The following is a 144,179-nucleotide window of genomic DNA, read 5'->3' on the forward strand; positions in this document are numbered from 1 at the left end:
ATTTGTAAAATGTAGCACAAGAGCTATCTTCGTATGTAGGAACACCCGCTGCATATATTTATATTCTTATGTGTGGGGGGCAGGGGACTTTAAACACTTTTTTTTATGTTACTTTCTTTTTTTTTTTTTTACTTTCTTTTTTTAAAATGAAATTTATTGCTATTACATAGGGGACCATTAGCCTACCTTCAACTGGCTGTTGAAGTGACCAGACAGCATTACAATCAACTGAGTAAATTCTATAAGAAAGCACATCTCCGGCAATAAAAACACAGTCCTGACTAGTATAGCAGCCTGCTAGGGTTGCGTTTAAAATCCCAGTCTACCTTTTTTTTATTAGGAGGTATTGGACTTGCAAAAGGGAAGAATACTAGCCTTCCGCGGCTCGCCCGGGCTCTCCCGTTCCCCCGGGAGGCCTGACGTCAAGCTGGCACGTCTGCTGGCTGGCCTGAGACCCGAACAATGCCGGAATTATCTTTAAACGGGTCTCAGATCTAGTAACACGAAAGTAATGTCATAACATCACTTCTGGTTTACTGAAAACTTAAAGATGTCAGATTTAAAAGCATGACAGCCAGGGGAGGGCTGGCAGCCTTAGGCCTGGGGGGCAAGTCCAGTCAAGTGGCCCATTGAACCACTGAATCAGCTCACCATCCATGGCCACCTGGTTTTATAACGGATGATTGATGTTATGAAGCAAGACAAATATGATACAATGTGGTAATTCAATTTGTTTAAATACTTTTTATTGCAAAAGTAAACAAAGTACAGAAGCAAGTAATATTGCATAAACTATTATTGCATAATATTGCATTACCCCTGATTCACTAGTAAGATGGGATTGTTTGATAGCACTGAACACTTGAATATGTTTTAAGGGGGTACAAAGGCATCGAAAATTCCATGACAATACTGTACACATTGCAGCCATCATAACAAATAGTGTAATGGGTGCAAAGCACATAAGTACCTAATGTGTGTCAAATTCAGATCCATGTTCTCATGACTTAGAGACCGACAATGCGCTGTGGAAGTTAACCAAGAACACTCGGGTTTAAATGTCACAAAACTAAAAACATGAAACAGTAAAGAAAACAAGTCCGTCAATAGGGCATTGTCGTCAGTGTGCAACGGCATATATAAAGACCATCCATAGGAAAAATAGCCTCTTTAACTCCGTGTTGCGAGTATGGCAGAGAAATCCACCTCAGATGGAAATAAGCCATTGAATAGTTCTGTCCTAGAACCAGAACTGCATGGCAACATGGTGGAGTGCTCTGTGCTTTTTACCATTTGGCTTGTCACCAGATTGTTCCGGACTGTTCAACCAATGTGCATAGTCACGTGAGTAGTCATTGTACATTCAGGAGGATCATATTCAGCAAAAGATAAAAAACAAATAAGAACAAGAAAACACTAGAGCGTGCCAGGGGACTGTGCAGCATATTCCAGCAGGGTAGGAGAATAGAGGAGCCACCATCAAAGGGGGACCACCCAGGCCCATCGCCAGACGGGCATCCAACCAAGGACCCCACAAACGGTGCCAGGGGTAAGAAACAGGCAGAGAATCCCCACACGAACAGGGTGTTCCTTAAACAGGGCGTCTGCGCTGCAGGCGAAGCCAATCCTTATGGATAAACCTTCTCACTTAACTTTTTCAAAAAAAATATAGAAGCCAAAGAAATATCTATATAAAACTTCTAAACTAAATATTTGTTCAAACAGTTAGCAAAGACCTCATCAAGGAAGAACTTTGACGAATAATTTCCAATACATCAGGAAACTGGACCAGTTCCAGAAGATCTCTCTCCACTGATATGAGCATTAGGGCATCAAGCAGTTCTTGTCCCATTGTGGCTCGAAGTCGATTCTTGATGATTTTCAACATGCTGAATGCTCTCTCACATGATACTTGTGTAAAAGAAAGGGTCAACAGGTACTCAAAGGCGATTGAAATATTTTCATAAGCTGCAGAATAAAGGTTGTATTTTAGCAACAACCTGTGACAGCAAAAAAAGCACTGCTTGCAAGAACCACACTTTGATTCCTTTTGTACCCCAACTAGTTTGTCGGTAGGGGAAATCCTGTCATCATCATCCTCCTCCTCCTCATCATCAAGAATTATTTCCACATTCTGTGTCTCATCTTCAGAAAGACATCCTGTAAGACTAGGAAATAGGTTGGCAAAACTTATTAATTCAGTTTTGAGAGAACATTCATTTACTCTGGCTAACTTAGAAATCCTCTCTAGTGCCCCCCAATCTAGCATTTTGGGATCTGTCCTAATTTTCAAAAAAGTGCGAGGATCCAAGCATTGGGAATCCATGATCAATTGCTTATTTTCTGAAAACCTCTCTGTTAAGCTTTGTATGATTTGGTCTAGAATTGGTCTAAACACACACAGCTGGAAAGTATTGTATTTCATCTTCAGGTCGTTCATCATGTGAAGATTCTCCAGCCAAGCGTTTTTTTCGTGACACTCTTCGAACTGGAAGCATAGTCTCAACTTCCAAGGAGCGGAGAACGTCACTTTCATCCATCAACTCATTTGTTTTGTTTTTTTGCAAAGTGTTCAGCCTTTTGTTTAAGATAGCTGAAATCTATTTTTTTCAATTGCTCAACTGCACTTTCGATCATTTGCCATGCTACCATGAAATCAAGGCCACTGGTTTGTAGATATTTTGACACTTGACCTTTAAAATCCAAAACCTGCAAAAATATGTTTGATGTTAAGATAGTCCTAAAATGACAAAAAGTGTGAAAAAGGGATGAGGCCTCAGAAGTGGTTTTCTTTTTTCACTGTCCTGAAAGCATTTATCAAGGTGATTTTTTAGAGGAACATCATACTGCGATAGAAGTAGGACAATTTCCAGAAAGTTCCCATGGTTTATTTCACTGTTGTATAAATTGTACAGTGATTCATTAGTGCCATGGGCACGAAATGGCAAACCCTGTTTTCCAAGCAATTTTACTATATCAAATATTTGGTTTAATGCCTGAATATTTTGTAGTATCTCCTTCTTTCTTTTGCAGGCATGAGCCTGATTTATTAATGTGTCAATGCTTCTATCCTTTTTCATGGTGAAATAAGCACTAACAGCATCACAATGGCTTTTAGAAGATTCATACTTATTTGCTGCTTGATAGCAATGCCAAAAATTAGTACAACCACTAGTAAACGAGGAAAAGGAATCAGAAAAGGCAATGCATATACTGCAAAAAAATGCTTCTAACTTTTCGATTCTTGATCTTACAACTTAGCCATGAACGCTTAATACGATCCCCATTAGGCTTTTTGGGGTAATAAAAGTCCACTTCAGTCCTGGTTGGCTGAAAAGGGTGCTTTTCAACAAAATGTATTTTTTCTCCTATGGAACATGCAGGAGGAAGACTAAAAGGTATTTCTGATGGATCATTTATCACAGTTTCTGATATGTCTTCTTCTGGTGTGATACATTCTAATTCAGGAAGGTCTTCAAAACATCTGGGTCATTCATATGTGATTGCTCTCTGCCAGTGGCGTAGCGTGGGGGGTGCGAGGGGGGCCGTGGCACCGGGCGCAACATTTTAGGGGGCGCAATTCAAAGTCAGTGTGTGTCACTGTCCTAATTCCGATATACTGTGTCCCCGTGCTCCGGCCGCCATGTTTATTCTCAGGCAGAACGGCCGGCGCCCTGTGATTGGACGAAAGGGGTCATGTGCAGTGGCAGGGCTGGCCTGTCCATGATGTCGGATGGCACATGCGCACAGGTTGCTCCTGGAGTCCCGTTTTCGCCTTGTGATCTGCCGCCTCTGTCTTTTCCTCCTCCTCCTCCTCCTCTCCTACGGATCTCCAACAGTGCAGATCGATCATAGATGGAAAATAAAATGCAGGTGAGACTCCCTCGTCAGAGACAAGTCATGTTGCTGGCCTGGGGGGAGTGCACATGGTCTGGGGAGAGGAAGCAGCCAGAGAGCGAGAGTAAACAAGCAGTTAGTCATGCTGTGTAGTGGTCAGTATAGGAATACTATAGGTAGAGTGGTCAGTGTAGTGGGTATTATAGTGGACAGTGTAGTGGGTAGGGTTGCCAATCCTGATGCTGCTTCTATAGTATCCTGCCGACTTTCTCAGGCAATGCACAGGATCCTACAGGAGGAGAAGAGGTACCCGGCAGACACTGAGGACACGTGCTGGATCAGGAATGGGAGCTCCATGATCGGCCGATCAGCATGTCATTTATCACACAGACAGCTGACCGGGAACAGACCATGCAGGAGACCAGCCGCATAATCGGCTACATCCACAATACTTGGCTGGGTAAGAAAAACTGAACCGAGGAGGGAGGGGGGAGGAGGGGGGAATTCTTAGGATTCTTTGCTATCACCTCTGTGTTATATGTGATGATCGGGAGTCAGGCCCGGTGCCAGCATAATACAGTGTCCTGCAAAGAATAGTGTGTCCACTCCACAGGTCCTCCTGATATCCTGCCCACCTGCTGTCACTCTGCCTGCCCACCTCCTGTCACATTGCCCACCTCCTGTCACACTGCCTGCCCCCCTCCTGTCACACTGCCTGCCCCCCTCCCGTCATCCTGCCTACCTCCTGTCACACTGCCTGCCCCCCTGTCATCCTGCCCCCCTGTCATCCTGCCCCCTCCTGTCATCCTGCCCCCTCCTGTCATCCTGCCCCCTCCTGTCATCCTGCCCCCTCCTGTCAGACTGCCTGCCCCCCTCCTGTCATCCTGCCTACCTCCTGTCACACTGCCTGCCCCCCCTTCTGTCACACTGCCTGCCCCCCTCCCGTCATCCTGCCTATTTCCTGTCACACTGCCTGCCCCCCTCCTGTCACACTGCCTGCCCCCCTCCTGTCATCCTGCCCCCTCCTGTCACACTGCCTGCCCCCCTCCTGTCATCCTGCCCCCTCCTGTCACACTGCCTGCCCCCCTCCTGTCATCCTGCCTACCTCCTGTCACACTGCCTGCCCCCCTCCCGTCATCCTGCCTACCTCCTGTCACACTGCCTGCCCCTCTGTCATCCTGCCCCCTCCTGTCACACTGCCTGCCCCCCTCCTGTCATCCTGCCCCCTCCTGTCACACTGCCTGCCCCCCTCCTGTCATACTGCCTGCCCCCCTCCTGTCATCCTGCCTACTTCCTGTGACACTGCCTGCCCCCCTCCTGTCATCTTGCCCCCTCCTGTCATCCTGCCTACCTCCTGTCACACTGCCTGCCCCCCTCCTGTCATCTTGCCTACCTCCTGTCACACTGCCTGCCCCCCTCCCGTCATCCTGCCTACCTCCTGTCACACTGCCTGCCCCCCTGTCATCCTGCCCCCTCCTGTCACACTGCCTGCCCCCCTCCTGTCATCCTGCCCCCTCTTGTCATCCTGCCTCCCTCCTGTCATCCTGCCTACCTCCTGTCACACTGCCTGCCCCCCTGTCATCCTGCCCCCTCCTGTCACACTGCCTGCCCTCCTGTCATCCTGCCCCCTCCTATCACACTGCCTGCCCCCCTCCTGTCATCCTGCCTACCTCCTGTCACACTGCCTGCCCCCCTCCTGTCACACTGCCCCCTCCCTGCCTCCTGCATTTGTCAGGCAGGGAGGAGGTGTTATATCACCTCCTTACCACCTGTTTAAACCCCACAGCATTGCCCCGTCATTTAATGCATTGCACATGGATGCGGGGAGCCCCCATTCACTTGAATGGGCCACATTCGGCAGTCAATACTGCTCACTGAACCCAACAGTGTAGACATGTTTTGTTGCACTGTGATGCAAAACATTTTGGCTGTGGCAGGTATACATCCCCCTCTGTTGCCTTTTCAGCTTGAGGGGAATGGTTGGGTAGCAGTAAAAACACAGCTCAACCTCTAATTTTTACTGTCCCCCCAACTACAAGTGTAAATGAAGTTGCAGGGCACTCTGAAGAGTGATCCATAGTGGATCATGTTTTGAAGGTATTTTACAGGGGGTGAAGAAGCATTATGTTGCCTCCTCACCACCTGTTTTAACCCCTAAAAACCCATGCCACTGTGCTGTAGCCATGTGCATTGCACACGGTTTCAGCGCAGCCCCATTCGGGTGAAGGGGTTGAGTTAAGCAAGCGCAGTGCCGTGCTGCCCTGCACCACTAAAATGTTCGGGTTTGGCTTGAAAAAAAGGTGGCAACCCTAGTAGTGGATAGTATAGTGGACAGTGTAGTGTAGTGGTCAGCATGGTGTAGTGGACAGTGTAGTGGGTAGTGCAGTGTAGTGGGTAGTATAGTGGACAATGCGGTGTAGTGGTCAGTGCAGTGTAGTGGGTAGTGTTCAGTGTGGTATAGTAGTCAGTGTAGTGTAGTGGACAGGTAGGTAAGCTTAGTGGTCAGTGTAGGATTCAGGTATGTCAGTGTTAGTGGTCAGTATAGGAAACAGGTAGGTCAGTGTAGGAATCGGGTAGGTTAGTGTAGTGGTCAGTGTGGTGTAGTGGTCAGTGCAGGGTAGAAGTGGGTATTGGTCATGGTAGTGTAGTGGTCAGTCTAGTGTAGTTGGTAGTGTGGTGTAGTGGTCAGTGCAGCGTAGTGTAGTGAGAAGTGGTCAGTGTAGTGTGTAGTGGTCAGTGTAGTGGTCAGTGTAGAGTAGTGGGTAGTGGTCAGTGTAGGGTAGTGGTCAGTGTAGCGGGTAGTGGTCAGTGTGGTGTAGTGGTCAGCGTAGCATAGTGTAGTGAGTAGTGGTGAGTGTAGTGTAGTGAGTAGTGGTCAGTGTAGGGTAGTGGTCAGTGTAGGGTAGTGGTCAGTGTAGGGTAGTGGTCAGTGTAGGGTAGTGGTCAGTGTGGTGTGTAGTATAGTGGTTAGTGTAGTGGTGAGTGCAGTGTAGTGGTCAGTGTGGTGGTCAGTGTAGGGTAGTGGTCAGTGTAGTGAGAAGTGGTCAGTGTAGGGTAGTGGTCAGTGTAGTGTAGTGGTCAGCGTAGCGTAGTGAGTAGTGGTGAGTGTAGTGAGTAGTGGTCAGTGTAGGGTAGTGGTCAGTGTAGGGTAGTGGTCAGTGTGGTGTGTAGTATAGTGGTTAGTGTAGTGGTGAGTGCAGTGTAGTGGTCAGTGTGGTGGTCAGTGTAGGGTAGTGGTCAGTGTAGTGAGAAGTGGTCAGTGTAGGGTAGTGGTCAGTGTAGTGTAGTGGTCAGCGTAGCGTAGTGAGTAGTGGTGAGTGTAGTGAGTAGTGGTCAGTGTAGGGTAGTGGTCAGTGTAGGGTAGTGGTCAGTGTGGTGTGTAGTATAGTGGTTAGTGTAGTGGTGAGTGCAGTGTAGTGGTCAGTGTGGTGTAGTGGTCAGTATAGGAATCAGGCAGGTCAATGTAGTGGTCAGGTAGGTCAGCGTAGGAATCGGGCTGGTCAGTACTATTGTAGGAAGGGAAGGAGTGCTAAAAGTTCACAGGCTAGGGGGGCGCAAATGACTTGCCTTGCCCCGGGTGCTGACAACCCACGCTACGCCACTGCTCTCTGCACTCTGACACCAGCTCCTCCTCATCCACCTGTATTTCTGCTTGTGCGCTCACATCCTCTTCGCCAGATACAACTGGCATGCTTGAAAGACTACTTGGTCCGGCAGAAACCTCATCATCAACAGAAGTTCTTTCATGTATACCACCAGTCAAAAATTAAATTTTTTGTCAACTTTAAACTTCCAACAAAGTTCTAGATGTACCAAAGAAACTCAATGCATGGTAACACACACACAAAAAACATGGAAACAAATGATACAATTGGTACTTACCTTATATGTAAGATATTTTATGAGATTTAAAATAATTAAAAACGTATATTAAATTAAAACTGTGATCATCAAGGAAAGTCAAGTATGCACACTCTTTGATCATCCATCTTGAATCTTAAAGTGTTACTAAACCAAGAACTTGCATTCACTGTATCTGATCTCCCACAATACACAGAACATGGAAATGCAATTATTTTAGTAAATATAAACTGCTAAATACCTTTTCTCATCAGCAGTATATAGCAGTCTTGTGACTTCTATCAGTCCCTGGTTAAAGCTTATAGGAGTTTTCATTCTCCATTGATCCTCTGTCTGGACAGTCCTGATTGGCCCGGTGCCAATCACATGCACCCTCCCAAGGGAAAAAAAAAACTCTCCAGCAATGCACACCAAATTGAGCATGTACAGAGTGCCCCCAATGCTCTGTTCTATCAGGAGAGGGATTGGAGACAGTAAAAGAAGGGGAGGATCAGAAAAGACATGATCAAACAGCCTTTTTCCACAATGCGCAGGTCTAAACCCTTAGGTTCATATTGAGTGTAACAAGCATGCATTACTACATATACAGACTGATTTTACTGTTGTGGGTTTAGTAACACTTTAAATGTAAAACTTCATCATGCACATTAGAGTTGCACGATTCTGGCCAAAATGAGAATCACGATTTTTCTGCTTAGAATAAAGATCACGATTATCGCGGCGTAACATCATCTTATACATTATACAAAAAATTGGGCTAACATTAATGTTTTTTTTTTTTTTAATTCATCAAAGTGTATTTTTTTTTTTTTAAATATGTTTAAAAGGCCGCTGCGCAATTACAGTGTGACATAAAATATTGCAACAGCTACCATTTAATTTTCTAGGGTCTCTGCTAAAAAAAAAATATATATATATATATAATTTTCTAGCAAAATATACTGGTTTTAACTTGTAAGCAACAATTGTCAGAAAAAGGTTTGGTCTTTAAGTGGTTAAACTGACCTCATTTACAGACCAAGGTTCATACCTTTGATCTAACAAACTTCATGTTAAAATGTTTTTTTATCTCTGTTGTGATCAACTTGGCAGGCTTCCTGGATTTATTTATTTTTGTCAGCTGTCAATTGAGAAATGCAGTTTTAAGATCGTGAAGAAAGTTGAATCGCGATTTTGATTCTTTAACGATTAATCATGCAGCTCTGCGAGGGGGGTAGAATTGTAATCTCGATTCTTTAGCGATTAATCGTGCAGCTCTAAACAGACTAGGTATGTTCACTCTTGTTATCAAAAGAGTGAATATACATTTCTGTAACCTAAAACGTAAGAACCAGCCTTAACTTTTAAACTTTTCACATACCACCGAAAAAGAGAGTTTCATTTGTTTAGGATCCCTTCCTGCTAACTCAAGTTCTTTGGACCGTTTTTCTCGTGCTTTCTGAGCACCACCCTTCTCTTTAGATTTTGTTGTTTTACTCTCCATATTAATCAATATTAAACTGTAAAATGTATTAAATACCAAAATATGACAATGAGTTACATAAATCCAGCAAACATTTCTAATTCTGCATTTCACAAATAAGCTCATACATGAAATCCAATACATCACTAGAAAACTAATCCAACAGAAAATAAAAATATGTTGCTAATATTATAGGGAAAAAAACAAAGCAAAACACATATCTAATGTAGGACACTTCTGCTCACTTTAGGAGCAAACGTATGTGTAGTATGCAGAATCTGCCTGAAACACATACATCCAAATTTACAAAGGAATGGCTTCACCAGAAGAAGATTAAAGTTTTGGAATGGCCCAGCCAAAGCCCAGACTTGAATCACATTGAAGATCTGTGGGGTGATCTGAAGACGGCTGTGCACAGGAGATCGCAATCTGACAGATTTGGAGTGTTTTTACAAAGAAGAGCAGGCAAATCTTGCCAAGTCAAGATGTTCCAATGCTGACTCATACCCAAAAAAGACTGAGTGCTGTAATAAAATCAAAAGGTGCTTCAACAAAGTATTAGTTTAAGTGTGTGCACACTTATGCAACCATATTATTTTATTTTTTAGTTTTAGTTCCCGCTAACCCAAAAGATTTTAGTTTGTTGTTCAACTGAGTTGTACATTTTGTAAGTCACATAAGGCCTTATGCACACTGGACATTAAAATAACGTTCTAAAAACGCCAGTAGTTTTGCAGTGAGTTTTGCAACGTTTTTTAACATCTTTGCAATAGCGTTTTTAGCGTTTTATTCGTCTATCAGCGTTTTTTGACAATAGTGCGTTTTTACAGCTGAAAAACTCCTCTCAGAACCCACTAGTTTTGGGGTTTTTTTAAGCCAAAAAACGCCCCAGCCAAAAACTGCTGATTACAGCGTATGTGTGCATGGACACATAGGATAACATGATGGGGAGTTTATTGACTGTAGAAAAGAACGTCTGAAGCCAAAAACAGCTGCTGTAAAAACATCCCATGTGCATGAGGCCCAAAGGTGGAAAAAGTTCTGAAATGATTTATCTTTGTCTCATTTGTTTACATCACAGAAACCTGACATTTTAATGGGGGTTTGTAGACTTTTTATATCCGCTGTATATTGTATCAGCATCTAAAGTCCAGGGATCTCCAAACTACGGCTCTCCAGCTGTTGCAGAACTACACGTCCCATGAGGCATTGTAAAACTCTGACATTCACAGACATGACTAGGCATGATGGGAATTGTAGTTCCTGAACAACTGGAGGGCCAAAGTTTGGAGACCCCTGAAACCACAGAATTCCAATTAACACAAACACTGAACAATAATGCTGTACAGTATGGGCAGGTTCACACTGCTGTGATGTCAGACATTGCATGTGATTCACATCGCACTGCTGTGCAGATCACATGCGATGTCTGTGTGATGTGAATTCAGCCATACAGATTGTATGGCTGAATTTGCATCACATTTAGACCAAACACGTACAGAACCTTTTTTGGTCCGCACCAGAATCGGATTGCACGGGTGAATTGACAGTTTGCACTGCGATATGCAAACTGATCTAGGGGTGTCATTAACTTTGTATTGACACTACCAGCGGTTCACATAGGTCAGTCAGGTGCGATGCGGGAAGCCACAGTGGATTTGCAGGGCTCCCGCATCGCACCAATGAGAACCGAGCCTATAGGTGGAAATTATTCTGCAACAACATACCTACTTCCCAGATACATCACTGGTATACAAGTTTAGCTTCAAAACATACAAGAGCATGCACAGCTCTCAAAACACACAGATCTGTGCCCATCAATGCAGCCTCACAGTCACCAATGTAGACAGTGCCCATCAGTGCAGCCTCACCAGTGCAGACAGTACCCATCAGTGCAGCTTGATCAATGCCCATCAATGCAGCCTAATCAGTGCCCATCAATGCAGCCTCACGGTCACCAGTGCCCATCAGTGCAGTCTGATCAGTGCCCATCAACGCAGCCTCACCAGTGCAGAAAGTGCCCATTAGTGCAGCCTGATCTGTGCCCATCAGTGCAGCCTGATCAGTGCCCATCAGTGCAGCCTGATCAGTGCCCATCAGTGCAGCCTTATCAGTGCCCATGGGGGGTCAGCTGGGGCCCGGGGTGTCAGGGCCTGGGTCTGTCTCACAGCCCTCTGTACATAACTGGGAGCTCAAAATTTCTCCAGGCAATTGCAAGAATATATTCTTGTGGGATAGCGAACTCACAGTTCTATGTAGTATAGCAAATCTCTGCACGCCTGTCCTAGCCCTCAGTGCCCACTGCCCAGAGTCTGAATTTCCAAATACACTTCAATGTGTGACTGGGTTACATTCACATAAAGCACTGAGGGCTCTGTTCAAAACAGAAGAACCAAAATGCATTAGGGGCACCCGGGCGCCACCCCCTCTCTCCTCTCCACCCCTATATGCATCTTGCTGCCATTCACCCGCTGTCTGATTCACCACTAAGATGGGGTAAGTGCCGGGCATGCAGCGGGCGGGTGCCCTCCTGGATCAGTCCGCTCCGCTGACCGGGGGGGTCAGGGTGGCTGTGTGCGTCTGTGCTGCTGGACGTGCGTGCAGGAGGGGGGGAGGGTTGCTGGATGAGTCCGCTGGCAGGGGGGAGGGTGCTAGATGAGTCTGCTGGGGGGGGAGGGTGCTAGATGAGTCCGCTGGTGGGGAGGAGGGTGCTAGATGAGTCCGCTGGCGGGGGGGTGCTAGATGAGTCCGCTGGCGGGGAGGAGGGTGCTAGATGAGTCCGCTGGCGGGGGGGAGGGTGCTAGATGAGTCCGCTGGCTGGGGGGGTGCTAGATGAGTCCGCTGGCAGGGGGTTGGTTGATTGCCGCCCCCCCCCAAAAAAAACACGAGCCGCCACTGCCAAAATGTAAAATTGTCATGATGACTATGCTATGCATCATTTCTAAAATTTACTGGTGAATGGGGATTTTCTACAATAAGTCATTTTGTGAAGGTTATATCACATGGGTCAACTTACTTCAGGCTGGGGAGCGTTGTGTTTCAGTGAGGAGACTGAGCCAGGCGTTGTGTTTCAGTGAGGAGACTGAGCCAGGCGTTGTGTTTCAGTGAGGAGACTAGCCAGGCGTTGTGTTTCAGTGAGGAGACTGAGCCAGGTTCTTGCCAGTTGCCACTCTTCAGGGGTGGGGTGATGATTCTGAATCATGTCTTCCCTTCTCTGCAGACTGCAGCTAGCCACTCCTCAAGTCAGCGCCCGTAGCCCAGCAGGTCACGTGCGACGTGACGTTCTTGACGCCGGGCGTCCCCTCCCCTGACGTGCCATACGACCTGGCCTGCCTCTGAGACTCCTGGGAGGTGGGAGTTGTAGTTTGCTGCGCTCACACCGCCAGGAACTTTAGTGCAGCCAGACTACAACTCCCACAATGCAGCGCAGGCTGGCCAGCAGCATCGAGCTAGCCAATCGGCGGCCGTCGCGGCCGACATCTGTTAGCACTGCCGCCCACTGTGTAAAAATTAACAAACAGCCAGCGGCCGTTTTAAAGATAATGTAGGCGCCGGCCTGGGGGGAAATTTCCACCCTGCCCCCCGGCCCAGCCCGCACTTGGCATTTTGAATGCTTTTAATTGCAAAGAAGGGATTTGGGGTCTTATAGACCCCAGATCCCTCCATAAAGAAGAGTACCTGTTGTGACAAACGCGGGTGTCGGATCCCTGCCCTCCTCGCTAACTTGCAACGAAGGACCGGCCAACCTCACACCACGCTGTCACTTACGTAACAATGCCACTCTCAGCTGCACCCAGCACAAAGATTTTCCAGCTTGCGGGACCACAATCTAGGTGTGAGCAGCCTGAGAGCGATTGTCACTGGGCTAATTATGCAATGAACCCTTTAATAAGCGTCTGCGACACACACTGTCACCACAGACAGGTCTGCTCAGGGGCCTTACTCTACAACAGTAGCGCTCTTTTAACCACTTAAAGACCAGCCTCGTTTTGGATTTTAGGTGTTTAAATGTTTAAAACAGGTTTTTTTGCTAGAAAATTACTTAGAACCCCCGAACATTATATATTGTTTTTTTTTTCTAACACCTTAGAGAATAAAATGGCGGTCATTGCAATACTTTTTTTTGCACCGTATTTGCGCAGCGGTCTTATAAGCGCACTTTTTTTTGAAAAAATTCACTTTTTTTGAATAAAAAAATTAGACAACAGTAAAGTTAGCCCAATTTTTTTTTATATTGTGAAATATAATGTTATGCCAAGTAAATTGTTACCCAACATGTCACGCTTCAAAATTGCGCCCGCTCGTGGAATGGCGTCAAACTTTTACCCTTAAAAATCTCCATAGGCGAGGTTTAAAAAATTTTACAGGTTGCATGTTTTGCGTTACAGAGGAGGTCTAGGGCTAGAATTATTTCTCTCGTTCTACCGGTTGCAGCGACACCTTACATGTGTGGTTTGACCACTGTTTTCATATGCGGGCGCTACTCATGTATGCGTTCGCTTCTGCGCGCGAGCTCGTCGGGACAAGGCGCTTTAAAAAATTTTTTTTTCCTTATTTATTTTACTTTATTTTATTTATTTTTTCACTATTTGAAAAAAAAAAAATTTGGATCACTTTTATTCCTATTACAAGGAATGTAAACATCCCTTGTAATAGAAAAAAGCATGACAGGTCCTCTTAAATATGAGATCTGGGGTCAAAAAGTCCTCAGATCTCATATTTAGACTTTAATGCAAAAAAAAAAAAAAAAAGTTGTTTAAAAAAAAAATGACACAAAAAAATTGTGCCTTTAAGACAAGTGGGCGGAGCTGACATCGCTTCAGCCGTCCTATGGTATGGAGACAGGTGGGGGCCATCTTAGCCTCACTCGTCTCCATACTGAGGAAGTGACAGGTCCCGATCGCCTCCGCCGCTACCGACGGCTCCGGTAAGCGGCGGAGGGCGCGGGAGAGCGGCGGGAGGGGGGGTGGCACTCTCTCCCTCACTCTCCCGCCGCCTATAACAGTGATCTCATGGCGACCCGCCACAGAGACCACCATTATCATGTACAGAACCGCCGGCCCTAAAGATGGATACCTCGGTTGTGGCAGCAGCTGCTGCCGTTACCGAGATATCCATCTTCAAAGTAATGACGTATATATACAGTGGCCGGTCGGTAAGAGGCAGGTTAGTTTATAGCTTGCATTAGGAGCTTTAGAGACAAGGTTAACACTTTTCGACATAAGGGTTTATTATGAAAAGGTCAAAGTTGATGCAAATAAACATTTACAGAAAAAAGATGTTTCAAAGAGATGACAATATACAGCCACAATGAAATAAGGTAGATTTGGGAAGGAAGAATACTTGCAATTAATGTCCGAGAGTTGATCAGAGTTCGATCTGGGTAATCAGTTCTCAAACTTGGTAGATGTTTCTTCTTGGATGGTAAAAGGAGGAGAACTGCCCATTGTCTTGGCTTCTCCTCGTTTCTGTCAAATCAAAGGGGTGTTGACAGCGAAGAGTGACCAATCGTCTGGTCATCTTGTTTAGGGGTTGGTTGCTGGGAGGTGTCTACACTCATGACCACGTCCCAGGTAGATTTTGTGATACATATTCATATCTCTACTGTTTACAGACTGCGAATATCCATATTATTGTTCAGCGTGAGATTTGCTTCAAAACAAATATAAACATGCTATGTCTCTAATGTCTAGTTTACCTAGGAGGAATAAGGGGTACCAGTGGTTTCCCATATGACCTGTGTTAGGGGCAACTCTTAAATAAGTTGCTTCAAGTTTATATTGCTTTGTCAAATTATTGCTTCTATAAGAATAATGACACGGAGTCAGATTAGTCTGTGTCACAGTCCGGAGAAAGAGAGAACTGCCCCCTTTTACTTCTTTCAAAGGCCTTTTATAGGCAGCTCTACAAGCAGTAATCCTATCGGCATTACCAAATGAGGTTAAGGTACAAAGAGTTTCTTATCAGCGAACATGTAATGATTATTCAGCAGTTCCAAATTCCATCTAGATACAGATTGATACGTACACAGAAGAGAAAAGCACAAACAATTTAAATAGAACAATTGATACGTACACAGGTAAGAAAAAGCAGAAACACTTAAAGTGGAACTCTAAGTCATTATTTCAACCCTATCAATTTCCCCCTTTGACATCATCCTCTCCCTCCCCCTGGGTCCTCATGAATAAGTTCTAGTCAGTTTTTCCCCAGAGTCCTTTCCCTGACCACGAGTTGTCAGAGGGGTAGAACCCATCCCCCTAGGTATTACCAACATCTTAAAATTCAAGAAGAGGAGTTTTATAGGAGTAGGGTGATGTCAATACACATTTATCGGTATGCCCTGTCTATTCTCCTAATTTTCCTATTTATTTTCCTGTATACACATATATTTGTGATTGTAAGTGATATTAATATTAGAATAATAATTACCATTGGACTTAACAACCAGTGAAAGGTATTGGTTGCTGTAGAAGACATTCCACTAAATATATCCCACCAATGTGGTGCAGTATCCTGTTGTATCTGTGAGGAAAGATGTACTAGTCTACCTTTGTCAATAATCATTTGCTACTTTAGGATCATCTATAGCCCATTCGAAAGTTGTTGTTTCCTCTACTTCAAGTACATTAATACCAGGAGTCCATGCATATATTTGTAAAACAACAATCTGCAACAACCAATATGTAAGTAGATATTTCATCATGTTGTTTTCTCGGGTTGTTTCTTGCAATGTGATGCGTGTATCCAGGTAGGTTTTCCTTCCAGCTTTACTGAGGTGGCTGTGGTCAAGAGTACTTGGTAAGGACCTTCAAACCTGGGTTCCAATGTCTTTCTGGTGTGTTTCTTTACATATACATAATCCCCTGGTAGCAGCGTATGTGTACCTGTTATTGAATTAGGGTCTGGAAGAGAAGAATACACACTTTTGTGGATCTTAGTTAGACGTTGTTGTAATTGTATCACATATGCAGTCAAACTATCACATTGCAATTGCATACTCTGTGGAAAGTATAAACCTAATCTAGGTGCATTCCCAAAAAGTATTTCGTATGGGGATAATCCTGTTTTTCCTGTTGGAGTGTACCTTATAGAGAATAAAGCCAGAGGCAGGCATTCTGGCCAAGGCTTGTTTAACTCTTGCATGGCTTTTTGTATTTTTAACTTTATTGTCCCATTTACTCTCTCCACTGATCCTGAACTCTGTGGGTGGTAAGGGGTGTGAAAACTTTGTTGAACCCCTAACATGGTCATTACATTCTGCATGATTTCTCCTGTAAAGTGTGTCCCCCTATCTGATTCTATGGTTTCAGGAAGACCAAACCTAGGTATTAACTCAGTGATCAGTTTCTTAGCTGTGGCTTTAGCTGTAGCTGATTTTACTGTATAACTTTCGGGCCAACCTGAGAATAAATCGATACACACGAGGACAAATTCAAAGGGGCCGCTCTTAGGCATTTGTATGTAATCAATTTGCAGTCTCTGGAAGGGGTATTGGGCCCGGACCTGGTGTTTTCGTGGGGTTTCCACTTTCTGTCCTGGGTTATTCAGGAGACAGATTTGGCAGGCTGCACAGTAGTTTCTCGCAGTACTACTGAATCCAGGGGCGAGCCATCCTTGGTTCACAATCCTATACATGGAATTAGAACTAACGTGTGTGGGTAGGTGAACTGCCGCTGCCATTGCTGGGTACAGAGAGGCAGGTAGGCATACTTTGCCTCCTTCCCTCCATACATTGTCAAGGTCTGGTGCTGCTCCCATCCTGACCCACTTATCTTTCTCGCTCTCCCCTGCTTGCTCCTGTAATTTACTCAGCTGCTGCCATGTTGGTTCTGGGATACTCACCTCTACCGCTGCTAAGGTCTCAGGGCTTCCTTCCCCTAGAGCTGCCTGTTTTGCAGTCAAATCTGCAAATGCATTTCCTTTTGCCTCAATTGTTTTTGCGCTCGTGTGTGCCGCTATCTTCATGATGGCTACTCGTTTAACCTTTTGAAGATTGTTCAGGACTCTCTTAATCCCTTCTCCATGTTTTACAGGTGTACCTGCTGCTGTCAGATAACCTCTAGCCCTCCATATGTGGCCATAATCGTGCGCTACACCATAAGCGTAGGCAGAGTCAGTGTAAATATTTCCCTCTCGTCCTTTTAAGTATTCTAAGGCTTGTTCTAAGGCTTTTAATTCTGCTTCCTGTGCTGACATGTGGGCTGGTAAGGGCTGTGCTTCAATTACCTGTGTATCAGTTACTACAGCATACCCTGTGTGATATTTACCCTTGTCATCAGCAAACCTACTACCATCTATATACAAGGTGTACTCAGCGTTTAAAATTGGTGTATCTGTAACATGTGGGAATCCCATTGTCTCCTGTTCCATGAGCTGAAAACAATCGTGTTCATCTACTTCTTTAAACAAAAGAGTGTCAGTGTCCTCATTTCTTTTCTCACTAGTACTATTAGTACTATCATTCCCCCTTGCCAAATCTGGTGACTGAAGAGGCAAAAAGGTGGCCAAATTTAAGGTTGTACAGCGCTGAAAAGTGACATTTGGAGGTAAGAGTAAAGTACACTGTAACCTTAATTGCCTAGCCATTGAAATGTGTTTGGGCTGTACCTGAGACAAGATTGCATGTATGTCATGTGTGGTATGCACTACGACTGGATTGTCTAGAACAATCTCTGATGACTTATCTATGATAATTGACACTGCAGCTACCGCCCGTACACAAGACGGTGAACCTCTAGATACTGGATCTAATGCTGCTGAAAAGTAAGCGACTGGTCTTTGTTTTACATGTGCCTTTGTCAGAACACCTGTGGCGTGTCCAGTGATCTCAGTAATGTACAGATTAAATATCTTGGTGTAATCTGGTATACCAATAGCCGGGGCAGAAATCAACAACTTTTTCAAAGTGATAAACGATTCATAAGCTACTTCTGTAAGCATATACGGTACAATTTTCAAACAATCGTATAATGGCTGCATCAAAGCGCTAGCATGTGGTATCCACTGTCTACAATATGACACGATACCTAAAAACATACGCAATTGTTTGAAATTCCGTGGGGGTAACATTCCCTTTATCACTTGAACCCTCTCCTCAGTGAGATGTCTCGTACCCTGTGATATACAATGTCCCAAAAAGATAACTTTTTCCTGGCACACCTGCAACTTTTTCTTATTAACCTTACAACCCTTTTCTGCCAAAAATCGCAACAAATTAAGGGTGGTGTGCAAGCTTTCAGTCTTTCACTTATCTGTGGAATTAATCCTTCCATAAACTGTCTATTGAAGGCTCGGATCGTGACTGGCAGAGCCAAATCCAATCCCTCATCTGCCATCATACTTTCCATAGATAAGTAAAATTCTGATACAGTCTGTCCTGGCATTTGTTTCATGGGTGGTATTGACCCCCTCTCCTGTTGTTTTGCCTGACAGAAAGCTTCTAATCTAGCAATAAAAGGGGCCCTTGAGTCTATGTGTCTGATATGTCCTGCCTCTAGATTGCCATCCCCCTCAGCTCGGTCTGCAGGTCGGTCATAAACTGGTTAAACAGGGTCAGAGTCATTTTATGTCTGCATAAATCCTCCCCATCCTGCCAGGTTGCTTCATGTGTATTCATTAACTGTGTCACAAATCTACAGAAAGCAGCTGGCTTTGCTATAATGCGTGTATCAGTGCGTACGGGAGCTACAGTTTCTGGATGAGGTTTTTGTGCCCTACAATGCTGACAAACCCATCCTCTCCCCTCAAGTACAGGATATATCTTGTGTGGTTTACGTTCTATGTCAGTATATGGGGGTGGGATGGCTGAGCTAAGATTATTTAAAATTTCAACATTTTTTGTTCTTCTATCTTTCATATCCCAACCATCACAGTCTGGATTATATTTCCACCCCTCTTCTTTTGCTCTATTTGAAACCTTAATTAAGCATTGAACCTGACTCATCCATTGCTTCTCTAACACCTCTCCTTGTCTGTCCCTTTTTATTTCACTTTTTTTCACTATTTTTTTTTTTCACTATTTCACTCCATACATCCGGGTCTAAACCCGCTGCTCCTTTCACCTTAAATTTACGAAAGACATCCTTTAAGTCCTATGCTTCATCTTTCCCACAGATGTTTTTAATTATCTGTGGCACCGTATAGTGCGCCACAATTCCCTGACGGGGTTTTGTGTTCCTCTGGCCCATTCTAACAGTCCTGCCTAGGTAGCGTGTGGGACACTTAGTGTACAATATAATGCGGCTACAACATATACAAGAATGAATAATTACTTTATATGCTAGCCCAATAACAAACCAGCTAAGTTACACTAGTTCCTCGTTGCCTTCCTCCTAGGGTGCTAGAATACTAAAAACCTCTCCGGAATGAGATTTCTGAAACCGAATTACCTTATATGCTAGCCCAATAATAAATAATTACTTTATATGCTAGCCCAATAACAAACCAGAATGCGGCTACAACATATACAAAAATGCGGCTACAACATATGCAAGCATTCCTTTAAGTGGCCAGGTATCCGACTAGATCTCCGGACTTTATGGAGACCTTATTCCCTCCCCGTATCTGGGATCCCTCTCATGCACTCTTATCCCTGCTTTATGGAGCAGACAGGGCTTATACTCTCAACCCGTCTATGGTTTATGAGTTAGATGTGAGGTTAAGCATAAGCGTCAGACCCCCAAAGTCCTCTTGCGAGGTAAGGGCGCATTCCGTTGCTTAGTTCGGCAATCCCCTTCTAACTCATACCATCCTTGACAAGGCTCATTCACTTTCTCAACAAGACAGACAAGACAGACAACAAATAAACAAATAATTCAAGCAATATAAACTAAAATATGCAGTAATTCTAGACTCACCACTACAGAGGCTGGTGTTTTAAAACCAGGAGAACCGTAACTGACAGAACGGATAGGCACAAATCAGGGGAGCACAGAATATAAGAAAAATAAAGCTTTTTCTTACCTGCGCAGGTTTTCGATCTGTGGTTCCCGGAATGCCTGTCCTTTTGTTCCGTCAGCGTAGCTCAGCCACCTCTTGTAGCGTCATCGGTGAGTCCCTGTTCGGGCGCCAAAATGTTAGGGGCAACTCTTAAATAAGTTGCTTCAAGTTTATATTGCTTTGTCAAATTATTGCTTCTATAAGAATAATGACACGGAGTCAGATTAGTCTGTGTCACAGTCCGGAGCAAGAGAGAACTGCCCCCTTTTACTTCTTTCAAAGGCCTTTTATAGGCAGCTCTACAAGCAGTAATCTTATCGGCATTACCAAATGAGGTTAAGGTACAAAGAGTTTCTTATCAGCGAACATGTAATGATTATTCAGCAGTTCCAAATTCCATCTAGATACAGATTGATACGTACACAGAAGAGAAAAGCACAAACAATTTAAATAGAACAATTGATACGTACACAGGTAAGAAAAAGCAAAAACACTTAAAGTGGAACTCTAAGTCATTATTTCAACCCTATCATTCAACCCTATCACCTGACATAGGGGTGTCTGGACTTGAAATGTTCCAAATTATCTGAGGAAACTAAATATGTTCATATTATGGCTGTGCTATTATTACTTTGGAAATTATGCTGAAATTTCATACTAATTCCACTGTTTTAAGCTTTATGTGCATTCAGGTATTTATGACCGGTATCTGCTGGTTCTCTGAATTGAGAGGGTGACAGTTTTACGACAGGCCTGAACATCCTGCCAGGCCAACATTAGCTGTTTTTACAGACCTAGCCTGCTTTCTCTGTTGAGATAACCTTTCCTCTGAAGTCTAAACCTATGAATTCCTGGACAAGGGAGGGAGTTCAGATTGTTCTGTAATATTATGGTTAGCCAAACTGTCATGGCTGCCCTAAGGTTCTCACACAACAAGGCCACTAGCTACAGCTTTTCATGTCCGGTACGTGATATTGTTACACCTGTCACTGCCTATTACTGTCACAAGAGATGTTTATATTCCTTGTGACAGCAATAAAAGTGATCAAAAAAAAAAAATTTAAAGGGGACAGTGTAAAAAAAAAAAAAAAAAAAGATTTTTTTTTTTTTAAAAGCACCCTATCCCTCTGTGCTTGTGCGTGGAAGCTAATGCATATGTAAGTCTTGCCTGCAAATGTAAACAGTGTTCAAACCACACATGTGAGGTATTGCCGCGATCAGTGAGAGCAATAATTCTAGTGGAAGGTCTCCTCTGTAACTCTAAACAGGTGACCTGTAGAATTTTTTTTTAAAGCGTCGCCTATGGAATTTTTTAAGTACCATAGTTTGTCGCCATTCCACAAGTGTGCGCAGTTTTAAAGCATGACATGTTAGGTATCTATATACTCGGCGTAACATCATCTTTCACATTATACAAAAAAAACGGGCTCAATTTACTATTTTTTGTTTATTTTAATTCATGAAAGTGTATTTCTTCTAAAAAAAATTGCATTTGAAATGCCGCTGCACAAATACAGTGTGACATAAAATATTGCAACGATCGCCATTTTATTCTCTAGGGTCTCTGCTAAAAAAAAAAATATATGCCCCAATGCAGCCTTGTGCCCACCACGGCAGCCTTGTGCCCAGTGCCCACTATGCAGCCTTGTGCCAACCAATGCAGCTTTGTGTCCACCATGCAGCCTTGTGCCCAGTACCCACCAATGTAGCCTTGTGTCCACCAATGCAGCCTTGTGCCCAGTGCCCACCAATGCAGCCTTGTGTCCAGTGCCCACCAATGCAGCCTTGTGCCTAGTGTCCACCAATGCAGCCTTGTACCCAGTGCCCACCAATGCAGTCATGTGCCCACCAATGCAGCCTTGTTTCCACCATGCAGCCTTGTGCCCACTAATGCAGCCTTGTGCCCAGTGCCCACCATGCAGCCTTGTGCCCACTAATGCAGCCCTGTGCCCACCATGTAGCCTTGTGCCCACCAATACAGCCTGGTGCCCAACAATGCAGCCTTGTGCCTACCAATGCAGCCTTAAGCCCAGTGCCCACCAATGCAGCCTTGTGTCCACCAATGCAACCTTGTGCCCACCAATGCAGTTTTGTGTCTACCAATGCAGCTGTTTGTCCACCATACAGCCGTGTGCCCACCATTCAGCCTGTGTCCACTATGCAGCCTTGTGCCCACCAATGCATCCTTTTGCCCACCATGTAGCCTTGTGCCCACCAATGCAGCTTTGTGCCCACCATGCAGCCTTGTGCCCACCATGCAGCCTTATGCCCCCCAATGCAGCCTTGTGCCCACCAATGCAGTTTTGTGTCCACCATGCAGCTTTGAGCCCAGTGCCCACCATGCAGCCTTGTGCCCACCAATGCAGCTTTGTGCCCACCAATGCAGCTTTGTGCCCACCATGCAGCCTTGTGCCCACTAATGCAGCCTTGTGCCCACCAATGCAGCCTTGTGCGCACCAAAGCAGTCTTGTGCTCACTATGCAGCCTACCTGTGCAGGGGAGGAGAGGAACAGGAGAGCCGGCCAGGTGATCAGAGCGGAGCGCGGGGAACACAGCGATAACAGCTTTCGTTTCAATTGCCGTGTTCCCGCCGCGCAACACCATATACAGCCCCGCCCCCGGGCCGGGGAACTTTGATTGACAGATCGCCCGTCACTGGGATTGGGTGATCTGTCTATCAAAGTCCTGGGACCAGGAGGAGGGGCTGTATCTGACAGTGAACGGCGGGGAACACGGCTATTGAAATAAAGGCTGTTATCGCTGTGTTCCCCGCGCTGCGCTCTAAACACCTGGGCGGCTCTTTCTCTTCCCCTCCGTGATCGCTGGGAGAAGGACTCCCATTGCACACAGGCAGCTGGCTCGCCCCCCCCGCTCCTAGGCAGCCCTTCCTTGTCAGCCCTCAAAATCCACTCGCAAAATACCAGCAGGCAAGTGGATTTTTTGAGGGCTGTATATAATGTTTGGGGGTTCTAAGTAATTTTATAGCAATAAATACTGATTTTAACTTGTAGGCAACAAGTGCCAAAAAAAGGCTTAGGCATGAAGGGGTTAAGAAGTATAACTTTACATTTTTTTACATCTTTGCATCACTTTCTCATGGGTAAGTGCATCACAGCTAGCCTTACAGGACACCTACAAAGAAGGGACACAGTAAATGGATTAAATAGTTTTCACAGTTCCCACATGGCCAACAAGTGAAATGTGAACATTCTCTAAAAGGCAGTTTGAAAACTTTAAGGCCTTATACAAACTTAACGGAACTGGGTAAATGGGTTGTAAACCCCGCTTGGTCGTTTTTACCATTAGGTAAGCCCACTGGTGCATGCGCTCTGAAGGTCTGGTATACCTTGCTGGAATTTTAGAGCTTTGTGCCGGAACCGAGGACTCCCACGGGCAAGAACGGGAGTGACGTCATTGCGGCTTCAGCAATCACATAGCCGAAGCTCATAAACCCATAAGAAAGACAGGGGGAACATGCCAGCCCTCTCAGCGGTGACTTTAAAGCACTGGAGGGCTTTGTTCCAAGGTGAGTATTTCATAATGTGCTAGTATGAACCCTGCAGCTGGATACAGGGGCGGATCCAGAGCCTAGTCTCAGGAGGGGCACTGGCAGAAAATACACTAACTGACCCCCATACTACACTAACTGACCCCCATACTACACTAACTGACCCCCATGCTACACTAACTGACCCCCATGCTACACTAACTGACCCCCATGCTACACTAACTGACCCCCATGCTACACTAACTGACCCCCATGCTACACTAACTGACCACCATACTACACTAACTGACCCCCATACTACACTAACTGACCGCCATACTACACTAACTGTATGTATTGTAACAGGGGCGGCGGAAGAACGGAAGTCTCAGACAGTCTGCCTATTACTCCAGTCTCCAGCCTCCTCCAGCATGATGAGCATCTAGTGTCGTGTCCAGGCTGTGTCACACTGTCACGTCGGTCGGCTCTGAGAGACTCGAGTCCGACCTCCGACGTGACGATGACTCACTCACTCACTGCAGTGTGACTGACCTGACTGACATCACTCGTTGCTTATGTCAGGGCCGCCTGGCGTCTAGCAACAAGTGCACAAGTGCAGGGAAGAGGCTCCACCCACCTATCCTTCCTTCAGTGTGAGTGACCGCCGCCGCCCGTATGTACCACACCAGGGCTGGACTGGGACAAAAATGTGGCCCTGGACTTTATCCAGAATGGCCCAGGGCACAGCACATCGGAGCACAGCGCACATCGGGGCAACAGAACACAGCACATCAGGGTACAGCACATCAGGGTACATGGGGCACATTTGGGCACATCAGGGCATTTTTTGGCACATCAAGGCACATGGGGCACATTCAGGGCACATCAGGTACATCAGGGCACATCAGAGCACATTCAGGGAACATTCAGGGCACATCAGGGCACATTCGGGGCACATTCTGGGAACATCAGGGCACATGGGGCACATTCAGGGCACATCAGGCACATGGGGTACATCAGGGCACATCAGGCACATGGGGCACATTCAGGGCCCATTCAGGGCACATGGGGTACATCAGGGTACATCAGGGCACATTCAGGGCACATCAGGCACATGGGGTACATCAGGGCACATTCAGGGCACATCAGGCACATGGGGTACATCAGGCACATGGGGTACATCAGGCACATGGGGTACATCAGGGCACATCAGGCACATGGGGTACAATCAGGGCACATCAGGGCACATGGGATAAATTCAGGACACATCAGGGCACATTCAGGGCTCATAGGGTACAATCAGGGCACAGCGTTTACTTGTTTTCTTCATATGCAGAGTAGCGCAGGCAGCCTCTGTAGTAAGTTCTCTCTCATGTCACGCTGCTGCTGCTCCCCCCGGCGGCCCCTCCTCCTCCTCTCTTCTCATCCATCCCAGTCCGACGTGACGCCGTGACTCACTCACACACTGCAGTGTGACTGACCTGACTGATGTCACTCGTTGCTAACGCCAATGCCGCCTGGTGTCTAGCAACGAGTGCAGGGAAGAGGCTCCACCTACCTATTCTTCCTTCAGTGTCAGACCGCCGCCGCCCGTACGTACCACACGCGAGTCTCTCTCTCGGCGCCGCTGATCGGCACATGTGAGAGAGAGACTCAGGCCGGCAGCGGAGCGGCAGGAGACAATTACATTTAGACTCAGAGTGTGCTATTATTTCGGGGGGGGGGGGCAATTGCCCTGTTGCCCCTCCCCCTGGATCCGCCCCTGGCTGGATAAGGCAAGGGAGATTCCTAATGAACTTTTCTAATTCTTGTGGGTTTTCTCTTTTAAGTAAATGTATGCTATGCCTAAGGTCGCCACCGAGGGCTGTCAAGAGCACGTACCTTTCAATGCTTGTCAGTCTTGTCTCTGTGTCACAAGCTGCATGCTCCTCCGAGCCCATGCTCCAGGTAGGATGTGGAAAGGGGGGGTTCTTTCTTTCGGGAATGTCCCCCCACAGCTTGCTTTATGGTAGAAGCCATAGGGCAGTTGGCAATATGCCACACTGCCTCCCGCCGTTGCCGCCGCCATCACGGCGGCTCTCCATCCACCGACACTCCTCTCTCCTCCGCCCCAGCCTCCCCTCCATGTGGGATCCGATCAGGATTGGAGCCCTCGGCTCGTGCGGGAAAAGCGGTCTGTTTTTAAAAAGACGAGGGGGGGACAGAAGGGGTGGTCGGAGGAGGGGGGCGGAGCTTTAGCGCAACGTCATTGTGGTGTAATGCCCACAACGCGGGCTATACAAAGCTATCAAGTGCACTCTTTTGCAGGTGCACACAGCTCAAGTAGGGGCACAGAGCCGATGGGGGCATGTGAGTGTGGGTGACACAGGCATTCCCAGGCAACATTTACTTAGCATCAGACTGAGCCTTGATAGCAGCAGCAGTTGCTGGACTATATTGCTCAGCAGTGGGTGCATTTCTGGTAGTACCTCTGCATTTTGTCCTTGGCACTATGGGCAGAAAGGGAGGTACAAATACCCCGAGGAAAAGGGACTCAAAGGGATCTCCCTCAGGCTCTGAGGACCCCCCCTCTGCAGCACCATCTCCCCCTGAAGGACCTAGGGAAGCCGGTCAGAGTGAGCCGTCAGGGTCAGGGGCTGCAACTGCTTCTGGCACTTCAGCCCCTGTATATATTACTCAGGAGGTTTTTTCCTTAACCATAAGTGGATTAGAGGAAAGATTAATGGCCTTAATCGCATCTTCACAAAGTGGAAGAAAATGCATTAGGTCTCCATCTACCACCCAGGACCCTCAAACAGAGGAACTCTGGGAAAGGGGAGACGAATCCCCCTCAGAGGACCGGGATGAGACTGATGACTCCTCTTCTGAGGAATCAAGTGGGGAAGGACCCTCTTCAGCTCCACAGGATGAGAAACTGCTGGTGCAATCTCTTGCTAGAATGGTCTGCTCCACATTTAAGTTACCTGTAACTGAGTGGGTTGAAAAAACCCACGTCTTGTTTGGGTTCACTGAAGTCTCCTCAAACTGCGCATGGCTTTCCTGTTCATTTCTTTCTGGAAAAGCTTATTTATTCTGAGTGGGATCACCCAGATAAGCATTTTTTCCCTCCTAAAAAGTTTTCTACACTTTATGCTATGGAGGAAAAATTCACAAAGATGTGGGGTATACCGGCAATTGACGCCACTATATCCTCTGTGAATAAAAGTCTGACTTGTCCTGTTGACAATGCTCAAATGCTTAGGGATCCAACTGATAAAAAATTGGAATTCCTGTTAAAAAAACTTTTTTCCTTGGCAGGTTCAGTAGCTCAACCTGCAGTGGCGGCAATTGGGGTATGTCAAACCTTGAGAGACCACTTGAAGCAGGTGCTCAAGGTTTTCCCTGAACAGCAGGCCAGGCAGTTAGCTAACCTGCCAGCGTCTTTGTGTTTTGCAGTTGATGCAATCAGAGATTCTATCCTTCAGACCTTTCGCCTTACGTTGGTACATATGCGTAGAATCTTATGGTTGAAAAATTGGTCAGCCGAAAAGCCATGTAAAAAGCTCCTGGCTGGTTCTCCCTTCTGTGGTGTAAAGCTGTTTGGGGAGGATTTGGACAATTATTTATATCCAAAAAATCTCAAGTGGGAAAAGTACCCTTTTACCAGTTAAGAAAAGGAGTAAACGTCCCTCATTTAAACGGGCTCTTTCTCCAGTACCATGGGCATCAGCCTCCAGGCAGTCGCGACGGCCTCCACCGTCAGGTTCAAGAGGTAAAACTCAGAGTCAACCCCAGGGACAAAAGAGGTCCTGGGGGAGGAAATCTAAAAGACAGAACGCTAAAGCCTCTTTATGAAGGGGCGCCCTTGCTCGTTCCAGTGGGGGGAAGACTGCTACAGTTCTCAAGGGTCTGGCAGGAGGATTTTCAAGACAGATGGGTGGTCTCCACAATAACTCTAGGTTACAAACTAGAGTTCCGAGAATTCCCGTCTCCTCGTTTCCTCAGATCAAATGTTCCCAAAGACCCAGAGAAAAAGAAGTCTTTCTTTCAAACGCTGGAGCGACATTTGTCGCAAAAAGTAATCATGGTGGTTCCCATGCAAGAGCAGGGATTGGGGTTTTATTCAAACCTTTTGACGGTGCCAAAGCCAAATGAAGATGTCAGACCCATCCTAGATCTCAAAGATCTAAACCAGTTCCTAAAAATTCGATCTTTTTGCATGGAATCAATCCGATCAATAGTCTCCATCCTACAAGGAGGAGAACTTCTGGCATCAATAGACTTCAAGGATGCATAAGTGGAAAAACGTAATTCTCAGTTTGTAGCTCTGCATTTTGGTCTAGCTACTGCACCTCGGGTGTTCACAAAGGTCCTGGCTCCTCCACTGGCCAGATTAAGGGCCCAGGGTATAATGGTTATAGCGTACCTAGACGACCTGCTCTTAATAGACCGGTCGGTAGCCCGCTTAGATCAAATCTTGGTCGCCACAGTCAACTACCTGGAATACCTAGGTTGGGTCTTCAACTTGGAGAAGTATTCTTTAAAACCAGTAAGAAGACAAAAGTACTTGGGTCTGGTCATAGATACAACCCAGAAGAGGTTGTTTTTACCCCAGGCAAAAATCAGTACCATAAAGGAGCTGGTTCAGGTAGTTTCATTCGAGACTGCTGCAAAACAGTATCCTGTCTGCCTGGAACAAGAAAGCCCAGGTGCTTATCACCAATAGTGCGTCGGAGCCTCAGTTGGTGGTTGGTATGCAGAAAGGGAAATCCTTTTTTACCAGTTACCTGGAAGGTGGTAACAACAGATGCCAGCCTTTCGGGTTGGGGAGCAGTTCTGGAACAGATGACTGTCCAAGGGAGATGGTCCAAAACCGAGAGGACCTTACTCATCAACATTCTAGAGATTTGTGCGGCATACCTAGCCCTAAAGGCCTGGACTTTCAGGTTGCAGGATTGTCCTGTCAGGATCCAATCCGACAATGCCACAGCAGTGGCTTATATCAATCACCAAGGGGGCACCAGGAGTCGTGCAGCCCAGGAAGAGGTGAACCAGTTCCTAATCTGGGCAGAAAAGCATGTGCCATGCATATCAGCAATCTTCATTCCAGGGGTAGAGAACTGGCAGGCGGACTACTTAAGTCGCCAGCAGTTGTTCCCAGGGGAATGGTCTCTTCACCCCGACATCTTCCTGGCTATATGCCAAAGATGGGGGATGCCGGATGTAGATCTGTTTGCGTCCAGGTTCAGCAACAAGATCGACAACTCTGGGGTAGAGAACTGGCAGGCGGACTACTTAAGTTGCCAGCAGTTGTTCCCAGGGGAATGGTCTCTTCACCCCGACATCTTCCTGGCTATATGCCAAAGATGGGGGATGCCGGATGTAGATCTGTTTGCGTCCAGGTTCAGCAACAAGATCGACAACTCTGTGTCAAGAACAAGGGATCCACTTGCATGCAGGACAGATGTGTTGGTGACCCCGTGGCATCAGTTCTCACTGATTTATGCATTCCCTCCTATTCTGCTGCTACCATGACTTCTTCATAAAATCAAACAGGAAAAGAAGTTGGTGCTTCTAGTGGCCCCAGCGTGGCCCAGAGGATCTTGGTATGCAGAAATAGTGAAGATGGCAGTAGGGTCCCCATGGACTCTACCACCACGTCCAGATCTGCTATCGCAGGGACCAGTGTTCCATCCTACCTTACAAATGCTAAATTTAATGGTTTGGCTATTGAAACCCATATTCTGAAGAGTCGTGGTCTTTCAGGCCCGGTAATTTCTACCTTGATTAATGCAAGGAAGCCAGCTTCCAGAGTCATTTATTATAGAGTCTGGAAGGCATACAGTATGTCTCCTGGTGTGAATCCAGGGGTTGGCATCCCAGAAAGTATGCCATAGGAAGAATACATGATTTTCTGCAAATGGGGTTAGAGATGAAACTGGCATTGAGTACTATCAAGGGCCAGATCTCGGCCTTGTTGATATTGTTTCAACGTCCGCTTGCTTCACATTCTCTGGTCCGAAGCTTTATACAGGGGGTAGCGTGGCTTAATCCGCCGGTTAGAGCTCCCCTGAACCCCTGGGATCTGAATTTAGTTCTGTCGGCATTACAGAAACAGCCTTTTGAGCCAATACAACATATTCCCTTGGTCCTTTTGACAAGGAAGCTTATTTTTCTGGTAGCCATTTCTTCTGCAAGAAGGGTATCAGAATTGGTGGCTCTTTCTTGTAAAGAGCCATATTTAATTATTCATAAGGACAGAGTAGTATTGCGTCCTCATCCTAACTTTCTACCAAAGGTGGTTTCAGGTTTTCATCTAAACCAGGATATTGTTCTGCCTTCATTTTTTCCAGATCCCTGTTCTACGGAGGAAAAGTCACTACATTCTCTGGATGTAGTGAGAGCGGTCAAAACCTATTTGGAAGCGACTGCTCAGATTTGCAAAACGGATGTTTTGTTTGAGTTGCCTGAAGGTCCTAAAAAAGGACAGGCAGCGTCGAAATCTACCATTGCTAAGTGGATTCGACAGGTAGTTGTTCAAGCTTATGGTTTGAAGAGGAAAGTTCCACCTTTTCAAATCAAAGCGCACTCCACAAGGGCTGTTAGTGCTTTATGGGCAGTGCATCACCAAGCCTCCATGGATCAAATCTGCAAGGCCGCAACTTGGTCTTTAGTCCATACATTCACCAGATTCTATCAGGTGGATGCGAGAAGGCATTAGGATATCGCCTTTGGGCGTAGTGTGCTGCAGGCAGCGGTACAAGGTCCTCAGGTCTGATTGCACCCTACTTTTGTTGTGTCTCCCTCCCCTCAGATAGCATTGCTCTGAGACATCCCATCAGTAAATACTGTGACTCTGTGTCCCCGTGATGTACGAAAAAGATAATAGGATTTTTATAACAGCTTACCTGTAAAATCCTTTTCTTCAAGTACATCACGGGACACAGAGGTCCCTCCCCTCTTCTAATACACATATATTGCTTTGCCACAAAACTGAGGTACTCTCAGTAAGGGAAGGGGTTATATAGGGGGTTTAGGGGGCTAAACTTCCTGTCTAGGGTGTGCCAGTGTCCATCACCTATTGGTGCCTATATAACCCATCAGTAAATACTGTGGCTCTGTGTCCCATGATGTACTCGAAGAAAAGGATTTTACAGGGAAGGGGGGAGGAAAGGGGAGGGGGGGAAGGAGAGGGGAGGAAGGGAAAGGAAGGGGGGGGAGAAGAAGGGGGGAGGGAAGGAAAGGGGGGGAGGGAGGGGAAAGTAAAGGGGGATGGGGGGGGAAGAGGGAGGGGAGGGGAGAAGGCTACCAGCTCATTGACACGTCTAATCCTCCTCTTCTGAGACGGGCAATACAGCACTCCGGGTGTCTCACCGCCCTCGCTCTGGACAACCACCTCTGAGCGCCATACCGGCCCGCCCAGGAGAGATTAGAAGGCGTACCCCCCCAACACATATAATACAGTATGCACTTTCCCCCTACTATCATGCCATCAATGCAATAGGTCAAGATTATTTTGCAGGATTCAAAAAGCTGGTGATCCCGTACATAATTATCCCTTCATGCCAAGTTCTCTTCACTGAGTGACAGTACCCACCGTACATGTTGACTGAATTCAGTGTGATCAAACTTATGCTCCGATAACCCCCAGCACCCCCCTCATGATCAGCTCTTTCTGGGCGTATCTGTGGAGCCGGCAGATCACATCCCAGGGGGCGATCTCATTCCCCCGGGCTGGGAATGAGCGCCCTGTGCACTCTGTCAAATTCCCAGGTCACAGGCGGGTCCAGCTCCATAATCTGTGCAGGATCGCCCGAACGGTCTCCAGCAGGTTCTCAGGACCCGTAGCCTCCAGTATCCCCCAGATCCGCAGGTTATTCCTGCGGCTCCGGTTCTCCAGGTCCTCCTCATGGAGCTGCACCTCCGCCAGCTGGTCTTGGCTTTGCAACTGTGCCCGCTCCAGTTGGGTAATCCGAGTCTCTAGGGCACTCAGGTTCGCCTCACCGCTGGTCAACCTCGAGGCCGTTGACCTCCACTCTCACTTGTTGGAAGTCCCTGCAGTGCTGCTCCTGTACCCCCAACACAATGGCTTCCAAGTCCAATTTGGTGGGGAGAGCCCTTAGTAGCGTCCTGATGTCGTCCTCATCCCTTGAGAGGTGGGTGGAAATCCCCTGGCTGCTCGAGGTGCCGGGTGGAGAGTCCAATAGGAGCAGTAAGCACGCCAATGAGCTCGACACCGAGCCTTGTGAGGCCTCCATTTGGGGAGGGAGGGTCGATGAGGGCCTGTGGGCACCACATGCTCCTCTAATGGTCTCTGCCGGAGTGGATCGGCGTAAGTCTCTGAAAAATCGGCTGATCTGAGCCGTTGAAGCTGCTGTGGACGATCCCCTGATCTTCTGTCCCTTACGATAGCTCATGGCCGGCAAAGAGGTTGCTGAGAAAAGGCATATCAGCCGTGCTAATCTGGTCAGGAGTCGGGAGCTCTAGCAATGCATGTCTTTACTCCACCATGTCCAAGCCACGCCCCAGCCTTTTTTAAATTGTTTGAAATGTGTTGGATTCTGGGCTGGTATCCTGAGTCAAGGCTTTTCCTTGCAGAACCCCTTAATATGTGTAAGCGCAGCTTGTAGCAGCCACACACATTTTTGCATTATAGGCTGCACTACGTCTTTCTCACAATAGTGCATACTGTAAATAGTAATAGTTTTCCTTACGAAAGAAATTGCTAACTACACTCAGCATTGCAGAAGGTAGAGGCTATTCTGACACTCTGGTACCTTTGTGTTGGGATTATTGGTTGTTATGAATTGAACATAGTCTTTTCTCTAATTAGGAAACATTTTAGAACCCTGTGGCTGCTAGTCTGTCAAATAATATGAACATTGAGGGCTCATTCACACTAGTCTAAAGGGTAAAACACAGTATTTACTGTGCAGGCTAGTGTCTGTGTGAGGTCCGCAAGGCGTTGGTGTCATGCATATTTTAGTGCATCTCACTGTTTTGTTTTGTTTTTTTTTACTTTATTTAACGTGTAATAAAGACGCTTCATGTCTCCAGAAAGCAGTGCCATCCAGTGCACTGCAAAAAAAAGCAGCATGTCTGCATTGTTCTGCACAGCACTATACATCACAACTAGCTGTTTTTCTTGCTTATTGTAATTATACTGGATAGGTCTGTTTAAAAACAAAAAACAAAAAAAAAAAACACTGCTTCCTCCATTTTATCTTAACAGTTGCAAATAAAAGAAACATGATTGCTTTGAAATATACATCTCCCTCTAGTGGCTAATCAACAAGTCATGTAATAATACAGCAATGTGAAAATAAACATGGGAGCATGGGAAAAAATTACACCAAGGCTAGGTTCACACTTATGCTGGTGGTTGCGTTTGTGGGACAGCATGTAAATCGTATCTGTTCCTGCATCCATAACCACCCGCAGCCAAACTGCACTTCTGCTTTGCAGACGCGTGAGGCTGCCATTCAGCACCCCCATGTATCTAAAACCACAGCGCGTTTTCAGTTGTGGAAAATTGCATGGTGAAAAATATTTAAAGTGTAACACTTTTGTTGAGAAAAAAACATTCCCCCCCGGGTGATCTATGTACATTGCAAGGATTTTAACAAACTTTGTTGCAGATTCCTACCTTTTTTTATTCTGAAGAAATCCCTGTGTGTTTGTCAGTATCCATGTTGGAAAGTGAGTCTAATGGGAGGGGTTTCATAATTATCAATCAGCTGTGCACCTGTAGGGCTCTAATGAGGAAAGCTGCTGGGTCCTTTAGACGTGATTTCCTATTGGAAGTATCTCACCAAAAATGCCATTTTTGTTGCAGGGGATGCCTGAAATCTGACTTCTATCTTAGGGCAGACTTCTGGGAAAATTGGTGAGCCAATCACACAAGCAGGAAATTACATATCTGGGGGAACACCTCCAGGTAGCCATATTGCATTGCATTTTCAGAAAATTACAGAGCTGCAGACTGAAAAGGAAAGGTAATTTTCTTTAAGATTCAATTACAATTTGTGTACTTGTGTCACAATTGTATATGCTATATTTTTTTTTATTTTTTTCGCTATTTTTTAGCCTTTAAATAATATGTATTTTAAAATGATGTAATTATTGCTGGGAATTAAAATTGATTAAAGGTTAAAAAAAATAAAAAATAAAAAAAATGGTATACTTACCTGCACTGTGCAGTGGTTTTGCACAGAGCAGCCCTGATCCTCCTCTTTTCGGGTCCCCCACTGGCGCTCCTGAGTCCTCCTCTTCAGCCAGTGCCCCCCCCCATAGCAAGCTGCTTTCTCTGGGGGCACTGGTGTGTGCTCCCTCCTGAGCCCTGCTCTATGCGTCCATAAGCCACACAGAGCCTGGCTAGGCCCCACCCCCTGCTCTCTCCTCATTGGCTCACTGCCTGTGATTGACAGTAGCAGGAGCCAATTACTCGTGCTGCTGTCTTAGTCAATGAGGAATGAGAGACCTGGGAGAAGTTCAGCTCTCGTGCCCATCACTGGAACAAGAGGGAGCTCACACAAATAATGCATATAATGCATGAAGGAAAAAAAACTTGACCCTTTAAAACCACTCTAAACTCTAATGCCTAAAAAGTCCCAGAGTGAAAAACCTTTCAAATGAATGGGCTGCTGTGCCCACGCAAATTCATCTTGCAGAGCTGCATAGGTGTGAGCCTAGCCTAATGGCTTACGATTTTTGTATACTGTAAAGACAATATTATGTATCTTTAAAAATGACCTGACTGTGGAAGCTGTGCCCCCAAAAAAAGGCAAGCATAGGACAGTGGACTAGTCGCCAATATTGCCTGTGGTCTCCCTGCTGCTGATCTTTTCCTTCTTACTAATTAGCCATGCTTTGTTCCACACTGCTTCTGCGTGGCGCTTGCCATCTTGGTAAAGGAGCAGGGTTTTTGCTTCCTAATGTCAAAGATGCCACCCTGATGACTGGTGATTTGATGACTGATGGAAAATATTCAAGCAGCAGTATGAGAGATGTAGTAAAAAATGAAATCTCACTTTACATCAAAGACTTGCTGCCAGAGGTATACAAGGCCTTATATCAAATGCCTCGTGTATACAGATATGAGGCTCAAGGCACAGGATGTGTCCTGCTACTTTTAAGGAGAAATTTAATACAAAAGTTTGATTTTTCAAGGTACTTCGGCACAAATGTTCCCTATGATATTGCAAATCGTTTTTCACTTTAGATCCACTTTTATGCCGCGTACACACAGTCAGATTTTCCGACGGGAAATGTTCGATGGGCCTTCAGGATTTCTAAGGGCGTAAATTTTTGATTTCACTCTTCACTGCCTATCACAGTTTCGGAGGCCATGGAATGCCCAGGTGGCACAAAACCCCCCCAAATGACCCCATTTTGGAAAGTAGACACCCCAAGCTATTTGCTGAGAGGTATTTAGGTGCATAAGCCCTAACACTGTAAAACTTTGCTACCCCTTACCTTCTTCCTCCCAGACTGTTTATTTCTGCAAATGGTTCTAGATGCTTTATTAAATATGTGCCGTTTAGATATTTTTATAGAGCTACGGTCATTAACCACTTGCATACCAGCCACAGTACTTATACTGCGGCAGGTTGGCACGTGCAAGCAAAATCACGTATATGTACATAATTTTGCCTGCTCAGACTAAGGGGGGCCCTTTCGGACTATGCGATCACATAATCACAGTGTCAACAAACCTGTTATGAATAAATTCATTCATAACAGCTGTGTTTGACCCTCAGCTATCACCTGGTAACTGGGTCAATCACAGCACCCTGTACCATTTGACTAGCTGTAGCCAATCACAGATCAGCAGGGATCACAGCTGTCATGAATGGTTAACCCATCCATGACAGTTGAAAGCTTTGCTATTACAATTATGTTTGAATAGGAAAAAAATACAATAAAATAAAAAATTCCTGATCCAGCCTTCATAGCAGAAGCTCTGAATCCTTCTCTAGGCACAGCACCCACAGCCATGTCAGCCGCTCCAAGGAAGGAGCCTGCTGGGGATGCGGGATTCAGGTCCCAGAAGGCAGATCTCTGTGTGAGCCATACTATGCCTGGGTGGTGGAGAAAAGGATGGTAATTTCCAGCAAATTGAGTCACTGGTGAGGGAGTAGTGAAAGAACCCTTTAAAGAGTGGGGTACAAGCCAGATGCAATGTCCAACAGCCGTTACGGCACGTTTTTCCACTAGGACGGCAGGGGGAACTGGAACCGTCCCAACCAAGCTGTCCATCTATGAAGAACTCAGTGAGGCAGAGGGAGAGTCACTTTGCTCTTGTGGCACCTTTGGCCAAGGCAATGAAGGGGGCATTTACATGGTTAGAACCTGTAGAGTCTTCTGCAAAGCAAGAGGAAGTTCCTTAAACACCTCTAGAACCAAAGGACATCATTTTGATGAGTGGAGCAGGGTCCTTTCTGAGCAAGATGGCCAAGCTCTATCCATTCAGGGACAAGGATGTGAAGCATTGAAAGGCTGCCTCTCTAGTTGTTTAAGCATTGATGAGGCAAGCAAGCATGTTACTCTTCCTTGGAAGATGCAGTGATTGGCCAGAAAGTCGGCATGGGCTCTGCTGGCCATGTTTAAAGTGCTGCAAATGTGGAAGAAGAATGTGGACACAGTATTCAAAACTTTTTCAGATAAAGCAGCCAGTAACTTGGTAATTCAGGAGCAGGAGCTGGCGGTAGTTTCCATGATGAGGTTTTATTTGACATCATCCACATAGCTGTAGCTAGCGAAAGCATTACTACTAAGTGAAAGCTACAGCCCTGGCCTTGGCTTGCTGATCCCGCCTCTAGCAGGCGTGGTGGAAGATCCCTTTAAGGCAGCTTCACCTTTTGGCAACAAGCTGAATAGCACCATAACCCGGGCCACAGTTGGCAAGTTGGGGTTGTGCCTCAGGACCGGCACCTGCTAGGCCGGAAGACAACATAGTCTAGCTGACAAATTTCAGAGCGTGCGGGGTTCGCGTGCTTTTATAGACCAGGTCAGGATTTTAGGAAGAGCTGGTGAAGAGGCCAGGTATCCCCTCAAATGTCTGCTAAGAGAAACTGAACCTCAGACTGTTGAAGTGTCAAAGCGATTGTTTCAGGACGCGCATGGTCTTTCGGATGTCCTCATCTCAGATTTGTTTCCACAGATATACCTCACTCTGAGGTAAAGAGACATATATTCTTGTATTACGTAAAGTCTCTGGTGTCGCAAAGTGCTGCTGTGCCAGTCACAGAAGGCGGAAGTTTTCAGGGCATGTACTTGCCCCTCTTTATGGTCATGAAGAAGAACAGCTTGGAGAGGCCAGTTATAGACCTCACGCACCTAAAACAATTTTTATCAAAAAGGAGAAGTTTATATGGGTCCCTAATACATGCTTGTTTTCATAGACCTAAGGTCGTTACTTAAATAACCTTCTCCTACTATCCCAAGACAGAGGGCAGCTGTTGGAGCCCGGAGCTCGGGTTTTTTCAATGCTCCACAAGTTCGGCTGACTGCTGAATCTGGGAATGAGCCACCTGGAGCCCACTCAGGCTCTTGTGTACCTCGGGGCTCAGTTCGATATAATCAAGAGGACTATTGCTTTGCCTCTGGACCCCAGTGATCTGGAACAGAATACTTCTGGCCCTGTCTTCTTCCTACCTTCTTCAGTGTCTAAAATTATCAGGACTATGGCGTCTATAGATCCGATGGTCAAGTGGACGCTCTGGAGAATGCTGCCCTTCTAAAAGGGGTTTCTTCAGCAGTGGGAGCAAGGAAGCAGAATTCAGGTCATCTACATAGCCTCAGTCTCAGAGAGAGAGCCCTTGGTGGCTGCAACAGAGAAACTTACTCATTTGCCATTCCATTCCTCCATTTCTTGGTTCACAATCACGACTGATGCCAGAGATACGAGATGGGGGGCTTGCTGCCTATCGGAGATAGAGCAGGACAGGGGGGGCTTTAACAAGATTGTGCTGAATATTCTGAAACTACGGGCAGCCTTCTGCACCCTACAACCCAGTTATACCTTGGGCTCAGAAGAATCTAGCTGACATCTAAGTGGCTTATGTCCCTGGACTCCAGAATATTCTAACAAACTTTCTTTTCAGAGTCCAATGAACAACAAATGGTCTCTCTATGTGCAGGTTTTCAGGCAGATTTTGTCCCTGGGGGTCAGTCTAGAAGTCGATCCGTTTGACTCCCTGTGCAACAAGAAGTTGGAGAAGTGTTATACGTGTGGTCGGCGTCTCCAAGGCTTCAGGAATGATGCCCTGAAGGATCATTGGAAATGCAGCGGGACCTGTGCGGTTCTTCCAGTTCCTGTCATCCTCGGGTTTCTACGAAGACTTGGAACAGAAGTGGTGGAGGTAGAGGCAGTGATGCCTTTTTGGCCAAATAGTCCATGGTTCCCTGTGCTAGCACAGCTCAGCTACAGGAAACCAGATCCCGTTCCCCTCAGGCCAGACCTTCTCTCACGGGGTGCAATTCTACATCCATGTCCAGCACAGTGGCATCTGGTCTGGTTCTTGAGATTGGAGGTTCTCGGCTGCTCCTCCAGAGTCTTATAAATACTAGGAGAATGAACACAAAGGAGAATCAGGTCAAAGTTTGTGCAATACATGTCTGCTGCTGACAGATCATGTAAGGATCCTGAAGTTCAAAATATTCTGGGCTTCCTCCAGTCAGATTTAGATCTGGCCCTATCGGTCAGCTCCCTCAGAGTACAATTGTCAGCATTATCAGCCATCACAGGTGTATGCAGATCTAGGCTTTTTTTTTTTCCTGTCTGACAATTCTGTAAGGGAGCAACTAAGCTCAGACTTCAGAGTAAGCAGAGGCTTCCCAAATGGAATCTCCCTCCTGTTCTCGTCTCTCTTTTAGGAACTGGAGCAGAGTGCTCTAGGGCTGTCTCCATTAAAGACCTCTGCCAAGTTCACCTTTCTCGTGGCTATCACGTTGGCATATAAAACTTTTAGAAACGGAAGCATTGGCCTTGGAGAACCTTTCTAAATGCTCTTTCCAGAGCGAGTGGTGCGGTTACCTATACTCGACTCTAATTCTAAAGGATACATCAGTCTTTCATGGGAACCAAAGAATTGTTCTGCTAACCTTTAGAGTAATAACATGCGTCCTTTAGACATAGGAGAGGTCATGTTGTGGCTTAGTTGGTTATAGCGCCTATCTAGTAAACGGGGAATCCTGAGTTTGACTCTCAGCAGTACCTTTTCTTTCATAAATAGTGATCTGACTTTTGCGTTACTATGAGTGACTTGGCAAGTGTAAAACAAATGTGAACTATGTAAAAGATTGGCTTGTCTTTGGTTCTAGGAATCTCTCAGATATTATTAGATCTGCAAGCTACAGCTTCCTTCAGGCTTTTAGAATGTCTGTTCATTCTTTGCTGAAAAGAACAAGGGGAAATGTGTCTCATTTAGGACGATTGTGACATGTGTTGTTCAGGCCATCCGACAAGCTCACAGAGCTGAGGGCCTGGCACCTTTGGAGGTGGTGACTGCTCACTCGACCAGGAGTGTGGCTACATCTCGGGCAGCTTGGCAGCATGTGGTTCCCAATGTAAGCTGTAGGGCGACCTTGCAGTCCTCAATTCAATATATTTATGGCTCTTTGTTGTGTAGAGCCTGCTTCTTTATCCTCTGTTTATTTTGGATTGAAGGTCCTGTCTGTTGACGGTACAAATTAAAACATTTGGTTCAGCATTGCCCGCCCATGAGGTAGATCGCTAGTTATTTCCCATATGTATGCTGCCATGGAGTCAGGAAAACGAAAAATTTCAAATACTTACCGTAATTTTCCTTTCCTGATGGACTCCATGGCAGCAGGAGATCCCTCCCAGTGTCATGAGTAGGCTAGTTACAGAACACGGCCTCTGACTTTGAGCACAAATTTATGGGAGTGGGGTCCTATAGGAATGGAGAGGATGCAGGGTTAACCCCATACATATGCTGCCATGGAGTCCATCAGGAAAGGAAAATTACAGTAAGTATTGGATAGGAATTTTTCCGTTTTCCCGGTGGCGTCTGAAAACCTGGACCAAGCAAAAAGATTAGAAAGTCTGATCTGAATACCTACAGTTTTTATCCTCACAGTGTAGGTGAAACCATTGGATCAGTATAACAGCCAAGCAATTAGCATTGTCAATAGGGAAGGTGAATAATGACAGTTTCCATATACTCTTGAAAAAGGTCTTCTAGAAGATAGCAGATTAAAACTTTATTCCCTTCACAGCAAAATATACTACAAGATATTAGTATACTAAAACAATTCACCTAGATGTCTCTTTCTTACCCATGTATTGTAAAGACATGACCTCCTGCAGTGAAATCTAAAAATAAGAGTTATTTTAGATACCACTTTGGGTCTCCAAGTGATCCTATTAAATAGCAGCTGGAAAAGCATGATACATGGCACATCCAACAATTCCTATCAGACTCCAGCAGAGGGCATACAGGTTATGTGGAAAATTGTCTGGTTGTCATCTTGGTAATCAAAACGCAGAAATGTGTCTGATCCGCATTCCGACTTTTAAGATGTCATTCAAGCAACTCTTTGGGGAAATAAAGTGTTATGCCGCGTACACACGAGCGGACTTTCTATCCTACTTGGTCCGGCACACTTTCCGACGGACTTTGTCCGCCAGGTGCGCCGGACTTTAAAACGAACGGACTTGCCCACACACGCCGGGATTTTCCGGCGGGCTAAGTCCGCCCGTCTTTCCGACGGACTTTCGCCGGAGTTCCGGCGGACTTTCAGAATGAACGGACTTGCCCACACACGGACAAGTCCGTTCATTTTGAACGTGACTCAGGTGCGACGGGACTAGAAAAGGATGTCAATCTTGCCGCTTTTATCGGCGAGATTGACACCTTGCTAGCCCCGTCGCGGGGCATACCAGGCCCTTAGGTCTGGTATGGATTATAAAGGGGAACCCCGCTACGCCAAAAAAACGGCGTGGGGTCCCCCTAAAATCCATACCAGACCCCGATCCGAGCACGCAGCCTGGCCGGTCAGGAAAGGGGGTGGGGACGAGCGAGCGCCCCCCCCCCTCCTGAACCGTACCAGGCCGCATGCCCTCAACATGGGGGGTGGGTGCTTTGGGGGAGGGGGGCGCCCTGCGCCCCCCCCCCCCAAAGCACCTTGTCCCCATGTTGATGAGGACAAGGGCCTCTTCCCGACAACCCTGGCCGTTGGTTGTCGGGGTCTGCGGGCGGGGGCTTATCGGAATCTGGGAGCCCCCTTTAATAAGGGGGCCCCCAGATCCCGGCCCCCCACCCTATGTAAATGAGTATGGGGTACATGGTACCCCTACCCATTTACCTAGGAAAAAAGTGTAAGTAATAAAACACACTACACAGGTTTTTAAAATATTTTATTAAACAGCTCCGGGGGGGGGATCTTCCTCCGGCTTCGGGGGTCTTCTTCCGGCTTCGGGGGTCCCTCCGCTTCATCTTCTCCCGGCGTCCGGTTGGTTCTTCTCCGCTCTCCGGCCTCTTCTCCCGGTGTCGCAGGTCTTCGGCCGGCCCCTCCGCTCTCTTCATGTAGCTCTATTGCGAGCGGAGGTCCGGACTTCTGGGCTTCTGGGCTTCTGGGCTTCTCTTCTCTTCCCCCAGATGTTGACACGACGCTCTCTCCGGCTGGACTGGTCTCTGAGGGCTGCGTTGTGACTTATATAGGCGGAGACCCCGCCCCCATATGATGTCACAGTCCTTGGGCATGCTGGGACTGTGACGTTTTAGGGGGCGTGGTCGACCACGCCCCCTAAAACGTCACAGTCCCAGCATGCCCAGGGACTGTGACATCATATGGGGGCGGGGTCTCCGCCTATATAAGTCACAACGCAGCCCTCAGAGACCAGTCCAGCCGGAGAGAGCGTCGTGTCAACATCTGGGGGAAGAGAAGAGAAGCCAAGAAGCCCAGAAGCCCAGAAGTCCGGACCTCCGCTCGCAATAGAGCTACATGAAGAGAGCGGAGGGGCCGGCCGAAGACCTGCGACACCGGGAGAAGAGGCCGGAGAGCGGAGAAGAACCAACCGGACGCCGGGAGAAGATGAAGCGGAGGGACCCCCGAAGCCGGAAGAAGACCCCCGAAGCCGGAGGAAGATCCCCCCCCCGGAGCTGTTTAATAAAATATTTTAAAAACCTGTGTAGTGTGTTTTATTACTTACACTTTTTTCCTAGGTAAATGGGTAGGGGTACCATGTACCCCATACTCATTTACATAGGGTGGGGGGCCGGGATCTGGGGGCCCCCTTATTAAAGGGGGCTCCCAGATTCCGATAAGCCCCCGCCCGCAGACCCCGACAACCAACGGCCAGGGTTGTCGGGAAGAGGCCCTTGTCCTCATCAACATGGGGACAAGGTGCTTTGGGGGGGGGGGGGCGCAGGGCGCCCCCTCCCCCAAAGCACCCACCCCCCATGTTGAGGGCATGCGGCCTGGTACGGTTCAGGAGGGGGGGGGGGCGCTCGCTCGTCCCCACCCCCTTTCCTGACCGGCCAGGCTGCGTGCTCGGATCGGGGTCTGGTATGGATTTTAGGGGGACCCCACGCCGTTTTTTCGGCGTAGCGGGGTTCCCCTTTATAATCCATACCAGACCTAAGGGCCTGGTATGCCCCGCGCTCGCCGCAATAGGAAGATTTGTTTTTCCTATTGCAGCGAGCGCGAGATGCAATACCATCCCCTCGTGTCGTATTTGGTCTGTCGGACCAGCCTACACACGAGCGGGCTTTCCGTCGGACCAGCACACACACGAGCGGACTTTCCGCCCGAAACTGAGTCCGACGGAAAGATTTCAAACATGTTTAAAATCTAGGTCCGGCGGGCTTTTGGGAAGAAGTCCGCCGGAAAAGTCCGCCGCCGCCCACACACGGGCGGATTGTCCGGCACACTCTGGTCCGCCGGACCAAGTATGCCGGAAAGTCCGACCGTGTGTACGCGGCATAACTCATATGGCAGGAAAGCAGATTGCAAACTCTTATTCTAAATTGTGCCTGACTGGATAAATGCTAAAATTTTGCAAAGCTGAAAAATTCACTTAGAATTAGCATTCTAAATCAAAATTTGACAGCTAATGTTTCTTGAATTAAAAAAAAAAAAAAAAAAGGTCTTCCTCAATTCAAGAATTCAAAAATTCAAGAATTCAAAAGTAGGTGCAAGGCTAGGTAGCTGAGAAAATAGGCTAGCAGATACCTTGAATGTATCACCTGTTACCCTTCTCTAGTGGTAATGGAAATATAAAATATGCATATGTACAGTGCACAAGCCTGTTAATTATTTGCTCAGACTCCAGGTATTGCGTTGTTGGATGGCAGCACATTTATTCTCCTGTACCAGGAAGGGAAGAGTGTTGACAACTGTCTAGATCAGGGATATGCAAGTAGCGGACCTCCAGCTGTTGCAGAACTACAAGTCCCATGAGGCATAGCAAGACTCTGACAGCCACAACCAGAGACAGAGGCATGATGGGACTTGTAGTTTTGCAACAGCTGGGGGTCCGCTAATTCCATACCCCTGGTCTAGATCTATTCTGCATTTCAAGAACTTGGGCATAAAAAAAATTTTGTACTGTAAAATTAGTTTCTTGGAACCTATTGAAGAACACCTATTCAGACTACTGGGTTATACTATACTGTCCCTAACAGGAGGATTGGACACTGGCAAACAAAAAAAAAAAATTAACAATTGTGGGCCATCCCAGTAGAATCCCTCCCACACCCAGCATACCTTGGTTCTGTGATAAAGAAGCACAAAGCAAAATCCTACACACAGATGGGTGGGACATGTGCCATTGTAAGGGACTCAACAATATGGATTTTACAGAAGTAAAAAAAAAATCCCATTTTCTTCTCGTCAATTGCAGGACACAGGAATTCAGAGACGTCCAAAAGTAGTGCAACTGAGCAGGTTGCACCCCCAACAGCAACAAAAAACACTAACAGGTCCATAAAAAACAACATCACTGGACAGAGCCTGACTTTCAAAGATCTGCCTGAAGTACCTTACACACAAAACTGTCATCAGAAGAAAAAATGGGAGACAGAAAACAGGATTTTTTTTTTTTTTAACTCAATGTAAAATCCAATTTCTTGGAGTCCAATAAAGGGCACAGGTCCCACTCTTTCCTGTGTAGGATTTTGCACTTGGTGCTTCTTTGTCACAAAACTGAGGCTTGGTGGGATTAGGAGGGGTTATACTGTGCTGGCCCACTATTTGTTTGTCAGTGTCCAATTATGCTGTAGACAGCAATATAATCCAACAGTCTCTTAATTCTTGTGTCCCTTAATGGACAAGAAAGAAGCACTTGTTTTCCATACATCCACAAAAGGTACGGTCAGAATCCATATCTTCCCAATTATTGTAGGATGCAAACAAGTAAACCTCAACAATGGAGAACACTAAATCCTCGTACACATGGGCCAAATGTTGGGCGACATCGGCCGGTTCAACCGGACGACAATTGGCCCGTGTGTACTGGAGTCGGTCCAAGAGAACCCTTTGGCTGGCTTCTGTCAAAGGGGCATGACTGAAATAGGTCTGCCGACCGTCTCCCTGTCAGTGCTCTCTCCCAATGGCTGAGAGAGCTGACCGGAGGGTTTTTGTCGAGGGGAGCGCCCCCCGTCAGAACACAATAGAACAGCAGGGTAGATCACTGTACTAACGTCACATAGTACAACGGCTCCTCTTGAGCTGTCTGAAGAAAAAACTTTCAGCCCTGCTAGGTTGAGCAAAAAAAAAAAAAAAAAACCCACTAGTGTGTACAGGGTTTTTTAGCAAAATTTAGGACTCCATTTTTTTTTTTGCGTCAGTACGAGATATAGATTCCTTCCACTTTACTCAAAATGGAACTATACTCACCTTGGCTCCAGCAATGCGCCATCCCCGGATTTCCCGCTGGCATCTTCGGGTGGCTGGCTTTCGGGACTCCATCGCCGCCCACTGTCATTGGCTGGGCCGAGATGACATCACTCCAGCATATGCGCAGAAGTTCCATCAGATTCGGCATTGCTGAAAATGTGCAGCGAGCTGCACTTGCACAGCTTACTGTACAAGGGTGGAAAGGCAGGCAAGCACAGTGCCTTGAAAAAGTATTCATACCCCTGAACATTTTCTACATTTTGTCATGTTAAAACAAAAAATGTAACTGTATTTTATTGAGATTTTATGTGATAGACCAACACAAAGTGGCACATAATTGTTAAGTGGAAGGAAAATGATAAATGGTTTTCATATAAATACATTAAAACCTTGGTTTGGGAGCGTTTTGCAAGACAAACAAAATTTTTAAATACATTTTGACTTGATATACAAGTGATGTCTTGATATACAAGTAGCATCATGTCACAACTGAGTATAAAAGAGAAGAGAGGCACCTCTAAGTGTAGCAATATGGTTACATTTAATGAAGGTACAACATTTAACAACTCGTTGATGATTAAAAGAGGCACATCTAAGTATGGAGGCATCTGGGCTAAAGCTATCCACATAGACCATCTTCCTCAGCATCATTGTACCTTCCACTCTGCGCTCCACGAGCTGTTCAAGCCTCACTTCCCAGTCACAATTGCAGACTGACAGCGATGAGAGCCGGCAGTGCGGAGGACAGGCTTCGTGGACAGCTTTAGCTCGGATGCCTGCATACTTAGATGTGCCTCTTTTAATCAACCATGCGGGTTGCTAAATGTTGTACCTTCATTAAATGTAACCATATTGCTACACTTAGAGGCACTTCTCTTCTCTTTTATGCACTGTAGCTCCTGCTGGATTTTGCTTCTAATACCGTTGTGTCAGCTGCCATTTGTGGATGGACATTTTATGGTTATACAACCTATCACATTGCTATTATCTTTTGATATGGACTATAAATAAAGGACCTATGAATAAATGATTGCGGAATGAATCATTTGCTTTTCCACTATTTCTTATGGGGAAATTCGCTTTGATATAAAAGTGCTTTGGATTACAAGCATGTTTCTGGAACCAATTATGCTCACAATCCAAGGTTTTACCGTATCTGAAAAGTGTTGCATGCATTTGTATTCAGCCCTCCTGAGTCAATACTTTGTAGAACCACCTTTCACTGCAATTATAGCTGCAAGTCTTTTTGGGTATGTCGCTACCAGCTTTGCACATCTAGAAAGTGAAATTTTTGCCCATTCTTCTTTGCAAAATACCTCAAGCTCTGTCAGATTGTATGGAGAATGTTTGAACAGCAATTTTTAAGTCTTGCCACAGATTCTCAATTAGATTTAGGTCTGGACTTTGACTGGGCCATTCTAAACACACAAATATGCTTTGCTCTAAACCATTCCATTGTAGCTCTGGCTGTATGTTTTGGGTCGTTGTCCTGCTGGAAGGTGAAACTCCACCCAGTCTCAAGTCTTTTGCAGACTCCAACAGGTTTTCTTCTAAGATTGCCCTGCATTTGGCTCCATCCATCTTCCCATCAACTCTGACCAGCTTCCCTGTCCCTGCTGAAGAAAAGCATCCCCACAACATGATGCTGCCACCACCATGTTTCACAGTGGGGATGGTGTGTTCAGGGTGATGTGCAGTGTTAAGTTTTTCGACACATATAGAATTCTGTTTTTAGGCCAAAAAGTTTAATTTTGGTCTCATGTGACCAGAGCACCTTCTTCCACATGTTTGCCGTGTCCCCCCCCGCTTCTTGCAAACAGGACTTCTTTATGTTTTTTTTCAACAATGGGTTTCTTCTTGCCACGCCATAAAGGCCAGATTTGTGGAGTGCACGGCTAATAGTTGTCCTGTGGACAGATTCTCCCACCTGAGCTGTGGATCTCTGCAGCTCCTCCAGAGTTACTATGGGCCTCTTGGCTGCTTCTCTGAAAAATGCTCTCTGCCTAGCCCGTCACTTTAGGTGGATGGCCATGTATTGATAGGTTTGCAGTTGTGCCATCCTCTTTCCATTTTTTTGGATGATGGATTGAAGAGTGCTATGTGAGATGTTCAAAGCTTGGGATCCTTTTTTTTTTAATAACCTAACCCTGCTTTAAACTTTTCCACAACTTTATCCCTGACTTGTCTGGTGTACTCCTTGGCCTTCATGATGCTTTTTTTTTACTAAGGTTTTCTAAAAAAACATCTAAGGGCTTCACAGAACAGCTGTGGGTTAGGGGTATCAGAGTAAAGGGGGCTGAATATAAATGCACAGCACACTTTTGCACATATTTGTAAAAAAAAACTTGAAAACCATTTATCATTTTCCTTCATCTTCAGAATTATGTGCCACTTTGTGTTGGTCTAGCACATAAAATTCCAATAAAATACACTTATGTTTTTGGTTGTAACATGACAAAATGTGTAACATTTCAAGGGGTATGAAAACCTTTTCAAGGCACTGTAGCTTTAATGCAGAAGAGACAAAGCATGTGCATTAAAAATCCTGCCTGTCCGCCATTTTTCGATCCAAGTATAAAGTTCCTCTTTAATGACCCTTATATGTGAGCCAATTAGGTTTTGAAAGCAACAATAACTATTCACATTTCCTTATTGGTGGTTCCTAAACAGAATAATAAAAACTGTGATAGAATTGGTGTATTTAGTTTTCAATTAGCATTGTGTACCTATGGAGAACTATGTTTTCATCTGTTCAGCTTTACTCTGAACCTACTGTTTGAGCTAAAAGTTCAACTGTGGTCTGACAGTTGCTCCTTCTTCAGCTGCCAGACCTCACTTTTTCACCTCAATATGAAGACAGTAAGGGTACTTTCACACTGGGGCATCGGCGCTATTTTTAGCGGCGCTTTACAGTCGTTTTAGCGGCGCTTTGCCGGCGCTGCCCAATGATTTCAATGGGCAGAGGCGCTTTAGGACCGCTCCTAAAGTGCCCCAAAGATGCTGCTTGAAGGACTTTTTTTTTAGCATCCTGCCAGCACACCGCTCCAGTGTGAAAGGAGAGGTGCTTTACAGGAGCTATTTTTAGCGCTTTAGCACCTGTAAAGCGCCTCAGTCAGTGTGAAAGTACCCTTAGTTGACTATGGAGCAACCGTCACACCTCATGTGAACTCTTATTCCGTTTTTTTTCAAAGCCAAAACTCAGACCTGGATAAAGTAAAATTAAAGAACACAGAAATAAACCAAACAAAAAGAACGTTACATTTAGGGCAATTCTTTATTGCAACCAGGAAAAACTTACATGGGAATAAAGATTCCATAGGCCATGCCTGCCCCAGACTGATCAGAGATCTCTACAAAGTATGATGTTATGAATAGTACAGCTTTACAATAGAAAGTTAAGGATGCATGCTGGGACAAACTATTTCAGCATTTATGAACTCTAAATAATGCTGTCCCAGGGGTAAATAATAGGAAAATCCTGATGTTTCTACAAAAAGATTCTAATATTCTTTAAAACCGGCCATGGTTAAGTCATGGTGCACTGTTAAAACAACAAATAAAAGTGAATGAATCAAATAGATTAAAACAGCATCTGGGTAGGTGTGTAAATATGAGTGAAAAAAAAAATAAAAATACATACATCTCATCAACCCACTTCAAGCAGAGAATGACTGCACTGCAGGGCCAGTTGCTATTGATCAAGAAGCACAGATGAGAGTTCTAGAACTAATTAAACCGAATTCCGATTAATCTATATAGTAGGTGTCAGATTAAAACACACAATGCTGAGTAAGCAGAGTGCTCTCCAACTATTACAGCACAACTAAATAACCTGATAGGACTCACAGTTATCATTTTGTTTGTTGGTTGGATAGGAATAAAAATATTTGTAGTGTAAAGTCAGTTTTCACAAGGAAGCAGAAGCACAGGAAGAAAAAATATTGGACATACATAAAAGAGAACGCTTAGGGGCAACTCGAGAACACTAGATAGAAATATGCTTGCACAAAAATACAAAATGTCAAGGTGCACAGTATACAATACGCCAGCAAAACACAATGGAACTGACAATACTAAAGAAGTTAAACAGTCTTGCTACTTTTTTATCATTGTTTTTAGGAGTTTTGGATTTTTTTTTTAATAAGTTTTCATTTTATGTGTTGTTTTCATATATTTTTTTTATCTATTATAATGACAGAGATGGAACTAGAATTAGCAGCATGAGAAAACAGGCAGGAATCGTAGACCTCTGTCCAGAACTGGTATGGTATGGCCTTTACTACAGTGGATATCATTCTGTATGGTTCTTGAACACAATTCCTGTTAAGGAGGTCAGGAATGCACCACACTGGAAGATGCAGCTCCCAGCCTATAGGGGTGTCAGAAGGAATCTTACTCACAGGTGTGAAAGGCTGCAATTACATGACAGATACTGCTTGTAACTGGGGACATGGGGATATGCTGCCCTCCTGCCTAGACAGGCCGCTATTGCATGCAGCAATCTCCATGCTCCCAACCTCCATAGTGGCATCTTCATTGTACAGCCTCTTGATCCCATCATAGAAATCATCAACTTCCATCTGCTCCACTTTACGCTTGGTGGAAGCCTGCTTGCAGGCAGCTGGGGCTGCTAGCCGTTGGTAGAAGAAAGTTGCTCCCTTCATAAGAGCTCCTGGTGTGCTTTTACCCTGTTTGTGGACTGCTGGTCCTGGGACAGGGGAGGGACGGAATTGGTACTCTCCTCTGTTGCAGGTCACCAGCATCTGCTTGAAGGGGCTGTAGACATATACAGCGTTGGGAGGCAAGGAAGCCTGCAGAGGAGAAAGGTGCCGTGCTGCATCTTCCCGACAGCGAAACAGCTGGGAGCTATCCATCTGTAAGAGATCAGAGAACTAGTAAAACAAACAGATCCCCAATGGCTGAGACACCATGGTACAGCAAGAACTAGAGAACTGCAGTGTTGCCATTTAAAAAAAAAAGAAATACAAAAAGTAAAAAAAAAATTTAGTTAAATATAGTTTAATCAAACCTGTCACCAACTACAGTGAAATAAAGTGATTGTAAACCCATATTTGTTTTTTATATGACAAACATGGTATATTCCGTAAAATGGTTTTGCACAGAGCAGCACCGATCCTTCTCTTCGCGGTGTGCCACCATATGAAGCCGCCTCTTATTGTGGCACAACTCTGGACTCAATCCCGAGCTGCGCTGCCTGCATCTGTAGACACAGACAGACATTGTGGCATGGCCCGGCTCCCTCATCACAGGATTTGATTGACAGCTGCAGGAGCCAATGGCCAATGAGGAGGGAGAGAGTGGAGAAAGAAACGCTCGATCGATAGCCAGCTCAGCGGGGAGCTGCACACAGAAGGTTTTTTACCTTAATGCATAGAGTGCATTACGGTAGAAAAAAAACCTTCTACCTTTGCTTTTAAGCTGTGTTTAATTAATGGTTGTAAACACCAAAATGGCACTGGAATGTCCCTAAACATTCCACAAGGCAATGGGCCAGTGGATGTAGTAATCCAATCAAGAGCTACGGTGAAAATCTACATGCACATGCCTAGGATCTTTACAGGAAGGTATTTAAAGGGACCTTGTGGTATTTGCTATTAGACAAGATTTAAAAAGGTGGTCAAAACACTGCCCAAATTTAGCACTACCCTGCTATGAGCCAACAAGATGTACATTCTTCTAAATACTATACTGTAATGAAATATTAAAATAGGCTTTCCATTACCAATAAATAAAAATGGTTCCATGTGTCCTGTCAACCAGCCCATGCCATTTTTGCTAGTACAAGCTCCCTGAAGTATTAGGCCTCATGCACACAAGGCTTTAAAAACACTGCTTTTACAGGTGTTTGACATTTTTTTTTCAGCCTGTAAAAGCACCTCTATGTTAGCTCATGTGTCCATGCACACATAGGCATTCACAGGTGTATTAGAAGAGGAGCATTTACAGGTTGAAAAAAATACCCATCACTGGCACATTCTATGAGGGGAGCTAAAGAGCAGGAAAAATGCTTGAGGTGCCTAAACGAGTGCTAACGCGTCTAAACTCTAAGACGCATTTGGGCGCATGTAAATATTAATGCATTCCAATGGCAAGAATAAAATGAATATTCTAGCCAATGGGATATATTAACGCTCAATGCTAGACACACCTAAAAGCATGTGCAATATTTGACTTTAGCCGTGTGTTTCAAGCTGCTTGAAACTAAAGGAGAAACTAAATACCATGTGTGCAAAAGGCCCTAAGTGGCAATTTTCAAGTTTGTTTGATTACAAAGCAAGCTAGCAGTTTTTCTAACAGTGTGTCAGATTGTTGGAGGCAGGTTTTAATAACATACTACAAGTGGCTGGGGAAAACTGGACCATTGTTACTTGGGAAAAAATAAATAAAAAATCCACACGAGACGGGAGCTTTTGCATTTTTGAATAAAAGTCGAAATTTCCTTCAAACTTCAGAATGTGTAACATACCTGTGCAGTTTGAAGCAGTTTGATGGTAAACCCCAGCCAATCAGGAAGTAGTTTTTCCATATCTAGGCTGAGGACAGCCAATGCCAACATGGAGCCCTTGAATTGCAGGAGCTGGTGAGAAGCAACACACTGAAGAAGCTGACGGGTAAGCAGAGCCAAGTGCTGCGATGGATTCATCTCTGGCATCCTGTCTAACATCTGAGGGCTGCTGGTCAGTGCCATGGCATGGAACTGCATACAAGAAGAAAAACTTAAGGCCCAGATCGGTGTACGCTTTCACTAGAGCTATTATGATAATACTTGGATGCTCTATTGCAGACATATCATTTAAAGTGTTACTAAACACACAACAGTAAAATCAGTTTGTATATGCAATAAAGCATGCTTGATAAACTCACTGTGGAACCTAAGGGGGTAATCCTCTGTATTGTGTAAAAAAGCTGTTTGATCCTGTCTCCTCTCCTCCTTCCACTGTACCCAATATATTTCCTGATAATACAGAGCCAGGAGACAGGCTGCACATGCTTGGTGTGTATTGCTAGAGAGTTTTTTTTTTTTTCTTGGGAGGGGGCATGTGATCAGCACAGGGCCAATCAGTATTGTCCAGATAGAGGTCAAGGGTGCTGCATCCTGATAGGACAATCATGGGAGAATGAAAACTTATCCTACAAGTTTAACCAGACACTTATAGAAGTCACAAGACTACTGTAACTGCTGATGAGAAAAAAAGTTATTTAGCAGTTTATATTTACTAAAATAATTGCATTTCCAGGTTCTGTGGAGACCAGATATAGTGAATGTAGGGTCCTGGGTTTAGTAACGCTTTAACCGGTTCCCAACCATGTCACGTAGATATGCTGCGGCAGAATGGCTCTCCTGGGCGAAATACTGTATGGGTATGTCTTACTCATTTTTGGCCACCAGAGGGCGCGCGTGCCCATTGCACGGTGGGGGATCCGATGCATGTGGCCGACGGCACGATTACCGCCGTCCACGCGTGACTGTGTGCACGAGCACCAGCACGGGGATTTGTGTGTGTAAACACACAAATCCCTGCACTGTCAGAGGAGAGGAGCCATATGGTTTGTTCCTACTAAGTAGGAAAAACTATATGTCTCCTCTTCTAGTCAATCCTATCCTCATACAGTTAGAACACACTGAGGGAACACACAATTAAACCCTTGCCCCCTGGTGTTAACCCCTTCCCTGCCAGTGACATTTACACAGTAATCAGTGCATTTTTATAGCACTGATCGCTGTATAAATGCCAATGGTCCCAAAAAAAGTGTCAAAAGTCTCCGATCTGTTCGTCGCAATACCGCTAAAAATCGCAGATCACCGCCATTACTAGTAAAAAAAAAAAAATGCCATAAATCTTTCCCATAGTTTGCAGACGCTATAACTTTTGCGCTAACCAATCAATATACGCTTATTGCGATTTTTTTTTTCAAAAAATATGTAGAAGAATATATTGGAATTTTGAAGAAATTTAAAGAAATTTGTTTTTTTTTTTAAATTTGGGGGATATTTATTATAGCAAAGAGTTAAAAAAAAAAAACATTTTTTTTCAAAATTGTCACTCTTTTTTTGATCAAATACCACCAATCTAAATTGTTTTTTTCCCATGAATAGAAATCTCTATTTGTGGGAAAAAAGGACGCAAATTTCGTTTGGGTACAGTGTCGAACGACTGCACAATTGTCAGTTAGAGCGTTGTGGTGCCAAATTGTAAAAAGTGCTCTGGTCGGGAAGGGGGTAAAATCTTTCATTTTGCTGCATCTGGAATGTAATTACTGGCAACTGATTTAAGCTGAAAGCTCAGTTTGGCTTCAATGTTGGGTTTTACAGTTTACCTGGATGCTTTCGTATCATTTGTATAGGAGCAGTATATTGAGTATCAATAGTAAACTGTTTTATGTAACATCATTGCTGTATGGTAGCTGCTTCTGTTGAACTGACTGCTTGAGGACTTCAATGCACAAAAGTAAATGTAAATGCACCCCTGTGGTTAGAACGATGACATCAAGCAACAACCACAATCATGTTGTTTCCATACTAGGTACATAGGTGTGAGTGCATTCTGTATGATGTTCTACTACATTAGCTATATATTCAGAAAATGTCAGTGTGCAGTATTTTATAGCTGAATGACAGGGCTTAGTGTCAGAATTAGGAGGGGTGTGATCAAGTCAAAGCCCCGTGTACAGCCTGGGCTAAGAATCCAAGGTGCTTCAGAGGTATCAATCTGAAGAACATAGTTAACATGAGAAACAATCAAATACAGGCCAGTTATGTGCATCAAATAAAATTTTAGATTGTTAGCCATTTCTCCTCCGATAATGAGATATGTCTCAAACAGACTGCAAAGTTAGGGGGTGGCCTACTATAATCCCTCAACCAGTCTCGGTTTTATGAAAATAGAAAACCAGCATACCGACATCCCGTCAGACATGCAGGTATCTTGTACAAATATTCATCTCACCAAAGCAATAGTCTAAAGAATGCCTGCAGTTTCCGTGGCTTTAAAAGAGAAGTTCGAATTTTTTGCCAGTTTTAGAAAATAGCAGCTGGCTGCATATGAATGGAAAGGTCATTTTTTCTCAATTTTTTTTCTTTTTAACAACAAAGCACAAAATGGCCCATGTAACAAATCTATATGTTAAAAATACTTTGGCAAATGTTCAGGAAAATGGCTATAAACTTTATACTCCTTGGTATAGAACTCTGGTTATACTGCATAGGTTCCACCCCTCTAGATCGAACCAATGCTAGCACTAATTACTTGACAAAGGTACCCCGCTTCATATCTGGTGGGACTGCCCTCACTACAATCCTACTGGGAGCAGGTTCACCAGATTGTTAAGGACGTAACCACTTACAGTACGTGCTTGACTTCTTCCCAGCCCAATATTTGCTGCACTACCCCTCCCTGCCAGGCGGGCAACATCAAAAGTCTCTTGCAACTCATATGGTCAATGCGGCCAGAATGTGCATACCACACACTGGCGTCAACCCTCGGTTCCATCTCTGAAAGAATGGTTTGCGAGACTGAACAGAGTCTTGGAAATGGGGAAACTGATTTACACTTTACACAAGATAGACTCTCAGACTTTTACAACTTGGGCTTGCTGGATTCATTTCAAGTCTACCTAGACTTGCATCACTATAATGTCCAGTTGAAGGTGGTTTTAATTGCAACCTTTGGCCTCAGTTCTGTAACATGTCTTGCACAACTGCTATATCAGTTTGGGGGGGGGGCGCTCTACCGGGCAGGGCTACCCTTTTCCCTCCTCCATGACTCACCTATCCTTACCCTCTAAATCCCCCCCCCCCCCCCCCACCTCTTTTTTTTCCCCTCCCCTTTTCATCTTTTTTCTGGACTCTTTTTTGCCTCTTTCAACTCACGTTATTCCTATTTATGTATGTTATCCAAGAACGTTTTGTTTGATCATGCTGGACTATGTGCATTGTCCCCGTTTTACCCTGTGTAAGTGCTGTTGTCTCTGTACGTCTGGCTTATTTATTTATTTTATTTATTTATTTCAGGTACTTATATAGCGCCGTCAATTTACGCAGCGCTTTACATATACATATTATACATTCACATCAGTCCCTATACCCTCAAGGAGCTTACAATCTAAGGTCCCTAACTCACATTCATACCTATACTAGGGCCGATTTAGACAGGATCCAATTAACCTACCAGCATGTCTTTGGAGTGTGGGAGGAAACCGGAGTACCCGGAGGAAACCCACGCAGACTTATATCTTTATATCTTTTTTTTTTTTCTTTTTATAAAAACTGTTGTGGAAGGAAAAATACTTTGGCAATCATACGCTTTGCTAAATATAAAAGGAGTTTGAAAAAAAGATCCCACTTATGAGAAAGGTATTTACAATTTGAAGGAAATCCAAAGGTGTTGCCGTGTGAAGGTCCCAGTTCAGTTTGTCCAGAATAATCCTCTCCATCCGGAGGACTTCAGCTGGAGAGCAGCCGCAGTCACTTTCTTGTGTCAAAACCTTTAGGACAGGAATCTGCTGCAAGAGAAACACATTGGGACTGATTTACTAAAGGCTTTAGGAATGCTCACACAAGAAGAAAATTCCATTATCCAACCATGTGAAAAGAAAATCATTGTTTACTTCTTTTATCTGCACATGAAGTGAATATTCATACAAATGACCCACAGAAGGCTGTAATGTAAACCAATTAAAAACATAATTTGGGTAGATGCTAAAGCAGATTGAACTAGAAAATGTATATCTCTGTACGTGCATTATGCAGCCCATTCATTTTAATAGGCTTCAAAACCACCACAAAAGGGCACTACTTTTAGCAACACTGCACCCAAATGCCCCATTTACACCTCAGCGTTTTGGAGCTTGAAGCACTGGAGGAGGAAAAAAAAAAAAAATTATTCTCTATGGAGATGGTTCACATCTCCACTCCAAGTCGCCTGAAGCATTTTTTGTAGCTCGAATCGGGCAGATTTGAGCATTTTTGGCACATTTTTTTCCCAATAGAAATGCGTCATTCGTGTGTTTTTTGTGTGCATTCGCACATTTTGTCTCGTGTTTTTCTGCTCAAAAAATTGTAAAACATAAAATAGCAATTATATATGAATAAATGTAAACTAAATTCACAAATAACTAAAAATCATCATAAATAAAATATTACATAAAATAAATCAATACAGGAATAAATGATAATTAACCCCTAACTTTAAAAAAGATTAACTAAATTATTATAAATAATAATTAAACACCCAAACCGAACAAAAAAAATATTATTAAAATCGTAGTTTTCGTCAACTTGGCCGCCAACCAGGCATATGACACTCTAACCCCTAATCCTAACCCCCAACTCCTAAACTTAACTCTAACCCCTTACCCGAGCGGAAAAAAAATGACATATGAATACATTAAAAAACGAAGGGAAAAAATACCTAGCAACAAATGATGTAACAGATGATCATTTTCTCAATTTATAAAACAAAACGCCAAAAGCTCAAAAATGCACGCAAGTCGCGTATAAAAACTCACAAAAAAAAAAAAAAAGCCAGAAAAACGCTACGCTCAGGTGAGAATGCAGCCAAATATACAGTAATGCAATTATTGTGTTGTAATGCACTGCAACTTGGGTGTGTTGAGAAAGGTTTGCTGAGAAGCTATTCAAAATGAATGACACTGCTGCGCACCAACGCATGTCACTGCAATCTAATTGTATGAATCAAACCTAAGCTAACCTGCATTTGGGTCATTTTTTTCTCTGATTGCACTGTAAAACCTCTATGACCGGTATAGCATTTAGTCAACTGCAAACAACCTATGGCATGATCATAGCACTTTTTTACATTATTGTATTACTATCAATTCATATAGATATTATTTTATTACAATATTTTCATATACAGTATCCTTACACAGGTTTTACAATGTTCAAATTAACAATAAGCTGATGCACAAATGTGCACCTTCCTCCATGATATCCTGCAGAGCCCACTTCTCCATACCCATGAAATGTAAATAGAAAACAGCAAACAGGCACTCCCCTTGTAGCTGACAGTTCCACTACACCAAGTGTATACAAAGCTAAAATTACTTCTCAGCCCCTGAAAAAAAAAAAACACACTTAAGAGCTGCTTTTTCAAATAGGAATATTGTTTTAACACACCTCACCAATGACATAAGGATACAAACAGATACAAATAATGAGCCCTCTCTCCCCACTGGATACGAAAGGGTTAACTGTCAAATTAAAGCTTTACCAAGCAGTCTATGTCTAAACTCCAAGCCAATCCAGGATCCAAATAAATTCCAAACTCCAGAATAAACAAATCATTTTGAAAGTATTACGCAGCTTCAAGGGATGGAATCAATGGCAACGGTCTTATCAGGGCCCAAAATTTAAAGTCCTGAGCTACTAGCCAGGCCTTAAGGGTTACTTGCCACCAGCAGCCTCACCTGTGCCCATCTACGCAGCCTCACCTGTGCCCATCTACGCAGCCTCACCTGTGCCCATCTACGCAGCCTCACCTGTGCCCATCTACGCAGCCTCACCTGTGCCCATCTACGCAGCCTCACCTGTGCCCATCTACGCAGCCTCACCTGTGGATATTATTGCAGCGTGACCAGTGCCCACCAATGCAATGTCACCTGTGCCCATCATTGCAGCGTGACCAGTGCCCATCATTGCAGCCTGACCAGTGCCCATCATTGCAGCCTGACCAGTGCCCATCATTGCAGCATTACCAGTGCCCACCAATGCAGCCTCACCTGTGCCCACCAATGCAGCCTCACCTGTGCCCACCAATGCAGCCTCACCTGTGCCCACCAATGCAGCCTCACCTGTGCCCACCAATGCAGCGTGACCTGTGCATAGAAAGAGAGAGGGCGGCCAGATCATCACAGAGCGGGGATTGCTCGCTGTAACAGCTTTCATTTGAATTGCCGTCCGCTCGCGGTCACACACAGTCCGCCTCCTGACCCGGCGACTGTGACAGACAGAACGCCGGTCCAATGCCAAAGCTGTTACAGCCGGCAATCCCCGTACTGTGATGATCCGGCCAGCTCGCCTCTTCCTCCCCTCTCTCTTCCCCTGGGTGATCGCTGGGAGAACGACTCCCATTCAACCCTGCCTGCCGGCGGTGCTGCACCCCCCCCCCCCCCGCGCGCCGAGGCAGCCCAAGTTCGCCAGAAATCATTTTCCACTTGCAAAATGCAAGTGAAGAATTTGAAGGCTGGTCTTATTACGGTTTATAAATTAATCACTTTACTGCATGGCAGCAAAGGCTGCCCAGTACTGGATTATGTGGTATGTCACAAATTGACTATCAATGTGAAAATTCTTATTTTGAAAAGGTGTTAAAACAAGGACAACTGGATTTTCCACTAGAGTCAAATGAGATCCATATAGGAGTTGTGGTCTCCAAACTGCAGCACGAGGTTCAGATGCGGCCCTTTGCCGCCCTTTATCCAGCCCTTGGGGCTCTATTCCTCCCACTGACACCAATAATGGGGCATAATTTCTCCTACTAACACCAATGATGGGACATCATTCCTCCTCAAAATAATAGGGCACCATTTCTCCTCCCACGTATACCAATGATGGGGCACTATTCCTCGCCCTAATAACAAAGATGCATTGTTAACTTGTTGATGCCAGGACAATTTCTACTCCAATGACCACAGTCTGGCCCCCCTAAAGCCTGAAGGACAGTAAACTGGCCCTTTGTTTAAAAAGTTTGGAGACTCCTGATATAAAAGATTGCTGGCCCAATAGAAAGAAAAGGTTTGAAAAGATTGAAAGAAAATTCAGAAAGTCATGTAATCTATAACCGCATTATCTTATTATATTTCATTATCAATCAAAGCCATTCATGTACAAGCATAACTAAAGGTTCATCCAGGGCTAGAGCACATGTTTGCATGGCATCATATGGTAGCCAAAAAGCCATTAATACATACACATGCTGTATACAATAAATGTTAGGTTACATCACTTGCCCAGGAGGCAAAACTACTATTACAGCAAGAACATTAAGGCAGATTCTAGATCTCTGCAACGGCCTCAGTCTTTCCCTAAGGCAGATCATAGGTTGGTTGCCACCACTGTAGAAGTAGGGGAATACGCTATGGCCTGCTGTTTGTGGTTATAAAAGTTGTCAGTTGTCAGTTGCGGGGCGCATGCGAGGAGCCGAGTGGAGATGCCCACCTGAAGCTCCACTCTGGAGGAACGGTAAAGCCATATAACGGCAGGTGTTCGTTAAACACCTGCACTTAAAATTTACCTACCTGTGCCCACAGCACTCCTGAACTCGGGGGTTTCATTCCCAGTGGTCCTAGGCTGAATATGAATCCTAAATCCAATAAAACAGCGCCGCCTCATAACACATCTAAAATGGCGCTGCTGCAGTCTGCCTCAGGAACTTCCAGCTGCGCTGATATGAATTTAAAGACAAATGTCACCTCACAGACTTTATTAAATGATTCAGAATTGAATTGTGAGAATTTGGAGGATTCTCCTTAGGATGAAATAGCTTCACCAGTTATGTTGAAGCAAATAGAAAACATTCTTCAAAAAGCATTGAAACACTTCTGACCATATTACCACCAGCCTTACCAAGGAGATAAGAGAGCTAGGTCAACGCATGTCAACACTTGAAGTAGATAACATAGAAAATTATACCGTGAATGGTTCTACTGAAATTGACAACCTCAAGGAAGAAAATGCAATATTACAGACGAGACTGTAGGACTATGGAAACCATGCAAGACGCTCCAATCTGCACATTAGAGGTATTCTTGAAACTGTAATTGACCTACAAGCCACAATAACAGCACTTTTTCAGGAATTAAAACCAGCTACCCCGATGGAGCAACTGGAAATGGACAGGGTTCATAGAGCCCTAACACCCAAGAAATCTGACGGTCCACTTTATGATATCAATGCGAAGTTTCATTTCTACAAGACAAAAGAATAACTACTACTATCTGCAGCAAGAAATAAAAAAATCTAACCTTCCAAGGACATAACTGCCAGCTTTTTGTAGATTTGTCCCAACTTACAAATCAACAAAAGAAGGGCTTTAAAACCCCTACTACAAGTGTAACAACACAATCAAATTACATATCAATGCGGTTTTCCCTTCTCGGTGCGTTTCGCATTCGAAAGCTCCAAATTTATATGTCGTTCTGCAAATGACCTCCAAACAACTCTCCAAGACATGCATCTGTTGAGCCTGACGCAAAATCAAGAAACCACACGCCGAAGATCGACATCATCTTCCTCAAACAAATCATCTATGCTACCAGGGAGAAATGAACAGAGTTTGCACAAAAAAGAGGCCGCTTTCGATCTCCTGACCCGGTCCCTGATGATTCTATGGACTGAAGAATACTTTATACTCAGATTTTTTTTTCTACTTGCTGGATGAGTGCACCGACTCTTATGCCCTGTACACACGGTCGGATTTTCCAACGGAAAATGTGTGATAGGACCTTGTTGTCAGAAATTCCGACCATGTGTGGGCTCCATCACAGATTTTCCATTGGAATTTCTGACACACAAAGTTTGAGAGCAGGCTATAAAATTTTCCAACAACAAAATCCATTGTTGGAAATTCAGATGGTGTGTACACAAATCCGACGGACAAAGTGCCACGCATGCTCAGAATAATTTAAGAGACGAAAGCTATTGGCTACTGCCCCGTTTATAGTCCCGACGTACGTGTTTTACGTCCCGCATTCAGAACGATCGGATTTTCCGACAACTTTATGTGACCGTGTGTATGCAAGACAAGTTTGAGCCAACATCCGTCGGAAAAAATCCATGGATTTTGTTGTCGGAATGTCCGACCGTGCATATGGCCTTCAATTTGTTTTCCCCTACTTAGCCACATCTGGTTATGATATTATGAAAATTAGATATCTTATCCATTTTCATAAATCCATACTTATGATTTATTTTTCCTTTATCCCATAATCAATAAGGCAATTATACCGTTCTGTTATTTTTATTATCTTTTTTTTGTCATTTTCTGCCTTAATGAGATACTTTAATTAACTCAACAGTTTTTAACATAATATATTATAGCTACAACTCGATTCCAGATTCACGATAGACGGCTTTATGGTCACTTTGGATCACTTTTCAGTAGCCATGTTTCTTTTCTATTATTTGACGCTCAGTTCTTGCTTGGGCAAACATGTTCTTGTGCCATATATACTTATGATATCTTGTTACTAGTTGGCTTTGCTATTCCTCCAGGGGATGTTCCTTGCACTCTCTCTTTGCTACGCTCAGTTTGTTCATTGATATAGTAGACAACTGACAGAGGCTAATGCACCCTTGGAGGGAGATTTTTGCTCCCCCCAACGGATGTTATCAGATTATACATGTTTTATTTACTATTCTTAGATCTTCTACCCTTTCCTTTTTCATCCTTCCTTCCCAGACCCCCCCCCTCATAGAATGCATTGAGATGAAAAACTTTAAGGGTTTACAACCCCTTTAAAAATACGCTGGCTACAAATAAGAGACAATAAACATATGGGGCACGTGTCAAGGATCTCCGCTCTCTCCACTATTGTTTGCCCTGCTTATTGAGCCTTTGGCACAAAGAATAAGAATGGAGCCTTCTATTACAGGTATAGAACTGGGAGGATGTCACCACAAATTTTTATTTGCGGATGACATCCTTTTATTTTTGTCTTCGCCTCAAGTTTCTGCTCCTAACCTTCTGGTTATATTAAAAAAATATTCAATTATTTCAGGTCTTACGGTTAATTTTCCAAAATCTACAGCATTGAACATTTCGCTAACTACTGCTGAAAAAATAGTTGTACAGGAGTCATTACCCTATAAATGGGCTACACATAGTATCCCTTATTTAGGTATCCAGCTCACTGCCAATCACCTAGATTTATTTTCCACCAATTATCCTTCTTTACTGAAACAAACTACAAATTTGGTCATCCATACCAATCTCATGGTTTGGGAAAATCAATATATTAAAAATGGCCATACTTCCTAAATTCTTGTACTTCCTTAGGGTTCTTCCAATACATGTTTCTGCCTATTTCTTTAGAATCATACAACAAAAATTAATAAAATTTACTAGGGGGAACTCAAACCACGATTACCTAAAGAAACATTGTATCTTCCCAAAATTCACGGTGACCTAGGATTTCCAAACTTTTCATTATATTATAAAGCCGCTCAATTGGCAGAATTAACAAAATATCACTCCAAAGTAGAGATTCCCCTGTGGGTTATCATTGAAGCAATGGATTGTGACCCTCTCTCCATACACAATATTTTGTGGTTACGCCACATAGATCGTAAGACTTTAATGAACCCAATCACTAAACATAGTCTATCTTTATGGGATAGACACAACATTTCCCATGGTCTACAATCAAAACATAATCCACTTCTATCTTTTCTCAAAAACACAGCTTTTTATCCAGCATGGATATCTGCCAGATCTTTTCGGGCCTGGTCTAAAGCAGGTATAACGTGCTTAAACCACATGATTCTACTACAACAATCCGTCCCTTTCCAGATTTATGTGAATCTTTTGGGCTCCCCCAATCAGAAATATTTCATTACCTTCAAATCAAGAATTTTTGTATCCCTCTCTTTAACCCTGGAAGAATTTACCCCCTTCCTGACCAGAGCACTTTTTGCGATACGGCACTGCATCGCCAAACAAAAGTGACGTCCTTTTTTCCCCACAAATAGAGCTTTCTTTTGGTAGTATTTGATCACCTCTGCGGTTTTTATTTTTTGCGCACATGTATTCTTCTACATATTTTTTTTTTTTTTAACAAAGACGGAATAAGCGTATATTGATTGGTTTGCGTAAAAGTTATAGCTTCTACAAAATAGGGGATATATTTATGGCATTTTTATTTTTTTTAGTAGTAATGGCGGCGATCTGCGATTTTTATTGTGACTGCAACATTATGGCGGACACATTGGACACTTTTGACACTATTTTGAGACCATTGTCATTTATACAGCGATCAGTGCTATAAAAATGCACCGATTACTGTATAAATGACACTGGCAGGGAAGGGGTTAAACACTAGGGGGTGATCAAGGGGTTAAGCGTGTCCTAGGGAGTGATTCTAACTGTAGGGGGGATGGGCTCAGGACAACATGACAGAGATCACTGCTCCTGGTGACAGGGAGCAGTAGATCTCTGTTACGTTGCTAGGCAGCACAGTGGTGTAGTGGATAGCACTCTCACCTAGCAGCAATAGGGTCGCTGGTTCAAATCCCGACCACGGCACTACCTGCCTGGAGTTTGCATGTTCTCCCTGTGCCTGCGTGGGTTTCCTCCGGGTACTCCGGTTTCCTCCCACACTCCAAAGATATGCTGGTAGGTTAAAAAAGTGCGCTGAGGCGATTCAGTTCGCATAGGTAGCGCTATACAAGTCACTCATTCATTCATTCATTCATTCATAGGCAGAACAGGGAAATGCCTTGTTTACATAGGCATCTCCCAGTTCTGCCGCTCCGTGACACAATCGCGGGACACCGGCGGACATAGAGTCCGTGAAACCCGCGGGCATGGAGTACGCAGCTCGTGCGCCCACAATGCTGCGTCTTAAAGGGGACATACAGGTATGCCTATTTGCGCAGCCGTGTTATTGTGCCGACGTACAGTGCCTAGCAAAAGTATTCACCCCCCTTGGCATTTTTCGTGTTTTATTGCCTCACAACCTGGAATTAACATGGATTGTTTGAGGATTTGCATCATTTAATTTACAGAACATATCCACTATGAAGATTTTTTTTTTTTTTTTTTTGTGAAGGAAACAAATAGGACAAAATAACAGAAAAAGTCAATGTGCACAACTCTTCACCCCCCTAAAGTCAATACTTTGTAGAACCACCTTTTGTAGCTATCACAGCTCCAAGTCACTTTGGATAAGTCTCTATGAGCTTGCCACATCTTACCACTGGGATTTTTGCCCATTCCTCCTTGGAAAACTGCTCCAGCTCCTTCAAGTTGGATGGTTTGAGCTTGTGAACAGCAATCTTTAATTCTGACCACAGATTTAACCACTATTGGATTGAGGTCTGGGCTTTGACTAGGCCATTCCAAACACATTTACATGTTTCCACTTAAACCACTCAAGTGTTGCTTTAGCAGTGAGTTTTGGGTCATTGTCCTGCTGGAAGGTGAACCTCGGTCCTAGCCTCAAATCACATACAGAGTGATACAGGTTTTGCTAAAGAAAATCCCTGTATTTAGCACCATCCATCTTTCCCTCAACTCTGACCAGTTTCCCAGTCCCGAATGCTGAAAAACATTCCCACAGCTGCTTGCTGCCACCACCATGTTTCACTGTGGGGATGGTGTTCTTTGGGTGATGTGATGTGTTGGGTTTGCACCAGACATAGTGTTTTCTTTGATGGCCAAAAAGTTCAATTTTAGTCTCATCAGACCAGAGCACCTTCCTCCATACATTTTGGGAGTCTCCCACATGCCTTTTCGCAAACTCAAAACGTGCCATTTTGTTTTTTGCTGAAAGTAATGGCTTTCTTCTGGCCACTCTGCCATAAAGCCCAACTCTATGGAGCGTACGGCTTATTGTCGTTCTATGTACAGATACTCCAGTCTCTGCTGTGGAGCTCTGCAGCTCCTCCAGGGTCACCTTAGGTCTCTGTGCTGCCTCTCTGATTAATGCCCTCCTTGCCCGGTCCATGAGTTTTTGTGTGCGGCCATCTCTTGGCAGGGTTGCTGTTGTGCCATGTTCTTCCCATTTGGTTATCACAGATTTGATGGTGCTCCTAGGGATCATCAAAGATTTGGATTTTTTTTTTTTTAATAACCTAACCCTGACTTGTACTTCTCATCAACATTGTCCCGTACTTGTTTGGAGAGTTCCTTGGTCTTCATGGCAGTATTTGGTTAGCGGTGCCTCTTGCTTAGGTGTTGCAGCCTCTGAGGCCTTTCAAACAGGTGTGTATATGTAATGACAGATCATGTGACACTTAGATTGCACACAGGTGGGCATCATTTCACTAATTATGTGACTTCTGAAGGTAATTGGTTGCACCAGAGCTTTTTATGGGCTTCATAACAAAGGGGGTGAATACATACGCACATGCCAATTATCAGTTTTTTATTTCTGAAAAAATGTTTTCTGTATATATTTTTCTAATGTTACTTCATCAACTTAGACTATTGTGTTCTGATCCATCACATATAATTCAGATTAAAAAAACATTGAACTAAAGGCTGTAATGTAACAAAATAGGTAAAAAGCCAAGGGGGGTGAATACTTTTCCAAGGCACTGTACATCGCTGTGCGCTGGTCGGCAAGCAGTTAATGGAACCATAGAAAATGTCTCAAAATTTGAACATGTATGCATGAAAGACCCTCATGCTAAAGGCCTTATATCAACAATCTACTCTTTATTGCTTGTTAAATCAGATGTTAAATTACCATCTTACGAAGTTAAATGGGAAAAAGATCTTGATTGCACTATAGATAACTCAGAATGGTCTGCAATATGGTCTAGCATCAAATCCTTTTCACCTAATGTAATAGATATTGAAACTGTTTACAAGGTACTTTCATGCTTGTACTTGGTTTCTGCTACAATAGCTAAATTTGCACCTGATCACTCAGGCCTCTGCTTTCGCGGCTGTTCTGTACAAGGAACTTATATACACATATCTTGGAATTGTTCTATTATTAAAAAATTTTGGAAAAATGTTTTTCTATTTGCCTCAGAAATGTTTGAAAGTACAATTACACCAGATCCAGAAATAGCCATTTTAAATATAAAACCAGATTTCCTGACTCGTAAACAATTCAAGTTGTTCATACAACTTTTGACTGCCGCAAAACAGACGATAGCTAAAGCATGGCAAACACCTTTACTGAATATAGCAGAAACCAAACACAGAATGAATCGTTCATTGTTACATGTAAAAGCCTTGGATAAGGAAAATTTAAAAAGAGTTTGACGTTCTATGGAGACCATGGGTCACACATTGTCTACCTACTAACTTTGAACAACAGGTCCTCTTCTCATGGTAATTGACACTTTTTCATATGACAATACTCTATAAAGAGCTTATGCCTCCGGAATCCCCATACCCCCTTTCCCCTACACCTATCCTACTTCTTAATTTTCTTTCTTTTTCATATTTCCTTCTTAATACTATTCCATATGGTACTTAACAGCAACAGGTGATTTTGAATATATCTAGAAAATATCACACTCATTCATTTTATAGTAATATTTTATTCAACGGTTTAGTACCCATGATGATTCAGACACAAACAACATACTTTCCTCGCATCTGATTGATAATGATTCTCTAATTACTGATTTAATCTAATATCAATATATAGCCTGAAACAAATTTATTGATTTAATAGGAATAATATCAAATATTAATTCCATCCTTTGTGTGTCATTTCATCATTACAATGTTTCAACCTGTATTTTTATTTCATGTACAAATTGCTAAATGACTCTTAAAGAGGAAGTAAACCCTGATGGGTTTTACTTTCTCTTTATTTACCTGCAAAGGTAAAGCATAATGGGCTACTATGCATCGCATAGTAGCCCATTATGTGTCACTTACCTGAAAATGAATCCTGTGATGTCACCGCTGTCCCCACTAGCAGCGAGCGTCCATCTCCACCCCTCTTCCTTCCGGGGCCGCGAACTCCGGCTCTGTGACTGGCCGGAGCCGCGTGACGTCACAATCTGCCCGTGGAGGTTTAGGAGATATTTCCAGCACCTACAGGTAAGCCTTAATATAGGCTTACCTGTAGGTAAAAGTGGTTGTACAGGGTGCACAACCACTTTAATTGATATATTATAATTGTTATTTTCTGTTTATCATTCAATAAAAATCTTTGAACGAGATAAAAGTTGTCAGATTGCTGTTGGCAGAACACATTATGCCTTTCTCAACCTAGGGTAGCCGCGATCCACACACTAGCTGCTACTGCTGCAAAGCAATTGGGGTGGATAAAACCGGTGATCAGATTTTGAGCCTAGTAACAATATATTTATTACAGGTATCTATATATCGCAGACTATTGACGCAGCCCTTTACATATATGGTACACATAAAACAGTCCCTGCCCTCAAGGAACGTACAATCCAAGGTCCCTAACTGACATTCATATGTACACATAATAATACACACATTTAGACAGAAGCCTATTAACCTACCACCATGTCTTTGGAGTGTGGAAGGAAACCCACACAGGCACAGGAAGAACATACATACTCCAGGCAGATTGCCGTGGTTGGGATTTGAACAGACGACCCTAGTGCTGCCAAGCAAAACTGCTATCCACTGTATATGTACAGATGAATGTCATAACTTTGGCCTTGATACATGTCCAAGTTGGTGTTTTCTTGTACATAGTGCCAGAGAGTACTTGTATGCCACTCATCTGTCCACAATCTAGTTCTAAGTCACCATTACATCAGTGTAATTAGGACTCACCTCATCCTCTTCAATGGTTTTAGTAGCAAGAAAGAAGCAGCTGATTGCAATGCACCTCAGGTATTTTGGATGAGCCTGTAAAGTTAAAATTCAAATTGAATTTGGATATACATAGCCATTCCCATTATTTTATTTCCAAACCATTAACATGCAGTCTCCCCTCTAATTCATCCCAAAGGTGTTCAATCAGGTCAGGACTCTGTGCAGACCAATCAAGTTTCCATGTCTTTATGGACCTTGCTTTGTGCACTGGTCCAAATCATTTGGTGGAGGGGGGGATTATGGTGTAGGGGTGTATTTTTAGGGTTTGGGCTTGGCCCCTTAGTTCCATTGAAGGGAACTCTTAAGGTGTCAGCTTACCATACCAAGACATTTTGGACAATTTCCTGCTCCCTGTTCCTACATGACTTTGCACCAGTGCACAAAGAAAGAGCCATAAAAGATATGGATGAGCACGTTTGGGGTAGAGGAACTTGACTGGCCTGCACAGAGTCCTAACCTCAACCTGATAGAACACCTTAGGGAAGAATAAGAGCCAGGCCTTCTCATGCAAAATCAGTGCCTGACCTCACAAATGCGCTTTTGGAAGAATGGTCAAACATTCCCATAGACAGCCTTCTCAGAGAGTTGAAGCTGTTATAGCTGCAAAGGGTGGGCCAACTGAATATTGAACCCTACAGACTAAGACTGGGATGTCATTAAAGTTCATGTGTGTGTAAAGGCAGGCGTCACAATACTTTTGGCAATATAGTGTATGTAATGCTTGAAAGGACTGTCAGAAACTGCAGACCTAATAGAGGATATGAGGGTCCGAGAGAGTGTGGACATGCTACAGTTTTGGAAGGGGATATGCTGCAGAAGACAATACGAAACTGAAAACATGTTACATGAGGCTAGTAAAAATCAATGCTATTACCCTAATCAATGTTCCCACTACAGACTGCTGAGGTCCAAGGGCCGCACATAATATAACAAAGGGCTGCATGCAGCCATAGGGCCACAGGCTTGGCATCAGGGATTTCATTGCTTCAGAAATGGGGCATAATACAGAATACAAATGATCACCTTGACTGAGGCCAAGAATCGGTCCAAAATACTTATGGCGAGGGCAAGTGTTTCTGGGTAAACCTGGAACTGGTGTCTCAACTCGGCCAACCATTGGATAACATCATCCCGCTGTTGTGGAGAAATAGCTGTATCCTGTGCAAAACAAAGACAAGAGTTTCATTAATAAAAGTTTAGCAGCATCTACCTATGTCAGGCATACTGCTTTAAAGCGGGGTTCCACCCAAATTTTGAACAATATCTGTATGTATTCTCTTCCTTGCCTAGATGCTGACATGCCGTTTAAAAAAATTTAAATCGCCGTAATTACCTTTTATTTTTCTATCCTTCTTTGCACTTCCTGGTTCTCCTCCCGTGGGAGTAGGCGTGTTTCTAGCCTCTCCCAGTCTCCTGGGAGCTAGTCTCAGGCTTCCCAGGATGCCACTGAGCATGTGCGGGAACGAGCGGTGAATGCTGGGAGCACAGCATTCACCACATCCAGGAAATAAATGCTTGCGGGCTTCAAATGCCCACAATGAAGATGGAAACCGCCTGCAGTGAATAATATAAGTTATTCTTTCCGATGAAATCTGACACAGGCGGACATATTACACACAATATGTGAGTATGTAATGCTGAGAAGAAAAGTTTGTGAATGAACTCAAAAAAAAAAAAAAAAAAAAAAAAAAAAAAAAACACAATAGATAGGTGGACCCCCACTTTAATGCAGGAATATTTTGCACACAAAAGTAGCCAGTAACATATGCAACATTTGCTATACTAAACATAACATCAGATGCTGCACTTTGACCAAAACCTTCACAATCTGAGTATAAATCAATCAACAGATCATAACGATTGGCAAGAATTCTAGCAGCTAGAACTATTACTGCCAAAACAGACAACTGAGATAAAAGGTGTAAATATTCTACTACAGTACCGCCTTATGCTTTCAATTATACTTATATAAAATAATTTATATAAATAAAAAAAAAAAAAAAGGGACAATTTTTAATTTTTTAATTGTATTTAAGTGTAAATATGAGATCTGAGGTCATTTTGACCCCAGATCTCACAATAAGAGGTCCTGTCATGCTTTTTTTTCTTTTACAAGGGATGTGTACATACAATACAATACAATAAAAGTGATCCTAAATTTTTTTTTTTCAAAAGGGACAGTGAAAAAAGAAAAAAGAAAAAGTAAATGAAAATAAGAATTTTTTTTTTAAAGTGCCCCGTACCTCCGTGCGCAGTAGCGAACGCATACTTAAGTCGCGCCCGCATATGTAAATGGTATTCAAACCACACATGTGAGGTATCGCCACAATCGTTAGAGCGAGAGGAATAATTATAGTAAAAGACCTCATCTGTAACTCAAAACTGGTAACCTGTAGAAATTTTTAAACGTCGCCTATGGAGATTTTGAAGTGTCAAAGTTTGTCGCCAATTGCATTTGTAAGATGGCTGCGCAAATACGATGTGACAAAGTATTGCAACAACCGCCATTTTATTCTCTAGGGTGTCTGAAATTGTAAATAATATATATATATATATATATATATATATATATATATATATATATATATATACACACACACACACACACACACACACACACACACACACACACACACACACACACACACACACACACGGGTTCTAAGTAATTCTCTAGCAAAAAAAAAAAATTATTTTAAGCACTTCTGGACTGTCTCCACCGACATATGTCGGCACTTTGAAGAGGGATATCTTCCTTATGGCAGCAGCTAGCTGCCATAACTCCGGTATCTTCTTCTTCAGTGAGCGGTCCGGTTTCTAATAGTGGTCTCTGGTGCGGATTTGCCGCAAGATCACTTTTATCGGCGGCAGGAGAGGAGCCCACTCCCTCCCGCCGCTCTCCGGTGCCCTCCGCCGCTTACCGGAGCTGTCAGTAGCAGCAGAGGTGATCGGGTCCTCTCCCTGGCTTGGTATGGAAATGAGGGGAAGATGGCCCCTCCATACTATTGCAGGGTGGAAGCGGCTTCAAAACGTCACTTCCGCCCATAGCTCTTAAAAGCAAAACTTTTTTTTTTTTATTGCATTTTAGTGTAAATATGAGATCTGAGGTCTTTTTGACCCCAGATCTCATATTTAAGAGGTCCTGTCATGCTTTTTTTCCTATTACAAGGGATGTTTACATCCCTTGTAATAGGAATAAAAGTGACGCAATTTTTTTTTTTTTTTTTTTTTTTTTTTTTTAAAGAACAGTGTAAAAATAAAAAAAACTATTTTTTGAATTAAAAAATAAGACAACAGTAAAGTTAGCCCAATTTTTTTTTTATATTGGGCAAGATAATGTTACGCCGAGTAAATTGATACCCAACATGTCACACTTCAAAATTGTGCCCACTCGTGGAATGGCGAAAAACTTTTACGCTTAAAAATCTCCATAGCCAGCAAACCTTAACCACGCCTTTAAACTGAATTTCCCACCCTTACTAGCTAAAACAGGAAACATACTGACGTCTTGGGGTAAAGGCCTACACTCCTGGTTCGGGAGATGTAATCTTATCAAGATGTGCATCTTACCCAAATACCTTTATTTATTACAAGCACTCCCAATCGCGATCCCCACATCATATTTTAGAAAGGTACACAGTCAATTCCATAAATTCATCTGGGCAAACAAGAAATCGAGATTACCACGTACACTCCTATCTATGCCCAAAGCTTCCGGAGGCCTTGCTGTCCCGGATGTGAGGAAATACTACCAGGCAGTACACCTGGGCAGAATTATAGACTGGTGTCGCCACCAAGACCTTAAATTATGGACACATCTAGAACAGGCCCAGGTGCAAATACCCCTGCAGGGAGCTCTATGGTGCCACGAACACCTCCGAGCACAAGACAGAAAACACCCACTGATAGGAACGACACTCAGAGTGAGCTCACAAACTTGCCAAGCGCAATCACTATCTTCGGCTAACTCCCCACTATACCCAATTATAGGGAACCCGCAATTTTCTCCAGGTCTAGACCCTCAGGTTAAAAATGCCATGTTGAACCTAAAACGCATACAAGCACGACACTTCCTGACGGGAGATTCATGGCCCTCCGTGGAGACATTAAGCAACCAATCAGGCCCATTCAAGTTGTCATTTTGGACGGCTGTCCAGTTGAGACACTTCCTTGCGTCTATACCTAACTCCCAAGAGTTCTCACAACCTCTAACGACATTCGAAAACTACTGCTCGGAGGAGGGTGCACTCGCAAGAACGCTGTCGATAATGTATAACCTCCTCATTAGCCCGACAGACGACACACATCTAACCTTTATACGTAAATGGGAGAGAGATTTGAGTTGTACATTTACATCGGACCAGATTCAACGTGTAGTAACTTTCTCGCTAAAATCCTCTATTTGTACAAAAATACAGGAAACTAATTACAAACTCTTGACAAGGTGGTACCTAACTCCTCAAGCCCTACATACCTTCTACCCGAACACCTCGGCACTTTGTTGGAGATGTCAGACGGAAAGAGGCACGTTGCTGCACATTTTTTGGTCCTGCTCAAAACTCTCACATTTCTGGTCTACCGTTAGAGCAACCATCCAAAAATTTACGGAATACGATATCCCTAACGACCCAGCCTTTTTTCTGTTACACGTTAATACTATATCAACTAAAAGGTACAAAAAGTCCATTGTGCGACACTTAGTTAACGCAGCTAAATCTTGTATCCCACTATATTGGAAAAAACAATCTCCACCAACCGTGGCGGAGTGGGTTCGGAGGGTGGAGGAGATTAGTAGAATGGAGGATCTGGTTCTAACGGCGAGACACCAGCAGGAAAAATATACAAAGACATGGGCAATATGGCAACAATTTATCTTATCCTCAGAGGGCACCACCCTTAGAACCGCCTAATAAGCTCACTTTTTCAGATAATGCTAAATCTGAGGCTGTCCTGAATCAGCCAGAGCCCCCCCCCCCCCCATCCCCCCCCACCCCATCCCTCCCACCCCCTGCAGACTCCCCCCCCTATTTTTTTTTTTTTTTTTTTCCGCTTCTTATCCCTTCCTTTATTTACCCCTTTATTTTTCCCGATGAATGTCTGTGATGTCCTCGGCTGCCCTTCCCCTCTTGGGTACTGAGATTCTGCCCAGGTGGGATAGGAGGCGAAGGGAAACCAATAGAGAGAAATGCTAATTGTGAATTTTATCTGCTGACCTTCTACTGTAGGAAATATTCTAATATATAAGATTATCCAGGAAGGTAAACGAATATTCCTCTCTTTATTTTCAATGTATGTATGCATCGTACTGTATTGTAATGTCTCAGCCCATGTTGGGCATGTAAAAAAAATAAATAAAATCTATATTTGAAAAAAAAAAAAAAAAATCTCCATAGGCGACGTTTAAAAAAAATTCTACAGTTTGCATGTTTTCAGTTATAGAGGAGGTCTAAAATTATTGATCTCGCTCTAACGATCGTGGCGATACCTAATATGTGTGGTTTGAACACCGTTTTCATATGTGGGCGCTGCTCACACATGCGTTCGCTTCTGCACACGAGCTCGGCGGGACGGGGCGCGTTTAAAAAATTATTTTTTTTTACAAAAAAAGGTCCGCTTGTAAGACCGCTGCCCAAATACGGTGTGAAAGAAAGTATTGCAACGACCGCCATTTTATTCTCTAGGGTGTTAGAAAAAAAATATATAATGTTTGGGGGTTCCAAGTATATTTCTAGCAAAAAAAAACAAACAAATTTTAGCTTGTAAACAACAAATCTCAGAAAGAGGCTTGGTCCTTAAGTGGTTAACTTGTAAACACCAAGTGTAAAAAATAGGCTTGGTCCTTAAGTGGTTAAAGAGCTCTACATTTTAAATTCTATGGTGGTTGGTTGCTTTGGCTGTTTTATGCCTATGGCCAATCTTCTAGTCACTTGTCTAATATTTTAACCTGTTGCCTCCCCCCTATTGGGGTCTCAGTTCTACTGCAGCATTTTCCATAAGGCTGGATTCACACCTATGCAGTTTTAGTGCTTTTTGCATTTTGCAGATTTGCACTACAGTCCATTTAACATGGTTTCCTATAAAACACATTCTGTAGTGCAAATCTGCAAAATGCAAAAAGCACTAAAAATGCATAGGTGTGAATCCAGCCTAATATAAAACTCAGTGTTGGGTGGAGTGATTTTTTTTTTTTTTATTACTCCATAATCTGGCAGACAAGCCCTATATAAAATAAAAACTTAAATGTTTATATTAGACATACAGAGTGTGGTAACTCGTGCTTGTATGTATTCATTATGAATACTGACATGAAATCCCACAACCGCGCTGTTAAGGCTTACATTGTAAGCACGCATGCTATGCCCGAGGGTATGTATATTCTGAAATTTAATATGATCATAGTCATACTCACAGGCTTGTGCATGCTTTTTTTCTTTTTGCAATGCAGGACTCACAAGGAAAGCTAGTAGCCTCAAGAATTAAAAAAAAAAAAAAAAAAAAAAGGCCTAACATGTACATTTTCGGAGCACAATAGCAGTCAAACCCCTGGATTAAGCAGGCAAAACAGACTTTACAAGCTTGACAAAATAATGATCACTATAAACTGTACCTCCGGGTCATATAATAATGCCATTCCCATACATTATGCTCTGTGGGAAACCATTATCACTAAAGTGTAACTTACGTAGCGTTTGGTCTCTATTTCAAGGCAGGTCTAATTTACTGGTGCTTGGGACTATAACCTATTTATATCAATTGTGCACTCCTCTTTCCTGAATGTTCTGTTCTTTCATGTCATCACCTACTGTGTTTCTTTTTAAAAATTAGAGCTCCATTCACACTTGTGCGACTTGTCATGCAACTCTGGACATCAAAGTTGCATGACAAGTCATTCCCCATGTTTTCCAATGATAACCATTCATATATGCATGACCTAAAGTTGCCTCAACTTCAAAGAAGTTGATGCACTACCTTGATCTGACTTTCATGCAACTTGAGGACCAGACTTTAACGTTAACCCTCAGAAGTTGCATGAAAGTCCTACCTGAATGTTATACGATGCAACAGTTGTTAATTATCTCTGCTCAAAGCCAAAGTCGTATGCAAGTTGCTCCCATCCAAAGTTGTGTCAAAAGTTGCACTCCAAAGTCGGTGCAACGTTGGAGTCGCACAAGTGTGAATGGAGCCCAATTGATCTTTGACTTACAATGCTTACTGTACTATGTCTTATGTGTGGAGGCAGCCATCTTGGCAGAAGCAAAGCTTTGCTTTTTATATCAGAGCCGGAAGGAGAAAAGGGAGCAGTCACTAAATTTCACCCCAAATCTTTTAATACTGGACATCAGAGCTCTCACACTGCAGATATACAGGATGCAAAAGAGTGTTTAGGCATCCTTACATACCAAAAAGTTTTCCATTTTTAAAGAAATTTTCAGACAAAAAAAAAAAAAAGAAAAAAAACATTTTTTTTCAGGGCGCCTCTTTGGCACAATTAACATTTCTAAATTTTCATTATAATTAACAAGATCAGGGGTCAGGCTTGGAGGCCAATGGCTAAAGCAGTGAAAGGGCCCACACGGAAACTGGCAGATGCACAAGCAGATTCCCCTGGCAGGTGGCATGTGCTCTAAGCACTAACTGGTTTTCACCAGAGCTTCTGATAGTGGAGATGGGTTTCGCTGCTCCCCGCACTCCCCCCTGGGAGCACACAATAGCTCCATAGGAGGCATCCCCCCCCCCACAACACAGTCAGAAATTCGCTCCATTTATGGCCAGCTTTGAAGTGTTTTCTCTCATGCCAGCAAATCTGCTAATTACACACCATTGTTTACATGTTGGCGTGGTGACAGCATATTGGGTCCATTATGCTGTATGGATGCAAACGTTACCCCAAACATTTACAGGAGTACAATATGGTCCAAATGCATGATGGGGAACGCAGATTTTTTTTTAAGTTTTGGTTTATGCGGCTAAACTCTGCAGACCAAAACTGAGCAGTGTCCATGGGCCCTAAACTGGCAGAGCAAAAGTAGCAACTAATCAACAATTCATAATTTTTTTTTAATAAAACCTTATTGCTTGGTATTGGCTGTCCCATTTTATATTGCTCCATTCTTCATCCATCAGATTAAGTATAACTGACCAAAAACAAGTCTTTCTGAAACAGACATTGTAGCATCTAGAATTGGTGTAAAGCAGAAAATGCATGTTGGCAGTCACACTGTTTGATTGCTGGGTAATTACTAGTGCAAGCTTATTCTCATGATTAGCTATTAGCATTTCCAGCTAGGATCACGTGATAGGCTGTGAAAGGAGGTAAAAGGCCATGCATTCGACTTATCCGATCACCACATAGGACATGGCAAGAAGGGAATTGTCATTCCAGCAGACTTTTTGTGGGAAGACAAGCAAAGTGCAGTAATCAGATTCCACCTCAGTCACTCACATTGCCAACGCGCTGTGATCAAAGTTCACCAGCCCTGCACAGTATCAGGGTCATAAATCCTGGCAACCTTCCCAGATTTATTCCTAATCTACCGTCAAGGTCTTATTTCTGTAAAAAGTTTGTATTATCGTCATGCTGAGTAATGGAGAGAAGGAGGAACTATGCCAATCAGCTGTCTGAAACCAACTCCCGAGACATTTGACGTATTATGGTTAGACATGGCTCATCATGGTTCCATTTCAAGGCGTTTACAAGGCAGGAACTGTGTCATGATAATTGTTATGAAAATTACTACTCTAAATCCACTCTAAAGCCGGGTACACACTAATGCCCTGAACACACGATAGGATTTTCCGACAATAAAATCCACGTTTTTTTTCCGACGGATGTTGGCTCAAACTTGTCTTGCATACACACGGCCACACAAATCTTGTCGGAAATTCCGAACGTCAAGAACGCGGTGACGCACAACACGTACGACAAGCCGAGAAAAATGAAGCTCAATAGCCAGGGCAGTTCTTCTGCTTGATTCCGAGCATGCGTGCGTTGGAATTGTGTACTAATGATCGGAATTTACGACAACGGATTTTGTTGTCGGAAAATTTGAGAACCAGATCTCAAATTTTGCGTGACGGAAATTCCAATGGAAAATGTCCGATGGAGCCTACACAGTCGGAATTTCCGACCCATCGAACATTTTCCGTTGGAAAATCCTATCGTGTGTACGGGGCATAAAATAGTTTTTTTTGTCAGGTTTCAGCGGGATGAACGAAAAAAAACTGACAGCTCCGGTCAGAGCCAGTGCTCTAACAATCAGACATTAGAACAGCAATCTCTTCCGCTGAGTTGTTGTGTTCTGACAGGGGGACAGCCCCTCTGTCAGAAAACTTCGGTCTGCACTCTCAGCCGTTGGCTGAAAACGGTGATTGGGAGCCGGTCGGCGGATAGAAGCCAGCCAAGCATGCCGGAAAACTGTCGGACTGGCTGCCTTACAGATGGGCTGAATGTTGGCTGACATTAAGCCCATGTGTACGGAGCTTAAAGAGTGGTTAAAATTGTTGTTTTTTTCTGCCATCTGTGTATTATTATTGAGATTTCCCCTCACTTCCTGTCCTATAGACTCAGCAGGAAGTGAAAGGAAATTTTTAAAGTCAGGAAATATTCTGCTAAGGCCTCATGCGCGCTGCGCACCCAACGTTATAAAAATGCCAGTAGCTTTAGCTGTAGAATGCTACATTTAAAACCAGGAGTTTAGCCGTGTTTTGCAGAGTTTTTGTATTCATGCTTTTTTTTTTGCAAAACTATACTCCCACAAAAGCTTATGGCTCAAAAACGTTCATAAAAACGCAGAATAGCATTAATTAGAGTTAGAGTGTTTTTACAGCGGAACAACTCCCCTTCAAACCCACTAGTTCTGGAGATATTTTTCCAGCCAGAAAACACCCCTGCCAAAAAATGCTGATAAAAGCCTACGTGTGCATGGACACATAGGATAACATGCTGGGGAGTTTATTGGTTGCAGAAAAAAAAAAAAAACGCCTGAAGCCAAATACAGCAGCTGTAAAAACGTCCAGTGTGCATGGGGTCTAAAAGTCAGCATGAAAACATGTGTCCCCATTGAAAGATTTCCCCTGTATTCCTGTTCTGATAGCACCGCAAAATGTAGGATTTTCTTTCACTGTAGATCCCAGTGACCATAGTAACCAGGTATATAACCAAGAGTATATCTCCCTTATGGGCGCAAAGACAACAAAAACCTGACAGTGGTTATAACCCGACACAACTCTATCCAAGACGGAAAAAAAAAAATATCCAAAAACTAAAAAGAAAAAGATTTTGCCTTAAGCTATACCTTCGGGCAGGTTCATACGCAGCTGGATTGCAGCTGGGAAGCGGTGCCCTGCATTTTTACAACACAGGGTTTCCTCTTTTTTTTTCTAAATGTAGATGGAACAAAGTGACATTCTATTCATTTCTATGTACAGCAGCTCAGCCAAAATACTGTATTTTTCTATGTACAGTCAAAAGACTGGCATAAACATGAACTTGCCCTGAAAAACGTCTGACAATGGCCACATTGAAGCCATATTAAACCCAAAAGCAAACCTTTATTATATTGCAGTTTACCAATTCTTAGTCAGGATGGCTGCATTAGTTCCCTTTTTTAGGCTTTCTTTCTTCTATTTTAATCTTGTGATCTGGGCAGCAAGTCTGTTTTTCGAAAGCACCAGCTTGCTACCAGAATGTATCCGTTTAAAGGGATGAGGCAAGCCACTTAACACTGATAGGGGTGATTAAAATGATCAGCTTTTATTTATTCATATAAAACCCTTATCCCAAAAAGGAAAAAAATAAATAAAATAAAAACTGTTTGCAGTAAAGGATTATAAAGTGTGAACTGGAGTTTGGCTTCATATTGTTTGTGTATCCAAATCTGCTAATGCACTTAAAAGTGGATGTAAACCCTCTCCTACACCCAGTGAAGTGAACAGCCTCAGATGATACACAGGGATGAAACAAATCCTCCTATTACATGTATATCTGCTGTCTTCAGCTTTATATACGGTTTAGAAAGTGCACGTCCTGTTAGAATTTTTTCTTCCTGATTCACCTGTGGGTGTGGATTCTTGCCATACATTGAAACAGCCGATTGGAGGAAAGGCACACACCCCCCTCCACATAGACAGAGACTTGCAGAGCTGTACTGTGAATAGACCAGCTTTCTGCTAATCTATTTATAGCACCTACCCTGACACAAAATTCAGCCTGGTTTTATCACAGTTGACGGATAACTTTTCAGAAGTTATCATGCTGATAACAAAAGAACAGAGCAGCAGAAAGACACGGGACAGTGCTTTGAAGAGAGATAAAAAAACACTGCAGATATACAGTATCTCACAAAAGTGAGTACACCCCTCACATTTTTGTAAATATTTTATTCTATTTTTTCATGTGACAACACTGAAGAAATGACACTTTACTACAATGTAAAGTAGTGAGTGTACAGCTTGTATAACAGTGTAAATTTGCTGTTCCCTCAAAATAACTCAACACACAGCCATTAATGTCTAAACCGCTGGCAGCAAAAGTGAGTACACCCCTAAGTGAAAATGTCCAAATTGGGCCCAAAGTGTCAATATTTTGTGTGGCCACCATTATTTTCCAGCACTGCCCTAAACCCCTTGGGCATGGAGTTCACCAGAGCTTCACAGGTTGCCGCTGGAGTCCTCTTGAACTCCTCCATGGCGACATCACGGAGCTGGTGAATGTTAGAGACCTTGCGCCCCTCCACCTTCTGTTTGAGGATGCCCCACAGATGCTCAATAGGGTTTAGGTCTGGAGACATGCTTGGCCAGTCCATCACCTTTACCCTCAGCTTCTTTAGCAAGGCAGTGGTCATCTTGGAGGTGTGTTTGGGGTCGTTATGGTCTAATACTGCCCTGCGGCCCAGCCTCTGAAGGGAGGGGATCATGCTCTGCTTCAGTATGTCACAGTACATGTTGGCATTCATGGTTCCCTCAATGAACTGTAGCTCCCCAGTGCCAGCAACACTCCTGCGGCCCCCAGACCATGACACTTCCACACACGCTTGACACCATCTGAACCAAACAAGTTTATCTTGGTCTCATCAGACCACAGGGCATGGTACCAGTAATCCATGTCCTTAGTCTGTTTGTCTTCAGCAAACTGTTTGTGGGCTTTCTTGTGCATCATCTTTAGAAGAGGCTTCCTTCTGGGACGACAGCCATGAAGACCAATTTGATGCAGTGTGCGGCATATGGTCTGAGCACCGACAGGCTAACCCCCCACCCCTTCAACCTTTTCAGCAATGCTGGCAGCACTCATACATCGATTTCCCAAAGACAACCTCTGGATATGACGCTGAGCACGTGCACTCAACTTCTTTGGTTGACCATGGCGAGGCCTGTTCTGAGTGTAACCTGTCCTGTTAAACCGCTGTATGGTCTTGGCCACCATGCTGCAGCTCAGTTTCAGGGTCTTGGCAATGTTCTTATAGCCTAGGCCATCTTTATGTAGAGCAACAATTCTTTTTTTCAGATCCTCAGAGAATTCTTTGCCATTAGGTGCCATGTTAAAATTTGGTGTTATCGCTCTCACTCTCTCATACTGGTCACTGGAAGTTTAACACACCTGCTCCCCCATTCACACCTGAGACCTTGTAATGAGTCACATGACACTGGGGAGGGAAAATGGCTAATTGGGCCCAATTTGGACATTTTCACTTAGGGGTGTACTCACTTTGTTGCCAGTGGTTTAGACATTAATGACTGTGTGTTGAGTTATTTTGAGGGGACAGCAAATTTACACTGTTATACAAGCTGTACAATCACTACTTTACATTGTAGTAAAGTCTCATTTCTTCAGTGTTGTCACATGAAAAGATATAATAAAATATTTACAAAAATGTGAGGGGGTGTACTCACTTTTGTGAGATACTGTATATGCCCAGCTCAAATTTCATGAATCAGGTTTACATCCACCATGATTATAAACCTCATATAAATTAGTTCTCAAATACATGCACCATTTTATGGTTTGTTCTGTAAAAATCAAAAACACTATATTTTTACCTGTGTATTTTCATCTCTAAGCCTGTCACAGCTCTCTGAAAATGTCCGGTCTATGGGCATCTCTTTGGAACATCATCACGACATCACTGGCCCTACATCCCAGCTGTAAACACACACTAGCGTCGGCTTAACAGCATGCGCAGTCCTGGAAGTGTGCGTGTACGTCACTCCCTGTTGGGAGGTGGAGCCAGGGATGTCACGACTCTGCTGCCCATGGACCGGAGATTTTTTAGAGAGCTGTGATAGGCTTGGAGATGAAAATGTTCATTTAAAATTTTTATGATCAGGGTTTACAACCACTTTAACACTGCTCCCCCCCCCCCCTCCAACTGATAGTGATGCCATCTGCTGTGCCTCCTGTGTTCATTCATTCAGAATTGTGTCTTACCAATACAGAAGTCTGTTATTGGCCAGACCCCCAGGTGAAAATGGAGGGGGGGGTGAGCCAAAGAAAACAGATGTAGCCACCACATCTAATGATTGGTAAGCTGCAATACAATACATTTTTTGTTTTGGGTTTAATGCTGCTTTAAGCAACTTCTCATGTCTACTGGTACTGTAAGCAACTCTGTTCCGTTTACCTACATCTATTCCAGTTTCTGAGCTCTAAACATGTACTGTCCTAATCTACGGAACATATCTGTCAACATTATATGTTTCCAAACTGTTGATTTGTTATTTTTAGCAGGTATTTTTTAAACTGTCTGACAGCGTCTGTTGGTATTACAATGCTACAGGGACTCAAACTTACTAAAGTATTATTGAAAATTAAAATCCTCCTTATAGTAAAAGGTGTTTTTTTCTCTCAATATCTGGGACGTGTGTTGAACAAGCAATTTGTGGTTTGAGAAACAGATCAGCACTTTCTACACTGTCAGAACAAGAATGACCATGCTGCTGTAAATTAGGCTCCTTGAGATCTCTCTCAAGTGCAGGTGGACTAATCTGCAACCGAGATAGTCATCCACAATAGCTGCTAAATTTCACAATATAGCGCAGGGAACAACAAAAAGATGCATTGTAAAAGTACCTAGTCTAGCACTTTCCCTTCTCTTGGGTTAGAAACTTGATCACAGTCACAAAGCCTCACCATCTATAATTTTTGGTTGGATGCCTGATCAACTACCACATGTGTGTCAAGGACAAGGCCCGTGGGCTGAATCCGGCCCACCAGGTCATTTTACGTGGCCCTTGCACCTCTCCTGCATTTGCACACCCCTCATCTCTGCCCCCACCTTGTCTCAGAGAGATATTATCCTCTCAACACTCCAGGCATCCACTCCTCCTACAGATCATGCTCCTCTCTGTGCAGCCTGCAGCACTCCCTTTTCTACGCCTCCCCTAGTCTCCGCATTCAGTGGACTCTGGCAGTTGTTTCTGGTCCTCCTCCAGAACCTGCACTTTCTGCTTCCCAGCTCCACCACCAGCTTCTTCCCAGAAGCAGCAAGGGAGGGTTGGGGGGACTCTTGACTACTGATCGTGGGGGCTCTTGACATTTTATGTAAAGGGGGATGCTCTGGACATCTGCTTATAGATATGAGAATAATAAAATTCTATGCCAGTTGAAAAGGAGGGTTGCACACCTCTGGTATCATAAAGAGTAGATACATTTACATAGTGCTACAGATACAACTGACCCTTTTGAGGGCAACTATACTGCTGACAAGGCCTGCAATTAAACAGGATTTGGTACCTCTGGACTACCATCTCTGGGCCACGTGAATTCTTTGGCCCACACAGAACTCTAGTGCATCAATATTTTTACAGTTTTCCACTGGTTCCAAAAAATTGTACCAAGTTGTTTTTGTAAGCACCTTAAAATATTTAGGCTTCATGCACACTGGGGCTTTTGCAAATGCTTTCCTCCTGGCAGAAGAAAAGCAGCTTCGAAAAACACGCCTAAGCTATTTGGGCGTATCAAGCAGTTGGGCGTTTATTTCATTGGCCAGAACATTAACCACTTCAGCCCGGAAGGATTTACCCCCTTAATGACTAGGCCATTTTTTGCAATACAGCACTGCGTCGCTTCAACTGACAATTGTGCGGTCGTGCGACGTTGTACTCAGACAAAACTTATGTCCTTGTTTCCCACAAATAGAGCTTTATTTTGGTGGTATTTGATCACCTCTGCGGTTTATTTTTTGCGCTATAAAATTAAAAAAGTCCGCCTTTTTGAAAAAAAAAAATATATATTTTGTTTTACTTTTTGCTATAATAATTACCCCCCCCCCCCCCCCCCCCAAAAAAAAAAAAAAGTAAAAAAATAAAAAAATGTCTTCATCAGTTTAGGCTAACATGTAATCTACATATTTTTGGTAAGAAAAAAATATATATATCGCAATAAGTGTATATTGATTGGTTTGCACAAAAGTTATAGTGTGTACAAAATAGGACGTACAAGCGATGTACACCTATGGCGATTCATGCAATAGAGCCGACCTGCCGCAGTGTAATGACAGTGGCTGGTGAGCAAGTGGTTAATTTATTCTGGCCAATGAAATGAAAACATGCTCAAGCGCTCAACGCACCTAGCATTTTATAAAATGAGTTTAGACGCATTTTGGCAAACCCTCCTCTCAAACGCACAAGTGATGTTTTTTTTCTGCCTCAACTCCTGCAAACACCTAAGTGTGCATGGACACATAAGCCAACATGGAGGGGTGTTTAGAGGCAGAAAAAAAAAAAAAACGTTAAAGTGGTTGTAAACCCTTACATATACCCAGTGAAGTGATTGACCTCAGGTGATACACTGAGATTAAACAAATCCTCCTACATAGGTTGCACCTGTTTATCTGCCATCTTCTCTTCTCTACAGCCATTCAAAGTTCTGAATTTTTAAAGCTTGTCAGAGTTTAGAAAAAAGGGGGTGGAGAGTTACACTCTGCAGCGCTCAGTGGGGAGAGCACACAGGAATAGAGCTGAGGCTGTCACTGTGCTGGAGCTACCTCCCCTGACATCATTTTTCTCTTGGCGTCAGGAAAGCTTGTCACTTGAAGGGACTCTTACAAAGCACACTGGATGGGAGATATGGGACTTTAAAAAGATGCATTTTGTACGAATCCATAGAACACAATCGGTTAAAAAGGGAAATATTTATTAAATCACATAGAAAAAGATAAAAACACTTCATACAGTGCACCAGTGTCCATTAACGACTACTTTTTGAGATACACCGCTTTTTCCACGCGCAGGGTTACTTGAACAGACTCCTCTCACAAACTTTGAAATACATTTTTTTTACCCTTTATGAGTAGTTATGACACCACACCTTTTCCTGAAGAAGCCTCATGGCAAAACATGTTGAATTAAGAGCGTGGAAACAGCGGTGTATCTCAAAAAAGTAGTGTACTTTATCGATAATGGTGCACTGCATGAAGTGCTTTTATCTTTTTCTATGTGATTTAATAAATATTTCCCTTTTTAACTGATTGCGTTATTTGGATTTGTACAAAATGCACATTTAAAGTCCCTTATTTCCCATCCAGTGTACTTTGTATCCGTTATTAGGGGATTTCGGTGCCATATGTTGCATAGATTTTAATCTTGGACCTGACCACATACCTTATTTTTTAAAGTTACTCATGCTGATAGCAGAGGAACAAAGCAGCAGACAGAAATGACATGTAGTGATGTTAATCGAGGAAAAAATATACACTATAGAGGGATATGCCTTGTTCATATTTCATGTCATAGGTTTACAACCACTTTAAAGTAAACCCCCCCCCACCTACCCGAGACATTTTTACATATAGGTAAGCCTATAATAATGCTTAACTATATGTACTGAAAAACTTTCCTAAACGTGCGCCGTTCAAGAGATATTTATGTTGAAGTGCGCCGATGAGGTCATCGGTGCATCCGAGGTGAAGAAACTGCCCTCCATCAGGGTTTACTTCCTCTTTAAAGTGGAAGTAAACTCTGCCCCTCGAGTGCTCCTTATCAATGCAGCCAGTATGTTCACGATTTCTATTACATTCTGCCCAGCTAGTAACCCCTTGTGATGTCTCTTACTTGTATTTAGTGCAGTTTGTAATTTGTTCCTCCTCGTCCGAAGCCGGCGCCATGTTGAGTCCCGTCTTCGTGTCCACAGTGATTTGGGCTTCCGCCCTTTCTGTTTCTCCCTGCTGTAATCTCGTACTAGCGCAGTGAGTGTGTAGGCAAGCCTCATTTTCATTATGATTACTATGGCAACCCTGTCCGACGGCGAAAATCTCAGTTGAGGCCATGCTCTCGCAGGATTGCGGAGCAATGTCATAGAGAGGCCGTGATCGTGGCACAGCATGTTATTGCAAAAACTAAGGGCACGAGAAGCATGCCATAAAAAGGGGACATTAGGCACATGCGCCGGTGACATCAGAGAAGTTACCAGCAACAGATTACAAGAAAAGTAAGTAGGATAGAAGAGATCCAAAGACAGCGATTTGCACAGTATGTGCTGATTATTTAAATGAGGAAATTGAACTTTAAGAGTTTACAACCACTTCAAACGCCTGTAATAGAAGTGTTTTTGAGCGTAGGTGAGCATGAGGCCTTAAAGCAGAGTTCCACCCCCCAGCAAAAAATACTGTAGCTGCTGACTTTTAAATATTAGAACACTTACTTGTTCTGGAATCCAGCGATGTTGGCACCCCAGCCGATGTTTCCATCGGTTCTCGGGTGCTGGCACCACCATTCATGGCAAGGGAAACGGCAGTGAAGCCTTTCGTCTTCACAGCCGGTCCCATACTACACGTGCGCGAAGCACGCTGCGCTTTCTGAATGGCCTGGTGGCGGGGGAAGGAGTAGGGGGGGCCAACCTTCCAATTGATCTCGCTGCAAGATCTCTCAGAAGTGGGAAAGAGTACCTGTCAAAAACAGGTACCCGCTCCCTGCTCTCCCCCAAAGGTGCCAAGTGTGGCACCGGAGAGGGGGAGAAAGTAGATAAGCAGAGCTTCCACTTTTGGGTGAAACGGCGATTTAATATCTGAAGCTGGTCATGGATTGAAATTCAGCCAGTGTAGCAGGAACTGTCTGAATTTCGATTCACCTATGGCCATTCTCGTTTGTGAGAAGTCAATCTAATGACTGACTTCTCACGAACGGGCTTGTGGAAAAATTTGTTTTCCATAGTCTGTAGTGTTGATTAGTGTAATAAGACAGTGTGGAGTCCCCATTGTCAGCACAGCAGGGAGGATTCCCCTATCCATCTTGCTTTTGAGCATGAGGGAATGCATACAGTTTTTTCATTCACCCCCCTGGCTGATTGAAAAAAATAAAAAATTAATGGAGCCATGTATCGCCAGCTTGACCATGCAGGTTAAATTGTTTATGTTCATTATCACCACAAGCATATACATACCAATGCATACATCAAGCAATTGCATCTTCTATCTTGTCCAAACTACACCCAAGTAAATAAAGTATTGAATGGAAAAGCATTGTCCGCCCACACATGGTAGGATTTACGATTACTGGCACCATTCTCTGCAAATACCCTGCACCTCTAGAATCACCTGTTCATTCTGCTGCCTCAGCTAGCTGCACGTCTCTTTCATCTGCTTTCTTTGTTTTTAACCTGCTCTTGGGTTTGCTTAACAATTAAATCTCCCTAAAGAAAGCGATTAAATATTTGGCATTCATTGTCGAGAAGGTCAAAGAAACTGTAATAATCATAGTAGCAGTGTGCACTTTAAGCAGTGAACTGGCAACTTTGGTGTCAACTTTAAAAGTAAAATCAAGTGTGTCTCACATGTGAACTTTAAAAACCAACATAATCCTATAATCCATATGGGAAAAACTGTTTAGCTTTGGCTCCCACACTATGTAGAGCAATACAAGAAAGGCACACAGGTGCTTGAAATTTGTATTCTGCTTAAAGCGGAGTTCCACACAAAAATGGAACTTCCGCTTTTCGGACCCCTCCCCCCCTCCGGTGTCACATTTGGCACCTTTCAGGGGGCAGGGGGGTGCAGATTCCTGTCTAAGACAGGTATTTGCACCCACTTCCGGCATAGACTCCCATGGGAGTCTGTGCCTCTTCCCGTCCCCACCGCGCTGTCTCCTGGGAAACACACAGCTCTCAGGAGAGAGCGGGACCACTTGGGACGCGCAGCGCGACTTGCGCATGCGCAGTAGGGAACCGGGAAGTGAAGCCGCAACGCTTCACTTCCTGATTCCCTCACCTAGGATGGCGGCGGCAGCTGCCGAGAACCGAGCGGGCTCTCGGCGTCGCCTGCCGACAACGCTGGACCCTGGGACAGGTAAGTGGCCATGTATTAAAAGTCAGCAGCTGCAGTATTTGTAGCTGCTGGCTTTTAATATTTTTTTTTTTTGGCGGTGTGGGTGGACCCCCGCTTTAAGGCTGTATACACACCTGATTGTTTCAAAGGCGCACGTTTTTACCGCGATTTTGTTCAGGTCACCAATGTAAAAGGCAGAAAAACGCCCGTAATCTGCCCCAAAGAAGGTCATGTTCTTTTTTGAGCTTAGGGCGTTTTTCAGGAGTTTTGCTTCAGGTGACAAAACGCTCAGGATGTGAACAGGTACCATTGAAATGAATGGGATTTTGTTTGTTGGGCGTTTTACAAGCGTTTTATGAGCTGAAAAAAGGTTCAGGGGTGAATGCAGCCTAAAACACGAGCTGGTTTCTTTGAACCTCCAAAATAAAAATAAAATAGATTTTGATAAAGCTTCCCCTGCATTTTATAATTTAGGAACTCTTAATAAAAAAATCAAGGACATATGGTCCCATTATTGCTATGGCAGATTTTTGTTTAGTTTTTTATTGATTGGTATAATTTGTCAAGTAACACAAATGTTTAAAAGGACAACTGTACTTTTCATACAAGCAGTATTAAATGCTCTTTTTTTCCCCAATTAGTCTATTATTAATATTCTGGGAAGCATTATCCCGTATGTTTAAAATGATTGTAAATGTTTTTTTTTTCTATTTAAAATGTAATAAATTGTTATACTTACCTGCTCTGTGCAATGGTATTGCACAAAACGGTTCCTTACCTCCTCTTCTTCTATTTATGAGTGCCCTCTCAGCAAGCCGAACTGAAGCAAACTGTTAAAGAATCTGTTCTTACTTGGAGATCCTGCCAGTGACAGTACATCCTGTTGTAGGTTGGCAATGCCAAGCTACTACCTGGCAACCATCTGCAGAATTGCCAGCCTGCAAATCAAATATTTGCTCAAAGCGTATTTCCACTTTTTCAAATTTGCAAAAATCCCACTATATGTTTGTTATGTGTTCCCATTCACATGCCTACATTTTTTTTTTTTTTTCTTACTTTTTGAGTGCGTTTCTCATTAGGACGGGTCATTGACATGCACAGATCGAAAAATCGTCTGGTTCAGCAGGTAGCAGCCTAGACCCGATGTGTGTAGCCCTCCCAGTTCGACAGAAGCCGATTACTACATTGGCTTCTATCCAACAGTCCTACTAGAAAACCTCCTTTGATCAGCGCCTTGCAGCCAATTCGCTGCAGAGCTGACCAGTGTATTTTGACAGCAGATGAGAACCGCTGTCAGAACCTTGATTTTGTGGATGCAGAAATCTGGTTAACCCCTAGGTACCGAGCCCACGCAAATATGCGGCCTCTCGATGTGCCTTGGTTGTCAAGCGGATGCATATTTGCGTGCAATAGCGCCGATAGAGCTGTGCCGAGAGCGTGCACCCTGTACGCTCCCGGCACAGTTACCGGCAGCTAACGGAAAATTATCACATTACCATAAGCTCCACCCCCCGGCATTCTAAACCACTTAAAGGAACGGCAAGCACCGGCTCTAAGGGGTTCAAAAAAAAAAAAAAAAAAAAGAAGAACTGAAGTCTGTCCTCATTAACATACAATACTAGAAGACTAGCTGCTACATATTTAAAAGATACAAAAAAAAAAAAAATTGCAGCTTACGTTTTTCAATGGTGTTGAATGGTAACATGTAACAAATATAAAAAGTAGGTATAATCCCAATTTTGATGCAAAAATGGAAATACATTTAAAGCAGAGTTGCACCTAAAAGTGGAAGTTCTGCTGTAAGGACTCCTAACCCCCTGACATGCCACATGTTAGGCATGTCATTTTTTGGGGGCACATGCGCAGTACGCACCCAGCTGTGAAGCCACAAGCTGTCACAGCCGGGTGCCCACACTTGCAATTCTGGCGCCGCAGAGAGGTGAGGGAGAGAAGTGAGGCTTCGGGCAGCCGCATCGCTGGACCGTGGGACAGGTGAGTGTCTGTTTATTAAAAAAAAAGTCAGCAGCTACACTTTTTGTAGCTGCTGACTGTTAAAAAGAAAAAAACAAAAAAAAACAAAAACAGAAAATCGACTGGAACTCCGCTTTAAAAGAGAAGTTCAGTTTTTTAATTTTCAAGGATCATATTTACTAGGTGGATGCAGCATTGGTCCGATGCTGCATCTGTCCCCCACCGCCTCTAAGACCCCAAACACTATTGAAAATAATAATAATAATAATTCGATTTTTTGCAGATTTTTGTCTTCAGATTTACCAAAACCATATAATATGGGAGGTCAAACCCTAAGAATTTCAATTTGTATACAATCAGGCAGACCCTTGCAATACATGGTTTTGGTAAATCTGAAGACAAAAATCTGCAGAAAATCGAATAGTGTGTATGGGGCTTAAGACTGAGAACCGAGTGATCAAACTCCGATCGGTACTCAGTGCTCCCTGAGCAGAGATCTAGTGACTGTCAGTCACCGATGTCTGGTTGGTGTGCCCCCCCCTCACTTGAGCGCTGGGAGATGGCAGGGGTGGGAGCGGCTGGCTCAGCCCGCTGTCTGCTGAAACCGGGTCACAGGAGTGCAGAATGAACTGCATTCCTTTCATCCACAGGAAAAGTACAGCCAAATGAGCTTTGACTGTACTTCTCCTTAAAAACTGTATACACTGAGGCACCATATATTTCATGATTTTTTATTTTTAAATTTATACAAGTACCACATTTCTATTTTCTAAATTGCAATCTTTTTCCTAACACAGCACGTTGTGCAGGATACAAGAAATAAAAGGAATATGTGCACTGATCAATTTTAGCAGTTGTTTGGATTTGCCCTTTAGATTAAGGGTTTCACTAATCCCATAACTAAGCAAAATCTAGCCCCAGCAAAAAAGGTTTAAAGACAGACAAAGCCTTTTTTTTGTAATGTTGTTATATGCTCTTTCTGCAGAATTATAAAACCTGTCTGAAGACGACTAAGATATAATTTGTTTTACACCGTAATTGTTCTGCACGTACGTAGGAAGCTTTGCATAAGCAAATAAAACTTTTCCATGAGCACATACTGCATTATTACCATGATAAATGCCCCTAGGACAAAGAAACAATGAGCACTCTGAACAATGGGGAAGCAAATGTTCAGTAATATTGCTCTGTAGTGAAAACCAGAAGGAGAATGAACAGACAAGATGTCCGAATGATCTGGAACAAGTTGTACAGGTGACCGATAGATGGACAAATACATATAAAGTACAGTATATCATGACAAATTCTAAACAATTTTAGCACTTTTTGAAGGTCTAAAAACAAGCAGGCCAAGATAATCTACTTTACAACTGAACCCTATCATATTTTTATTCTGTTGTGTTACTTTTTTTGTTATCAAATTTTCAAAATCTCAGAATAACCCAAACCGCATATGTATTTACACTTTGGGTTTAGGGCAGCCCATTGATTTCAATCGGCTGTCTTACCTGACCCTTTTCAAAAATTGCATGTGGTGCTAGATGCGTGGGGGGGTCCCATTAAGAATACGCATCACTAAAGGGCTGCTTTGCAGGAATGCGCATGATTTTGTGAGTATTCACGTAACACACAAATGTGAACCTAGCCACAGAGATTAAACAATTATGTACAGTGGGGATGGAAAGTATTCAGACCCCCTTAAATTTTTCACTCTTTGTTATATTGCAGCCATTTGCTAAAATCATTTAAGTTCATTTTTTTTCCTCATTAATGTACACACAGCACCCCATATTGACCGAAAAACACAGAATTGTTGACATTTTTGCAGATTTATTAAAAAAGAAAAACTGTAATATCACATGGTCCAAAGTATTCAGACCCTTTGCTGTGACACTCATATATTTAACTCAGGTTCTGTCCATTTCGTCTGATCATCCTTGAGATGGTTCTACCCTTCATTGGAGTCCAGCTGTGTTTGATTATACTGATTGGACTTGATTAGGAAAGCCACACACCTGTCTATATAAGACCTTACAGCTCACAGTGCATGTCAGAGCAAATGAGAATCATGAGGTCAAAGGAACTGCCTGAAGAGCTCAGCAACAGAATTGTGGCAAGGCACAGATCTGGCCAAGGTTACAAAAAAATTTCTGCTGCACTTAAGTTTCCTAAGAGCACAGTGGCCTCCATAATCCTTAAATGGAAGACATTTGGGACGACCAGAACCCCTCCTAGAGCTGGCCGTCCAGCCAAACTGAGCTATCGGGGGAGAAGAGCCTTGGTGAGAGAGGTAAAGAAGAACCCAAAGATCACTGTGGCTGAGCTCCAGAGATGCAGTCGGGAGATGGGAGAAAGTTGTAGAAAATCAACCATCACTGCAGCCCTCCACCAGTCGGGGCTTTATGGCAGAGTGGCCCGATGGAAGCCTCTCCTCAGTGCAAGACACATGAAAGCCCGCATGGAGTTTGCTAAAAACACCTGAAGAACTCCAAGATGGTGAGAAATAAGATTCTTTGGTCTGATGAGACCAAGATAGAACTTTTTGGCAATAATTCTAAGCAGTATGTGTGGAGAAAACCAGGCACTGCTCATCACCTGTCCAATATAGTCCCAACAGTGAAGCATGGTGGTGGCAGCATTATGCTGTGGGGGTGTTTTTCAGCTGCAGGGACAGGACGACTGGTTGCAATTGAGGGAAAGATGAATGTGGCCAAGTACAGGGATATCCTGGACGAAAACCTTCTCCAGAGTGCTCAGGACCTCAGACTGGGCCGAAGGTTTACCTTCCAACAAGACAATGACCCTAAGCACACAGCTAAAATAACGAAGGAGTGGCTTCACAACAACTCCGTGACTGTTCTTGAATGGCCCAGCCAGAGCCCTGACATAAAGCCAATTGAGCATCTCTGGAGAGACCTAAAAATGGCTGTCTTCCAATGTTTACCATCCAACCTGACAGAACTGGAGAGGATCTGCAAGGAGTAATGGCAGAGGATCCCCAAATCCAGGTGTGAAAAACTTGTTGCATCTTTCCCAAAAAGACTCATGGCTGTATTAGATCAAAAGGGTGCTTCTACTAAATACTGAGCAAAGGGTCTGAATACTTAGGACCGTGTGATATTTCAGTTTTTATTTTTTAATAAATCTGCAAAAATGTCAACAATTCTGTGTTTTTCTGTCAATATGGGGTGCTGTGTGTACATTAATGAGGAAAAAAATGAACTTAAATGATTTTAGCAAATGGCTGCAATATAACAAAGAGTGAAAAATTTAAGGGGGTCTGAATACTTTCCGTCCCCACTGTAAATCCTGGTTCATGTGCAGTTTCTGGCTGTGGTTCCACATGGCTCAAACAGATTAGTCCTCTGCAGCAGCCTCACACCTTGTGACTTGCTACAAAGTTAAAGTGGTTGTAAAGGCTCAAGGTTTTTAAAAAAACAAAACAAAAAAAACCCTCTCTGTGCAGCAGCCCCCCCCCCCAATACTTACCTGAGCCCCATCTCAATCCAGCGATTTGCATGAAAGTAGTGCATCTTCCTCCTCATTGGCTTAGACTGCAGCAGGAGCTATTGGCTCCCGCTACAGTCAACCACAGTCAGTGAGGAGGGAGCAGGGGCAGGGCCGAGCCACTCTCCATGCTTGAATGAACACAGAGCAGCAACTCAGGAGCGAGCCTGCTCGGGTGCCCCCACAGCAAGCTGCTTGCTGTGGGGGTACTCTGCAGGAGGGATGGGCCAGAAGCACAGGGGGCACCCAAGAAGAGGAGGATTGGGTATGACAGGTTTGTTTTTAATATTTGCCCTTAATGTCACTTTAAAATATTGCAGTCTGATTAGTGGGGGAGAGGAATGCTTCCTCTTACCTGCAGCAGACTGATGACATTATCTCAGGCTAGGCAAAGTCAATGGACAAGTGCTCTAGGACTGCATGCCAAAGCGGAGTTCCAGTCGTTTGTGTTTTGTGTGTCCCCAGGCCGGCATCACAAGTGTGGACACCTGGCTGTGACAGCTTGCGGCTTTAGAGTTGGGTGCACACTGCGCATGTGCGAGTCGCATTGCACCTCCTCAATGGCCGGGCAATCTTCTGGGACCCGTGATGGGTCCCAGAAGATTGCAGGGTGGGAGGGGGGAGAGGAGAACTTCCGCTTGAGTCACCTAGGCGGCCCCAACAGAAGTGGGAGCTGGGTACCTGACATAACTAGGTCCCCCCCAAAAAAATGACATGGCAAATGTGGCATGTCAGGGGGTTAGGAGTCCTTTAAGCCAATTATATGTGGCCTAGAATAACACCTGAACCTAACTCACTGTGTTAGGTCATTGCTTCACAGCCGGGCACGCACTGCGCATGTGCGAGCTGCGCTGCGACTGACCAGGCAATCATCTGGGACCTGTCCCAGATAATTGCCTAGAGGGAGGGGGGGGGGAGGTGAACTTACTTCTGGCGCCACGGTGCCCCGGGAGGAAGTGGGAGCTGGAACCCTCTTCTAAAAAAAAAAAAAAAAAAAAAAAAAAAAAAAAAAAAAAGAAGGGGGGGGGGGTCCCGCTCCCCCCCCAAAAAAAAAAAAAATGACATGCCAAATGTGGCATGTCAGGGGTTCACCTTCCCTTAAAGCGGAAGTTCCATTTTTGGGTGGAACTCCACTTTAAACATCAAAGGTTTAGATTTTGTTACATTCAATCACCATGGCATTTCCCTGCAGATAAAAATAACTTCAGCTTTTTGGCAGATTCTGAAATTGAATCAACTTTAAAAACGTGTAACTTCTTTATCTCACTCCAGTCTGTAAACACCCACTATATCCAGTGCCAATGTTTTTTTTTTTGTTTGGTTTTTTTTAGGTGGCTTTTGCCATGCGAGAATGGTAGACACAATTGTGAGATCAGAAGAAGAGCTTTTTTTTTTTATTTATTAAACTCCAACAATGAGACCATCTTCCATTCACTGTTGGGACTTTTTCGTCTTCATTGTATTAGTCTGTAGGAGCTTCTTTATGCAACAAAAATGCAAATGCATGTGTATAATGTTCCATAATAAATTTCTGAAACCAACACCACTTCCTTACCGTGTCCTCAGATTGCCTGTAATTGTGATCGGTTTTGCTGCATACAAAGTTTTGCTAGCAGATGAAACCAGACATCTTCTACTGCCTTAAGCCCTGTACACACGATCAGAAAATTGTACAAAAAAAAAAAACAAAAAAAAAAAAAAAAAGATTTCGAAGCAATCATACGATAATCTGATCGTTAGTACAGAACTTTCGAGAGCCGATCATGATAGTTCATCCGATATTATCCGATCGGACATGCACGGAAAAATTGTCCGTACGATACCAGATCGTACGATTTTAGTTTAATCAGTACAGTTGTCGGTCGAAAACACAATACAAATACATTACGAACGCACACTTACAAATTTTTATTCTGTTGTACGAGAATTTGCATTAAGATGAACAACACGCATTAAGATGAAAAACCTTCTCCCGTTACAACTCCTTAAAACAATCGTACACCCCTTGCATCTGTGAGAATTATTAGGGAAATGCAGTCTCCCACAGAGGCCAATCACATTCCACTTATCAAAATTACCTCCATTAAAAGGCAAAGTCTGACCAACTGCAAAATGTTACTGCGCTCTGCAACTTACTTTTTGCCAAAGGGATATGCCTGTTTTTTTTTTTTTGTTTTTCTGACAACTAAGGTTTCTGAATAAATTGTGACCAACAAATTGGACTTGCTCTAGTCTTGTATCATGCCAGGAGTCTACTTATAACCATATATTACCCACAGACGACATGTATATGCATGTACCATTACTATGGAAAAAATGCGATACCAAACTAAGAAAACTATGCAAAGCTTGCCTAAGTACCCAATTACGCAGTGTCTGTTTTTCAGGATAAAGGGATAACTATAAAATTCATGAAGGTAAAAGAACCTCATCAGCCCAACCAGTGCTCCAATCCCGCCTTCTTCTATATGTAAACCCAATTACTAAAGTCTCATAGAAGCTATACTTTAAGACAATTTTAAAAAGTAAGTCTTGGTCTATTAAATCAGCAGCTTAAAAAAATAAATTTGCCTCAACCATTTCCTGTACTTCCTGGGTGACAACATTCTGTCCCTAAATGTCATCCAGTTAGGGTTTACATCTACTTTAAACACAATCCATATGCCTTAATGCTACAGCCAGGCAAAATATTTTGTAGCACTATGCATTTAAGTAATGCTACTACACTCCATTAAAAGTAACTTAAAATTAAAAAAAAATCAGCCACTACAAAGTTTAGCTGCTGACTTTTAATAAATCGGACACTCGCCTGTCCCACAGTCCAGCGATGCGGGCGCAGGAAGCCCCGCTCCTCTCCATGGCGCCGGCATTGTTACTGTGGGCGCCTGGCTGTGGCTTCACAGCCAGGCACGCACTGCGCATGTGTGAGCCACACTGCGCACTGTGGCACTGTGAATGCCCGGGTAATCTTCTAGGACCTGTGACGTGTCCCAGAAAATTGCAGGAAGGAAGGGGGGGGAGAAGTGAACTTACGTCCAGTGCCACGGAGCCCCGGGAGGAAGTGGGAGCTGGATGCCTCTAAAAAGAGGGTATCCGCACCCCCACCCCGCCCCCACAAAAAAATTACATGCCAAATGTGGCATGTCAGGGGGTCACCGGCACTTAAAGTGGAAGTTCAATTTTTGGAAATGAGTGATTCAGTATTTTTTAAAGAGAGACTGTATGCAGATTTTGCAATAGCAAATTTGATCATCTACTCTCTAGAGCCGAGTTTGAGTTAAAAATAGTTTGTTTCTTAAAATGTGTTTCACTAAACATTATATAACTAAATACTGAAGATGTCTAACTGTACTCAATCACATCAGTTTAAATACAGTTTGGCTGATGTATGTCAACCATAAAAACATATACCTGGTAACTACTGTATAGTTTGGGCTACGTATTTGGTGCATTGAACCGTGGAGATATTCTAGAGTGGTTCCTTCATTCCCACCTCTGGTCAAAGATGAAAGTCATAATACAAATGGTAGACAGACACGTCCTGTGGGATTTTGTCTGCACTTATGCCATGTCAGGTTTGTTATCCTTCATTGCCTCAAATGGCTTGGTGAATTTTTTTCTTTAAATGGTACTGAGAAGTTTTACAGTACATATCACTGAGATCTAGTAGAAGACATATACTGGTGTCTGTGCATGGTGTCTGCACTCATACAACTGGTGGTACATATACCCCTGTAGGGCACTTCTGTTTGCTAAATTAAATTCACCCTGACAGGTTAGCGGACCTTCCACTAAAAAGGCAAAGTTCACTTATATCTTGCCACCCCATTTCTTAAATCACAGCATTAAAAATGTAAAATAAATTTAAAAAAAGGTAAGAAAAAAAAAAAAAAAAAAGTTAGAAAATATACTCATCTAAGGGATCATCATCTAGGATCCTGGGAGTTTTGAAGAAACTCCTGCACTGTGCTGGAGCATCTTTTCATAAGATGCAAAACACTTCCCCTTCCCAGGATCTCACCAGAAGGGTTGTGTCATTCACTCCAATACAGAAGTTGAGGGTAAGAAAAGTATATTTTCTAACCTTTTTACCCACATAGGTTTTTAGGGTTTTTTTTTTTTTTTTTTTTTATGCCTTAATGTCACAAATGTAGAATTGTGAGTGGGAAGCCACTATGCCTTTTAGTACAAAGACCACTTTAAATATCAAGTGGTGTTGAGATTATTTGAGATTTGACTATGGTAATGCATACAGAAAAATAAATAAATAAATCATGAAAATATACATTCATGTAAATGTTTTCTTTTACATTTCTGAGCTCAAAAAAAGCTCACCAAAGAGGGGGATTAAACACATTTAAAGTGATATTTTAAGAGTGCAACGGGTGTAAAAACACATACTGGCTTCCATCTTTGCCAGCTGCATTCTTCGTTTACTGAAAGTACCTGAATATGACTGAGAAAGGTCTGTGCTGTACACAAAATGACTTATTTCACTAAAGATATGTTCTCCAAAATAATATAAGCATAGGAAGCACCTGCATAGCTACAAAAGCTTCATCACTTAGGCCAAGCAGGCTTTTTAAGTCATCCACAATAGTGGACTCTTCGTAGCATGCTAATCCATGATAAATTATACAACCACAGAAAAAACTGTAAACCACAGAGTTTCAGTACACATATCCGGTTTTAGCAAAGGAAGCAACAATTTAAACCTATAATAAATATATATTTCATTCATATTTTTTCATTTGAAAAAAAAAAAAAATCTTACCTGGTTGGTTGGGGTCTTGTGCACGCACACCTTCCACATCTGGGCTTCTCTAGAGACTGCCCTTTCTAAAAGAAAGGACAGTCTCTGGCTCTCCAGGGGCCCAGAGTACTTCATGGCACCCCTTGGATACGCCTGCCACCCAACCAGATACAGCTACCTGTAATACAAAAATATAAAAATTAAAAAAAAAAATTATATATATATATATATATATATATATATATATATATATATATATATATATATATATATATATATATATATATATATATATATATATATATACATATTTTCAAAACACATTACCTTTAGCTTGCCCACACTGAATATAAATATAAGGTAAAATCTATGACAAGGTTACCACTAAAGTGCGATTGTTGGCTGTCAGCATACAGCAAGCAGGGGAGATTCCTCCATCCATACTAATTAACGTGGATGGAGGAATCAATAGATTTTTCTCATCTAGCACCCAGGACTGAACAAGAGAAATCGTGTATGATCAAATTTAGAAAAACAGAGCAAACCTTCTTTTACACGATGCATTGTAAAACTGGAAGGAGGTAACAAGCCATTTAAACACTACTTCAAAATTGAATATAAACCATAAAAACTACTAGCGAACACAAAATGACAGGTCCTAGCCCCAGATGGTAACACCCTTTAAACCAGGCAATGAGCCTTCAGACCACATCAGCCCTGCAAAATGATCTCCTTGCGACATCAGATTATCAACATTCCCTGCTCTTCTCTTGACTTGCTGTAAAATGCCTATAAAAACACACCATATTTCACAGTAGTCAATAAACCTATTCACACCTATTTTTAGAACCTTTTTTAAATGCAGTGCATAAAATCGGTGCCCTAAAATTGAGAATAAAGCTTTCGAGCTCTAATCTCTCTGCTTTCCATTTATCTATTGCCTATATTTTAGCCTGTGTACTCAATGATAGTTTGTGTACTCAGCTGGAAAAAAACAACCATCACTAAGTGAAAGTCGGACTGTGTTCCTAACTCAAAAGCAGGCTCCCTTAAAAGCAGAAGTAAAGTGTCACAAGGCTCTTAGGGAGCCTACTATAGGCCCCTTTCACACTGGCGGAGTCCGCCAGTGGATCAGCTTGCTCAGCGGGGGATCTCTCCACTGATCCCCATTGAGCAGGCGGATGACAGGTCCGTGTCCTCTCCGCTGATGCAGAGCAGACACAGACAGACCCCGCTCTCCTCTACGGGCTGTTGGATGGAAACAGACTGCCTGTCTGTTTCCATCCAATTGTCATCCGATCCGCCAGACGGATGAGAAACAGATCCCCATCTGTCTGTTTTTAGCAGACAGGATTGGATCGGATGTCAGCGGGTGTCAACAGACATATGTGCGTTGACATCCACTGCTCCATAGAGAGCAATGGATGGTCCAATCGGGTCCATCTGAAAAACTGACAGGTAGATCTAATTGGTCCATCTGTGTGAAAGGGGCCTTTAAGTTCTGAAGTCCATTAAGCTACTTTCACATAGTGACAGATGTACTTAAATTGGTTGTAAATCTCAGACATGAAAGGCAATACTTACCTGAGCCCCATCTCGATCCAGCGATGTGATCTAGAGCAGTGGCTCTCCCAGATCTCTACCTCCTCATTGGCTGAGACAGCAGCAAGAGCCATTGGCTTCCACTACTGTCAATCACAGCCAGTGAGCCAATGAGGAGGGGGGGGGGCTGAGCTACGCTTCATGTGTAAATTAACACGCAGAGCAGCAGCTTGGAAGCGAGCCTGCTCGGGTGCCCCATAGCAAGTTGCTTGCTATGGGGCACTTGGCAGGAGGGAAGGGTCAGGATCGCACCCTGAGAAGAGGAAGATCGGGGCTGCTAAGCACAAGTACTGTTAGATGAGGTAGAAAAAAAAAAAAAAATGAATGTGCTTTGCCCATGCATGGCTAAGGATGTTTTCTTTAGTCCCTACTTCCCAGCAACATATACTCACCTGTTCAGCTTCCAGGTTTTTTGTCAAAGCTTTATTGAACAAGCTGAAGTTAGAAGCTGACTGGCTACGATGCACAGCTGCACCAGATTTTGCATTCTCCAATTTTAGTAAATCAAGGTGTCAGAGGTGAAAAGTAAAGGCGAGTACGTGCTGCAGGGGAGGAAAGCATTAGGATCGGTTCACACTGCAGGGATGCGGGACCCCTGTGAATCCAGTATGGGTTCCCGCATCGAATGTCTCCCGCAGGCAGTTCACACTGCCCTATGCAAACTGCTGGGAGTGTCAATACAAAGTTAATGACACCCCCAGATCAGGTTGCAAATCGCAGTGCGAACTGTTAATTCGGACAGAAATCAGATCAAATAAAAATTAAAAAAAAAAAAAAAAAAAAAGGATCCTGTGCGAGTTTGGTCCGAATGCAATGCAAATTCACGAAATTCAGCCATACAAGCTGTATGGAGGAGTTGGGAGTTGGTTGCGGGATGTCAGGTTGGCCCATACGTGGTCCGATTACCGGAAGATTGCACCTGATGCCCAATAATCACTTTGGGTATGGGCACCTTCAGGCTAAGTTCAGAACAAAAGTATGGCACCATAGAAGTGGGTTCAGTTATGTAAACTGATGGTGTGGTATTTAAATTGGTTGTAAAGCTCTGACATTAACAATGAATAAAGCATTTCCACAAAAAGTGTGTACTAAGTGTAGTTCCTGTCTGCCATCCTCTGGTATCTGCGTGAGTCACTTCTGACAGTTCTCCCTGACACCAGGAAATCCTGGGAGATGGTCCTGCCTCCCCCTAGGACACAGCAGGTGATTGCAGCCTCAGTTGTGCATGTTTCCCCAAGAGGCTGCGTGGTTCTGTTCAGTATATGACATCAGAGTCCCACCTCCTGCTTCCTTATAGCTAATAAATGCCATCTAAACGGTGTACTTTGGAAGGTTGTAGAGGAGAGAAGACTGCAGACAAAAAGGTACAGCTTATGTAAGAGAATTCCATTCATCTTTGTATCACCTGTGGCTAATCACTTCAGTGGGCTTATTCAAGGTTTTATTATCTTTAACAAAATAACATTTCAGACTTCCCAGCCTAATCTTCATTTACTGTAGCTCTTGTGTCTGAAGGTGATCTGCTACCATTCAGCATGGCCATACATTACTAGCATTGTGTTTGGAACATTAGATTGATTTTCTAATGGTTAGTGGGGTCAAAACGACTGTGGTTTTCGACCATAGGCATGAGAAAATTCAGGGGCGAAGGATGGAAAATTTCCATCGAACAAATGAAATTGTAACTGTGAATGTGGGTTTACATATTGAAAACCGTTTAATATGTCTGGGATTCCATTCAATAGCAAGTCTGTTTAAAATTTTAAGAGGTCTTAAAAAAAAAAAACTAGTTGACTCATTGATAGTAAGGTTGAATATTTCTGAATTTCTGTACGAACGAATTCTACTGGTGTATTACGTTCACTCTTGGCCCATATACTACAAGCTGCCTGTCATACAAGCATGATGAAAGTTTAGATCACATGAATCTCTGCAATTAAAAAATATTGTTTATTCTTTTACAGGAATTTGGCAAAGCTCAAGAGATAATTACTTAATTTAAAAGAAAAAAAAAAAATCATCAAACATTTAGATTACTATGGTCTTAGGCTCAAAGCAATGGTCACCAAGGCAAATAGATTCTACCCAGTGGGGAACGCAGACAGCAATAAAACCAGACAACGGTTCTAAGCCTTTTACATTCCAAAACCAAAAAAAAAAAAAAAGGGGGAAGGAAGGTTTGGTTATGCTGTACATACCTTTTAATGGGTTTCCGAACTAAGGGCTCTTTCACACGGGGGATCCGTATGTCCGTTTTTCATCCTTCCGTTTTCGGATGAAAAACGGACATACATGTATCCCTATGGAGCGTCGGATGTCAGCGGTGACATGTCCGCTGACATCCGACGCCGCTCCGATCCGAAAAGTGTAACGGAGGAAAAACCTACTTTTCCATCCGTTTTCGGATCGGATCGGGTGACGACGGACACTACGGTCCGTCATCATCCGATCCCCCATAGGGGAGAGCGGCGCTCTGACAGGTCCGTAGCTGCACAGCGTGCAGCGATGGACCTGTCATCTTTCTGCTCAGCGGGGATCGGCGGAGCGATCCCCGCTGAGCCAGCGGGTGTTCACGGGGCGGATCATCACTGATCCGCCCCGTGTGAAAGAGCCCTAAAAGTGAACAGCTAAGCAGCTCCAGCCTTGAAGTCGCTACCATCAGCTGGGGCTTCTCTATTTGACATGAGTAAAAAGAAACAAGAAAGAATGCCCGTGGTGCACCAAGAAATACCAAATAGTGAGACAAGTGGCTCAGAATCAATGAGCTCAGAAGGTACAGTGAGGACAGAAAGTATTCAGACCCCCTTACATTTTTCACTCTTTGTTATATTGCAGCCATTTGCTAAAATCATTTAAGTTCATTTTTTTCCTCATTAATGTACACACAGCACCCCATATTGACAGAGAAACACAGAATTGTTGACATTTTTGCAGATTTATTAAAAAAGAAAAACTGAAATATCACATGGTCCTAAGTATTCAGACCCTTTGCTGTGACACTCATATATTTAACTCAGGTGCTGTCCATTTCTTCTGATCATCCTTGAGATGGTTCTACACCTTCATTTGAGTCCAGCTGTGTTTGATTATACTGATTGGACTTGATTAGGAAAGCCACACACCTGTCTATATAAGACCTTACAGCTCACAGTGCATGTCAGAGCAAATGAGAATCATGAGGTCAAAGGAACTGCCTGAAGAGCTCAGAGGCAGAATTGTGGCAAGGTACAGATCTGGCCTAGGTTACAAAAAAATTTCTGCTGCACTTAAGGTTCCTAAGAGCACAGTGGCCTCCATAATCCTTAAATGGAAGACGTTTGGGACGACTAGAACCCTTCCTAGAGCTGGCCGTCCGGCCAAACTGAGCTATCGGGGGAGATGAGCCTTGGTGAGAGAGGTAAAGAAGAACCCAAAGATCACTGTGGCTGAGCTCCAGAGATGCAGTTGGAGATGGGAGAAAGTTTTAGAAAGTCAACCATCACTGCAGCCCTCCACCAGTCGGGGCTTCATGGCAGAGTGGCCCGACGGAAGCCTCTCCTCAGTGCAAGACACATGAAAGCCCGCATGGAGTTTGCTAAAAAAACACCTGAAGGACTCCAAGATGGTGAGAAATAAGGTTCTTTGGTCTGATGAGACCAAGATAGAACTTTTTGGCATTAATTCTAAGCGGTATGTGTGGAGAAAACAGGGACTGCTCATCACCTGTCCAATACAGTCCCAACAATGAAGGACCATGTGATATTTCCTAAGAAGTACTTAGGACCATGTGGTATTTCAGTTTTTCTTTTTTAATAAATCTGCAAAAATGTCAACAATTCTGTGTTTTTCTGTCAATATGGGGTGCTGTGTGTACATTAATGAGGAAAAAAAATGAACTTAAATGATTTTAGCAAATGGCTGCAATATAACAAAGAGTGAAAAATGTAAGGGGGTCTGAATATTTTCCGTCCCCACTGTATGTGCTGTGTCCCATAATGCTTACCCAGAATTCCTTGTGACTACACCTAGCTCACAGCAGTGTTACTGTGCGGGAATAGCTTCCTCTGTTGGCTATTGCAGTGGATTCAGGCTCTCCACAGCAGAGGAGCTTCTTCCATCCTGCCCACTCTGCCAACCCACCCATCTATGCTCTGGACTCTGCCATTCAGTGGCATGCCCTGATCACACTTGTTAGTGCATAGGTTTTGTTTTTATCTGCACATTTTATAAAATCGACTTACTACACTATATGGCTGCTTGGCGCCATTCTCTTTGTTTACAATAACATTTGGCATGACCCCCCAATGCACAAGCATTTGCATTCTATCAAGCATTTTAAATTGTCATCTTCCTAATCTTCTGCACCACTCCAATGCTCAAAGTGCTCAGGTTACAGTATGCACCATTGCATTTCAACCAAGCTTATATCACTGACAAATCTAGTTCAATATTAGGCAAAATCAATCTGAAACCCAAGAGGAAATACCTGGATAAAGAGAATAGACCATGATAAGCATGCTTTGACTGTATTAAAGTTACAGTGATTGCATTTCTACTTTCTCAAAATTCCATATGCAATATCTATGATACGCGATCCAGGTAGGGGCCGTGCCATGCCGGCTGTACTGTGATTAGTCACAGCACAAGCCGATCAGTGGATCCCAGCCAATGATTGACTGCCGGCAACCACTGATTGGCAAAGAAGATGACAGGACAGGGCTCTGTGAATGTAAATAATACAGAGGTCTGGCCTGTCAGCAGGGATGTGCCATTTTGCGTTTCCCTGCGAAGCACCTCACAGTGAATGCACCAAGCACTGTTAAGCACACATTTAACCCTTTGATCGCCCTAGATCAGGGATTTGCAATTAGTGGACCTCCAGCTGTTGCAAAACTACAAGTCCCATCATGCCTCATGACTGACTGAGAGGTCTGCTAATTGCATATCCCTTCTCTAGATGTTAAAAAGGTTTTAAACCTCCCTTTAACATTTGTACCTATAGGTAAGCCTTATTTTAGGCTTACCTATAGGTACAGTAAATATCTCCTAAACGTGCGATGTTTAGGAGATATTTACTGTATACTGCACTGATGATGTCATCAGCATATGCGCTCTGAAGGAACGGCCACCCGTGCAGTTTCTTCAGGAGCGTGCCGTGACCGGCAGAAAGAAAAAAGTGTTTTTTTTTCAAAATTTTCAAGTGTTGCATGACCATGAAATTGTCAGTTAAAGTAATGCAGTGCCAAAAAAGCAAAAAAAAAGTCTGGTCATGAAGGGGATAAATCTTCCAACGGTCAAGTGATTAAAGAGGCACTGATTTTTCACAGCCGGCTCTTATTACCACTGCAGGTTGCTGGCACCTCTTTCCCATTTTATTCATTTTGAATGGCACCCAAAAAGCACTAAGGCAACAGACCTACACCATAGTGAGCCACAATACTTAGCAACACATGGTAGTGTATTTCATTACACAAGAAAAAAAAAAAAAAAGTGCGATTTGAGGCACATTAAAAGGTGCATTTCATTTTGACTGCCTTAACACAATATACGTTAACATGCAACAATGCAGGATAACACACTACAAAGAAATAAATGGGTCACTACTGTTAGAGAATGGATGGCTTTGGAAGAAAAGTCCTGGTGTTGTAACAAGCACAGGATCACTTGTGTGACACCAACCTAGGGGACAGACAATGCATACTGGCAAATCTCTGTAACGCTTCAGCCCTGGAGCAGGCCATTTTTTACAATACGGCACTGCATCGCTTTAACTGACAATTTTACGGACGTGCGACGCTGTACCCACTATCCAAACAAAATTGACGTTTTTTTTTCCGGACAAATAGAGCTTTCTTTTGGTGGTATTTGATTACCTCTGTGGTTTTAATTTTTTGCGCTATAAACAAAAATAGACTGACAATTTTGAAAAAAAAAACAAGCCAGTGAAACCAATACAGTGATCAGTGCTATAACAAATGCACTGATCACTGTATAAATACACTGGCACTACACTAGGGGGTAATCAAGGGGTCAAGTGTTCCCTAGTGAGGTGCTTTCTTACTGTGGGGTGGGTGGGGGGGTGGACTAACAGGGAGTAGAGTGAGATCGCTGTTCCGGATCACTAGGAACAGCAGATCTCTCTCAACTCCCCTGTCAGAACGGGGATATGCCTTGTTTGAATTGACAGATTCCCGTCCTGCCTCTGTAAGAAGTGATCGCGGGCAGACACAAAGTCCGCCGGACCCGCACGAGCTCACTCCCCCCACCTCCAGTATATCTGTGGTGGGCAGTCAGCAAGTGGTTAAAGCAGAGACTTGTGACCTCCTAGTTTCCTGGCTGCCATGTTCACACATTTCACTAAAGTATGCTGCTTAGGAAATTTAGGCCTCACTTAGGCTACTTTCAGACTGGGGCGTTGGCGGTAAAGCGGCACTATATTTAGCGCCCCTTTACCGTCATTTTTGAGGCACTTTTTGGCTGCTAGCAGGGTGGTTTTAGCCCCCACTAGCAGCTGAAAAAGGGTTAAAACTGCCTGCAAAGCGGCGCTGTCCCATTGTTTTCAATGGGAAGGGGCGCTTTAGGAGCGGTGAATACACCACTCCTATAGCGCTGCAAAGATGCGGCTTGCAGGACTTTTTTGACTGTCCTGCAAGCGCACCGCTGTAGCGCCTGTAAAGCGCCTCAGTGTTAAAGTAGCCTTATACAGGCGGCAAAGGGACGATTATAAACAGCCAGTTGATTCATGTTTTTACTTTAGCCTATTATGCAAACTGGAGTAGTTCGTGAAAAAAAAAAAAAAATCAGAAATCCTTTTCATACTTGTTCCAGGTCAGTACTCAAAGTGCTAAGACAAGAGGTCAACAAGGACAGCTTTAAACAGGTTTCCTGCAATGCAAACACTGTAGCAATCCAGAGCATTAGGATGAGGCTGACTGTTATGATCACTGCTCTTTGCACTGATTTATTGAATCTGCAGACATTTTGCATTGATTCAAGGATATCTTCCAACTACATTAGCTCTACTGTATATACAGTGTGCTGGGAATCCACAAATACTACTTTGATTTATTTTAAACAATACAGTAGATCAGTATTATGTACACATGAAAATAGAAAAAACACAGAGGGGGCTCTTGCACAAGCCAAAAACGCAACATTCTCAGGCTGCTTTCACACTGTTGCGTATTTACCATGCTAGAAACGCTACAAAAAAGCAATCCCTTTAAATACTATAGGACTCTTCACACCACTGCGCTGCAGGTGTGGTGTGTTTTGAAAAGTTTTTGATGCATGCTGCATCATTGGTGCGGTTTTCATAGCTGCACCAAAAGTGCAGGTATCCACTGAAATGGTGCGTTTGAGTCACAAACTTCACTGGTGCATGCTGGGTAGTAAGCATCCAGAAAACACACTGGAAACGCTTTAAAAACGCATATGCCTTTTTTACAACTGAACAGTGTGAAATCAGGGTTTTTTTTGTGGAACTGAACATAGCACTTTTTTTATGAGCCTGTGCACACAGATGCATAAATGTCATTAGAATGGTGCCGTGTTCAGATGAGAAAAAATAAATACATTTAATATATATTACAGTTGTGGCAGAATTTATGATTTCTTGGCCATTTCTAGTTAGTGTTTGGCTGAAGCCATTTATTATCAATCAACTGTGTTTACTCTTTAAATCATAATCACAACAGAAATTACCCAAATGACCCTGATCTAAAGTTTACATACCTCAGTTCTTAAAGTGGATGTAAACCTGAATTTTTTTTTTTTTCAATCGTAATGACAACAGAAACTACCCAAATGACCCTGATCAGAAGTTTACATACCCTGGTGATTTTGGCCTGATAACATGCACACAAGTTGACACAAAGGGGTTTGAATGGCTAAGGTCAGTGAGTTTCTGGACTCCTGACAGACCCTTGCATCTTTCATCCAGTGCTGCACTGATGTTTCAGGATTCTGAGTCATGGGGAAAGCAAAAGAGAATTGGCCAAGAAATCATAAATTCTGCCAGGGTATGTAAACTTACGAGCACAACTGTAAAATATATATATCTTATACACACATACACTATATTACCAAACGTATTGTGACCCCTGCCTTTACCACGCACATGAACTTTAATGGCATCCCAGTCTTAGGCCTGATTCACACCTATGCATTTTTAGTGCTTTTTGCAGATTTGCACTACAGAATGTGTTCCATCGGAAACCATGTTATATGGACTGTAGTGCAAATCTGCAAAAAGCACAAAAAATGCATAGGCCTTAATATATAGGGTTCAATGTTGAGTTGGCCCACCCTTTGCAGCTTCAACTCTTCTGGGAAGGCTGTCGACAAGGTTTAGTAGTGTGTCTATGGGAATGTTTGATCATTCTTCCAGAAGTGCATTTGTGAGGTCAGGCACTGATGTGGACAAATAGGCTACTTTCACACTGGGGCGGGCATCTGTAGTAAAGCGGCACTATTTTTAGCGCTGCTTTACCAGCGTTTTAGTGGCGCTATTCGCCCGCTAGCGGCCAAAAAAAAAGTTAAAACCGCCCGCATAAGCGGCGCTGCCCCATTGTTTTCAGGGGCAGGGGCGCTTTAGGAGCGGTGTATACACCGCTCCTACAGCGCTGCAAAGATGCGGCTTGCAGGACTTTTTATGGTGTGGGGTTGTTTTTTAGGGCTTGGGCTTGGCCCCTTAGTGCCAGTTAAGGGAATTCTTAAGGCGTCAGCATACTAAGACATTTTGGACAATTTCATGCTCCCAACTTTGTAGGAACAGTTTAGGGATGGCCTCATCCTGTTCCAACATGACTGAGTACCAGTGCACAAACAAGGTCCATAAAGACATGGATGAGTGAGTTTGGGGTGGAGGAACATGACTACCCTGCACAGAGTCCTGACCTCAACCCAAAAGAACACCTTTGGGATGAATTAGAGTGGAGACTGTGCGCCAGGCCCTCTCGTCCACATCAGTATACGTATATACACTAAGGATGGGCTCAGGCGTGTTGGCAGCTCCACATGCCCGAGCCTGCCAAGAAGCTTACACTGCGCAGCACTAATCACAGGCTGTGAGACATTTCCTGATCTTTGCAGCCGCGGATCGGGAAAGTTGTCACTGCCTGTGATTAGCGCGGCGCAGTGTAAGCTTCCTGGCGGGCTCGGGCATGTGGAGCTGCGAACAGGCCTGAGCTCATCCTTAATATACACAAAAATATGTATTAGACCCCTTGCACATGGGGTGTCTGGGAGGCACAAGTGCAGCATCCAGCCCCACTGCCAGTAGTCTAATGCAGGCCATACCTGGATTGATTTACGAACAAATTTTCTTATCAAAAATCAGATGTTTCCTGCATTTTGTAATCCGATGGTGCCACCATTGATTTTGAAATTCGACCAACCAAGCCTTCAAAGCAGTTGTATACCCCGCTTGGCGATTTTTACTTACAGGTAAGCCTATAAGGCTTAGGAGATATTGGAGATATTGACCCTGCACACAGCCGCTGCAGGGCTTCATTCTAAGGTATTTCATAATGTGCTAGTATACAATTCATACTAGCACATTATTCCATTGTTTTGCTGGGGGTTCTTTTATGCTGTTTACTATCGCTTTAATTTCACTGCATGTTGCTAAAGGGAAAAAAAAAAAAAAAATTGTGGCCGGGAATCTTTTCTTGTACATTTCTTTTTTGATTACGTTTCTCACACAATTCTCCCATCATTGATTTAAAATTGGTTTGTTTTTCCAAAAATTTCCAACATGCATGATCACTCAAATTCGATGTCTGCATAAAAATCGGCCATTGCTGCAGCCTATCAATGGTGCGAAAGTCGAAAGAAAATTCTTAGTTACGATTTTCATATGAAAAATTATTTCGGAATTCAACCAACCAATGTATGGCCTGCTTTAAAGTCTATGACAGGCTGAAATATGCTGCAGCTGAATGGGCCCCAACATTGTACCTAGTGGTAAGCTGGGTTCCAGGCATACCTCCCCAGATGCATAGGGCCTTAAAGTGGTTGTAAACCCCTTTTTAGAACCTTTACCTATAGGAAAGCCTAGAATAAGGCTTACCTATAGGTACTGTAAATATCAAAATATCGGCGCACATTTAGGAGATATTTACCTTGTAGTGTGCTGTTGATGTCATCGGCGCATGCACTGTGAAGAAACGGCCCTCCATGCCAGCTCTTCCCGAGTGAGTGCCGTGACTGGCGGCTCCGGCGCGCATACACGGGAGTGACGTCACACGGCTCCGGCCAGTCACACAGCGGCCCCGGAAAGAAAATGGGTGAAGATGGATGCGCCCTCCAGTGGGGACAGCGCAGGCTTCAATTGCAGGTAAGTGGCACATAATGGGCTAGTATGCAATGCATACTAACCCATTATGCTTTTATTTTGCAGGGTTTGCAGGGAACAAAAGAGGAAGTAAAACCCATCAAATGGTAATGTGAGTACCATTTGGTACAATGTTCAGCCACACCGTATTTCAACCTGCCATAGACTTTGAGAGGCAGTGGGGCTGGATGTTGCACCTGTGTCTCCTGGGCACACTAAGGGCACTTTCACACTGCCAGCGCCCGGGCGTCAGTGGTAAAGCGCCGCTATTTTTAGAGGTGCTTTACCGTTGTTTTTGCAGCACTTTTTGGCTGCTAGCAGGGCGCTTTTAACCCCTGCTAGCAGCCAAAAAAAGGGTTAAAACTGCCTGCAAAGCGCCGCTTTGGCAACGCTGCCCATTGATTTCAATGGGCAGGGGCGCTCCTACAGCGCGGCAAAGAAGCTGCTTGCAGGACTATTTTTGACGTCCTGCCAGTGCAGCGCCCTAGTGTGAAAACCCTCGGGCTTTCACACTAGGATTGCAGCTGAGGCTATTTTCAGGTGCTATCTTAGGCACTATGGCACCTAAAAAATGCCTCCTGTGTGAAAGGGGAAAATAACAACAGGATTTGGGGTACAGGAGCTAGACATCCCATGTACAAGGGGATTTACAGGTCAGTATTCTGCACAGCAATACGCACATACGTCACTCCCCTCTTCTAATTTGAGAGCTAGAAAAAGCATTCTGGAATTTTTACGCTCATATTAGGTATTTGAACGTTTACGCCTCTATGTGCGTGTAAACGCAAGCATCATTCGGCCCGTACTCGTGTTGTTTACTTTCTGCTAGCAAGATCCAGAATAAATACAATGGTACCGTATGCAAGGAGCTTACACTGAAAAGAAACAAGAGAAGGATGGTGAGCTCTCACAATGGTTACATTCTATAAATCACAGAATAAAAAACACACAAGAGGTTACATGATGTGACACAGGATATGGGGGACAATGCCAAACAAGAACTCCCACAAGTATCTGACTGCACTGACTGTACACAGGGGGATGATGTCACTGCTTGGGAGCTGCATGCACAACAGGATCAAGGCACAACTCCAGTGTGGGCTAATAGTCCCAAGAGCTTGCAATCTAATGATATCTACGATGCAACAAAACAGGTGTATCAAATGGTTACAAAAAAAAAAATCATTGCAAATGAATCCTATGACTGGAACAGCAACCAATCAGCTTCTAGCTTTCATTTTCAAAGCTTAACAGAACAAGCTGAAGGTAGAAGCTGATTGGTTGCTCCAGATTTAGAGATGTAAGGGCAGGTAGGTTGCCACATACAAATGACAGTGTACAGAAATGACAGTTTATTACGACAGTCCCCCCTCCCCCAAGTGGAGGTCATCTGACAGCTCACCTCCCCTGCAAAGCTGTAGCTTTCACTGCTCCATTTGGAGATCATCCGGTCCATTAAAAAATAATACAAATCAAATGAAAAAATAAAGAGGGATATGTCTTATAAAACGGCACCCCCATGTATTTAGATGAGGGCTTCTCCTCCGTGCTTGTGGAAGCTGGAGGGGCGCATGGTTGGAGCCTCTCCCGGTGAAGTGTCCTTCTCCTTCTTGTGCTGGGGGGAGAGGGGGGGAAAGGTGGAGAGAGGGGTGACAATAGAGGAATGAGGGGGGAGAAAGAGGAAGGGAGGACTACTTTACTTCCTAAGGGGGTGGGGAGGGAAAGAAGGGCCGGTAGGAGGAGGAAGGATATGTGTGCGGTGATAGAGCTGACAAGGAGGGGGTGTGCGCACACGGTGAATAGGGCGGGGAGGAGGAGGAATACACTGCACACTGCACACTGTACACAGACAGTCCTCTCACACTACCTCAGGGATGCCTTCTCTCATTACACATCCCCATTGTTCACCAAATCACAGGCTTTTGTCTCATTTCACTAACCTTTGCAAATGTTTTACCTCAAAATGATAAGTATTAAAGGCTCCACCTTTAGGGCTCACAATTCACACAAGTGCAAAGGACCAGACACCAAAAGATTTCAGTGTATTCTTGCATGTAGAATCCATTCACACCTGTGCGTTTTTACTAAAACACGCCTCAGTGCATCAAAAGAGCATGAAAAATAGTGCCCTTTAGACCCCTTTCACACTGTCAACGGTAAAGTGGCGCTATTTTTAGCACCGCTTTACCGTCGTTTTAGCGGCGCTATTCGGCCGCTAGTGGGGCGGTTTTAACCCCCCGCTAGGGGCCAAAAAGGGGTTAAATCTGCCCGCAAACCACCGCGGCTTTATGGCTGCGCTGCTCCATTGTTTTCAATGGGCAGGAGCGGTGTATTCACCGCTCCTACACCGCTGCAAAGAAGCTGCTGGCAGGACTTTTTGTGACGCCTTGCCAGCGCAGCGCCCCAGTGTGAAAGCACTCGGGCTTTCACACTGGGTTTGCAGCTGAGGCTTTTTTCAGGCGCTATGCAGGCACAATTTTTAGCGCTGTAGCACCTGAAAAATGCCTCCAGTGAGATAAACAGGACTAAAGGCCCCTTTCACACTGAGGCGCTTCTAAACTGCCAGTTAAACACTGAGTGCTTTTAAAGAGTTTATCCGTCGCTTTTGAAGGGCTTTCCATTCATTTCAATGGAGAAGGGTGTTTTTTCACCGCCCTGCCAGCCCACTGCCCCAGTGTGAAAGCATTCATTGATTTTAATGAAAATAGGTTTTCGTGAGCTTTTCAGGAGCTTTGTTTAGCGTGAAAGTGCCTGAAAAGTGCCTCAGTGTGAAAGGGGTCTAAATCTTATACCACTGTTCACATCTAATCCTATACAACTGCTTCTATCTGTGGACTGTGTATTTGGGCAGCGCTGCACTTTTGAAAAGCCTTTCGTGCATCTTCAGTGCATTTTCTTTAAGCAAAATTCCGCCCAAAAGTGTAACTTCCTCTTCAAGGACTCCTTAACCCCTGACATGCCACATTTGGTATGTCATTTTTTTGGGGGGGGAGCTGGTACCTAGTTTTGACAGGTACCCAGCTCCTACTTCCGCTCAGGCCTCCTAGGCGTCTCCAGTGGAAGTTCTTCTCAACCCCTTCTATCTCTGCAATCTTCTGGGACTTGTCACAGGTCCCAGAAGATTGCCTGGCCGTTGGGGAGGCGCATCATGACTCGCATATGTGCAGTGCGCACACTCGTGGAGTGGAGCTTTAAATTTTTTTTACAGGTTACCAGTTAAGAATTACAGAGGAGGTCTAATGTTATAATTATTGCTTTCGCTCTAAGGCCTCTTTCAGACGAACGATCTGTTCAGGTCCACCTGTCAGTTTTTTAGGCGGACCTGAGCGGACCCTCCATAGACCTCTATGGAGCGTCGGATGTCAGCGGTGACATGTCCGCTGACATCCGACCCGCTCCGATCCGAAAAAGTATAATGGAGGAAAAACCTACTTTTCCATCAGTTTTTGGATCGGATCGGGTGACGACGGACTCTACGGTCCGTCATTATCCGATCCCCCATAGGGGAGAGCGGCACTGTGACAGGTGCGTCCCTGCACAGTGTGCAGGGACGCACCTGTCATCTGCCTGCTCAGTGGGGATCCACGGAGCGATCTCCGCTGAGCAAGCGGATGTTCACGGGGCGTATCATCTCGGATCCGTCCCATGTGAAAGGACCCTTATGTTTGCAATACCTCAAACCGTTTACATATGTGGGCGTGACCTACGTATGCGTTTGCCACTGCACGCGAACATGGGGGGACGGGGGGTGCTTTAAAAAAATGTTTTTATATTATTATTTATTTAAAACTTTTTTTTTATTGCTACACAGTCCCTTTAAAATGTTTTATTCCTATTACAAGGAATTTAACATCCCTTGTAATAGAAATACGGCATGACATGTCCTCTTTATGGAGAGATCTAGGATCAATGAGACCCCACATCTGTCCTCTACAATGGAAAGCATCAAATAAAAAATTAAAAAATGGTTTGTTTTCATCCGCCGCAAACTACAAGTGACGTCATGACATCGCTCCGGGCCTTCTAGACCTTAGAGATGAGCGGAGGACATCTTTCCTCCGCTTATCACTATGGGCAGCCGCCACAACCACCGGATCGGTTCTTCTCAGGCTTCGTGATCAGCCAGGTAAGCCCGAGAACCACCAGAAAGCACTGGGGGGAGGGAGGTTGGATCAGCCACTCGGATAACTTTTAGGAGAAAGAGTAGCGGCTGAACAAAAATTTAATACCATAGTTATGGCATCTAGCTTCAGCCATAACCCTGGTATTAAACGGTAAAGTGATGACGTAAATTTCCAGTTAGGCCCCTTTCACACCAGCAGACCAATCAGGTCCACCTGTCTATTTTTTCAGGCAAACCCAATTGGTCCACCCACTGGAGCAGTGCATGTCAGCAGACACCAGGATCCCATCCAGTCCGCTATAAACAGACGGATGGGGATATGTTCACAATCTGTCAGATGATCAGATCAGATGATAGTTGGATGGAAACGGACAGGCGGTCCATTTCTATGCGAACGCCCCAGTGGGCTGTGTCCATCTCTGCTCAGCATAGTGGAGCAGACACGGACCTGTCATCCACCTTCTCAGGTTGGATCAGCAGAGAGATCCCCTGGATCTGCTTGACAGAGTCCACCCCATCTAAAAGGGGCTAAAGGTGGTCGGCAAGTTAATCAATAAATAAATACTTTAAAACTGTAAACAAAATTAGCCAAAATCAGTGGGGCGCTCGTCAAATATCCCTCTGGCGACTGGCTAAGACCCGCCTCAGCCTCCTGCTTAATAAGGGTCCTAGGAATTACAGGAATGTTCTGAGGGGGGGGTCAGGTGACCCCCCGTCGAAATCAATCAATGGGGACTTATAATTCCTACCGCCACCTTCCTATAAGGGATAGGGGGGCCTTAAAACAGGCTATACCCCCTTTCCTCACATTCTTTTGCTTCCGCTGTGTGATGTGACCCCTAGGGACCCCTGAGGTGGGAAGCCTTACTTTTATCGACCTCTGCAAGCGCTGCTAGTAATTCAGAGTCATGTCAGAGCTTACTAAGCTTCAAAGAGGGCAAATTGTTGGTGCCCGCTTAGCTGGTGCTAACATATACAGTTTCCAGGAAAACGTCTTCTGATAAGCATAAGCGCGGTCAACTTGGTCAACTGACCAAAAGAGACAAGAGGACATTGCGCATAATTGTGACCAAAATTAATATTTGTCAATTCCCAGAAGAATTCCCAGGAGAATGTAGGCTGTCTTGGATGCCAAAGACTGGTCCAACACCATATTAGGTAACGATTTCATTCTTTTACCTGGTGTTTCCATATTTTTGTCCAACTCCTGTATGTGAACCCTGAGTTTTAATAAACTCTATATATAAATCAATTTTATCAAGTCGATCAGATGGAAGCAAAGGGTCTCCTTTTGTGCTCCTGAGCAGTCGGAAATGGGTAAACCATGGAAACCACTTAGGGCACAAAATAGCCATCAATGGTCAACTTGGGTTGTTGATGTTTGAAACTGTCAATATCTGTCACAGCCATGTCATTTTTGATCAATGCCCAATTTGATCGTACTGTCAAATCAGACATCGCTCGTTTAGTTTTATCATACCATGTAGGGCCACCATTATCAGCAGGGGATCCATCCACTGATCCCCTGCTGAGCTGAGCGGAGGGGCTGGGTGAAAGGTCCATGTCCGCTCCACTTATGCAGAGTGGACATGGAGACAGCCTGCTCTGCTCTATGGGCAGTCAGATGTAAACAGACCGGCTGTCCATTTACACACAACTGCCCTCCAATCCCCTTCTGTTTGTTTTTGCTGGATCGGATTAGAGGTACCCATGCATAAACAGACACAAGTCAGTTTACATCCAACTGCCCATAGAGGAGAATGGTGAGTCAGATGGGGTCAGTTTTTCAGGTGGACCCGATCGGACCTTTCGTTTGAAAGGGGCCTAACAGCTTGCTCCTTTCACACTAAACAGCCTGGGTGAACAAACCTCCCACTGCGGCAATTGTATTCTGACGGCAGATGCCTCCAGCTGTCAGAATACCCAAATAGTGCCTGCATCTGCATAGAATGTCGGGTGAAGTGGTGCCAATAGGATCATCAATGGTTAGAATTGAGCTAGTTCATTAGGAACCTGCCAAAATTCGCTTACCCCCTGGCCAACTTTAAAAATGCTTTTGTGAAAATGCTTATTACTCTTCTGACTCAAAGACGCTTGTATGACAGACACCAGTGCCGGTGTCATGTCTCCGCCCCCTCTGTGCGATCAGTTTGCCCTTTGCAAAGCACAGCCTATGATAATACTGCAGTCAGCATGTAGATGTGAGAGTCAGGTGTCCACAAACTTTTTTCCATATAGGGTCCATTTTGCACTAACAATCCTGACACTGATGACAACTCACCAGTGACAGGATCACTAGAGAGGGTGAAAGAAATCTAGAAAAATGAGGGGGTCCAGCACTGGCTGAAATGCTGCAATACCCCTCACCCTCTCCTCACTAGCAAGAAAGCACACCTCACTGTTACAGCCAACAAGGAAACGACACCGTACAAACAGGAGTGTTCTTATCCTCTATATTAATCCTGTTGCTGTCGAGTTGTCACCAGCAGCAGGATCACCAGTGTACCTGTCAAGGGTGCTATAGCATAGTCACAAAAGTTTTTGAAATCATGGAAATAAGAGCTCATGCAGACAGGCAGAAAATATGCTGTGTTCAGATCCATAAACCATATTGCAAACGTTTGGTGGCACGAGATGCCTGCATCCTAGCAACCAACCATGGGGCTGCCTCTGTCTAGTAACCAAATGCACTAGGCAGATGATGCCTGTGTCCTAGCAACCAAAAACACTAGGCAGCAGAAGCTGCCTATGTCCAATAACCAAAGATGCTAGGAATCAGGAGCTGCTTATGTCCTGACAACCAAAAACACTAGGCGTCAGTAGCTGCCTATGTCCAATAACCAAGGGTGCTAGGCAGCAAGAATAGCCTGTTTCCTGGCAACCAAGGACACTGGGAAGCAGGGACGTTCTGCATCCTAACAACCAAAGATGCTAGATGGCAGGGACTGTCTGTGTTCTAGAAACTAATGACAATAGCCAACAGGGGCAGCCTGCATTTTAGCAACCAAGGCAAGTAGGTAGCAGGGGCATCCTCTGTCCTAGCAACCAAGGACCCTGCCTGCATCCCAGAAACCAAGGAGACTAGGTGACACTCACTGTTTGCATCCCAGCAACCAAAGACGCTGGCACTAGACAGAAGGGGCCACCTGTAACCAAGGATGCTAACATTGTATGCATGTAAACATAGCACAACATTGCATACAGCATATGGAGAAGATTTTAGGTAGGATCTTGCTGCCAGCAGTCAAGTTATTTGCCCCTGTGCATGATTTCTAAAAAGTAATCTTAAGCGCCCCTTGCAGTGTTATAATTTGTCCTAACCCCTGTCACTGTGGCTGTTTTCTGAACAGCTTTATCTACATGTTAATTTATTAATTTAGAAAAATATGGGTATAGGCACATGAGAGCTGTCTAGGATGGCAATGTTAGGGCCATGAAAGAAAAAACCTAGAGAAGTGGCCCCATGGGATTTTTACCCCTTTTGTTTTTAAAGGAATAATAATCTTAATAGAGGGCTATAGTGACTGTTAAAGCTTTAGTTCACCTTTGCACTTACCTGCGATCCTGAGCTGTCAAGGCTCCCTCAAGCCGCTCCACCGGTCTGGGGATTTAAAATTCCTATTGCTTTCTCTCCTCTCCATCCAGCTCTGCCAGTACAGACTAGACAGATTTTAATTGGTCAGCACTGTCACATGGACAGCGCTAACCAATCAGAATCCATCCGGTCCTAATAGAGGGCTATGGTGACTGTTAAAGTTAGTTCACCTTTACAGAAAATCTGTAAAGGTGACCTAAGACCAGACCCCCCTCCCCACACCCCCATCCCCGCTATACTTACCTCCATGATCCTGCACTGTCAAGGCTCCCGCAAGCCACTCCACCGGTCAGGGTATTTGAAAATTCCTTGCTGCTTTCTTTCCTCTCCATCCAGCGCTGCCAGTATGGACCAGACAGATTCTTACTGATCAGCATCGTCCATGTCCATTACTCTAGGCAATTTAAAACTTCCTACAATTCACTGACTATGCTAATATACCGTGAAGTGTGGGTAGAGTTTTGGGTTCTCCAAGACCTGGAAATTATTTCAAGGGTTCCTCATGACAAAAAGTTTGATAAAGGCTGCTCTACAGCATGGGGCCCCCAAATGTTCTAAACAAAGGGCCAGTTTACTGTCCTTCAGACTTTAGAGGGGCCGGAGTGAGAGTAAAAATTGCCCCAGTGTCAGTGTGAAAGGACAATGTTTCAGGCTTGGTGGTGGTGGGAGTGAAAAGATTACATAGCAGCTGTGGTCAGTGGGAGGAGGAAAAGCACCCCATGAATGGTATTAATGGGATGTATTATCCCCTATTGTTGATGTTGGTAGAAGGAATAGTGCCCCCTTTGTTGGTGTCAGTGAAAAGAATAGTCCCCATTGTTGGTATTACTGGGACAAATAGTGCCCTGTCACTGCTGTCAGTGGGACGACTAATGCCCCCCTGTTGGTGTCAATAGAAGGAATAGTTCTACATCAGTATAGTAAAAGGAATAGTGCCCCACTGTTGGTATCAGTGTAAAGAATAGTGCCCCATTGTTGATATCAGTAGAAGGTATCAGTGGGAATAAAAGTGACCCATCATTGGTATGAGTGGGAAGAATAGTGCCCCATCACTGGTGTCAGTGGGAAGAATAGTGCTCCGCTGTTGGTGTCAGTAATGATGGAAGTAATTGCATCATATCATTGGTATCAGTGGAAGGAATAGTACCCCATGGTCAGTATCAGTTGGAGGAATAGTACCCCATCATTGGTATCAGTGGGAAGAATAGTGCCCCTTCGCTGGTGTCAGTGGAAAGAATAGTGCTCCACTATTGTTGTAAGTGGACGTAATGGCATCATATAATTGGTGTCAGTGGGAGGAGTAGTATTTTATATCAGTGGAAGAAATAGTGCCCCATCGTTGGTGTCAGTGGGAACAATAGTGCCCTATCAGTGTCAGCGGGAACAATAGTGCCCTATTAGTGTAAGTAGAAGGAATAGTGCCCTATCAGTGTCAGTGGAAAGAATAGTGCCCTATCAGTGTCAGTGAGAGGAATAGTGCTCTATCAGTGTCAGCGGAAAGAATAGTGCCCTATTAGTGTAAGAAGAAGGAATAGTGCCCTATCAGTGTCAGTGGGAAGAATAGTGCCCTATCAGTGTCAGTGGGAAGAATAGTGCCCTATCAGTGTCAGTGAGAGGAATAGTGCCCTATCAGTGTCAGCGGGAAGAATAGTGCCCTATTAGTGTAAGCAGAAGGAATAGTGCCCTATCAGTGTCAGTGGGAAGAATAGTGCCCTATCAGTGTCAGTGGAAAGAATAGTGCTCTATCAGTGTCAGTGGGAAGAATAGTTCTCTATCAGTGTCAGTGGGAAGAATAGTGCTCCATCAGTGTCAGTGGGAAGAATAGTGCCCTATCAGTGTCAGTGAGAGTAATAGTGCCCTATCAGTGTCAGCGGGAAGAATAGTGCCCTATTAGTGTGAGCAGAAGGAATAGTGCCCTATCAGTGTCAGTGGGAAGAATAGTGCCCTATCAGTGTCAGTGGGAAGAATAGTGCCCTATCAGTGTCAGTGGGAAGAATAGTGCCCTATCAGCGTCAGTGGAAAGAATAGTGCTCTATCAGTGTCAGTGGGAAGAATAGTGCTCTATCAGTGTCAGTGGGAAGAATAATGCCCTATCAGTGTCAGTGAGAGGAATAGTGCCCTATCAGTGTCAGCGGGAAGAATAGTGCCCTATTAGTGTAAGCAGAAGGAATAGTGCCCTATCAGTGTCAGTGGGAAGAATAATGCTCTATCAGTGTCAGTGGGAAGAATAGTGCTCTATCAGTGTCAGTGGGAAGAATAGTGCTCTATCAGTGTCAGTGGGAAGAATAGTGCCCTATTAGTGTCAGCGGGAACAAGAGTGCCCTATTAGTGTAAGTAGAAGGAATAGTGCCCTATCAGTGTCAGTGGAAAGAATAGTGGCCTATCAGTGTCAGTGGGAAGAATAGTGCCCTATCGGTGTCAGCGGGAAGAATAGTGCCCTATTAGTGTAAGTAGAAGGAATAGTGCCCTATCAGTGTCAGTGGGAAGAATAGTGCCCTATCAGTGTCAGTGAGAGGAATAGTGCTCTATCAGTGTCAGCTGGAAGAATAGTGCCCTATTAGGGTAAGCAGAAGGAATAGTGCCCTATCAGTGTCAGTGGGAAGAATAGTGCCCTGTCAGTGTCAGTGGGAAGAATAGTGCCCTATCAGTGTCAGTGGAAAGAATAGTGCTCTATCAGTGTCAGTGGGAAGAATAGTGCCCTATCAGTGTCAGTGAGAGGAATAGTGCCCTATCAGTGTCAGCGGGAAGAATAGTGCCCTATTAGTGTAAGCAGAAGGAATAGTGCCCTATCAGTGTCAGTGGGAAGAATAGTGCCCTATCAGTGTCAGTGGGAAGAATAGTGCCCTATCAGTGTCAGTGGGAAGAATAGTGCCCTATCAGTGTCAGTGGGAAGAATAGTGCTCTATCAGTGTCAGTGGAAAGAATAGTGCTCTATCAGTGTCAGTGGGAAGAATAGTGCTCTATCAGTGTCAGTGGGAAGAATAGTGCCCTATCAGTGTCAGTGAGAGGAATAGTGCCCTATCAGTGTCAGCAGGAAGAATAGTGCCCTATTAGTGTAAGCAGAAGGAATAGTGCCCTATCAGTGTCAGTGGGAAGAATAGTGCCCTATCAGTGTCAGTGGGAAGAATAGTGCTCTATCAGTGTCAGTGGGAAGAATAGTGCCCTATCAGTGTCAGTGAGAGGAATAGTGCCCTATCAGTGTCAGCGGGAAGAATAGTGCCCTATTAGTGTAAGCAGAAGGAATAGTGTCCTATCAGTGTCAGTGGGAAGAATAGTGCCCTATCAGTGTCAGTGGAAAGAATAGTGCCCTATCGGTGTCAGTGGAAAGAATAGTGCTCTATCAGTGTCAGTGGGAAGAATAGTGCCCTATCAGTGTCAGTGAGAGAAATAGTGCCCTATCAGCGTCAGCAGGAAGAATAGTGCCCTATTAGTGTAAGCAGAAGGAATAGTTCCCTATCAGTGTCAGTGGGAAGAATAGTGCCCTATCAGTGTCAGTGGGAAGAATAGTGCTCTATCAGTGTCAGTGGGAAGAATAGTGCTCTATCAGTGTCAGTGGGAAGAATAGTGCCCTATCAGTGTCAGTGAGAGGAATAGTGCCCTATCAGTGTCAGCAGGAAGAATAGTGCCCTATTAGTGTAAGAAGAAGGAATAGTGCCCTATCAGTGTCAGTGGGAAGAATAGTGCCCTATCAGTGTCAGTGAGAAAAATAGTGCCCTATCAGTGTCAGCGGGAAGAATAGTGCCCTATTAGTGTAAGCAGAAGGAATAGTGCCCTATCAGTGTCAGTGGGAAGAATAGTGCCCTATCAGTGTCAGTGGAAAGAATAGTGCCCTATCAGTGTCAGTGGAAAGAATAGTGCTCTATCAGTGTCAGTGGGAAGAATAGTGCTCTATCAGTGTCAGTGGGAAGAATAGTGCCCTATCAGTGTCAGTGAGAGAAATAGTGCCCTATCAGTGTCAGCAGAAAGAATAGTGCCCTATTAGTGTAAGCAGAAGGAATAGTGCCCTATCAGTGTCAGTGGGAAGAATAGTGCCCTATCAGTGTCAGTGGGAAGAATAGTGCTCTATCTGTGTCAGTGGGAAGAATAGTGCTCTATCAGTGTCAGTGGGAAGAATAGTGCCCTATCAGTGACAGTGAGAGGAATAGTGCCCTATCAGTGTCAGCAGGAAGAATTGTGCCCTATTAGTGTAAGAAGAAGGAATAGTGCCCTATCAGTGTCAGTGGGAAGAATAGTGCTCTATCAGTGTCTGTGGGAAGAATAGTGCCCTATCAGTGTCAGTGAGAGGAATAGTGCCCTATCAGTGTCAGCGGGAAGAATAGTGCCCTATTAGTGTAAGCAGAAGGAATAGTGCCCTATCAGTGTCAGTGAGAGGAATAGTGCCCTATCAGTGTCAGCGGGAAGAATAGTGCCCTATTAGTGTAAGCAGAAGGAATAGTGCCCTATCAGTGTCAGTGGGAAGAATAGTGCCCTATCAGTGTCAGTGGGAAGAATAGTGCCCTATCAGTGTCAGTGAGAGGAATAGTGCCCTATCAGTGTCAGTGGGAAGAATAGTGCCCTATTAGTGTAAGCAGTAGGAATAGTGCCCTATCAATGTCAGCGGGAAGAATAGTGCCCTATTAGTGTAAGCAGAAGGAATAGTGCCCTATCAGTGTCAGTGGGAAGAATAGTGCCCTATCAGTGTCAGTGGGAAGAATAGTGTTCTATCAGTGTCAGTGGGAAGAATAGTGTTCTATCAGTGTCAGTGGGAAGAATAGTGCTCTATCAGTGTCAGTGGAAAGAATAGTGTTCTATCAGTGTCAGTGGAAAGAATAGTGCTCTATCAGTGTCAGTGGGAAGAATAGTGCTCTATCAGTGTCAGTGGAAAGAATAGTGTTCTATCAGTGTCAGTGGAAAGAATAGTGTTCTATCAGTGTCAGTGGGAAGAATAGTGTTCTATCAGTGTCAGTGGAAAGAATAGTGTTCTATCAGTGTCAGTGGGAAGAATAGTATTCTATCAGTGTCAGTGGAAAGAATAGTGTTCTATCAGTGTCAGTGGAAAGAATAGTGTTCTATCAGTGTCAGTGGGAAGAATAGTGTTCTATCAGTGTCAGTGGAAAGAATAGTGCTCTATCAGTGTCAGTGGGAAGAATAGTGTTCTATCAGTGTCAGTGGAAAGAATAGTGTTCTATCGGTGTCAGTGGAAAGAATAGTGTTCTATCAGTGTCAGTGGAAAGAATAGTGTTCTATCAGTGTCAGTGGGAAGAATAGTGTTCTATCAGTGTCAGTGGAAAGAATAGTGTTCTATCAGTGTCAGTGGAAAGAATAGTGTTCTATCAGTGTCAGTGGGAAGAATAGTGCTCTATCAGTGTCAGTGGAAAGAATAGTGTTCTATCAGTGTCAGTGGAAATAATAGTGTTCTATCAGTGTCAGTGGGAAGAATAGTGTTCTATCAGTGTCAGTGGGAAGAATAGTGCTCTATCAGTGTTAGTGGGAAGAATAGTGCCCTATCAGTGTCAGTGGGAAGAATAGTGCTCTATCAGTGTCAGTGGGAAGAATAATGCTCTATCAGTGTCAGTGGAAAGAATAGTGTTCTATCAGTGTCAGTGGAAAGAATAGTGTTCTATCAGTGTCAGTGGAAAGAATAATGCTCTATCAGTGTCAGTGGGAAGAATAGTGTTCTATCAGTGTCAGTGGGAAGAATAGTGCCCTATCAGTGTCAGTGAGAGGAATAGTGCCCTATCAGTGTCAGCGGGAAGAATAGTGCCCTATTAGTGTAAGCAGAAGGAATAGTGTCCTATCAGTGTCAGTGGGAAGAATAGTGCCCTATCAGTGTCAGTGGAAAGAATAGTGCCCTATCAGTGTCAGTGGAAAGAATAGTGCTCTATCAGTGTCAGTGGGAAGAATAGTGCCCTATCAGTGTCAGTGAGAGAAATAGTGCCCTATCAGTGTCAGCAGGAAGAATAGTGCCCTATTAGTGTAAGCAGAAGGAATAGTTCCCTATCAGTGTCAGTGGGAAGAATAGTGCCCTATCAGTGTCAGTGGGAAGAATAGTGCTCTATCAGTGTCAGTGGGAAGAATAGTGCTCTATCAGTGTCAGTGGGAAGAATAGTGCCCTATCAGTGTCAGTGAGAGGAATAGTGCCCTATCAGTGTCAGCAGGAAGAATAGTGCCCTATTAGTGTAAGAAGAAGGAATAGTGCCCTATCAGTGTCAGTGGGAAGAATAGTGCTCTATCAGTGTCTGTGGGAAGAATAGTGCCCTATCAGTGTCAGTGAGAAGAATAGTGCCCTATCAGTGTCAGCGGGAAGAATAGTGCCCTATTAGTGTAAGCAGAAGGAATAGTGCCCTATCAGTGTCAGTGGGAAGAATAGTGCCCTATCAGTGTCAGTGGAAAGAATAGTGCCCTATCAGTGTCAGTGGAAAGAATAGTGCTCTATCAGTGTCAGTGGGAAGAATAGTGCTCTATCAGTGTCAGTGGGAAGAATAGTGCCCTATCAGTGTCAGTGAGAGAAATAGTGCCCTATCAGTGTCAGCAGAAAGAATATTGCCCTATTAGTGTAAGCAGAAGGAATAGTGCCCTATCAGTGTCAGTGGGAAGAATAGTGCCCTATCAGTGTCAGTGGGAAGAATAGTGCTCTATCTGTGTCAGTGGGAAGAATAGTGCTCTATCAGTGTCAGTGGGAAGAATAGTGCCCTATCAGTGACAGTGAGAGGAATAGTGCCCTATCAGTGTCAGCAGGAAGAATTGTGCCCTATTAGTGTAAGAAGAAGGAATAGTGCCCTATCAGTGTCAGTGGGAAGAATAGTGCTCTATCAGTGTCTGTGGGAAGAATAGTGCCCTATCAGTGTCAGTGAGAGGAATAGTGCCCTATCAGTGTCAGCGGGAAGAATAGTGCCCTATTAGTGTAAGCAGAAGGAATAGTGCCCTATCAGTGTCAGTGAGAGGAATAGGCCCTATCAGTGTCAGCGGGAAGAATAGTGCCCTATTAGTGTAAGCAGAAGGAATAGTGCCCTATCAGTGTCAGTGGGAAGAATAGTGCCCTATCAGTGTCAGTGAGAGGAATAGTGCCCTATCAGTGTCAGTGGGAAGAATAGTGCCCTATTAGTGTAAGCAGTAGGAATAGTGCCCTATCAATGTCAGCGGGAAGAATAGTGCCCTATTAGTGTAAGCAGAAGGAATAGTGCCCTATCAGTGTCAGTGGGAAGAATAGTGCCCTATCAGTGTCAGTGGGAAGAATAGTGTTCTATCAGTGTCAGTGGGAAGAATAGTGTTCTATCAGTGTCAGTGGGAAGAATAGTGCTCTATCAGTGTCAGTGGAAAGAATAGTGTTCTATCAGTGTCAGTGGAAAGAATAGTGCTCTATCAGTGTCAGTGGGAAGAATAGTGCTCTATCAGTGTCAGTGGAAAGAATAGTGTTCTATCAGTGTCAGTGGAAAGAATAGTGTTCTATCAGTGTCAGTGGGAAGAATAGTGTTCTATCAGTGTCAGTGGAAAGAATAGTGTTCTATCAGTGTCAGTGGAAAGAATAGTGTTCTATCAGTGTCAGTGGGAAGAATAGTGCTCTATCAGTGTCAGTGGAAAGAATAGTGTTCTATCAGTGTCAGTGGAAATAATAGTGTTCTATCAGTGTCAGTGGGAAGAATAGTGTTCTATCAGTGTCAGTGGGAAGAATAGTGCTCTATCAGTGTCAGTGGGAAGAATAGTGCCCTATCAGTGTCAGTGGGAAGAATAGTGCTCTATCAGTGTCAGTGGGAAGAATAGTGCTCTATCAGTGTCAGTGGAAAGAATAGTGTTCTATCAGTGTCAATGGAAAGAATAGTGTTCTATCAGTGTCAGTGGAAAGAATAATGCTCTATCAGTGTCAGTGGGAAGAATAGTGTTCTATCAGTGTCAGTGGAAAGAATAGTGTTCTATCAGTGTCAGTGGAAAGAATAGTGTTCTATCAGTGTCAGTGGAAAGAATAGTGTTCTATCAGTGTCAGTGGGAAGAATAGTGTTCTATCAGTGTCAGTGGAAAGAATAGTGTTCTATCAGTGTCAGTGGAAAGAATAGTGTTCTATCAGTGTCAGTGGGAAGAATAGTGCTCTATCAGTGTCAGTGGAAAGAATAGTGTTCTATCAGTGTCAGTGGAAATAATAGTGTTCTATCAGTGTCAGTGGGAAGAATAGTGTTCTATCAGTGTCAGTGGGAAGAATAGTGCTCTATCAGTGTCAGTGGGAAGAATAGTGCCCTATCAGTGTCAGTGGGAAGAATAGTGCTCTATCAGTGTCAGTGGGAAGAATAGTGCTCTATCAGTGTCAGTGGAAAGAATAGTGTTCTATCAGTGTCAATGGAAAGAATAGTGTTCTATCAGTGTCAGTGGAAAGAATAATGCTCTATCAGTGTCAGTGGGAAGAATAGTGTTCTATCAGTGTCAGTGGAAAGAATAGTGTTCTATCAGTGTCAGTGGAAAGAATAGTGTTCTATCAGTGTCAGTGGGAAGAATAGTGTTCTATCAGTGTCAGTGGAAAGAATAGTGTTCTATCAGTGTCAGTGGAAAGAATAGTGCTCTATCAGTTTCAGTGGGAAGAATAGTGCTCTATCAGTGTCAGTGGAAAGAATAGTGTTCTATCAGTGTCAGTGGAAAGAATAGTGTTCTATCAGTGTCAGTGGGAAGAATAGTGTTCTATCAGTGTCAGTGGGAAGAATAGTGCTCTATCAGTGTCAGTGGGAAGAATAGTGCCCTATCAGTGTCAGTGGGAAGAATAGTGCTCTATCAGTGTCAGTGGGAAGAATAGTGCTCTATCAGTGTCAGTGGAAAGAATAGTGTTCTATCAGTGTCAGTGGAAAGAATAGTGTTCTATCAGTGTCAGTGGGAAGAATAGTGCTCTATCAGTGTCAGTGGAAAGAATAGTGTTCTATCAGTGTCAGTGGAAAGAATAGTGCTCTATCAGTGTCAGTGGGAAGAATAGTGCTCTATCAGTGTCAGTGGAAAGAATAGTGTTCTATCAGTGTCAGTGGGAAGAATAGTGTTCTATCAGTGTCAGTGGGAAGAATAGTGTTCTATCAGTGTCAGTGGAAAGAATAGTGCTCTATCAGTGTCAGTGGGAAGAATAGTGCTCTATCAGTGTCAGTGGGAAGAATAGTGCCCTATTTTGTGTATAAATACCTTGAGTACTCCATTTTATACAGTATTTAGTACTGCCTATTCTGAGCTTATTCATATCCACAGACTTTCACACAAACCTCAAAAACCCCATATAGCCCATGCAAACGTTCATTGAATCAAACTATACTATTACCAATACCCAACTCCTGCCAATTTCTTTAAGTTTTGGATAGCGTGAGCGTGATAACATTTCTGAAAGGTTTTGTTCCTGTCTGTGACTCCTTGGGGAGTTTTTCCCTCACTTCCTGTTCCTTTGATGCCAATTGGTGTGGGGGGGGGGTTGTCTCTCAGACAGGAAGGCAGAGACAGCAATAAAAACATTGTCAGGAGTTTTAACCCTTCCTTACTCCGCTTGCCATCAAAAAGAAATATTCTAGTAAGGAGAGTTCATGTTGCCCAACAAGCAATAGTTGTGTGGACTTCAGTTACTCCTTACTATAAAGATGACCTGTCTTAAGGTAGTGCAGGCAACTGTAAGAAGAAGGGGTTAACAGTGGCCAGGGATGAGGGTACTGAATCAGTTGAGGTCTTGGAGGCAGCAGCAAGGAAAAGAGAATATGGGGATGGAGTCGAGTATGGACCCGGGGGGGGGGGGGGGGGGGGGGGACGACACCACGCCGTTTTTTTTACCGATTGTTTTTTATTACCGGCAATTCTTGTTTTTACATTCAGCTGTTAGCGGGGAACCCCACTGACAGGTGATGACTTATCGTCGGTTGTTAAGGACGCGGCGGCCGGCTTCCCAACCAGCAGCTTAAAAACTCTGAAAAAAATCTGTACACAGTTTGTTATGGAGAGAAAAAAAATGCAACAAGAAAAACGCATGTAAAAACGAATTAAAAACGCAACACTTGCATTTTTGGTGCAGGTCCATTGAAGTCTATTACACACAAAATGTAATCTGCTGCAGGAAAAAAGCGTGTGACCCTTCCAAAAATGCATCGGCTGAAAAACGCATAGATGTGAACGCATAGCTCCCAACTGTCCCTGATTTTGAGGGACTGTCCCTGATTTAGAACAATGTCCCTCTGTCCTTCTCATTTGTCCCTCATTTTGGTCTGATCTATATAGTTGTATATAAAATTTACTTTTTATCTTTCCAAAAGTGTTTCCCAGGGTTAAACCTTTCATCCAATTTCTAAATTGCTGTATTTGTAAATTCCAAAAGCCAGTATAAAGGAATAGTAATGGTAAAAAAAAGCATTTGTGGGTCTAACTAATCATTTTTTAAGGGGGTGTGGCAGTGGGTGTGTCCAATGCCTACATACTTTTGCCAATAGGTGTCCCTGGTTCCCATCTCAAAAAGTTGGGAGGTATGGTGAACGTGTACCATAGGAAACCATGTTAAATGGACTGTAGTGGGTTTCTGCAAACTGCAAACCGGACTAAAAAATGCATGGGTGTGAACCAAGGGTTAAACCAGACACAATACAATCTGATCATATAGTGTTTGTGCAAGTCAACTTTAGCTTTACCAAAGCTATGTAATACGAGGACCTATCTAATCTATCCAGTTTATAACTACAGCCATGACCAAATGTTTTGAAAATGACACAAATATTACTTTTCACAAAGTCTGCTGCCTCAGTTTTTATGATGGCAATTTGCATAGAATGATATGAAGAGTGATTCAGATGAATTGCAGTTAATTGCAAAGTCCCTGTTTGCCATGAAAATGAACTTAATCCAAGAAAAAAACATTTCCATTGCATTTGTGAAGAAGGCTTCAGGGCCAGCAAGCAGCAGGACCGTCTCCTACAGTTGATTCAGCTGCGGGATCGGGCACTGCCAGTGCAGAGCTTGCTCAGGAATGGCAGCAGGCAAGTGTGAGTACATCTGCACCTTTCATCCTAAGTCTCCCGCGAGTCGCAGGAGTCTCCCTCATTTGGCTGCGGGCTCCCGGACACCCGCGAGCACCGGGAGATCTCCTGGCTGGGCCTGTCACTCAGCCGCAGACAGAAGACAGAGCAGCCCAAACAGCCGAATGGAGTACGGCCGCGGCGGCCGCTCGGGCTACTCTGTCTTCTGTCTGTGGCTGAGTGACAAGCGGATGTGATGATGTCCCCGTCTGTGCGAGGTGGAGGAATGTAACAGAGTCCCACTTCCTAGATAGACGGAACACTGATCCAATGATACATTGAATCAGTGTGACGTGTATCATAGGAGGTGGGAATTTGTTACAGTTGCCACCAGGATATTCAAATCCGTTTCAGAGCTCTGTGTGATCAGGCTGTATTTCATGGGCACTGATAAGGCTGCATTTCATGGGCACTGGTAAGGCTGTATTTCATGGGCACTGGTATAGCTGCATTTAATTGGCACTGATAAGGCTGCATTTAATTGGCACTGGTAAGGCTGCATTTAATTGGCACTGGTAGGGCTGCAATTAATTGGCACTGGTAAGGCTACATTTCATGGGCACTGGTAAGGCTGTATTTCATGGGCACTGGTATAGCTACATTTAATTGGCACTGATCAGGCTGCATTTAATTGGCACGGGTAAGGCTGCATTTAATTGACACTGGTAAGGCTGCATTTCATTGGCACTGGTAAGGCTGCATTTAATTGGGGAGGGGGGCGCAACAACGCAAAGCGCCACCTCCCTGAAATGAGTTTTTGCAGGTTGGGATGTCTGCTGCAAGCACAGTGAGGAGAAGACTTTTGGAGGATGGCCTGCTGCCTCTCCAAGAAAAACATCAGGGACAGACTGATATTCTGCAAAAAGGTAGGGATTGAACTGCTGAGGACTGGGGCAAAGTCATTTTGTCTGTTGAAACCCCTTTCCGATTGTTTGGGGCATCCAGAAAAAACCTTGTCCGGAGAAGAAAAGGTGAACACTACCATCAGTCCTGTGTCATGCCAACAGCAATGCATCCTGAGACCATTCATGCGTGGGGTTGCTTCTCAGCCAAGGGAGTGGGCTCAATCACAATTTTTGGGTACAAAAACACCCTCTGAGAGCAACTTCTCCCAACCATCCAAGAACAGTTTGGTGACGAACAATGCCTTTTCTAGCATGATGGAGCACCTTGCCATAAGGCAAAAGTGATAACTAAGTGGCTTGGGGAACAAAACATCAAAATTTTGGGTCCATGGCCAGAAAACTCTCCAGCCCTTAATCCCATTGAGAACCTGTGGTCAATCCTCAAGAGGCGGGTGAACAAAGAAGAATGGGCTGCCATCAGTCAGGATGTGGCCCAGAAGTTGATTGACAGCATGTCAGGGCAAATTGCAGAGGTCCTGAAAAAGAAGAGATCAGCACTGCAAATATTGACTCTTTCTATAATCTTAATAGAGACAATTGAGTACTTTCGGTGATACTTTTTTTATTTGCACTAACATACAATTTTTCAGGAAAAGCTTGCGGGGTATGTCCCCATCTTCAAAGGGGACATACCCCTCAAGCTTGTCCTGAAAAATTGTATGTTAGTGCAAATAAAAAAAGTATCACCGACAGTACTCAATTTTCCCTGTCACAATTGCACTAATACGGCTACAATCACCTGTACAAGTACTCATAATCTTAATGTAATTGTCAATAAAAGCCTTTGACACTTATGAAATGCTTGTAATTATACTTCAGTATACCAAAGTAACATCTGCCAAAAAGATCTAAAAGCACTAAAGCAGCAGACTTTGTGAAAATTAAAATTTGTGTCATTCCCAAAACTTTTGGCCACGGCTGTACTTAAGACAGGTGCCAGCACTACATAGTTGTTGGTAGATCGAAAGGAGATTGTACAATCAGACTGTAACTTTTGCCTAGTAGCCTATTATCTATTAACCTTCTATGAGGAGGTGAGCTGCCATCTAGATAAAGGAAGGCCCGTAGACGTGGTATATCTGGATTTTGCAAAAGCATTTGACACAGTTCCCCATAAACTTTTACTGTACAAAATAAGGTCCGTTGGCATGGACCATAGGGTGAGTACATGGATTGAAAACTGGCTACAAGGCGAGTTCAGAGGGTGGTGATAAATGGGGAGTACTCGGAATGGTCAGGGGTGGGAAGTGGGGTTCCCCAGGGTTCTGTGCTGGGACTTCTAGGGGAATCTAGGATGGAAAAGGACCTGGGGGTCCTAGTAGATGATAAGCTCAGCAATAGCATGCAATGCCAAGCTGCTGCTAACAAAGCAAACAGAATATTGGCATGCATTAAAAAGGGATTAACTCACCCAGAGTATGCTGTCCAGTTCTGGGCACCAGTCCTCAGGAAGGATGTACTGGAAATGGAGCGAGTTCAAAGAAGGGCAACAAAGCTATTAAAGGGTCTGGAGGATATTAGTTATGAAGAAAGGTTGTGAGCACTGAACTTATTCTCTCTGGAGAAGAGACACTTGAGAGGGGATATGATTTAAATTTACAAATCCTGTACTGGTGACCCCACAATAGGGATAAAACTTTTTCGTGGAAGGGAGTTTAATAAGACACATGGCCACTCACTAAAATTAGAAGAAAAGAACCTTAAACTGTGCAGAGGGTTCTTTACTATCAGAGCGGTAAGGATGTGGAATTTCCTTCCACAGACGGTGGTCTCAGCGGGGAGCATCAATAGTTTCAAGAAACTATTAGATAAGCACCTGAACAACCACAACATACAGGGATATACAATGTAATACTGACATATAATCACACACATAGGTTGGACTTGATGGACTTGTGTCTTTTTTCAACCTCACCTACTATGTAACTATGTAGCTATGTGTGTGGTGAACTTAAAGCATAACTAAAGAAGAAAGAAAATGTAACATTCCTTAGATGTAGTGCAAGCCTAATTTTTTCCAGGCTTTTTTGCATTTATTTTCGCCTGGTGATCCTACCTTTATCATATTTCCTTTACTAGGGCGATAACACTCACTAAACCACTGTACTATATGAGAAGCAGTATTGTCAGTCACCCTACAACAGGAACATAGAACATCCCCCCCTCTCCTTGTCACCATAACATAGGGGGAGGTGTTCTGTAGTTCTCAAAGAACATCCACTCCCCCAGACTGACTGACACTTATAAAGGCTTTTTAATATTTGCATAATTCTTCCCAAGAGCCAGTTTTCTGCTTGCATCAGGGGCTCTTAATATTGTATTGAGGCAGAGTGCTGTGATGTTTACAGGAAGCTTTGTATAGCACCCTACCGGTCCATTCCACCAGCCATGATCTGCCTTCATTGTATGGAGAAGCAGAGAGACCAGTAATATGTAAACTTTGTAATATCTTTAACATCATGAAAAAATGGGGGTATGGAGGGATCAAAAAAGCATAGCTCCCAACTGTCCCTGATTTGGAGGGACTGTCCCTGATTTGGAGCAAGGTCCCTCATTTCTCCTCATTTGTCCCTCATTTTGGTCTGATCTATATAGATGTATATAAAATGCATTTTATCTATCAAAAATGTTTTCCAGCTCTAAACCTTTCATCTGATTTCTAAATTTCTGCATTTGTAAATTCCAAAAGCCAATATAAAGGAATAGAAGTGGTAAAAAAAAGCATTTGTGGGTCTGACTAATCATTTTTTGTGGGTTTAACCAATCTTGTTTTTTTTAACAATTCTCCTTTAAGGGGGCGTGGCAAGGGGTGTGTCCTATGCTGCCTACTTTTGCTGATGGGTGTCCCTCATTCCCATCTCAAAAAAATGGGAGGTATGAAAAAGTCAAAATCTCAGATTAAGCCCCCGTTCACATTGGTGTGACTTGTCATGCAATATGACTGTTCAGAATCGCATGACAAGTCGCATCCTATTTGTGCTTATGAAACTGTTCACATCGGTGCTACTCCGACTTGCACCAATTAGAAAAAGGTTCCTCCACTATTTTTAGTGATTTCATGTGTGGCTAGCATTGACATCTGTGCATGAAATCGCTCAGATGTCAGCAAGTCGCACATGAAATCGCACTGACTGCCGGCTTTGAAATTGCGATGAAGTGGCGTGATTTCAAAGCCACATTTGGTGTGAACCAGGGCTAGACCTCAGGTTTAACAATTTGATAAATAGGCCTCGTTCACACTGTTGTATCTAAGCATACATCCATGTAAGCCCACAGTGGATACACAGGTGTTCCGTGCATCCCCGTGCAGGCAGTCTCATTCACATCAGTAGAGATGCATCGGCTGCACAAACACAGCTATTGGTCCTAATCTGACACCCATGTGGATGTGGGTCCTCAAACTTGCACTGTCTACATTCGGAAACAAACACTTGCACCTACATTAATGTCAAGTTGGGACCAGTGACTGTCTCTGTACAGCTGCTGCAACCCAATAGGCATGAATGGGACTGCCTGCACAGGGATTCACAGAACACCTGGGCATCCACTGTGGGCAAGCATGGCCCTTCACACGAATTAACACTTAGATATGCCCCTCTGAACGAGGCCTTATAGTATCGAACATTACATTTTTAAATACAACAACTTACAAAGCCATGCCCGTCTCTGCACCCAGCTACATCACCAAGCAATTCTCAAAATTATCACCCAAACCATCCTCTCTGATCCTGCCAAGACCTCCTGTTCTCCAGGTCCATCATCACCGCTCTGCCTAATGTCCTCTAGGACTTCACCAGAACCTCTCCCCTCTTCTGGAACTCCTTACCTCAATTTGTCCAGCTATCTCCTACTCTTTCCACCTTTTCCTACCTCTACCTACTAAACTCTACTTTAAGGCTGCTTTCACACTGAGGTGCTTTACAGGCGCTATAGCGTTAAAAATAGCGCCTGCAAAGTGCCTGTAAAGCGCCTCTCCTCTCACTCCAGTGTGAAAACCCAAGGGCTTTCACACTGGAGCGGTGCGCTGGCAGGACGGTAAAAAAAAGTCCTGCAAGCAGCATCTTTGAGGCACTGTAGGAGCGGTGTATACACCGCTCCTACAGCACCCCTGCCCATTGAAATTAATGGGCAGCACCGCTGAAGCCCTGGCAAAGCATCGCTTTGCCGGCGCTTTTAGCCCTTTTTCGGCCGTTAGTGGGGGTTAAAAGCGCCCCACTAGCGGCAGAAAAGCGCTGAAAAAATGACGGTAAAGCGCCTCTAAAAATAGCTGCGGCTTTGCCGCCGATGCCTCCAACGCCCCAGTGTGAAAGTAGCCTTACTGTCTCCATCAACTCATCCCCCACAGTTATTACCTTTTGTGTCACTTCCCCTTTAGATTGTAAGCTCTCACAAGCAGGGCCCACCTAATACCTGGTACACACAATGAGATTACTAGATAAATGATCGTCCGTTTTGTTTTTTGCATGCTAATCTCGTATCGAATAAAAATTCAGAAGCAATGTCATGTGTTGTAGTGCATTTGTATTGTATGTTCAAACGACAACTGTATTAATCAAACAAAAAATCGTCCGATCTGGTATCTTACGAGAAAAATTTCCGTGCTTGTCCCATCGGATAATTTTGCATGAATTGTCGTGATCGGCTCTCGAAAGCTGTGCACTAACGATCAGATTTTTGTACGATTGCTTTAAAAGCAGTATTTTTCGTACGATTTTCTGATTGTGTGTACGGGCCATCACCCTCTTGAATTTTATTGTAACTGTACGGTCTTCCTTTATATTGTGAAGAGCTGAGCAAACTGTTAGCGTTCTATAAATCCTAAATAATAATCATTCTAGCATTTTTATTTTATTGTGGTTTAGTCAGACTATTTTACTGTAATCAGAATGCAAATTGCATGAGCTCAGCTATCCTCATGTCAACATAAGGCAGCACCAGACTATTTTTCCTAAGTTCACAGTGCGGAGGGATCAGATCTGCTGGCTGCTTGATGAGTGACCTCTGTGTGACGTCTGTCTTCCCTGTGTGCTGTGTGAAGAGTCACTAACACAACAACAGTCACACCCCCCTCTCTCTCCCTGCCTGAGAAACACTAGAGACATAACAGCCTATTGTTCTGTCAGCTGGGAAGGAGGTGTGTCTGTTCAACCAATCAGCTGTTGCAATGTGAAAACCACGCCCACCGCTGGCCTGACACTGCTTCTCAGTGTTTATAAATCTGTAGCTGTATACATGTATAGGAACACAACATCCCACCGTTGTATGTGTGTATATATACATATATATATATATATATATATATATATATATATATATATATATATATATATATATATATGTATATATTATATATATAAAAATATGTGGTGCACCGGAATGTACTCAGATGTATTTAAACATCCATTTTTAACCCCAACAGTGCAAAACATACTTTTTTAAATCCTTCTTTTAGTAATATAAATAGGTGATTATTACAGAGATTACAATCAAATATCTTAACCTTCCAGTCCCAGGGCCTTTTACTCCCTAAGGCTAGGTTCACACTTGTGCGATCACAGACATTGCGTGTGATTCGCACCGCATTGCTGTGCAGATCACATGCGATGTCTGTGCGATGCGAATTCAGCCATACAGACTGTATAGCTTAACCGCTTCAGCCCCGGAAGGATTTACCCCCTTCCTGACCAGAGCACTTTTTTGCGATTTGGCACTGCGTCGCTTTAACTGACAATTGCGTGGTCGTGCGACATTGTACCCAAACAAAATTAACGTCCTTTTTTTCCCCACAAATAGAGTTTTCTTTTGGTGGTATCTGATCACCTCTGTGTGCGCTATAAACAAAAAAAGAGCAACAATTTTGAAAAAAAAGCAATATTTTTTACTTTTTGCTATAATAAATATCCCCCAAAAATATATAAAAAAAAACAATTTTTTCCCTCAGTTTAGGCCGATATGTATTCTTCTACGTATTATTGGTAAAAAAATCACAATAAGCTTATACTGATTGGTTCGTGCAAAAGTTATAGCATCTACAAAATAGGGGATAGTTTTATGGCTTTTTTATTAATATTTTTTAATTACTAGTAATGGCGGCGATCTGCAATTTTTATCATGACTGCGACATTATGGCGGACACTTCAGACACTTTTGAAACTATTTTGGGACCATTGTCGTTTATACAGCGATCAGTTCTATTATACAAATGCACTGATTACTGTGTAAATGACACTGGCAGGGAAGGGCTTAAACACTAGGGGGAGATCAAGGAGTTAAGTGTGTCCTAGGGAGTGATTATAACTGTGGGAGGATGGGCTACTACTCACATGACAGTGATCACTGCTCCCGATGACAGGGAGCAGTGATCTCTGTCATGTCACAAGGCAGAACGGGGAAATCCCTTGTTTGCATTTCCCCGTTCTGCGGCTCCATGACAGCAATCATTGGGAGACCAACGGACATTGAATCCGCCGGTCCCGCGGGCATGGTCACGTTGGTCGCGCCTGCTAGCCCCGCCAATTAAAGGGGACGTACAGGTACGCCCATTTGCCCACCGCTGCCATTGTGCCAACGTATATTGGCGTGCAGCGGCAAGTGGTTAAAATCGCATTCGCACCAAAATAGTGCCCTTTTTTTGGTTTGCACTAGAATCGGATCGCATGGGTATTCACACCTATGTGATCCGATCCCTGCACCATTTGTGCAAACCGATCTGGGGGTGTCATTAGCTTTACATTGATCCCCCCAGCGTTTCGCAGATCTCAGTGTGAGCCAGTATTCGATTCAGGTGCAATATGGGAACCGGCACTGAATTGCAGGGTTTCCTGCATCACACCAGTGTGAATTGGGACTTAATCCCCTTGAGTCAGAAAGCATTTTTTTTCCCCAGGAATGTCTTCCTTCGACACATTACATCTCTAGGTTTTGCAGTCTACCCTAACATCGTATTATCAGGGTAGAGAGGGCTTTAGCTTGGTAGTCAAAAGTTGTGTTGACAAAAGCAAAAATTAGCACTTTTTTTTTACAAGTTGGTGATCACTACAGGAGACCATACACTATACAATCTGATTGTACAATCTTCTTTAGACCTACCATCAGCTAGGTAGTGCATGGGCTTATCTGTATTGATACAATTTAATCACATTTCTTAAATGTGTCCTCCTATTACACAGTTTTGGTATAACTAAAGGAGATTGTACAGAGATTGTACCATCAGATTGTGTAATGTTTGGCCAAATGTCATTTGAGGCTTGTGCAGTAAACACAAATGTCATCCAGATAATCCAACATCATTGTTATTATGGGGAAGGAATATTTTTATTTGTTTCTAAGGACTTTTTTAGACGTTCAGTTGCGGGGTAGAGGGGGGCTGTTAAAAAAATGCAGTTGAGCTGCAAAGGCAGCAGATAAAGGCGTTCACATGGTCTGCTTTGTGGCTAAGCGAAAGAGGGTGGAGAGGGGGAGAAGGAATTAGAGAGGGGGTAAGAGCAAAGGGGGGGAGGAGGGGAACGAGTGTGAAGCGAGAAACAACAGGGGAGAAAGAGAGAAAGGGGGGAGAGGGAGGAGGATCTAAAGAGAAATGGGGGTTGGAGAAAAGAATGAGGGGGGGAGGGGAGAGGTGGAACGGAGTTGAGGGGGGAGAGAGAGAGAGGGGGGGAGACAGGAGAAGAAGGGGGAGAGGGGGATGAAGTGGAGGGAGAGAGAGGGGAAGAGAGAGAGAGGGTTGGAGAAATGGGAGAGGTTGGACAGAGGTGGAAGAGAAAGAGGGGGGGAGGAGACAGGAGAAGAGGGGGGGAGAGGGGGGTGAAGTGGGGGGAGAGAGGGGGGAAGAGAGAGAGGGGGGAGAGAAGGGAAAGGTGGAACAGAGGTGAGGGGGGAGAGAGATGGGGGGAGGAGACAGGAGAAGAGGGGGGAGAGGGGGGTGAAGTGGAGGGAGTGAGAGGGGAAGAGAGAGAGAGGGTTGAAGAAATGGGAGAGGTTGGACAGAGGTGGGGAGAGAGAGAGAGAGAGAGGGGGGGGAGACAGGAGCAGAGGAAGGGGAGAGGGGGATGAAGTGGGAAGAGAGAGGGGGAAGTGAGAGAGAGGGGGAGAAGGGAAAGGTGGAACAGAGGTGAGAGGGGAGAGAGAGAGAGGGGGGAGAAGAAAAAGGTGGAACAGAGGTGGGGGGGGGGGAGAGAGAGAGGGAAGAGAAGACAGAAGAAGGGGGTGAAGTGGGGGGAGAGAGAGGGGAAGATAGAGAGGGGGGAGAAGGAAAAGGTGGAACAGAGGTGAGGGGGGAGAGAGAGAGAGAGTGAAGAGAAGACAAAAGAGAGGGGGGAGAGGGGGGTAAAGTGGGGGGAGAGAGGGGGGAGGTGGAACAGAGGTGAGGGGGAGAGAGAGAGAGAAGGGAGGAGACAGGAGAAGAGGGGGGATAAAGTGGGGGGAGAGAGAGGGGAAGAGAGAGAGAGGGAGAGAAGGGAGAGGTTGGACAGAGGTGGGGGAGAGAGAGAGAGAGAGAGGGGGAGGAGACAGGAAAAGAGGGAGGGGAGAGGGGGGTGAAGTGGGAAGAGAGAGGGGGAAGTGAGAGAGAGGGGGGAGAAGAGAAAGGTGGAACAGAGGTGAGGGGGGAGAGAGAGGGGGGGAGAGAAAGGAAGGGTGGGACAGAGGTGAGGGGGGAGAGAGAGGGGAGAGGAGACAGGAGAAGAGGGGGGAGAGGGGGTAAAGTGGGGGGGAGAGAGAGGGGAAGAGAGAGAGAGGGGGGAGAAGGGAAAGGTGGAACAGAGGTGAGGGGAGAGAGAGAGAGAAAGGGGGGGAGACAGGAGAAGAGGGGGTTAAGTGGGAGGAGAGAGAGGGGGGAGAGAATGGAGAGGTTGGACATAGGTGAGGGGGGGAGGAGACAGGAGAAGGGGGGGGGAGGGGGATGAAGTGGGAAGAGAGAGGGGGGAAGTGAGAGAGGGGGATTAAGCAATAGCAGAGAGGAGTGAAAGGGGGGGGGGGGGTGAGGGAAGAGAGAGATATGAGGAGAGATGGGGGAGAAGGAGGGGTTAGGGAGATGGAGGGGAGAGAGCTGTGCTGATGTCACAGCAGTTCTCTGCAGCGCTGCAGAACATGTTGGTGATATAAAAAATGATTTAAAAAATAGCGATAGTGATACCTTGATGCAAGAAGGGGGTAGACAAAGCTTAATCAGATTTGCATCCCTTCACAATGGTTTAGAGCTGTCAATAGGGCTTATAAGGCCACAGTATTTTCTTAAAGCTAAACTCCAAACTGACAGCTAAATACACATCAGAAATATTTACATGTAATTGGTGTACCTGATAAAAGATCTCTAATTCTTTTAAAGAGGACCTTCCGTTCCCCTGCAAGAAAATGGCAATAATTTGTAATACATCGTACATAAACAAGTAGACTTACCTATGTCCACGCTTTCTTTCTCTTGGTTCCCTTTTCAGGGTGCCTCTATGCAGCTGGTTTCCATGATCCTGCCACATCCTGCCACAGGCGGCCTGTTGAAAATTATGGCAGACTGCAAGTATACAAAGGCTGAACGCTGTAACAAGTGGTACCGACATTTTGGGCCCTGCGTGTTCAGGGATAAAGGTCAGGACTGCAGGTCTTCTGTATTCCGAACCCTCATCCCTGAACACACAGGGCTCTAAATGCTGGTACCACTCAGTACAACGTTCAAACATTGACTTTGATAGGCTGCCTGTGGCAGGGCTGGATGCTGCACCTGTCCCCCCCCCCCCCCCAAGGCGCACTAAAATTCCGGGAGGGATGCACTGCAGTTGGACGGCCCATGTGCCTAAAAGTATTCATTTATGCAGTATGTATTTCTTCTGTTTGTTTAGCTGTTTGAATAGAGTTTAAATTAAAAAGGTAACACAGATTTAAATGTTTCTGCTACATTTTTGTAAAAATACATTTAATGGGTCAGCTCACCCAAAATTGATATTTAAAATGTAGTTGGAGTTACTCTTTTATTTTGTGTATATCATGAAGACTATGGTAGCACTAGCAAGACCTCCCTGCAATAGTCCTGTGTGGTGTCTCTTTTGGGTCTTACTGCTCCCCTGATGCTGTATGCTATATCTTCCTCGGTTCAGTACTGAACCCACCAGATTACTTCACAGGTCCCTGAACAGCTTGCTTATGCACCCTGCTGCAGGAAGAGCATTCATTTTTACTTATCATCAGTGGCGTCTCCAGCTTTCATATTTAGGGGGAGCACATGGGGGTACAGGGACAAAAGTAGGGGGGCAACTATAAAATGTATATATATATATATATATATATATATATATATATATATATATATGTAGATAGATAGATAGATAGATAGATAGATAGATAGATAGATAGATAGATAGATAGATAGATAGATAGATAGATAGAGATATATAAATATATACTGGGGCCCTTTACTACGACCCCACAACTGCCCTTTCACATGTTCTGCAGTGAGCTCCCTTCCTACTGTATTGGGGTCCCCCAGGGTGGCAGAAAACAAGAGATATATGTCACCAGCATACCAAGAAAATATAATGCCGCGTACACACGAGCGGACTTTATGGCAGACTTTGCCCGGGATTTAGTCGGACGATTCGATCGTGTGTGGGCTCCAGCGGACTTTGTTTTCTCAAAAGTTGGACGGACTTAGATTTGAAACATGTTTTAAATCAATCCGTCGAAATCGAGTCCGGTCGAAAAGTCCACTCGTCTGTATGCTAGTCCGACGGACAAAAAGCCACGCTAGGGCAGCTATTGGCTACTGGCTATGAACTTCCTTGTTTTAGTCCGGTCGTACGTCATCATGTACGAATTCGACAGACTTTGGTGGATTGTGTGTAGGCAAGTCCGTTCATTCAAAAGTCCGTCGTAAAGTACGTCGAAAAGTCCACCGGGCAAAATCTGCCGTAAAGTCCGCTCGTGTGTACGCGGCATAAAGGTCCAAAGCAGTGGGAGAACTATCAGGGTTGCAAAGGTTGTCTTGCCTCCGGGCCCTGGTGTTCTGCCACTGTAGGGTTCCCCAGCCTCCTCTTGCTGTCCTGCTCCTGCTATTGACAGAGCTGGTCTGGCATCTCTTGGAATTTACAGGCTGGTTCTCCTGTCCTAAGGACGGGAGAAATCAGTCTGTTTTTTCAGTAACTATGAGTCCTGGTGGAGTCCTTCCTGCAACTCACTCTCCTCCCTGCCAATGAGGATTCAGGGGAAGGAGCAGATCGAGCGGCCGTGGTTGTGTGAGCGTTTGCATTATGCAGTGTCAGCAAGCAGAGGGAGGGGGGAGGAATCACCCGCAGGAGCTGACTGGGGACTCTCTCCCTCTTAGACTTTGATTTTTTGTAAAAAAAAAAAATAAAAAATTTTATTGGGGGGGCACATGGTGGGGCACAGCATAATGTTGGGGGGGGGGGGGGTCAGGGCCTCCTCTGCCCCCCCCTAGGGACGCCATTGCTTATCATCTATAACCTGCACTTCTTTAATTTTGCAAAATGTACCAGTAGATAATCCCATACACTTAAAAATCTCCTGTAATTGCCCTAAAAAATATACAAATATTCAGGGGTGTAACTAGGAATTACAAGGCTCAATAGCAAAGATGTTTGGTAGATGGCCAACAATACAGCAAATTTATACCTCTGAACATTGCTGGTCAAATGTGGACAGCATAAAATTTACCCCTTGTTATGCTGGCCATACACCAGCCGAAAAATCGGCTGAGTGCGCTTTCGAAAAAGGAACATATGTTCGTGAGAGCAAACGATCACGCCATCAGATAATGACCGATTTTCAAACAATAAATCATTTATGAACATCAATTTATCATTTTTTTCGTGCGGTTTTTGCATATAAAAAGGAAGTGACAAAATGTATTTGACCTCTGCAATCTGGCTTCCTATGGTTTACGTATACGCCCAGAGGAGCAACGTGCGTGCGTCAGAACTAACCTTGTGCGTAGTGAGCATCTCTACTGCATCACCTACTGTACATCAGCACCACCTTCAATATGGATGTGGATGAGAGGACCATTGCCATAGTAATGCTTGGAGTGATGGCTATACAGCAAGCAGAGGAGCCCAGAAGCAAAAGGCGAAGGTTATGGAGTAAAGAGTGGCTGAAGAACTGTGATAACTTCTCTCATATGAGATTGGTTAAAGAGCTCAAAGAAAACAATCCCAATGATTATTGGAACTATCTGAGGATGCCTGATGAGTCCTTTCGGCTGCTCCCGAGTCAAGTGTCACCCCTCATAACAAAAAAGGACACAGTCTTAAGACCTAGCATCATAGCGGAGCAGAGACTGGTAGCAACACTTCTTTCCTGGCAACTGGACGAAGTTTTGAAGACCTCAAGTTCACCACTGGAATCTCTGCCCAGTCGATAGGCCACATCATACCCGAGACCCGTCAAGCCATCATAAGAATCATGCAAGACGAATACTTAAAGGTAATGACACAGTGCTTTTATTTTTAACTCTCAAACACTGTACAACAGAGCTTGCTTTGGTATTCTTTGCATTTTGAAGCTCTAAATATAATAGAAAACTCAAACTAGTTCATAACATGTCAAACTGACAATAGGTAGGTGCTAGTAAGGTAATTTTACTAGGTTTATCCAGCACAGGCAAATTTAGGCAGGCCTATGCTGTAAGCTAGGCCTGTTTTGATCTGGGGGCTGGGAGTGGTCAGAGTAGCTGTGGGCGTTACCACCTGTGCTCTAGCTCTGAGGCGCCTCCCCTGTTTTCAGATAGAAGGTTCTGGAAAAGGGGCTGGGCCTAGAACTGGAGTGGCAGGCAGCTTGTGTGTGAGCCCTGACCAATGCCCATCAAGATTGGCAGGGGGCGGGCCTCATATATAAGCTGAGGTGATTCTCCACAGGGGGAGAGTCGGCTGAGTGAAGTGAGGAATGGCATGTTAGTCAGTCGCAGGAGGCCATCCCCATCTGGGGGGGTGGGCCGATCGCAGGAGAGCTGGGAGGAAACATTGCCTTTACATGGTCATTGGCATTGTCTCTGCCACCACATGGTCAGATGGCAGGGAACTCCTGGAGCAGAAGGGCAGGTGAAGCTGTCAGTACGCATGGTCCAGTCAAAGTTCCTCATCAAGGACTCAGGGCTGTTGGAAGATCTGTGAGTGTTACCACAGTGGGTCTGGAGGTGCCAAGGGCTGAAGTGCCAAGGGCTGGAGTGCCAAGGAGTCTGTGAAGGGAACTCTGCTAGTACACAGTCACTAGTGGAGTCTTCATCAATACACACGGTGGATGATGGGGAGTCCTGGATCAGAAAAGAGACTGTGGGGATCTGTGTCAAGTCGATGCTGCCGGAGGGCACATGAGTTGCAATTTGGCCTGGCTGGGAACAGTAGTATTTCCTAAAAGATATGCTTCCAACCCACTGGGCCTCTGGGGAGAGGTTCTGCAGGCCTCAGGCCTAGTGGCAGTGAGCAATCAGAGCCACAGTAGAGAGGCTTATTCAGAGTGGGCCCTTACTATTCAATAGAAGAGGATGTGTCGTATTTCAATACAGTAACTACAAGTTTGTGCAGGAGGAACCAAGTGTACAGGAGGAAACAAGTTTTGGACAGGAGGTGAAAGAGATCTAAGAACATTGCTTTTACACGGTCATTAGTGATGTCTCTGCCACCACACGGTCGGATGGCTAGAGAACTTCTAGATGGAATAGTCTGCGGGGGTTGAGCCACAGGAGGAGCAACAGTCTGCATGTAGATGCAGGAGGAAACTAATACTAAATCCTACATGCACATTATATCTTCTGGCTCTACTTTTATTCAAAGTGTACGAAAATCCTTAAATATGATGGCAAAGACTTATCTTATGGCCATCTCATATTCCTATCCCTATCCAAGTTGTACCCCCAATAAAACAACAAAAAACAAAGCTTGCAAAAGACTGTTCATTGTCTCTGGAAAGGATGTATGAAGTCTGACAGTGGGGTGATTTGGCGGATTGTTTGTTATTAGCTGCAATACTATGGCTACACAAATGCATGTTATTCACAAGATGTGTACTAAAAATCATGTCGCCAGTTGTTTTGTTGACGATCCTGCTGTGTGAATGGTACATGCCACTGATGCATTTGTTGAGGTTGTTGAGATGATTGGGTGTGTGTGGTTTTGTGCTCAGCTAAGTGCGTATTTGTGGTGAGCTCCCCTCTTAAGCCTTTATTAAAGGGGTTGTAAACCTTCATGTTTTTTCACCTTAATGCATCCTATTTATTAAGGTGAAAAAACACCTGGCAGTGACCGGCACCCCAGCCCCCCATTTTACTTACCTGAAACACCCCCCCCCCCCGTTTTACTTACCTTGACCCAGTGGGGACACGCTGTCTCTCTGCCCGGGGTTCTCGGCTCTTGATTGGATAGATTGATAGTAGCGCAGCCATTGGCTCCCGCTGCTGTCAATCAAATCCAATGACGCGAGCGCTGGGGGGGCGGGGCCGAGTCCTGCATTTGGCCTCTATGGACGCCGAATGCTGGAATGCAAGGTAACCCGCTCGGGGAATCGCTTCTCTGAGGGAGTTATCAGATGTGGGGAGGAGCCACAAGAGCCGCCGGGGGACCCCAGAAGAGCAGGTTCAAGGCAACTCTGTGCAAAACGAGCTGCACAGTGGAGGTAAGTATGATATGTTTGTTATTTATTTATTTATTTATTTTTTTATTTACCTTTACAATCACTTTAAGAATCTGAATGAGTAATGGTTCCATTAATTGTTTTTGGTCTTCTGACATCCAGCGTATTTTCTTGACAGTAAATGGACCCAGGTCATCACATTCATCCCTCTTCTAATTTAACACTGCAGATGCTTGTAGTAGAAAGTTGCCTGTAGACTCTTGCCTCGTCTTTCTCTTTTTGTTCCTGCTTTCTGATGGTGATATGACAGTTTGTGATTCCTTGCCAAATGGATCCCGTATAATAAAGTAAAAAATAAAAATTTATAGATAATTAAGCCTAAAAATGTTTTCAACATATATTTTTACCTTTCACAGCTACCGGCATCTGTGGAGGAATGGAAAGCAACAGCTAAACAATTTAACGACTATTGGAATTTCCTCAACTGTGGTGGTGCCATAGACGGGAAGCATGTTCGCATAACGTCCCCAGCAAAATCTGTCTCCTTCTATTTTAATTACAAAGGCTACTTTAGCATTGTCCTAATGGCAATCATGAATGCAAAGTATGAGTTTATCTTTGTCGACATTGGCAAAAATGGACGAAATTCAGATGAGGGAATAATTGAGAAAACCGCATTTTCTCATAGTTTAAAAAATGGACTTCTGAATCTACCATCCCAAGAAGACACAGTGGAAGGACTAAACTTCATATTTGTTGCAGATGACGCATTTGCATTATTTGACCATGTGTTGAAACCATTTGCCCTTAAAAACCTTACACCTGATCAAAAAATCTTTAATTACAGGTGCGTGACGAGTTGTAGAAAATGCATTTTGTATTCTGGCCAACTGCTTTCATATCTTCCATACAGCAATAAATGTAGCCCCCCCCCAAAAATGACACTATAGTTCATTTTTGCTGTGTATTGCATAATTTCTTAAGGCGTACTACCTCCACCTACATGCCACAATCCATGGTGGACTGGGAAGATACTCTGTCTGTGGATGTGAGTGGTGAGTGGCGAGTGGTGAGTGGCGTAATGATATAATGATACCAAAGGGCTTTTAAACCTAGGCCGTGCCCCACCACGTCTCTCTAGTCAACTAGCCCGTCAGAATCGGCTGGATTATATGCAATATTTTCTAGGTCGTGGAGTAGTAGATTGGCAAAACAACCTCTAAATGGTATATGTAAATTTGATTGTCTGCATTTAGCGATTATTTCAGTACTAACCACAGATGTCATGTTATTTTTGCCTTAAGAAATCAAATGTACAAAGTAGGGCTGTGGAAATTAAAGATTAATTCCTCGATTAATCATTTATTTTTTGATCGATCAAAATTCTTTTGATTGGTAGGTTGACTGCCCTGGGGCCGCTTTGGGCCAAGCTGTGGCTGCAGCGCAGCGCTCCGCTCCCTCCTCCTCCCATATATGTCATACACAGTCTGCGGGCATCTCCCGCTGTGTGTCTCGGAGCTGATTGTGAAAACTTTGGCCGCGCTGTGAGAAAAGTCCTGCCCTCCTCCTAGATCAGCTCGTGTGATAGACGCAGTGTTCTGTCTATCACACGAGCTGATCTAGGAGGAGGGCGCAACTTTTCTCACA

At 44.1% G+C, this 144,179-nt stretch overlaps 1 protein-coding gene across 2 annotated transcripts; it reads right to left on the minus strand.

Moving 5' to 3' along the window:
* Window positions 1-47,684: 47,684 nt before the first annotated feature.
* Window positions 47,685-110,062, minus strand: CCNI (cyclin I). Of its 2 annotated transcripts, none has more exons than XM_073597346.1 (7): window positions 109,759-110,062; window positions 96,461-96,617; window positions 67,979-68,113; window positions 66,914-66,988; window positions 54,813-54,950; window positions 50,917-51,147; window positions 47,685-49,303 (listed from the first exon to the last, which is right to left on the minus strand). In XM_073597346.1, the coding sequence occupies exons 2-7, from the start codon at window positions 96,572-96,574 to the stop codon at window positions 48,848-48,850; spliced, it is 1,149 nt and encodes a 382-aa protein (XP_073453447.1). In that variant the 5' UTR covers window positions 96,575-96,617; window positions 109,759-110,062; the 3' UTR covers window positions 47,685-48,847. The 2 variants fall into 2 exon arrangements, with proteins under 2 accessions (XP_073453447.1, XP_073453438.1); XM_073597337.1 differs by having other exon boundaries at window positions 54,813-54,953; window positions 109,759-110,061.
* Window positions 110,063-144,179: the final 34,117 nt, after the last annotated feature.

This window comes from Aquarana catesbeiana, linkage group LG01 (assembly GCF_042186555.1).
Source record: "Aquarana catesbeiana isolate 2022-GZ linkage group LG01, ASM4218655v1, whole genome shotgun sequence".
Taxonomy (NCBI): Eukaryota; Metazoa; Chordata; class Amphibia; order Anura; family Ranidae; genus Aquarana; species Aquarana catesbeiana.

What these genes read in the sequence shown, in the direction of transcription:
- CCNI (XM_073597337.1), bottom strand. Translation starts at nt 96,574, where the DNA reads ATGAAGTACTCTGGGCCCCTGGAGAGCCAGAGACTGTCCTTTCTTTTA. An exon ending in ACAAGACCCCAACCAACCAG is followed by an intron (nt 68,114 to 96,460) that starts GTAAGATTTTTT and finishes TGTTTTGCACAG; the next exon opens with GATACAGCTATTTCTCCACA. An exon ending in GATTCTTGGCCTCAGTCAAG is followed by an intron (nt 66,989 to 67,978) that starts GTGATCATTTGT and finishes TTAACTTTACAG; the next exon opens with GCTCATCCAAAATACCTGAG.